The 129867-nt window shown below is 51.6% G+C and overlaps 8 protein-coding genes, 1 long non-coding RNA gene and 4 pseudogenes across 12 annotated transcripts in view; 10 read left to right on the top strand and 3 right to left on the bottom strand.

The window, feature by feature from the left end:
- IFT22 (intraflagellar transport 22) overlaps positions 1 to 653 on the top strand; it is a 5650-nt gene extending 4997 nt beyond the window's left edge. Inside the window, exon 5 of the mRNA XM_055408942.2 lies at positions 1 to 653. This exon is cut by the window's left edge and continues 929 nt beyond it. The gene's annotated coding sequence lies outside the window, so the exon portion shown is untranslated.
- Positions 654 to 18390: 17737 nt separating this feature from the next.
- Positions 18391 to 18907, bottom strand: LOC148773627 (large ribosomal subunit protein mL52 pseudogene; annotated as a pseudogene).
- A 17745-nt stretch (positions 18908 to 36652) lies between these two features.
- On the top strand, positions 36653 to 47143 carry FIS1 (fission, mitochondrial 1). Of its 2 annotated transcripts, none has more exons than XM_088832910.1 (5): positions 36653 to 37059; positions 44499 to 44631; positions 45902 to 45978; positions 46394 to 46499; positions 46825 to 47143. In XM_088832910.1, the coding sequence occupies exons 1-5, from the start codon at positions 37006 to 37008 to the stop codon at positions 46920 to 46922; spliced, it is 468 nt and encodes a 155-aa protein (XP_088689036.1). In that variant the 5' UTR covers positions 36653 to 37005; the 3' UTR covers positions 46923 to 47143. The 2 variants fall into 2 exon arrangements, with proteins under 2 accessions (XP_088689036.1, XP_055266095.1); XM_055410120.2 differs by lacking the exon at positions 36653 to 37059 and adding an exon at positions 43463 to 43622.
- Positions 47144 to 48310: 1167 nt separating this feature from the next.
- CLDN15 (claudin 15) lies at positions 48311 to 53924 on the top strand. Of its 3 annotated transcripts, none has more exons than XM_055410124.2 (6): positions 48311 to 48867; positions 48985 to 49444; positions 52195 to 52290; positions 53265 to 53346; positions 53424 to 53540; positions 53622 to 53924. In XM_055410124.2, exons 2-6 carry the CDS (start codon positions 49228 to 49230, stop codon positions 53746 to 53748), a joined length of 639 nt encoding a protein of 212 aa, XP_055266099.1. In that variant the 5' UTR covers positions 48311 to 48867; positions 48985 to 49227; the 3' UTR covers positions 53749 to 53924. The 3 variants fall into 3 exon arrangements, with proteins under 3 accessions (XP_055266099.1, XP_055266097.1, XP_055266098.1); XM_055410122.2 differs by having other exon boundaries at positions 48322 to 48867; positions 52126 to 52290; XM_055410123.2 differs by lacking the exon at positions 48311 to 48867 and having other exon boundaries at positions 48919 to 49444; positions 52126 to 52290.
- Positions 53925 to 58805: 4881 nt separating this feature from the next.
- Positions 58806 to 66408, bottom strand: ZNHIT1 (zinc finger HIT-type containing 1). The gene is made up of 5 exons (XM_055410126.1): positions 66258 to 66408; positions 59940 to 60110; positions 59404 to 59483; positions 59129 to 59298; positions 58806 to 59035 (listed from the first exon to the last, which is right to left on the bottom strand). Exons 1-5 carry the CDS (start codon positions 66277 to 66279, stop codon positions 59014 to 59016), a joined length of 465 nt encoding a protein of 154 aa, XP_055266101.1. The 5' UTR covers positions 66280 to 66408; the 3' UTR covers positions 58806 to 59013.
- A 125-nt stretch (positions 66409 to 66533) lies between these two features.
- Positions 66534 to 74796, top strand: PLOD3 (procollagen-lysine,2-oxoglutarate 5-dioxygenase 3). The gene is made up of 19 exons (XM_055410121.2): positions 66534 to 67386; positions 67978 to 68069; positions 68244 to 68380; positions 68465 to 68628; positions 68759 to 68871; positions 69027 to 69090; positions 69637 to 69734; positions 69968 to 70069; positions 70260 to 70385; positions 70592 to 70713; positions 70947 to 71051; positions 71168 to 71293; positions 71588 to 71729; positions 71819 to 71932; positions 72120 to 72188; positions 72706 to 72810; positions 73315 to 73461; positions 73893 to 74018; positions 74354 to 74796. The coding sequence occupies exons 1-19, from the start codon at positions 67239 to 67241 to the stop codon at positions 74507 to 74509; spliced, it is 2256 nt and encodes a 751-aa protein (XP_055266096.2). The 5' UTR covers positions 66534 to 67238; the 3' UTR covers positions 74510 to 74796.
- A 3896-nt stretch (positions 74797 to 78692) lies between these two features.
- Positions 78693 to 83580, top strand: LOC129545027 (2-acylglycerol O-acyltransferase 3-like; annotated as a pseudogene).
- Positions 83581 to 84282: 702 nt separating this feature from the next.
- LOC148773626 (uncharacterized) lies at positions 84283 to 85855 on the bottom strand. Its single transcript, XR_016036603.1, has 3 exons — positions 85647 to 85855; positions 85413 to 85502; positions 84283 to 84707 (listed from the first exon to the last, which is right to left on the bottom strand). It is a non-coding gene; the product is annotated as an uncharacterized LOC148773626 (long non-coding RNA).
- Positions 85856 to 86712: 857 nt separating this feature from the next.
- LOC129545028 (2-acylglycerol O-acyltransferase 3-like) lies at positions 86713 to 88013 on the top strand (annotated as a pseudogene).
- A 3130-nt stretch (positions 88014 to 91143) lies between these two features.
- On the top strand, positions 91144 to 94404 carry LOC129545029 (2-acylglycerol O-acyltransferase 3-like). The gene is made up of 7 exons (XM_055408828.2): positions 91144 to 91354; positions 91769 to 91876; positions 92132 to 92202; positions 92473 to 92677; positions 92987 to 93161; positions 93736 to 93938; positions 94029 to 94404. The coding sequence occupies exons 1-7, from the start codon at positions 91282 to 91284 to the stop codon at positions 94181 to 94183; spliced, it is 990 nt and encodes a 329-aa protein (XP_055264803.2). The 5' UTR covers positions 91144 to 91281; the 3' UTR covers positions 94184 to 94404.
- A 10622-nt stretch (positions 94405 to 105026) lies between these two features.
- Positions 105027 to 106565, top strand: LOC129545030 (2-acylglycerol O-acyltransferase 3-like). Its single transcript, XM_088833043.1, has 4 exons — positions 105027 to 105078; positions 105384 to 105558; positions 106120 to 106230; positions 106412 to 106565. Exons 1-4 carry the CDS (start codon positions 105027 to 105029, stop codon positions 106563 to 106565), a joined length of 492 nt encoding a protein of 163 aa, XP_088689169.1.
- Positions 106566 to 109687: 3122 nt separating this feature from the next.
- On the top strand, positions 109688 to 126618 carry LOC129545031 (2-acylglycerol O-acyltransferase 3-like). The gene is made up of 7 exons (XM_088833070.1): positions 109688 to 109925; positions 110132 to 110239; positions 110494 to 110564; positions 110835 to 111064; positions 123490 to 123639; positions 124385 to 124587; positions 124678 to 126618. Exons 1-7 carry the CDS (start codon positions 109853 to 109855, stop codon positions 124830 to 124832), a joined length of 990 nt encoding a protein of 329 aa, XP_088689196.1. The 5' UTR covers positions 109688 to 109852; the 3' UTR covers positions 124833 to 126618.
- Positions 116577 to 117765, top strand: LOC148773625 (replication termination factor 2 pseudogene; annotated as a pseudogene).
- Positions 126619 to 129867: the final 3249 nt, after the last annotated feature.

Raw genomic sequence — 129867 nt, 5'->3', positions numbered from 1 at the left:
AGTGAAATGTATGTCGTTTCAACTCAAAGTGGAAGAAAAGTATAGACACTTAAAAGAGATGAATAAATATGCTTGGCTGCATTTCACTCTTACAATGAAGAGGGATAAAATGTAGCCGTGTGGGCAGTCTGGTTGAGAGAGTGGCATTGGCAGATAATGACAGTTCCGGTAAATCAGGGCTTCCCTAGTGGCTCAGGGGTAAAAAAATCCGCCTACCAAGGCAGGAAATGTGGGTTTGATCCCTGGATGGGGAAGATCCCCTGGAGAAGGAAATGGCAACTCACTTGAGTATTTTTGCCTGGGAAATCCCATGGACAGAGGAGCCTGGCGGGCTACAGTCCATGGGGTCACAAAAGAGTCAGACATGACTTAGTGACTAAACAACAACAAGAAAACTTTCAGTAAACTGCCTGGATCATCCGTGAGCACATTTTAAGCCTAGCTTTAATTTCTTCTTCCTGGCCTGCTCTCAGTTGGAACTTTTGCAAGGAACACAAACAAGGGATTATACTAACTCAAACTGTAGTAAATCTTTACATAACAGCTGAAATAATACTAATTGATCGGAACTTCCCTGAAGGTCCAGTGGTTAAGAATCCACCTCCCAGTTCAGGGGATGCAGGTTTGATCCCTGGTCAGGGAACTAAGCCCCAGGTGCTGCCACTCAGCCCCACATGCAGCAATGAAAGATCCCACAACTAAGACCTGACATGGCCAAAAATAAAATACCGTGAAAGAAAGATTCCCTTCTCTGTATCACAGATATGAGGAGCCACAGATGCGTGCAACAGCCTCGACGTGTGGGAGCGTCACTCAATGGGTGGAGAAGGGAGTGTGTGAGTGAGGTGGAGTGTGGAGGTGGCTGGGTGTGCCTGTGTGGGTGAGCAGACAAGGGGTCAGATAGTGAAGGGATTCTCAGACCCAACCAAGGAGTCAGGCTTTGAGGCACCACTGAAGGATGATCACTGCAGATAGATGTAGGATCTCCATGGTAGAAAAGCCCCTCTGACCACAGCATGAGGGCTGGATCAGAAGGCAGACAAGTGTAGAGGTGGCTGCCGTCATTCCTTGGTTTGTAGCTGCCGTCACTCCAGTCTTTAAGGCCACCATCTTCAAATCTCTCTCTGCTCCTTCTTCACATTGCCTAATCCCCCATGTACCTGACTCAGATCTCCCTCTACCGCACTCTTATTAGGACACTTCTAATTTAGGGCCCACCCATGAAATCCAGGATAATCTCCCCACCTAAAGATCTTTAATTCAGTCACATCTACAAAGATGCTTTTTCTAAGTAAAGTATCATTTACAGGATATGTGCATTACAGGGAGTCACGTCGGATATTTTGGGGGCCACTACTCAGTCTACCACATATGCTGTTCACTGAGGCATTATGGGAGCTTCCCTGGTGGCTCAGATGGTAAACAATCGCCTGCAATGCAGGAGACACGGGTTCGATCACTAGGTCTGGAAGATCCCCTGGAGAAGGGCACGGCAACCCACTCCAGTATTCTTATCTGGGAAAAATCCCACGGACAGAGGAGCCTGGCGGACTACAGTCCATGGGGTCACACAGAGTTGGACTTGACTGAGCGACTAAAAAGGAGGCATTATGGAAGAAAAGGAGTAGGTTTGAGGGGAGTGACAAATGACTAGGTCAAGGTGACTCAGCAAGTGACTCAGAACTGGACCCCATGCCCCAGCTCTTTCCACTGTCCCGTGTAACTGAGCGATGAGTTCCACAAGTGGACCTGGCCAAGAGGGCCACCCTTTGAGACTGAACTTGGTAAAGCAACAACTACAGCAACAACAGCAGGGCAAATAACCACTTTTGAAGATAACCACCCAGAAAATGGTTTGCAAGTATGTGGCACATAGATCTAGCATCATATTTCTTGAAACCAATCAAATGACCGAGTAGCATTCTGAAGCTTTCTCGGTTATAAAGAAAACTACAACTCACGTTGTAACTTGAATGTCCATATCTTGAAATTGTTCAGGAATGTTCCTGGACATTATATGTTTTCTGGAACACCAGAAGACACTTATGTCCATCAGTTCAGTTCAGTTCAGTCACTCAGTCGTGTCCGACTCTTTGCGACCCCATGAATCACAGCACGCCGGGCCTCCCTGTCCATCACCAACTCCCGGAGTTCACTCAAACTCACCTCCATTGAGTTGGTGATGCCATCCAGCCATCTCATTCTCTGTCCCCTTCTCCTCCTGCCCCCAATCCCTCCCAGCATCAGAGTCTTTTCCAGTGAGTCAACTTGTTGCATGAGGTGGCCAAAGTATTGGAGCTTCAGCTTCAACATCAGTCCTTTCAGTGAACACCCAGGACTGATCTCCTTTAGGATGGACAGGTTGGATCTCCTTGCAGTCCAAGGGACTCTCAAGAGTCTTCTCCAACACCACAGTTCAAAAGCATCAATTCTTCAGCAATCAGCTTTCTTCACAGTCCAACTCTCACATTCATACATGACCACTGGAAAAACTATAGCCTTGACTAGACGGATCTTGGTTGGCAAAGTAATGTCTCTGCTTTTTAATATGCTATCTAGGTTGGTCATAACTTTCCTTCCAAGGAGTAAGCGTCTTTTAATTTCATGGCTGCGATCAGCATCCAGTGATTTTGGAGCCCAAAAAAATAAAGTCTGACACTGTTTCTACTGTTTCCCCATCTATTTCCCATGAAGTGATGGGACCAGATGCCATAATCTTCGTTTTCTGAATGTTGAGCTTTAAGCCAACTTTTTCATTCTCCTCTTTCATTTTCATCAAGAGACTTTTTAGTTCCTCTTCACTTTCTGCCATAAGGGTGGTGTCATCTGCATATATGAGGTTGTTGATATTTCTCCCAGCAATCTTGATTCCAGCCTGTGCTTCTTCCAGCCCAGCGTTCCTCATGATGTACTCTGCATATAAGTTAAATAAGCAGGGTGACAACATACAACCTTGACGTACTTCTTTTCCTATTTGGAACCAGTCCATTGTTCCATGTCCAGTTATAACTGTTGCCTCCTGACCTGCATACAAATTTCTCAAGAGGCAGGTCAGGTGGTATTCCCATCTCTTTCAGAATTTTCCACAGTTTGTTGTGATCCACACAGTCAAAGGCTTTGGCATAGTCAATGAAGCAGAAATAGATGTTTTTCTGGAACTCTCTTGCTTTCTCCATGATCCAGAGGATGTTGGCAATTTGATCTCTGGTTCCTCTGCCTTTTCTAAAACCAGCTTGAACATCTGGAAGTTCCCGGTTCACATATTGCTGAAGCCTGGCTTGGAGAATTTTGAGCATGACTTTTCTAGCATGTGAGATGAGTGCAATTGTGCGGTAGTTTGAGCATTCTTTGGCATTGCCTTTCTTTGGGATTGGAATGAAGACTGACCTTTTCCAGTCCTGTGGCCATAGAGTAGGCTAAATTGCTATAACAACAGGTAGAATTTTGCTGGCAACTGAGAACATGTAAAAGTTCACAAGAGAGCAGTGCTCCGATATCCATGGGAAAGGTAACTAACTGCATTTGCACCACTCAAAATCATTCTGAATTATGGTTCTTTTAGATCTTGACTTCAGCCTTCCCCATCTGATTCCTGAGAAGTACATGAACATCTTGGCCTTGTGGCTGTTTAGTCGCTAAGTCATATCCGACTCAGTGGCCCGATGATATGCAGCATGCCAGGCTTCCCTGTCCTCCACTCTCTCTCAGAGTTTGCTCAGACTTACGTCCATTGAGCCAGTGATGCCATTCGGCTGTCTCATCTTCTGCCACCCCATTCTCCTTCTGCCCTCAATCTTTCCCAGCATCATCCTGGCCTTGGCTGATGCTTTCTTAACAAATGTACTCTTTCTTCAGGCAAGAAATGAAGGCGTCTATGTTTTTAAAACCAAAATCAAAGAAATTAAATGAGGAAGGAGCAAACTCTCTGCTTTTGAATGTTAAGAAGAGATTACATATTTTTGACTGTGACTTCTAAATTGCTTTATCAGGTAAATAGTTCTCTACGTTTATGATCTGAGCCATTCTTCCTACCAAAGTTAAAAGCTAATGGAAATATTGTGTCTGCCAAGTATTCCCACTTCAAAAGGCAAGTTCTTGGTGCTTTGATGTGAGCAACACCTCATCTGTCATTTTACACCACAGAGTTCATTCCTATCTAGGCTTTCTGATAGCCTTTAAAAGTATGCCTCCTTTCTCTAAAGCCTTAGGCAGATTTACTCCACACTTACAGCTCTTTGGATCAAGCATAAATATAGAACCTAAGACTTTCAAAGTGTTGTGTGTGTGGGGGGGAAACTCATCTATTTTATATTTAGAATCTTACCAGAGCTTTCTAATAAGTAATTTATGTAAGAACCATCGTGTTTTCTTTTTTTTTTTTTAATAATAAATCTTTCAGGTGACTTTACAAGACTTGGAAAAACATCTGAGTGAGTTAATCAGATCATGTAATAAAATATTTTGTTCGGAAAAATAAAATTCTAATTTTACCGAAGTATGAGGAACTTGGTTTCTATTGATAGAAACCTACTCAAGTACTTTTTTCAAGAATATTTTGCAAATCCAGCTGCTCTTGGAATTTATCACCCTCTTTGGGAGGGCAACTGTTAAAAGCAAGAAGTTGTGCTCTGCATTAGAAAAAAAAAGTGGCAATGGCTTTAAGATATCAACACAAATGAGATGAACAATCTAAAGAGAAGAGTTCTTATCTATGAAGAGACTTGTGTGAGACAATAGGTGAGAGGTCAAATTTATCATGCCAACGGTTAACATGGACTCGATTCTATTAGCTGTGTAGGAGCCCTAAGCAGAGCAGGGACAATCACTTTAGTGGCCGCGCGAAGAACAGATTTAGGGTGTGTGTAAAATACAGCACTGAGGGCTGGCACTCAGAGAAAGGGAAAGCTTCCGTAAGTATTGGGCAGACAAACATTGTGTTTGAGCGGAAACGGGAGAGGCAGGGAGGATTCAATCCCATACCCTCGACAGTAGGTGCTTCAAGTAGTGGCTGTTGATCAATGACTACATTTCCCATAGTCCTTAGGGCAGCACCGTCTACATTTCCCAGAGGGCTGTGCGACGCTCGCGTTGACCCTGAGCATCCGCGGACACTAAAACGGTAAACAGGACGGAGTGTACCTTACGTTGCTTTATAACCAGTTTTCCCACCCTCCTCCTTTCTTTTGCCCTTCTCTCTCTCCAGCTCCCCTGTCCACGGACTTCAGGGGCTCAAATACCCCCGGACCGGTCTCCCTGACAACTCCTCGTTATCTTTTCGGTAGCCCGCGACCGGAAGTGGGGTGTGCCCGGAGACTCCTGGGAAATGTAGTTCAACCTCCCGACGGCCCCGGCCCAGCAAAATGGCTCGGCCTCCTAGGGCCCCAGAACCAAGGGGCGGGGGCGCGTGACCGGCCCGTTTGGAAGCCATGGGAGTGAAGGCTTATCTGCACACGATCACCCACAGGCCCAGGCCCCCGTCGGTTGCGGAACCGACGAGCCCAGCCTGACTCTGTAGTAACCGACTGGCCGCAGAGGACTGTGGGAAGTGTAGTTGGGCAGGGCCGGCCAGTGCTCGAGGTCAGAGGGGTTGCCGTTATACTGCCGGCCGCCGCGAGCAGAACGATTTTGCGGCGTCCTGGCGACGTTGTCCCGCCGTCACCTTGGCCTCTGATCACCAGGCAGGTGGGCGGCCGCCCCCGGGAATAAGTTTGGCTGAGATTTGCGTAGACTCACACAGTGGATCATAGTGATGAGAGGGGGGATCCGAGTGGATCACATTGGAGCCTTTAGAGAGCATCTAGTCCAATCCTCTTTACTGTTAGAGAAGGGGGTACCCAAGTCCAGAGAGTATCAAGTGATCTGCTCACGGCTTTATTTCCAGCACAAGCACAGTGCCTAGCACAGAGTTGGCGCTCCAGCGTTTGTTAAGAGTCACTTCGTACTAAAGACAAACTGCTGAAATACTTCAACAAATTATAAAAGGGAAAAAAAAAATTTTTAAGAGGGAAGTGAACCTGAAGAGACTATCAACTAAATGCAACCTGTAGACCTTATTTGCGGAGAAGGCAATGGCAAGCCACTCCAGTACTCTTGCCTAGAAAATCCCATGGATGGAGGAGCCTGGTAGGCTGCAGTCCGTGGGGTCGCTAAGGGTCGGACAGGACTGAGCGACTTCACTTTCACTTTTCACTTTCACACATTGGAGAAGGAAATGGCAACCCACTCCAGTGTTCTTGCTTGGAGAATCCCAGGGACGGGGGAGCCTGGTGGGCTTCCGTCTATGGGGTCGCACAGAGTCGGACACGACTGAAGTGACTTAGCAGCAGCAGCAGACCTTATTTGGATCATGATCTAACAACCAATTGAGGATTTTTTTTTAATCAAGGAAATGTGAACATAAATGATATTAAGGAATTACTGTTTAAAAATTTTAGTTGTGATAATGCTATTGGGGTTTATGCCTTCCCAAGAAAAAGACACTGCAGATCTTATGAGTGACATGATGCCTGAGATTTGCCTGAAAAACATCCGGTGTGGTGGGGTAGGGGAGTGTAGATGAAAGGAGATTGGCATGGTTACTTCCCTCCTAGCTCAGTTGGTAAAGAATCTGCCTACAATGCAGGAGACCAAGGTTCAGTTCCTGGGTGGGGAAGATCCCCTGGAGAAGGAAGTGGCTACCCACCCCAGTATTCTTGCCTGGAGAATTCCATGGACAGGGGAGCCTCGCAGGCTATATGTAGTCCATGGGGTTGCAAGAGGCAGACGCGACTTCGAGACTAAAGTGAAAGTGAAGTCGCTCAGTAGTGTCCGACTCTTTGCGACCCCATGGACTGTAGCCTACCAGGCTCCTCCGTCCATGGGATTTTCCAGGCAAGAGTACTGGAGTGGGTTGCCATTTCCTTCTCCAGGGGATCTTCCCAACCCAGGGATCGAACCCAGGCTTTACCATCTGAGCCACCAGGGAAGTACTGCCATATAATTACTGGAGATGGAGATGGGTCCAGGAGATTACTATTCTGTTATCATATATATTCCCCCAAAACATCAAGTGTAATTTAATTTGAATCTACTAGAGATACACACTGAGTTATATATCAGAGGGAAAAAGATATACTGTCTAAGATTTATTTTTTAAATACTCTATAGGGACTTCCCTAGTGGTCCAGTAGCTAAAACCAGGATCCCAATGCAAGGGGCCCAAGTTCAATCCCTGGTCAGGGAAATAGATCCCTAAGCTCGAAGCCTCAACTGAAGCACATCTCATGCTGCAATCAAGATCAAAGATCCTGCATGCTGCAGCTAAGACCCAGCGCAGTCAAATATTGAAAGAAAATACTACACACACAAAGTTATGGTGGGGCAAGCTAGAAACAGGAATGGCAGGAAATGAATAGCTCCGGAGGTCGGGTGATGGGGACATGAGAGTTTGTTGTATTATTCTATTCTTTCTAGTGGGATTGAAAATTTCCATAATCAAGGGACTTTCATTTTTTTTCCAAAAAACTTGTGTATTTCAGAACATTTCTGAAATTAAGCTCATGAAGAGTTTATCTGAAACATAACCCTCCCACGGCACAAGTTAAGCCTCCTTGGGGACTTCTCCAGTCAAGAATGACCCCAGCAATGTCAGGGGCTGTGTCCTGGGCCCCCGCCCAGATCCAGCCCCATAGACCTGTGTCCGGGGAACCTCCCAGAGGGGAGGTTGAGCAGCTGGCCTGCCCCAGAGAAGAGTTTCGAGCAGGAGAGAGAAGAGAGGAGCCAGGAAGGTGACCAGAGTGACCAGAACTGCCAGCCAGGTGAGCTCCTTGCCCACAGCGGGAAAAGGCATCCGAGCAGAGACCCCCGTGGATGGAACAGGTGTGGCTCTGCAGTTTCTGAGCGGACCCAGCCCTCATCCTGCGTCAGAGCTCACACAGCAGAGAATCATCTAGGTTGAGCCTGTGGAATATGCTCCCGGGTCACCCAGAACCTGGCGGCTGGGGCCATGTGGAGGGCGCTACCCTGATGGGAGAAGGGCGAGCACGTAAGACAGAAACAGAGGGGCAGGGACCCCGAGCCCAGGTCTGTGTGAGCTGAAGGGCTCGGCTAGACAGAAGCGGCCCGGAGGGCAGCCCTGGCAGCCTGGTCCCCGCGCGGCTCTGTGAGCAGCCACGTCGGCGCTCTGCAGCTGCGGGAAGACACAGGGCTGCCAGGGCAGCGGCTCATCACCAGGCCACTCGGCTCTCACGCCAGCTGCCTGGCCTCCGCTTCAGCCCCCGTCTTGAGGCACTTTTCTGTCATTTCTGCTCTTTTTAAAAACAACAGAATACTTTTGTCCCCTCTTATCAACAAAAGTAGTACACGTCCAAGTTTTAAAATACATATAAACACATTGAAAAATTCTTAGTCACGTATTCCAGAATCACTGGTAACGCTGTCTTTCTAGCGTTTTCTTTCTAAGCATATATATATATATATAAGCATATATATATATTTTTTAAGCATATATATTCAACATTCAGAAAACTAAAATGATGGCATCTCTGGCGTGCTATTCATGGGGTCGCAAAGAGTCGGACACGACTGAGCGACTGAACTGACTGAAGCATATATATATATATATACATTTTCTCCGCCGTTCAGGTTTCTCATTTAAAAAACAAAACAAAAACAAACAGAAAGGTTTCCGGGGAGCCCGGGAGGCAGCCGCCGCGGCCTCGCTTCGGGGCTTCCCGGGGAGAACCCGGAGCCCGGCCGCGTGGGAACACGGGTGCAGTTCCCGCTTCGGCCGCAAGAGGGGAGTGCCCACCCACGCACGTCTGCCCGGAAGATCCTGAGGGACCCTCGGGTCCGCCCTTCACGCCCCAGAGGTTTCCTCCTTGGGATCAAGGCACCGGCTTAGTCCGGGCTTTATCGCTCCCTCTGCTAGCGGCGCCTCTTGGAAAACCTCCTTAGTCAGTGAGGAAAAAGGACCGAACTCACACGCAGACGCAGACGACATCTGCCCTGGTGTGACGAATCCTTGGACAGCCCTCTCCGGACTGCCCGGGAAGGGATGGAATGAGACTGCCCAGGGCCTCTCCAAGATTAACATTCTCCGCGGCTTCCTGTTGTTCGCAGGGCCCAGTCTGAGCTCCTTCCAGGAGCCCCGGGTGACCTGGCCCCTCCTCGCCTCCCTCCCTCCACGGCAGGCGCGGTTCTCCTCACAGACACAGCACGCGCTCCTTCCCGCTCTGATCTGCTCCTCTGCCATCGTGGGCCTCTGGAAGGCGCGCCCCAGCACACACCAGGTTGATGCTTATCTTTCAGGTCTTCCCTGACATGTCGCCCCTCCCTAGAAGTCAGCCTCAGTGATGCGAGGCAGGGTCAGGATTCTCCTCTGTGCTCCCCCTTTCAAAACAGGTAGCCTGTTGGATCGCCTGCCTCCTTCTAGAAGTCCCATGAGGGCAGGAGTGTGTCCATCTTGCTCACTGGCGTCCCCAGCACCGAAGCACAGTCCCTGGCCCTCCATAGGGCTCAGTGAAGATTTTCCTAATGGATGAACAGAGGAGTCAATGAGTGAATGTCTTCCCCTGCCCACTAGAGTCTGCAAAAGCCAATCCCCTTCTCCCCTTCCATCCCCTTTCTTCCTGTTTCACCAGGGGCCTCTCACTCTCCCGGTAGCCTCTGGAAACATTACCCAAGGAACAGTGGTGCTAAAGGACCCTTTCTCTGCCAGTGCTGATGGGAAGACAGTGGCATCAGGAGTGAGACAGACCTAGATCGGTTGTGCCGCCTGCTAGCTGTGCACTCGTCTTATTTTCTTTCCGAAGTAGAGGCCGGGGTGCCACACAGGCAGGGGGCTCAGAGAAAGCGCATGCTAGCCTCTTGTGTGGGAGGCAGTCATTAGATCCGAGTTCCTCCTCCCTCCCTTCCCAGCACTCTCTCCAAAGCCCCGCTGAAACCCAGGACACAGACACCCCTGCAGTCTCGAAGGTGCTCCTGTTTTGTTTCTTCATTCCCCTCTTTCCCTGGGTAGCCCGAGCCCCTTGTGACGGACACTTCCTTCTCCCCTGTCCTGGATCCCAGCACAAACAATGTGCCAGTTACAGAGTTGAGGAGATGCCCGCAAGATATTTGTGGAAGGGATGGATGAATGGTCCAGTCAGAGCAGAATCCCTGGGGCATATTCGTGAGTTGTCAAAGGTAATGGTGGTCACCAGCCTCTTTGTGGGCAGGTGGCCTCCTGTCCCCTGGGCAACACCAGAGTCAGGTAGGCACATGCAGACACAAGGTCGGGACTTACCTGCCTGCCGGAAGAGGAAGCAGGCGGGACTGTGAAGAAACATGGACATGGAGGCCCTGTGGGAAAGTATACTGCTGAGAGCTCGGGAGACCCTATGCTTGTCTCCTGCAAAGCACCAGGTCCCCCAAGGGCAAGTGGACCCCAGGGGCGGCAGGTGCATGATCTTGTCACCGAACCGGACTCCCCCACAGGGTGTTTGCGTTCCTTCCAGCCCAAGCCTGTCATTCCATTACAGGTGCTAGAAGTGCAGGCTCCAACAAAATCGTTATCTAAATTGGCCCTTTTACCATGTTTTTGTCTTCCATGACAATTTTATACGGCTTGTGCTCTGAGGTCTCTCTGACTGTCCTCCCAGGGGCCCCGCATGGCCTCCCAGTTTCCCGAGGCCAGAGGACTCCCAAGAGTCCCCCTCATTCACGATGAGCATCTGCCCTCTCTCCAGCCCAAACCCTCGGGTGATGAATGAGGGCTGATTTCTCCTGAAATGATCATCACCCCCAATTCAGCACCTGTGAAAGACAGCTCCAGAATGGCTCGGTCAAGTTGTGCTTTCTCAAAGCGCCACTGCGCTAATGAAGATGCAGGTTTTTCGGTATGTTGGGCTCCAGGTTGAGCTCTTTGTTAACGTGCTTTCTGCATCCCGTGCCCCCGGCCCTCCCCCATGAGTTCTCTGATAGCTGCTGCCTCGCTTGGAGGATTTTCCTACATTGACGCCATTCATGGAATCTCTCTAGTATGAATTATGAGATGAATGGAAATTTCCCCGTATTCAGAATGTTCAAAGAATTCCTCTGCTGTGTGAATTCTTTGATCTTCTGCCAGAATCGGATGCAAGTGTTTGGCCACGTGTGTTGTGCCAGGCTTAGAGTCTGTGGTGCCCCAGAGTGCTACCTTCTGCGTGAAGGCTCCAGATCCTGGCCTCTGAGGAGTGGTGGTCCCCCAGGACGGCCCCCACCGTGCTGCTCTGCCTGAATGGCTGGGCATAGGTGTTGACAGCGCGCCCGTGGCCCTGGCCTCAGACTGTGATGACACCATCGGAAATAAGAGTGTCCCAGGCACCCCCGGTTCAGGCAAACCAAGCTCTGTAGCTCTGTGCCTGTGCGAACCCTTGAGCCTCTGGCTGTTGGGATTACAGTAGTCAGAAGAGGAGCCACTGGTTGGATCCTCTGTTTCCCAAGGGGGCAATAAAGGCACCATGTTTGAAGCACCCACGGTCCTGGCTCAAGAGAAGCTCCCCCAGGAGGGCTTCCCCCCTGCCAAACATGGCCCAAAGCCCACCTCTTCCACGAAGGCTTCATGGGAGCCTGCGGGCCTGCAGTTGGGCTCCCAGCCTGCACTCTGCTCACTGGGTCCACTGCCCCTGAGCCCCATCTCGCACCCTGCGATGCTCTGGTCCTTCCTGACCTTCTCATGCATTTTTCTCCTCAGACAGATGTCAAACTCTTTGAGGAAGAACCACCCTGTGTCCCTTGGACTCACAGCACCTTGAGCACCGAGGGACTCGGGACGACGTGGGGATCGGGGACTGCATGCAGTTGTGGATGCAGACAGATGGATTTGTGGCTCAGGGTCATCACTCATGGGGACACGCTTACCCCTGCCTGAAGACACGACCTGCCTTCTCGGGGATGGCTGTCGGCCCTTCTCTTCCGGGTCACACAGGAGGAAGGTGATCTCATCTTTATTGCCACCCTCTTCCCCCACCCCTGACCTGAAAGCCGGATTAGCCCTGATGTCCATAAGGTGGCAGAGGCCCTTGGCTCTACCTGGGAGGCATTGCTGGCTGTTGTGTGTTGCGCTAACCTTGGGAGTGACCTTGACTGGGGAGGCAGGGAACAAGCAAGAAATGAGTATGTCGGAGAACTGGCCAGTGTCCCAGGTAAGGATGGCTGGCTCAGGGTCCACCCCAAGATGAACTTGGAGCTCTTTGAGAGCAAGAGCTATGTCTGAAACATCTCTGCAATCACCCTGCCTGAGTTAACACCTGGCACATAGCAGGGACTCATCCGACACTGGGCGCCCCTGTAGTTGCCAGCAACCAGAGTTACCAGCAAGGAGCTAACAGGAGAACAGATGGTAACGACTGTACTGAAAGGTCCCAGCTGTGCTGGCCGCCACAAATGCATCATCCTTTGCTATACAGCAGAGTTCTGGGTCCCAAGCACAAAATGCGGGAACATCTCTTGTCTTTTGTTAACGGCAAAATCTCTATCTCCCCTACAAAAAAAAAAACAAACAAACAGGGACAGACTCTGTATATATCCATGGATTTATATAGCCATAGTGTGCTATTCTAAATGTCTTTAAAATCTAGTAAGTTAGAAATGTTGGAGGTGGGGATGATAAGAGCTAGTCCCTAGATCTGGCATTGCCCATCAGAACTGCATTTCCTAGAAAGCCAAGGCTGCTTCTGAACAGCTGAACCTTGAACCCAGTAAAGCCTTGAACCTGGTGAAAGGATGAGTTGATCGTGGAGCGTTAAGGAGAAAAAGGGAGGGTCCTTGGCAGCCGCCTCTTTGCCTGCTTACCAGAGGCTCACGAGCTCACATGGCGGTCTCTGGGCAGGAGGCCAGGTGGTCACTGGGTTTCTGTGCTCGTGTCCTGGGAGTTTAGAGCTGGAACGTCTCTTATAGTGGATCTCCAGATACCCTCTCAGATCACTCCTCGAAGGGCCTATCCCAGGACCAAATCGAGTAGGAAGTGATAGAAACAGGCGGAGGAGATTGAAATGGCTAAACCAGGGAAGGCTGTTGGGAAAGAGGGGACTGGAGGGACAGGGAATGTAAGCTCTGCTGGAGACTCTTAACTCCTGGGGGGCTGGGTGAAGGCTGTTCCAAAGGCCTCTAGGAAATTGCTCAAGAAACTAGAAGGAAAGCTGTCAAGTGCTTCATGGGGTGCAAAGTCACCCCCAGCCCCACTCGCCACCATGGGGGGGCCCCAGTGGAGCTCCCCATCAGAACCGCCGTGCCACGCCAGCTCTTTCGATGGGCACCGGCCAGCAGGCTCTCCCCTGGGGCTTGGCTCCACCCGAGCATGTGGTAGGCTCTGAGGACAGCAGTCACTCACATGTGTTTAGTGCTTCACACACAGGGTCTCATTTAATCCTCCCAACAACGCTTGAAATGGGATGTTTCTATCCTCACGTTACAAATGAAGAAACTAAGACCTGGAGAGGTGCAGTAACTTGCCCAAGGTCAGGCAACTAAGAAGTAGAGGATTGAGGCTTAGAATCCAGGTCTTGCACGTTCTCATTTTCACACTGTGGGATTTTTCACTCCCTTTGTCGGAATCACCAGTCCATTTTCTGCCCCCGTTATGTGGTATCATGTTGAGTTAGTCCTGCTTCTCCAGTCTCTTCTGTGGCCTGCCAGAGCCACAAAATGGTTTCTAAGCTCCAAGTCCAGTGGGTACCGGCTGCTGCCAGGCCCTATTAAAGCCATGTTCATGAGAAAGCCCGGCTTCCTACTAGCAGTCCCTGGAATTTCTCCTGTGGGAATTCGGGGGATACTCCGAGTCAGGGCAGACTCAAGAAACTGATTATGCTGTTCATTCTGTAAGTCAAGTAACAGGCCCTCAGAGTGAGTGACCTGAACAGCTGGATCCGGCTGGGCAGGTTCAGCTGCAGCCACAGGTCACGGGCCTTGGTTCATCTGCCAGCCGGATTCCTCTCTTCTCCACTTGGCATCCACTGAAACGGGACTGAAATATGCAAAATGGCCTTTTCCCTCCTGTGTCCATCTGGCGTCTCTCTAGCAGACTGGCCTAATTTCCTTCTCTTGTTGCCCTGGGCTCCAGGAGCCACTGTCAACGTCCTCTGTCCTGCCCCACCCCCAGACCCCGCCTCGTTCAGCCCAGGTGGCTGTGTCGTATCACACGACTCTGCCTCTGTCCTCCTCACACACCCCCCCCCCCCAAACACACACACACTCACACACTCATGCCGGTCAGTGACCCAGAATCTGTGTACACTGGTCAACAACTTTTGAAGTCCCCTGACTCAGGGCATATTTGGAAAGCCAGTCAGGCCAGGCAGATTCCTCTTTTAGGAAATTTAAACCTCCAAATCAGACTGCGTAGGCAGGGTGTGACAGGAGGTCGTGAGGGCAAGTAGGGCCAGGTGCTGGCAGGAAGTACACTGAGGTGGAAGCTTGGAGATTGAAGAAAGGCAAAACAATACTTACAGTTGGGGGAGGAATGAGCCTCTTTGGGAAGAAGATGAAGGATGTCCAGATTAGAGGCAGGACTCCAGGAAAGGCAGAGAGAGGAGCCAGCCCTAGAGCCTCCCCAGGGCTCGCCAGGCCTGCCTCGCCCACGTGTGTTATTGCAGCGGGCTCCCCACTTAGTCCCTCTGCTCTCTGTTGGCTCAGAATTGGGCACGTGACAGTTCTGCCAACATAACTTATGGGGAAATGGCTGGGGGACCTTCTGGGAAGATTCTGCTTTCTGATTAAAGGAGAACGAAGAGGCCCATCTCTTCCTCCTGCTTTGAACAGGGATGTTTGAGATGTGATACTTGGAGCTGTGGCAGCCATTTTGAGACCAGGTGGCAACAAGACCAAGGAGAAAGCCAACATACCAAGGTTGGCCGAGTAGACAGACAAAAAAAGCCTAGGGCCTCGATGATACCATTGAGCCACCATATCTATCCTGAAACCACCTACTTGCAGTCTTATTGATCTTTAAATTGAATTCCGTCTTTATTTTCTAAGCACATTTCTGCTATTTGCAGCCTAAGGCATTCTTAGCCAATACAGCACTCCTCCAAACTTCCCAGTCATCAACTCCTTAGAGCCCCCACAGCTCTTGGTACAGCTCCAAATGGAAAATCAGCCCAGTTTAGACACTGGAAACCTTAATTGTATGGTAGGAAATACAGGTCAAGATTGGTCATAGCCCACACAGGCAGGCAGCTTGAGCACTTAGTTCCGATTTCCGGAGCCTACAGGGCACTGATGAGGAAAGAAAGATTCAGGACAGTTCCAGATGTATGAGCTTGAGTCTTCTAAACTGGGGCTCCATGAGGAATTTTAGAACAAATCCGCATGGAAAGGTGGGGGGTGGGTGTTAGTCCCTGGATGCAGAGCCTGAGCATGGACCAGAAGGCCGTGGCAGAAGGAGAAGCAAGTTGGAATTGGCAAATGGTGAGTTAGGTTGGAGGAATTCTGGAGGAGGCCAGTGTCACACAGCAGGGTTTTATGAGCCCCATGTACTAGATGAAGGAAATGTATGGCAGCTAGAACTTAAATGATGGAAAACTAGGCTTTTTAGTTACTCTCCAGCCAGCCTAAGTGACACTTCATATCCTTTGGGGAATAGGGTGCCCTGACTTGAGGCCACTTCCCGCTTTCTCCATGCTTTGTTCCTTCGCCACCTGGCCCTTTTTTCTTTACCTTTCCTTCCTTTCTTCTCTAAGCAAAGCCAGGAGCCAGAAACGCATAGGACCTGAATCGCTTCTTCCTCAGCTGGGGAATGGATATAGTGGCAAGCAAGGATGTCTCCTAGAAGACTTAGAATCCCAGGCTAGGGATAAGGAGTTCAGCTGGGAGGTGAAAACGCAGTTGGTGGATAAGGACTAGATGAAGCTTTCTTCTGATCCAATTTTCATCACATAATGTGGTTTTTGTGTTGCTTCAACACAAGAAAATGTGCCTGACCCTTGCTTCATGAAAAGAGGACTTGAACTTAGGAACTCTAGCCCTTCCTCTTTAAATGTTTATAAATATAAACATAAATATAAATATAAAACAAAGTGAAACTGGTATCCTCTCATGTAGCTGTCAGATGCATTCAGAACTGGAGAAAAATCGCCACCCCGCCTTTTCCCATCTCAAAATAGTCTTCAGCAGTAAAGAGACGTGGCCCATAGAAGTTCCTCAAGCTAATGGGGGCCGAACTCGAATGTGTTGCAGTTAGGGTAGAATTTGCCTCGCCCCCTCAACAAAGTCCTTTCACACCCTCCACAATTTTTGGAGTCCTGCCCTTGAAGGTTCAGACTAGGCTGACTCTGCTGTTTGCCTGTTGTATTACTTCATTCATTCAGCAAAACTGGACTGAATACCTACAGGGAATAGAAGTTAAGCTTGTAAAAGCAAGTTTATAAGCGTATCTTCCCAAGTCATTAGAGATAAATATATATATATTCTATGAGACAGAGAAAGAAATGGAAATCTTGGTTGCAGTGGAAGAAGCAATAAAGTTTAAGCCCCTACTTAATGGAATTTAGGCTTTAATTGACAATAAACCCTGAACCCCCTCCCCTCCTCAAAGTTTCCCCATATATCACTAAAGAGTCTCTGAAATCCAATAAGGAAAAGAACTGAAGGCTTTTCCTCATTCTTCACAATCAAGGCTTTTCTCCAGAATGAATTAGCCTGATTACTGGCTAAAAGCTCTCCCACAATCTTTCCAATGAGAGTGTTTCTTTCCTGTAAATTCTCCAAAGATGACGCTCCACGTTGGTTCCACTCACAGGCTGCTCTCCGGCGTGAATGAGTTCAGTGCGCCCAGAGCCTCCCCTGGACGGCCTCCCCCATTCAGCACACACGCCTGCTTCCCGCCCGGTGAATCAGCCCACATTGTCCGAGGCTGGCACTCTGATTGAAGGTTCTTCCTCATCCCTTCTGCTCCCAGGGCTCCTATCCACTCTGAAATCCCAGATGTCTAATTAGCTCTGGGCACCGTCTAAAAGCGCTTTCACAGCTATGACGCGCGTGTGGTTTTTCTCCAGTGTGACTTTTCTGACGTTGAATGAGCTTTGCTTTTCCCGGAAGCCCTTACAGTTACGGCATTTGTAAGAGTTTCTGCTGCATGTGAATTAGCTGGTGTCAGGATGCTGCCGGATGCCTCCTGCAAGCGGCTTCTCCCCAGGATGAACGTCAGAACGCTGGGGAGGCGGGGTGCCCGGAGAAAAGCGGCCTCTGTTTCATAACAAAGATGTTTTCTCCAAGATGTGTACTGTAAATTCTGTTCTAAGATGTGGCCACACCTATCTGACTTGTGGGTTTTCTCACCTCTTAAAAAATGTGTATGAATTGCGAATGTTCTCATGTTCATCCCATTTGTGGAACAGATTCTCCAGGATGTCTCTGTATTCACGGGCACCTCAAAACTCAGACCTGATCAGTGTTCCCCGGGGACCATCTCAATGCAGCTGCCTATGAATCCATGACTGCACAGAGTTCCCATTCAGGCCAGGTGTGCCTGGCCCCAGGCTCACGTGAAATTACAGGAAATATAAATTTCAGTCTTTGTCTCTTAAAATATAAAGTTTCTCGGACTGAGAATGAAAGATTTGAGCCGATCGATGATAGGAGTGCCTTTGGGGCGAATATATAAAGTGAAGGGTGTAACAGACTGCTCGTCTCTGATATTCTCTTGTTCTTTCTGAACCCAACTTTGGCCACAGGGAGAAGGTGCCCATTAAAAATGCGCACCTTCTCTAGTGACTGGGAGAGAGCATGTGGGCAGTGGCAAGGAGCCACTGTTTCTTGATCTGAGTGCTGGTCAGACAGGCATGTTCACCTCGTGAAAATCCCTAAGTGGTATACTTTTTAGTATAAAATTTAAAAAAAAATCACTTCCCCATTCTTCCAGGCAGCCCCAGAATGATTCTAGCAAAGGAGATGGGATCAGAATTGGGCTGAAACACGTGAGAAAGAAAAACACGTGACAGGGAGCAGACTCTGGAGCAAGAACCTTTGGCCTTTTCCCTACCTGCCCCCTTGTCTCTGCTGGACCCTGGTCGTGATGCCTGGAGGTACAGCAGCCATGCTGTAAACAGGTGGAGGAAGATGCTGCTACTGCTAAGTCACTTCAGTCGTGTCTGACTCTGTGTGACCCCATAGACGGCAGCCCACCAGGCTCCTCCGTCCCTGGGATTCTCCAGGCAAGAACACTGGAGTGGGTTGCCATTTCCTTCTCCAAAAAGAGTAAATACTCCAGAGCAATATTCTGCTGAACTGGAATGGAGCTGGGGGTGAGGGGACTGAGTCAACCCTTCCAGGCAGTGGTTTTATAGCCCGTTCTTCTTGGTGTCCATCCTTTTGCCCTGATGGGGAACATAAGGCTTTCTTCTGGTAGGGAAGACATATCCAGGTAATAAAAAAGAAAGCCAGAGACAGGCTTGGGAAGGGAGACAGAAGTTGCTTTTTTATTGACTTGGTTGTGGGTTTTGCAGTAGAGCCCCTTTGGGTTTAAGAGCATTCTGCTGCTTCCTTTTTTCTTCCTGCAACTTCTCCTGCTGTCTGAGCTGCCATGCCTGTAATCCAGCATCCATTTCCTGTGACAGCAGTACAACTCATCTCGCAAACTTTTCCCTTTGGGCTTTTCTTCGAAGCTGGCCTTTCATTGGAGGAGCAGGGCGGCCATCCGCCTACGACCAGTCTGGGAGCTCCGTAAGGGGCCTGTAGCCGGAGGGGTTGGCAGCAAGGCCCTGCCGGAGTTGCCACTGGCTGCCTGCCCGAGCCGCGGTGCTGCAGTGCAGTCTCCGGACACCTGTAGAGAGCAGTACACCCAAAGCAGCCATGCTGAGGCGCAGCAGCCCGAGGAAGATGGCCACATGCAAAAGAGGGCGCAGTGAACCTAAAGAAGGTCCTGTGGCCTTAAACTTCTCACCCAGAATTTTCATTGTTTTTAGCCTAGTGGGCAGAAACGATTTAAATTTGATTGTGAGTAACGTTAGGCATCTTTTCCTATGTTTTTTGCTTCCTATTTTCCCCACTCAGAGAACATCTGTACTCTCTGAAAATGTCAGCCCTTCGTGTATGAAATGGTTGCAGATATCTTTCAGATTTGGCATTTGTCTTTTTGAGTTGGTGTGTGTACATGCATGTGTGTGTCTTTAAATCAAACAGAGGTTACTGCATTTTTGTTTTTTAGCTTCTAAATTTTGCATAATTTTATACTTTTTCCATTCTGGAACTGTTAAAATGCTAACTCTTTATAATAGTATCTTATGGCTTCATTTTATTAAGTTTAAATTTTGGATCCAAGCGGAATTCAATACGATGTAAGGAATTAGGTCAAGATCCAGGTTTCTCCCTCCCACCACCTCTCAACACTGTCTAGTGAATAACTATCTTCCCTAGCTATTTTGAAATGCTACCTTTATCATGTGTCAAATTCCATTTGAATTGGAGTTCTTTCTTGAATCTCTATAGGTCTGTATCTCCACCAATACATCATTATCTTAATTATTTTGCTTTATAAGTTGTTTCAATATCTGATAAGGTTACTTCCCTCATTACTCTTCTTTTTCAAAATTCTCATGGGTAAAAATAAGGTGGGTAAGATGGAGCTGGTGAGAGTCACTCAGAGATGGAACACTGCCCTCAAGAGATGTTGGACTCGATGTGGCCAGTCGCGTACATGACCGTGGCATTCGATCAAAGGGAAAAGGGCAAAAGGAGAATAATGGAGCTTCCTCACAAAATGTCCTATTTATTATGAAGTCAGGGATTGCACAGAGGTTTCTCAACACAGGGAGCATTTTAAACACTTATCCTTTTCCCCTACAATGTATTCCTGGAACCATTTTGTTAAAAAAAAAAGTCATATTTTCTCTTAATAACTACTCATGTCCAGAAACTCAGCATCAAACAAGTCATGGTTCTAATAAGTAGGTCATAAGAGCAAAAATAGAAAACTTCAGATGTTCTTCAGTACTACACAAGGGTAACCTCATGTTTCAAGTCCTATTCCGTGGCCACATGTGCACTCAGGGTGATTCTTCCACAGCCCTCAATGTACTGTGAAGTCTGTACAAAGCACAGATCATTCTATCTAGTCTGAAAATAGCCCCGTCTATGACAAAGGGACAAATATAACATTAACAATCATGCTTCCCTTTTTGGAACTTCAGAGAGTCGTGAGGAAATTATATTTTAAGATCCAAGACTCTTCTTAAAATAAGCTTTCTAAAGAGAACTGAAATGGTCCTATTTCTTCTGATAACTTTCCTTGAGACAAAGGGAAGCATTCAGAATAATTCCGTTGGTCTTACAGCTGCATATGGTTTTAAGTTTTTCCTAAAAATGGCTATTATGGCATTTAAAGGCCTTCTTAGGACATTAGTTTTGAGTTCTCGGAAGTATTAAGAGAACTAGTCTCTCAAATCATGCCTTTTTTATTCATCTTTGCTATATAACTGCTTGGTATTGGTGTCATTAAAATTAAATGTTTGGAAAAATATGGACTCAGTAGAAATTAATGCCTCTAATAACTGAGAATTTATAAGAGGAAAAGCAAGATCTGATGTGTTAAAAAGGATACTATATTGGCTGCACATCGTGACTTCCTTCCAAAAAGCACAGCATGGAAATGGGATGGGTTGGGGGACTTCATAGTGGAGAAGCCACCTCAGCCAGGTGACGGTCAATATCACCAGTGAGTCAACATGTTGAGAGTAGATGCCCTTGATATGGTGTGATGGCAGTGGTACTTTGCCTCTGTCTGTGGCCTTTATTCCCCAAGGCCATAACCCCAGTCTTATCATGAGAAAAATTTCAGACAAACCCCAGGTGAGGACATTCTACAAAGTGTCTTGAGTCCTCAACTGTCAAGCTCATCAAAAACAAGAAAAGTCTGAGAAACTGTCATATCTAAGAAAAGCCTGAGAAACATGAAGAAATGTAATTACTCTGGATGGCATCTCAGAACATAGGGTAAAAACTAAGGAAATCTAGATGAAGTATGAACTTTATTTAATAATATGTTAGTAATGGTGGACTGCAAGGAGATCCAACCAGTCCATTCTAAAGGAGATCAATCCTGGGTGTTCATTGGAAAGACTGATGCTGAAGCTGAAACTCCAATACTTTGGCCACCTCATGCGTCGATTTGACTCACTGGAAAAGAGTCTGATGCTGGGAAGAATTGGGGGTGGGAGGAGACGAGGACGACAGAGAATGAGATGGCTGGATGGCATCACCGACTCGATGGACATGAGTTTGAGTGAACTCCGGGAGTTGGTGATGGACAGGGAGGCCTGGCGTGCTGTGATTCATGGGGTTGCGGAGAGTCGGACACGACTGAGCGACTGAACTGAACGGTTCACTGGAGTTTGCCAGGTGGCACTAGTGGTAAAAAACCTGCCTGCTGATACAGAAGACATAAGAGACATGGGTTTGATCCCTGGGTTGGGAAGATCCTCTGGAGAAGGGCATGGCAACCCACTCCAGGATTCTTGTCTGGAGAATACCATGGACAGAGGAGCCTGGTGGGCTATAGTTCATAAGTCACAAAGAGTCGGATACAACTGAAGCGACTTAGCACAGCACAGGACATTGTTTCATTAATATGACAAGTGTACCATAAAATGTTAATAACATGGGAAACTACATATGGGTATATGGGAATTCTCTACCTTTGCAACTTTTCTATAAACCTACAACTATTATAAAATAAAAATTTTCTTTAAAAATAAGCTAGGGAGGGACTTCCTTGGTGGTCCAATGATTAATAATTCACCTTGCAGTGCAGGGGACATGGGTTCAATCCCTGGTCAGGGAACTAGATCCCACATGCTGCAACAAGAGTTTGCATGCCACAACTAAAAAAAAGATCCCGCATGCCCCAACTACGACCCGGCACAGTCAAATAGATAAACATAAACATTATTTTTAAATAAAGAATAAAGCATTGGGGACTTCCTTGACAATCCAGGGGTTAAGACTCCACACTTGTGCTGTATGGGGCAAGGGCTCAATCCCATATGCCATGCAGAATGGCCAAAAAAATTTTTTTTAATAAAAGAACAAGACATTGGATGGATGGTGGATCCTGGACAAGCCAGCAGGCATGTGAGGGTCCAGGCAGGAAGCCTCACACTGACTCTCTTTCAGGTTCTATGACATTTCTAAGTTCCTACGTCAAGGCCTACCCACCAGGGAACCAGAAATCTCCATCAGAGAAGAGACTGATGAACCACATCCAGCGCTGGCCTACCATCTGCCAAAAGAGATGGCTGGACGTGTAGACAGAGAAGCAGCAGATTGGGACCTGCAACTAGATGGTGTCAAGCTAATGGCCCCCTGACGATACACACAACAAGCCACACAGCACCCTGCTAAGAATGCCCGCAGGGTAGTAGTGGAAAGTTTGTTAGGTCACATGTCCAGCTTCCAGCAATTTTGGAGGAATTAGCCCAATTCTCCCAGAGCCAGGATTCCAGCAAAATGGTCTCACTCAGTTCTTTGGTACAGAAAACCTAAAATAAAATAACACTTGTCACCGCTGGAGTGATGGTCTTAGGTGTGCCCTTCACCTTGGGGTGGAAAAGAAGATCCACAAATCTTTTCTGAACAAACTACCTACTTACTTCTACCCCCTTGAAAGAAATTCCTGATTAATTCTCATCACCGATCTACCCTGGTGGTCCTGTGGTTAAGAATCTGCCTGCCAAAGTAAATAACAACAACAAAGAATCTGCCTGCCAATGCAGAGGACACAGGTTTGATCCATGGTCTGGGAAGATTCCACATGTCGAGGGGCAATTAACCCCATGTACCGCAACTACTGAAGCCCAGGCACCCTAGAATCCGTGCTCTGAAAGCAAAGCCACTGCATTGAGAAGCCCAGCATACAGCCATTAGAGAGTAGCCCTCACTCGCCGCAACTATAGAAGGCCCGCACAAAGCAATGAAGACCCAGTAGAACCAAAATTTTTAATTAAATAATTCTCATCATTTCACCAGTGCCAAGATCAGGATCAATGCCCCACACTTCTGGGTACCCACGCCAAACTCAGCACAGAGCTGACCACAGTGTGGAGGAAAGCGGAAGACGTCTGTATAGATAGTTTTCCAGCCATTGTCACCCTGGTCAGTCATCATCTCATCCAAGTTGTACCAAACCAGGTCATTTGCAAAGCATACACATGAGAATCACAGCCACAAAACCCAGCAGTAAAAACATAAGCACCAGGGAGCCAACACTGGACAAGCAGTAGACTGCCAGTATTCGGGGAAAGAAACCATCACCACCATCATCATGACGCTTGGCACTCCAGCACGCTACTGAAGCCTCAGGCCAGCATGTGGGTGAGGCTGTGACCCACCCAGGCTGTTGGGTTGGACGTCCCACACTGAGATCCTGGCAACTATAATTCAGTCTCCGTGGAATTCTAAAGAGGTTCAAAGCCCTATCCTTTGGCTGTGTGGCAGGAAGCCACTCCCCTCCATGTAGCCCACAAAACCATGGATTATCAAGTCATTCACCACAAATTCAAAGCAATACAGCCTTGACTGGCCTGGCACAACAGCTCCAAATACAAAGAGCCGGTCAGGAGTCAGACGCGGTCTCCCCAGGCATAGGCTTAAAGTAGGGTTGCTTCACTTCGGCGCTACTGACATGTGAGCTGGATAATTCCCTCTCATGGAGGGCTGACTTGTGCGTGGTAGGATATTTAACAGCATCTCTGGCCTCTTCCCATTAAATGCCAATAGTAACCCGCAGTTATGACAGTCAAAAATGCCTCCAGGGACTTCTCTGGTGGTCCAGTGGTTAAGACTCCGAGCTTTCAATGTGGGGGGCGTGGGTTTGATCCCTGGTTGGGGAATTAGGATCCCATATGCCACTCAAGTAGCCAAAAAGATATTTTTTAAAATGTCTCCAAGCACTGCCCAGTATCCTTTGAGGGGGACAAATCTCCCCCTGTTGAGAACCACTGGGTTAGGCATTAGTACTCTGGGGTCTCCAAAAAGAGCAAGTTATGATTTGACCAAGAGAGAGGAGAGGGCCAGGAGTATGAAGGGATGGAAAAGAATAAGGAAAAGATCCCTAAGATAGGATTTGCTTTAAAAAAAAAAAAAGAAGAAGAAGAAAAGCATGACATGGCAAGTTAGGTGGAGAATAAAGGAGCCAGTTAAGCAAGAGCTGGGAGGTCGTTATGGAAGGAAACAGAACTCCTTGGGAGTGATATCTGGACCTAATTATCAACAGAGAAACTTGGAGACAGGAACCCTGGGCTCTAACATTAACTCTGCAATTCCCTATCCACATAGTCTTCCTACAGGAACAGACCCATAGATACAGAGAACAAACTGGTGGCTGTCCACAGAGAGGAGGGTGGGGGTTGGGCAAAATAGGTGAAGGGGATTAAGAGATACCAACTTCCAGTTTTAAAATAGTCACAGGGAGGGAATATATAACATAAGGAATATAATCAATAATACTGCAATAACCGTAAGGTGACAGATGGTTACTAGGCTTATCGTGGTAATCATTTTTTATTATATTTATATGTTGAATCACTATGTTTACCCCTAAAACTAACATAATATTGTATGTCAACTATATTTCAGTTTTGTTTTTTTTGTTTTTGTAAAGTATATTTCTTGGACTTCCCTGGTGGCTCCGTGGAGAAGGATCTGTCTGCCAATGCAAGGGACATGGGTTCAACCCCTGGTTCAGGAAGATTCCACATGCCCCAGAGCAACTAAGCCTGAAAGCCTGCATGGCACACCTACTGAAGCCCACAAGCCTGGCACCCACGCTCCGCAACGAGAGACGCCACCACGGTAAGACATCTGTGCATCACAACTAGAGAGCAGCCCCCGGCCACCAAAACTAGAGGAAGCCTGTGTGCAGCCATAAATACATGATTTTATTTTAATCTTGTAACAATTTAAAAAATCGAATTTGTAGTTTCAAAAAAAAAAAAGCAGCTTCCTGTCTCAGTGCCCCCACAACTAGTTTGGTGACTCACTGAACAGATTCCCAGGACGGCATATAAAGTTATAGTCAAGGTTAAGATTTATTATAGCAAAGGATGCAATGCAGGACCAGCAGGAAAATGACATTCAGAGGCAAAAGCTGGGGGCTACAGTCCATGGGGTTGCAAAGAGTTGGACATGACTGAGCAACTAATACTTTCACTTTCATATATATATGTAGCAGAAATTAACACATTGAAATCAACGATACTTCAATTTTAAAAATTTAATCTACCATATTAACAGGCTAAAGAAGAAAAGCCATATGATCATATCAACCAATGTAGAAAAGTGTTTGACAAAATTCAACACCCATTCATGATTTAAAAAAAAAAAAAAAACTCTCCACAAACTAGGAATAGAAGGGAACTTTTTCAACCCAAAAGTAGCACCTACTAAAGATCTACAGTCAACATCATACTAAGTAGTGAAGGGTTGAATGCTCTCCACCTCATACTGGGAACAAAGCAAAGATTTCTTCTCTCACCACTCTTATTCAATATACTATAAGCCACAACCAATGCAATAAGACAAGAAAAGGAAGTTATAAACATACAGATTGGAAAAGAAGAAATTATACCTATTTTCTGGAATCAAGATTGCCGGGAGAAATATCAATAACCTCAGAAATGCAGATGACACCACCCTTATGGCAGAAAGTGAAGAGGAACTAAAAAACCTCTTGATGAAAGTGAAAAAGTTGGCTTGAAGCTCAACATTCAGAAAACTAAGACCATGGCATCTGGTCCCATCACTTCATGGGAAATAGATGGAAAAACAGTGGAAACAGTGTCAGACTTTATTTTTTTGGGCTCCAAAATCACTGCGGATGCTGATTGCAGCCATGAAATTAAAAGACACTTACTCCTTGGAAGGAAAATTATGACCAACCTAGATAGCATATTAAAAAGCAGAGACATTACTTTGCCAACCAAGGTCCGTCTCGTCAAGGCTATGGTTTTTCCAGTGTCATGTATGGATGTGAGAGTTGGACTGTGAAGAAAGCTGATCGCTGAAGAATTGATGCTTTTGAACTGTGGTGTTGGAGAAGACTCTTGAGAGTCCCTTGGACTGCAAGGAGATCCAACCAGTCCATTCTAAAGGAGATCAGTCCTGGGTGTTCATTGGAAGGACTGATGCTAAAGCTGAAACTCCAATACTTTGGCCACCTCATGCAAAGAGTTGACTCACTGGAAAAACTCTGATGCTGGGAGGGATTGGGGGCAGGAGGAGAAGGGGATGACAGAGAATGAGATGGCTGGATGGCATCACCGACTCGATGGACATGAGTTTGAGTGAACTCTGGGAGTTGATGATGGACAGGGAGGCCTGGTGTGCTGTGATTCATGGGGTTGCAAAGAGTCAGACACGACTGAGCGACTGAACTGAACTGAACTGATACCTATTTTCAGATGAAGTGACTGTCTACCCAAAAAAAAACCAACTCAAAAAATCAACAATTTAAAAAAATTTCTAGAATAACTGACTTCAACAAGATCTCAGGATACAAGATCAACTTACAAAATTATAATACATGTATACAATGATCTCAAACAATAACATCTATTAGAATGACTAAAATGAAAAGTACTGATATAGCAAATACTGGCAAGAATGCAAAGAAACTAGATCTCTCCTACTTTTCCAATAAAACATTCCCTTTTGCCATATATCTGGGGCACTATCAAAACCAGAACCACTTTCAGCTAAATTTCCTGCTTGAGTTTTTTTGTACCGTCTCTGAAATGCAAATTTAGTCTACTGTTTCTCAGAGAGGCTAGGTTTGGTTTATCATCTCACAAGAACCTTACCTCTGTGTTGAAAGAACATAGGTTTACATCTCTTCTGTCTAACCTGACCTTGAGTACATGAGTTGGATTACGGAGAGTTGGCTTTTTCTTATCTCTCACCTTAGATGTCCCTTGGACTTTCATTTCTGTCCCTCTCAAGCCATGAGATAATCGAAACTGTAATCGGTTTCATAACAGTTCCCTGCTGAGCTGGTAAATGCCTTCAGGGCAAAAGTAGTTTTAAGAGCTCATTCACACACTAAAGCAAAGGCAGTGAAAGCAAAAATAAACAAGACTACATCAAAGTAAAAAGTTTCTGCACAACAAAGGAAATCATTATCAAAATGAAAAGGCAACCTATGGAATGGAAGAAAATATTGGCAAATCATATATCTGATAAGGGGTTAATGCCCCAAACTTATAAATTACTTATACAACTCAACTGCAAAAAGCAAACAATCTGATCAAATAATGGGCAAAGGACCTGATCAGACATTTTTCCAAACAAGAGAACAAATGGCCAACAGGTACATGAAAAACTTCTCAATATTACTAATCATCAGGAAAATGCAAATCAAAACTACAGTGAGATATTATTTGACCCCTGTCAGAATAATTATTAAAAAGACTAGAGACAACAAGTGCTGGCAAGGATTTGGAGAAAAGTGAACACACGTGCACCATTATGGAGAATGTAAATTGGTGCGGCCACTATGGAAAACAGTATGATGGTTCCTCAAAAAATTAAAAATAAAGCTACCATATTATCCAGCAATTCCACTTCTGGATCTTTATCTGGAAAAAAACAAAACACTAACCTGAAAATATGTCTACACCCCCATGTTCATTGCAGCATTATTTACAACTGCCAAGACGTGGCAACAACCAAAGCGTCCCTTGATGGATGAATGGATAAAGAAGCTGTGATATGTGTGTGCGTGTGCGTGCGTGCGTGCGCTTAGTCCCTCAGTTGTATCCAACTCTTTGAAACCCCATGGACTGTAACCTGCCAGGCTCCTCTGTCCATGAGATTCTCCCAGCAAGAACACTGGCGTGGGTTGCCATTTCCTTCTCCAAGGGATCCTCCCAACTCAGGGATCAAACCCATGTCTTCTAAGAAGAATTCCCAAAGCACTGCACACACTGCACCGTTAGAGGCTTTGTCTTTATTGAGTCTCAAGAAGTGCAGTCTGTGTCTTTTCATTCGTAAAATATTTCTTGAGTGCCAGCATACATCAGGCACTGGGTTTGGTCGAGGACATATAAACGTGAGCTTTAGTCCCCGACCTCAAAGAAGTCACAACTTTTAAGGGGAAAATAGGTTTATAATTATACACAATAAGAACCAGGAGGGTTGGGAGCAGAAGAGGTTGCCGAAATCCACAAGAGAGACACTTCACTGAAACCAAAAGGGTCTAGGAGAAGGTGCTTGAGCTGAATCTAGGAAGATGTCTGTGAGTAACAGGCTAAAGAGGGAAGCGAGCATTTTCAGCAATGGGAGCTACCCATGCAAAGGTCCAGAAGTGTGAGATCTTGGTGTAAGAAGAAGAGCTGTGAGAGGTGAGACAGGACCAGGAAAATCTTAAACTGATTTGTGTCAGGAACTGGTCTGCCACGGAGATTTTTCTGATAGCAGGGAGCAGACAGACCAAGGTATGGCCGGAAGGGACCCAAAACAAAGACGAAGTCGATAGCAGAAGTGCCGTGGAAGTTATTAATCATTTCTGTCCTGTATGCCACTCTCACCTCTGCTGCCACCTTCCCAGCTGGGACTTAACCGTGTGCAGGGTCAATAAGTTCAATTACTTATTAATGATATTAATCAACTAACTATAATAAATACACACACAAACCTGTAACCACGTGTCCTCCCACCTATCTCATTTCTCCTATCTCGTTTCTCACCTATCTCCATAGCGTGTGATGATACGGACCCTTCCCTTCTTCTTTTTACTTGTTTATTTATTTGGCTGAGCCGGGTCTTAGTTGCAGTATGTGGGATCTAGTTCCCCAGCCAGGGATCAAATCAGGACTCCCTGCACTGGGAGTGCAGAGTAGTCACTGGACCACCAGGGAAGTCCTCTGCCCTTCTTCTTAAAACTCTCTTTCCTTGGCACAGGCATACATCCTCCTTGTTCTCCCACCTCTTGGGCTATTCTTGAACCTTCCCTTAAATGAGTTTCTGAGTATTTCCCTAACCTCACCTTTTCCTCACTCTCCAGTCCAGGGGAGCAACTGCTTTCTCACCCATCCTGATGCTGACGCCCCTCAGACCCCCACACCCTGCACAGCACATCCTCCTGACTTTGAAGCCCATCATACCCAGCACGTGGGCCTCTTGCTCTTCTTCCTCTGCACATTCTCCTCCCTTGCTCTCTGCATCCATTCTTTTTAGCAGACCTGGTGATCCTGTCATCAAATATCCCTGGCATCCATCCCCTGCTTAATCCAGAGCCTCCCTAAATCATGCCTCACCAGGATCAAAGCATCTCCTGGTCTTTCCCTCAATATCATCCTCCCTTGTGATGCCAGAGTGAGACTGTTAAGACATATATCTGATCATGCTATTCTCCTGCTTAAAACTTTCAATAGTTCCCCACCGCCCATGGGATGAAGACCCAGCTCCTTTAACTTAGTACAAGGCCCTGCATTCTCTGGACCTTGCTGCCTTTTAGCTTCATCCCTCATCCCCTGCCATACCCCTGTAACAGTCCTTTATGCAAGCCCTTTATGATTTATTGAGCACCTTTTTTTTTTCTCCCCCTCAGGCTTTCTTGGTGGCTCAGACCATAAAGAATCTCCCTGCAATGTGGGAGACTCAGGTTCAATCCCTGGGTTGGGAAGATCCCCTGGAGAAGGGAATAGCAATCCACTCCAGTATTCTTGCCTGGAGAATTCCACGGGCAGAGGAACCTGGCGGGCTATAGTCCATGGGATCGCAAAGAGTGGGACACAACTGAGCAACTAACACTTTCACTTTTTTTTTTTTTAGGCAGAACTCATTATTTCATTTGATCTTCAGAGCAACGGTATCAACTGGTTATTATTATTATTTTCATCTTAAATATGATTAAAAAAGAGGCAAAGATGTTGAGAAACTTGATCAAGGTCTTTTAACTATTAGGTACTGGACCTGCATCCAAGTAGGAGCAGGACTCCAAAAACATATTCTTAGTTTTTGCCCTAAACTCTGCTTCATCCTTTTCTCTGCCTGGCCAGCTACTCCTCAGCTTTCAAAACTCAGTTCTGCCATCACTTCTTCAAAACTTGTCTTTAACTTTGCAGTCTTGCCTTCAAGACTCCTCCCCTCTATGCTCTCATCGTCAGCATGATTGAATGAGAATACCCGGCCCATCATATCGCAATACTTTCTTTCCCATTTTCCCTCATAAATCAGTGACTTTCCCAGGAGAAGGATCTGGATTTTTCTTTATCTTTGTAGTTCTCCCACCTGACATTGTACCAGGCATGTGGTGGGTCCTGACTCTGCTACTTGCTAGCTTGTGGAGACCTAGCAAAGTTATTTCTCCTCTCTGCGCCTCAATGGTCTCATCTGAGTTTGTGTCCTCATCTGGAAAATGGGTATAATAAGAGCCACCATGGAGAGTTGCTGGAAGGATGCAGGGAGAATTTATCTCTAGGCTGGCACACAGTACGTGCTCAGTACATGATGCCTGTTATTAGACTGTAATAGTTCACGGAAGTTGATCTCTCTACCCCACCCTTAGGGCTAAAATTTTTATTAACATTTCATCTGAATCAACAGGGACCTGGCTCCTGCCCCACCAGCCCTGTGAGGCTGCAGGCTGTGTGGTCAGAAGAAAGACCCCTCCCTACACCCAGAGGTCCCTGGAGGGCTGGAAGGGCCAGTTGAGGGGGAGTAGGATGACCCAGGTCTGGCCAGAGCAGGGGAGGAAAATGTGTTGGGGCTCACAGGTCCCCAAGTCTAGCCCCTCACTGAGCACGAGCACTACCAAACCACCTGCTTCGGGAAGGGCACCGAAGCCCAGATTTGTGCTCCTCCCTCCACACTCACCAAGGGAGGGACATCTCCACGCTGCATATCAGTGCACCAGAACACCAAGTAGGGTTATGGGAATGGTGCATGCCAGGAGTCCCCGGCAATCACAGGAGGTATGCAAAGACCTTTATCTCAGTGCCTTTTGGAGTTAAGCTCCAGTATCTGAAAAACTGGTCTTTCCAAGTGGTTCAGTGGTAAAGAATCCACCTGCCAATGCAAGAGACACAGATTCGATCCCTGGGTCAAGAAGATCCACTGGAGAAGGGAATGGCTACCCACTCCAGCATTCTTGCCTGGGAAATTCCATGGACAGAGAAGCCTCGTGGGCTGCCATCCACGGGGTCCCAAAGAGTCAGACACGATTTAGTGTCTGAATGACAACATCTGAAAAACTCTCTGTATTCCAGACTCAGAGCAAATGGCAGAAGCAGTCAGAGAGGCCAGGAAGGCACAAGGCTTGCCTGGGAGTCTGATCCAGAAAGTTCTGGAAGAGAACCCAAAGGAGGATTGCATTGTGCATTTACCAAGACTTTGTAAAGAATCAATGAAGCAGAAATATTGATTCTTTACTAAGTCTTGGTAAATGCACAATGCAGGTCAGGAAGCAACAGTTAGAACTGGACATGGAACAACAGACTGGTTCCAAATAGGAAAAGGTGTACATCAAGGTTGTATATTGTCACCTTGCTTATTTAACTTATATGCAGAGTACATCATGAGGAACTCTGGGCTGGAAGAAGCACAAGCTGGAATCAAGATTGCTGGGAGAAATATCAATAACCTCAGATATGCAAATGACACTACCCTTATGGCAGAAAGTGAAGAGGAACTCAAAAGCCTCTTGATGAAAGTGAAAGAGGAGAGTGAAAAGGTTGGCTTGAAGCTCAACATTCAGAAAACAAAGATCATGGCATCTGGTCCCATCACTTCATGGGAAATAGATGGAAAAACAGTGGAAACAGTGTCAGACTTTATTTTTTTGGGCTCCAAAATCACTGCAGATGCTGATTGCAGCCATGAAATTAAAAGAAGCTTGCTCCTTGGAAGGAAAGTTATGACCAACCTTGATAGTATATTAAAAAGCAGAGACATTACTTTGCCAACCAAGGTCCGTCTAGTCAAGGCTATGGTTTTTCCAGTGGTCATGTATGGATGTGAGAGTTGGACTGTGAAGAAAGCTGATCGCTGAAGAATCGATGCTTTTGAACTGTGGTGTTGGAGAAGACTCTTGAGAGTCCCTTATACTGCAAGGAGATCCAACCAGTCCATTCTAAAGGAGATCAATCCTGGATGTTCATTGGAGGGACTAATGCTAAAGCTGAAACTGCAATACTTTGGCCACCTCATGCGACAAGTTGACTCACTGGAAAAGACTCTGATGCTGGGAAAGGTTGGGGGCGGGAGGAGAAGGGGACGACGGAGAATGAGATGGCTGGATGGCATCACCAACTCTGTGGACATGAGTTTGAGTGTACTCCGGGAGTTAGTGATGGACAGGGAGGCCTGGCGTGCTGTGATTCATGGGGTCGCGGAGAGTCGGACACGACTGAGCGACTGAACTGACTGACTGACTTGTAAAGAATATTTCTGTAGGATTGGAAAAAAGAAATGAGTTTTCTCACGCAAAGACTTTTGCATGTTGTATTATTTGGCTAGGGCTGCCCTAATAAATGGCAACCCACTCCAGTAGTCTTGCCTGGAGAACCCCAGGGACAGAGGAGCCTGATGGGCTGCCATCTATGGGGTCGCACAGAGTCGGACACGACTGAAGTGACTTAGCAGCAGCAGCAGCCCTAACAAAGCATCACAAACTAAGGGAGTGCAGTGAGGTGGGAGGAGGGGGGAGCCTTAACAATAGTTTATTCTCTCCTAGTTCCAGAGGCTAGAAGTCCAAGATCAAGGGGTCACAGGTATCTGAGGCTTCTTGTCTTGACCTTCCCCCTGTGTGTCTGTGTCCTAATTTCCTTGTCTTCTGAGGACACCAGTCATACTGGCTAATGGCCTCATTTTAAATTAATTACCTCTTTAAAGATCTTGTCTCCAAATACATTTATTGTTTGAGCCTGGAGGTTAGGCTTTCAACACATGAATTTGGGGGCTCACCCTTTAAAGCTCAGGCAATTCAACATTGAACAAATAAAACCTTCCAAGCACATACAAATTTATCCAAACTTCCAGTTTCTTTGGGCTCTTCCACTGCTTTCATCTGGTCTCAGCCATTAAGTCAGTAAAAGTCTTAACATTTTAAAAAATACCTTAACAATTTTGACATTTAGGAAGGTTTGGTGTCTTAGCTGGCTCTCAGATGTGCGCAGCTTGATATGATCTTATTTTTTTTTCAGAGGAAGCAGCCTCTGTTCAGCTCTTAGTCACAGCTGACCTTCTACAAAATCCCTCCTAGCATCTGAACACTTCCAAGTGGTGGGAGGGGATGTTTTTGAGACTGGAACATTTTGAGTAATCTAGCTCACGCAGACATTCTTCTTCATGAATGATCGAGCTACCTAACTTTCTACCAGAAACTGATGATTGTGCATCAGAATTACTTTTTTAGAAAAGTTGATCTGCCACATATCAAAAGAGATAGTAGTGCATAGAAAAACTGCTGTAGATCAAGAACCGGAAGACCGAGGAACTGAGAATGCTACTTCACTTCTTTAGTCCTGTTTTTTCACTTAAAAAATGTGAGTGGCTAAATTAAAGGTCTTCAGTCCTTTCTAAAGGTTTGATGTAAAACAAACATGCAGCTTTCATCACACTAGCATCCTGCTGCTGCTGCTGCTGCTGCTAATTCACCCTAAAAATACAGATTAAATTCTGACCTTCAGCAGAGTTACTGAGCTACTGCTCATCTCAAATATTCCCTTTTTTTTTTTGGCTGTGCTGGGTCTTTATTGTGGCTTGCAGGCTTCTTTAGCTGCAGTACATGGGCTCAGTTTCCTGGGAGCATGTGGGATCTTAGTTTCCCGACAAGGAATCAAACCAGCATTGCCTGCATTGGAAGGCGGATTCCCAGCCACTGGACCACACGCGAAGTCCATCAAATATCCCTTAGCAATGCATAGATGTAGCCCACGAGAGGAACCAGGTTTATGGAGCACATCCATGACCCTGCTGCAGCAATCCACAGTTAGTAGCCAGCCACAATTTAATCAGAAGGTCTTGCCATCTTAACCAAAATAGATTCTGCTGACTTGCCCCTCATGCTCCCTCCATGTCTTATGGGGCCCAGTCCCCATGTCTTGCTTTCCTATATTTATTATTTTTAGGATCCGATGAAAACTATGAACCCAATCTCCTCCCCCAACCATATATACACATGTGTGTACACATTTTTTTATCTGCATACAATTTTGTGGAATTCAGGAACTCTTTCAAGCCCAAGTGTAGATACTGTCACCTACCTCCAGCATCAAGGATGCTGGATGTCTGCTGGACTATCAGGGAGCAAGGAGGATGTTGTGTTCAGTGACCAACTTCATTCTACTCTTAGAAAAACAGAGCTCATTTCAAAACAGAGAATAACAAACTATCTTAACTATTACAAGTACAGCTACTTCTTAGTCAAGCAATTTATGAAATTTTAAAAAATATTTTGGTTTTTAAACTATTGTACTTGGGCTTTCTTTATTTTTTGGCCACACAGCTTACAGGATCTTAGTTTCCCAACCAGGGACCAAAGCTGGGTCGTAGTGAAAGCGCCAAATTCTAACCACTGGACTGACAGGGAAGTACCCCTCCTCCATACATTTTAGTATGTTATATTTCTGTTTTCATTTGTCTCTAGGTATGTTTTGATATCTCCTTTGACTTCTTTGATGACACTGGGTGACCAGTAGCATGTTGTTTAATTCCCACGTTTTTCTGATTTTCCCATATTTTTCTTGTGATTGATTTCTAGTTTCATAGGAACAATGCTACCTTACCTCCCCCACTAACATTAACAAAATGGAATTTACATGCACATGCACATAATGGCTAAATTAAGAGTTGTGGTCATTAGAGCAATAAATCTTCACTGGAACAAAAACTCAAAAGGCCTCCTCTCTACAAGGCAGAATCCTTACCACCTAAAATCACATTTTTGTAATTCTCTAGCATGACAGTCTCAGAGAAGGCAATGGTACCCCACTCCAGTACTCTTGCCTGAAAAATCCCATGGATGGAGGAACCTGGTAGGCTGCAGTCCATGGGGTCGCTGAGTTGGACACAACTGAGCAACTTCACTTTCACTTTTCACTTTCATGCCTTGGAGAAGGAAACTGCAACCCACTCCAGTGTAGCAGCAGCATGACAGTCTAGAAAGAGGCCCTCCGACCCTGGTCCAAGAAACTCTATTCATCTTTGGTAATGTATATAGCTTCATCCTGGAAGGTCAATGAGTTCTGAAAGAATCTGTAGAGTCAGTACTCTGGCAGCTCATGGTTGGATGAGAGCAGTGTATGAGGCAGGGGTGAAAGATATTCTAGTTCTTCTGGAAGCCTGAATTCATTGCTGAATAAAAACTGATCCAGAAATTTCTCTCGCCTGTTTCTGATTTTGCCTTATTCCCCTTTCTACATCCTATGACCAAAGTGGTAAATGGTGATGTCATTCCCAGAATAGACAAACAGGAAAATCACACCTAGATAGTTTAAGGCATATCTGTTGTTTGAAAAACACACACACACAAAACAAACAAAAGCAAAAAATTTCTTTTTGTCTATTATTGCTCTCCAAACTTCACTCATCTGAAAGAGGCACTCTGAATAAGTGAATTAATTCATTGTCCAAACTAAAGGCTTTATGGATAATCACCACGGTTGAGAGGTAACACTGTTGTGTTAAGTACCATTGCAGCTGTCTTTTCCGCTTTAGTGACCTGCAAGAATAAAATCATTTCTGCGTATGCTTACGAGATCTGCCCCCATCCCTCATTCCTTTTAAAGTCTTTTTCTGTCCCCTCACACTAATGAAACTAAGCCCTGATAACCGTTATAAAATGTTTATTATGTGCGCCAAGTGCATTACAATCATTCTCACGTTTCCTCCTAAGAGATTCACTAGGAAGGCATCAGTATTTTCACCGAGTTTTCGGCTGAAGAAACTTAACGAGATAAAGCAAACTGACACAGTCACAGTCTGTAGAGAAATGAGGCTTAATTTTTTTGTTGTTGTTCAGTGGTTCTCAAAGTCCAGTGAGCACTGAGCACCAGGATCACCCACAGGGCTTGTAAAAACAACCGACTGCCGGGCCCCAACCCCAGATTGCTTCGCAGGTGTGGAGCCGGGCTCAATAATGTGCATTTCTAAACAATTCTCAGGTGATGTCCAAGCTGCTAGTCCGGGGACCACCTTTAAGAACCACTGTTTCAACACCTTTGCTCCTCAAAGTGAGAAGACACAGCATCGGCGTCCTCTCGGAGCTAATGAGGAACTCAGCATCTCGGGCCTCACCCTAGACCTACTGAACCAACTTTGCACTTATAAGATTTTAGGTGATTCCTGAGCACGCTGTGCGCCCTCATCACAAAGATGCGAGACAGACTCTAAAGGAGGTAACAGATAAATTTTCATTTACAGAGAGCATCTCTGGCTTAAGGATTAGCAAGTAGAACCCCGCTCACCCCGGACCACAAGGGCGAGAACAGAGATTCGGGGATCCCAGAGATTCGGGGATCCCAGGCCTCGACACCGCCCCTTCCGCCTGTCAGTCGCACCGCGCTCCGCCCCTCCCGCGAAGATGCTCACGTTAATTGGCCGGCGGGGCCTCCGCGCCCCGCCCAGGGCTCGGCTCGGCTCCGCCCCCTTCCAGAGGGCGGAGACTGTACAGACGCAAGCTGCGCGCTCTTCCCGCTCGAGCCTTCCGGGGTCCTCCGGGTCACCAAGCCCTCCTCCTAGAGCAGACCCTGGGGGTCACCCTTACCTCCGGGGCCGACTGAGCCGCTATCCGGAAGTGCAGATGTCTCCGAGGTTCTTAGCGTCTTTTTATTAGCATGCCTACCGTTACTCTCTCATTCACCCCACGAACAATTCTTGGGTGTCTGCCCTTTGGCAGAGAGAGAAACAAGACACGGTCCCTGTCCACATAAAGGACTGTGGGACTGGGTGATAAAAGCTGCCCCGGAGGGTAACGGCCCTGAGTCTGGCAGTTAGTTGCCGGCCACGCAGGGACTCAGGTGTTTGGTGGATGGAGAGCTCTGGTTGGAGAGCATTCCGAGTGGAAGAAAGGTGGCCGTCATGAAAACTCTCCGTGCGCAGGGCGCGTGGGTGCCTGGAGACGAAGCTGGAGAGGTAAGCAGAGGCGATCCTGAAGGGCTTTGTATGCATCATAAGAAATTTCAACCGTGTCTTGATAGTCTAGACGGTATTTTAATCAGGAGATGTGGGGTCTGATCAGCACTTTAAAATGCAGCTGGCAGCCAAGCTGGGTTGAAAGAGGAAAACACGTGAAGGCTGTTAAAGAGTATAACGACAGAATGGAGGCAGCGGTGGCCTGATATTATGTATTTATTCGTTAGCTGTCTTTTCTCTTCTGCTAAGATTGACTTCCATGGGAGAAGGATTTATGTCTGTTTAGTTCATTTCTCTTACCCAGCACTCAGAAGGGTGCCTGGAACACAGCAGACCCTTAAGAAATGTTTTGTTGGATGGATGAATGAATCAACTGGGGGTTGACAGGACTTCTGTCTAATTAAACAGTAGATGAAAGTGGGAAGTAGAGGAGACTGATCCCTGAAGATTAGAACTCAAATAGTGGAACCCTTGGGACTTCCCTGGTGGTCCAGTGACTAAGACTCCACGCTCCCACCCAGGGACCCCAGGTTCAATCCCTGGTCAGGGAACTAGATTCTGCATACCATAACTAATAAATAATACATTGCTGTTGTTAAGTCGTGTCCGACTCTTTGCGACCCCGTGGACTGCAGCACTCCAGACTTCCCTGTCTTTCTCTATCTCCCGGAGTTTGCTCAAACTCATGTCCATTGAGTCGGTGATGCCATCCAACCATCTCATCCTCTGTCACCCCTTCCCCTCCTGCCCTCAGTCCTTCCCAGCATCAGGCTCTTTTCCAGTGAGTTGGCTCTTCGCATCAGGTGGCCAAAGTATTGGAGCTTCAGCATCAGTCTTTCCAATGAATATTCAGGGATGATTTCCTTTAGGATTGACTGGTTTGATCTCCTATTAACTTTTTAAAAATAACAGTGGAATCCTGTTTGGTGGGTGTTTGCTGAGAACTTCTCCTGGGCTGACCTGACAAGATGCTGGAGGGCTTGTTGTCTGAAGCAGGCTCCAATTTCTGGTGTTGTCAAAGGAGGGCCTCTGCCACCAAGTACCAGTTCTAGGTTTTGGTTCCACCAGCAAAAAATGTCAGTTTCCTTTCTGCCCACTCACAGGACTGAATTTGAGAAGGTCATGCTTTTTTGTTTTGTTTTGAATATTATCAGCCTAGAATCCAGATGACTGACTTTAAGGCTGTTTATTATTATATTGATATAACATAATATTGATGTAACATCATTTAATAAAACCATTCCTTGGTGATTTAGTTGTTTGTTTATCTTCAGAGATATGCAGGAATGAATATCTTCATGCCTTTTCTTTCCTTTCTCTTTTTTGGCTTTTGTTGAATACTTTTTTTTCCCACAGAAATAGATTACTAGTCAAATAATATAGCTCTTACTATATATTGACTGGTTTCTTTTCCAAAAAGTTAATCATAGCAACTGCAATAACCATTTATACAACAATTGTTAGTACAAATTGAGTATCTACTGGTAGAGGCTCTGAGCTCTATGGGCATAAGATGAGCAAAACATACAGACCCTGTCCTCCTGTAGCTTCCAGTCTAGTACAGGAGGGTGGCATTCATCAGCAAATCACACAAGTGTATAATTAGAAAGTAACACACAGTGTGAACTAAAAATACAGGCCATTTGCCAAAAGACAGAAGTCAGTTTTACAACAATCTCAGCGGCACTGGTGGTGGTTTGGGGGGTTTTAATTTTACTGTATTTTACTAAAAAAGGGGGGGTATTGGGATTGCTTTGCCCGTTTTCATTTTTAATTAATCTGAATTGTTCCTTCCTCATTCATCTGCTGCTTAAGGGAAGTCCTCTACTGTGCAAAACAAAAACAAAAAAATGACAAATGTACACTTAAATTTTTTAAAGATAAAATCTGGCAGCGCATACTTACAAAGTCGTCGTATCCTTTCTGTCTGTTTATTCTTTAACTGACTCCTCGTCTCTTACGCTGAAGCAGGACTCAGGTTTAAATCCCAGCTCCTCCACTTCTAGCTCTGTGACCTTGGGGAAATGAATTAAGCTTTTTGAGTCTCAGTTTCCTCATGGATCAAACAGAACTCTTACCTTCCTGGTTTGATTTTGGACCACAGGTCACATGTGAGCCTCCTTTATGTGGGGAAAAAAAGAGACAATAGCAGAATAGTCTTTGGCTCCTGGAAGATGTTATTACCATACCCAGACCAATACTCGTGTGGTTCACAAAAACACAGGGCTAACTAAGAAAAGAATGAGTGGGTTACAGTCTTACATTCTGAAAATGCAGGATGGGTAGTGCTCAGCCCCTCAACAGGAGCCCTGCTAATCTGGATGCCAGGGAAGGCCTTCCCTAAGGAGGAGTCTTAGAGCTTAGAACTGAGGGTCAGTAGGAATTCACCAGGTCAGCCAGGGCACAAACCTATGTGTCATCCTACCCTCCTCTCTCACATCCAGTCCATCAGCAGTTCTTGCTGACCGTACCTTCTGACCACATGTCCTGAGCTCCTTCACCTCCACTGCTGCCGCTGTAGACCAGGTCACCACTGTCTCTTGCCTGGGCCACCCCAGTAGCCACCGGAGGGATTGCTCTATGCTGGATCATTTCACTCTGCTGCCCAAAACCCTCCAATGCCTTCCCATCACTTGTCACATTAAGTCCAGATTCCTTACCATAGTCTACAAGGCCCCCCACGATCTGCCCCTGGCTACCTCTCTGCCCTCATTTTCTGAACAACTCTTACGTGTTCCTTCCTTAAGGTTTTGGCTCTTGCCATTTCGTCTCCCTGGAATGTTCTCCCCATTCACCTGCATGGCTACTTCAGTTCTCTGTCCAGGTGTCACTTCTCCACAGTGGGCTTCTTTGAGCTCTCCTCCACCAGCATCCTCTTCTCTCACAGTCCCTTTCCCCTGCTTTTCTTATTTTCACAGCACTTTATAAACTCCTGCCATTATTGTGTTTTTAGTTATTTACTTGTTTGATCATTTTTTCTGTTTTCCCCACTAAAATGCAAGTTCTCTGAGAACAGGAACTTTATTCAGCGCTGATCCCAAATACTTAAACAGTGCCTGGCACATAACAGGTGCTCAATAAGTATTTGTTGAGTGAACTAAATCATAAATGAATGAATGAGTCACATAAGCAAACCAGGGGGCATTTCATGGAGGGGGGGATGTTCTAGAGAGCAGGGACTGCATGTACAGAGGGCCTGTGGCCACGAGGGGCTGCAGAACTGAAAGGAGGCCTGTGGGGTTGGTGTGCAGACAGGCAGAGGCAGTGAAGGAGAGATGATGCAGAGCAGGAGCCAGACCAGATTACAGAGAACCTTCTGGGCTTTGCTGCAAGGTTTAGGCCTTAGTTCTAACAGCAGTGAGAAGCTATTAAAGGGTTTCAGATAAACTGAGAACTGTAGTTTTATAAGGTCCCTCTGCCTACTCCAAAGTGACAATAGTTTGCATTTGTATGCTATTGAAAAAGATCAGTCGCTCAGTCGTGTCCCACTCTTTGTGACCCCATGGACTGCAGCACGCCAGGCTTCCCTGTCCATCACCAACTCCCAGAGCTTACTCAAACTCCTGTCCATCAAATTGGTGATAGTATCCAACCATCTCATCCTCTTTTGTCCCCTTCTCCGCCTGCCCTCAATCTTTCCCAGCATCAGGGTCTTTTCCAATGTGTCAGTTCTTTGCATCAGGTAGCCAAAGTACTGGAGCTTCAGCCTCAGCATCAGTCATTCCAATGAATATTCAGGACTGTTTTCCTTTAGGATTGACTGGTTGGATCTCCTTGCAGTCCAAGAAAATCTCAAGAGTTTTCTCCAACACCATAGTTCAAAAGCGTTAATTCTTCAATGCTCAGCTTTCTTTAAAGTCTAACTCTCACATCCATACATGACTACTGGAAAAACCATAGCTTTGACTAGATGGACCTTTGTTGGTAAAGTAATATCTCTGCTTTTTAATATGCTGTCTAGGTTGGTTATAGCTTTTCTTTCAAGGAGCAAACATCTTTTAATTTCATGGCTGCAGTCACCATCTGCAGTGATTTTGGAGCCCCCCCCCAAAATAAAGTCTCTCACTGTTTCCCCATCTATTTGCCATGAAGTGATGGGACTGGATCTTCATTTTCTGAATGTTGAGTTTTAAGCCAACTTTTTCATTCTCCTCTTTCACTTTCATCAGGAGGCTCTTTAGTTCTTCACTTTCTGCCATAAGGGTGGTGTCATCTGCATATCTGAGGTTACTGACATTTCTTCCAGCAGTCTTCATTCCAGCTTGTGCTTCATCCAGCCTGGCATTTTGCATGATGTACTCTGCGTATAAGTTAAATAAGCAGAGTGACATTATACAGCCTTGATGTACTCCTTTCCTGATTTGGAACCAGTCTGTTGTTCCATGTCCAGTTCTAACTTGCTTCTTGACCTACAGGAGGCAGGTCAGGTGACCTGGTATTCCCGTCTCTTTTAAGAATTTTCCACAGTTTGTTGTGATCCACACAGTCAAAGGCTTTGGCGTAGTCAATAAAGCAGAAGTAGATGTTTTTGAAAAAGACGGAGAAATGTAATTTGGAAGTAAAATGAACAGGCACTACTTCTTATCCCTATAATCCAGGTGGATGGCTGTGCTTACTAGACCCCAGAAACAAACTTAAGATCTCTTCATTGGCACAGAGTTGAGCCATGTAACACATTCTTTTTTCCCCCACAAATTACATTTAACAAACCCTGATGGAGCTTTTGCCACGCACCAGGCCTGTGCCAAGAGCTGCAACAGATACAAACATGGATAAGGGGTAGCAGGCCACCCAAGGAAAGTAACATCCTGATAGAAATAGTGGACTTTTGCCTTTCTTAAATACCCTGCCTTCAAAGGGAGGTAAGTTCTACTTGCCCTTGCTGTTCAGCCCTATTTTCACTCATCTGCTTCATATGATGTACACCTTTTTACCCTCTCTGCTCACCCCAATGCCCAGACAAACTTAGGTACTAAGTACATCTTTGAAGGAACGTAAATTTTTCTCCTTGACTATTATGGAGCCAGTTCCCTAAATTGAGAACTGTTCCCTAAACTTTTCTCTTAAAGTTTACTGAGCTCATATCAACTGTCCAAGCCAAATAGAAAAGAATAACTTCCTACCTTAACTCACAAGGCAATTATGAGGGAAAAAAAAAAAGATTCAAGGGGCTTTGCAAATGTGAAAGGTGTTTGTTTGATGCTAACCCCCAGCATGTGCACTGTGGTCATTACTATTATTTCCTGACAATTCAACAAATATTTCTTGAACATTTCATTTACCTTGTGCTCAGAGCTAGAGATGGACAGATAAACAAGATAGTTTCTGCCCTCAGGGAGCTTACATTCACACGTGTGCTGGAGCACTGTGGGTCCAGGTAAAGAGAATTTCAAAGTCACTACCTACCCTTCACTGCACAGAACACAGGTGCCAGAGCAGCATGCAGCATTTCCCCTTTCCATGTTTTGTTGTTTCTCACTTCCAAGCTCCTTAATGCCCATGACCCCACATGAATGGCCTTTCCCCCTTGAGTACACCCAGAGGATGCTTTATGAAATAATATTTAAAATATTGGACCTTTGTGCAAGCAGAGGCAACAGCTTTTCTTTAAATTCCCATTAATAGCATCCCCCATTAGTATGTATTCCAGTCTCTGGCTTAGGGTTGACAGATCTAGTTTTCTTTGCTCTTGCATTTTAAGTCCGCCCGGGCCCTGGAAACCCTGGTACTAGTTATGATTTTCTTGCAGGCACTAAAAAGTTACATAGCCCCTAGGGTCCTAGATATCTGGGAGCCGGGGGGTCGGGGGGAGACAGGGTTAGACTAGATCCTAAAATTAGGGGATATGGCAAGCCACTCCAGTACTCTTGCCTAGAAAATCCCATGGATGGAGGAGCCTGGTAGGCTGCAGTCTGTTGGGTCGCTAAGTGTCGGACATGACTGAGCGACTTCACTTTCACTTTTCACTTCCACACATTGGAGAAGGAAATGGCAACCCACTCCAGTGTTCTTGCCTGGAGAATCCCAGGGATGGGGGAGCCTGGTGGGCTTCCGTCTATGGGGTCACACAGAATCAGGCACGACGGAAGTGACTTAGCAGTAGCAGCAATAGCAGCATGCCCAGATCCCCACCTTCTCTTTCCGCTGTTTTCAGTCTGGGGGTTAACCATCAAGACACAGTCTCGTACTTTACTGAGGCAGCCTCTGTAGACGGAGGCACTTGCAGGGTACCCAGGAAGACCACCTTTAGGACTGGCCAAGCGCCGTGCGCGGCCTGCGGGCTCAGGTGAGGGAGAGGGACCTGTTGGAGCATGCGCATCAGTGAGCCTAGCTGCGCGCCGCGGCGGCGGTAGACGGAGGCGGGTTCGGCGGCGGCTACGGGAAGCGACTGGCTCTGCGTAGGGGAGGGCGATCCCGCTTCCGCCGCACACCGGAAGTGGCTCTCCGCCCCTGTCAGTGGGCCATGGAGAAAGTGGTACTGTAGCGTCTGAGTTGTGAGAACTGCGGGGCCGGCGGCCATGGAGGCCGTGCTGAACGAGTTGGTGTCTGTGGAGGACCTGCTGGTGAGGCCTGGCTCCGAGGGAGGGAAAAGGAAGATTCGGAGCGGGGGGCCCTGAGGAGAGTCGGGTAGGGGCCAGACTCCTCCGAGCATCAGTTTTGCCTGGAGAAGCCGAACTACGGCTCCCGGCAGCCCCAGCAGCGTTCGGCTCTTGCCCAGAGGGTCCACTCTGCCCCAGAGGCTAATGGGAGTTGTAGTTTCCTGTGCCACCACGCCTCAGACGCGGGGCCTGGAGTCTGACGGGTGCTAGGTTCTCTCAGAAGCTCGAGGTCAGGATGAGGGCACTAGATTTTAAGTGCTCCTTCAGTGGCGGGGGAACACAGCGACCGCCGTAAAGTTTCACATATTACTCAATCCGGCACAGCGCTAAGTCCCTTGTAGGGGATGTCTCAATCTTTGTAGCTCTAACAAGAAGTAGGCACCGTCTTTATTACCGTTTTTTCCTTCAGTAAGATAGGGTCCAGACTAGGCAGGGAGGGGCTGAGAGAAGCGGCCGCCGACGAGGGGCCGCGTGGGCTGGACTGTTGTTGAGCTGTTCTGACAGCCTGTTTACTGTTCGAGCCAGCCTCTCGGGGTCAGCTGCTCCGGGAGCCGTGCCTGGAGCCGCCACCAGGTGGCATCTCCACTCGGCACCACTAGGGGGAGGGAAGCAGGGCGGGGAGGTCCAAGGAGACGACGAGACGACCCGGCCCTCGGAAGCAGGATGCCTGGGTCCCAGAGATGAAGATTGCAGAACCTAGGTTACCCCATGGTCGGGCACCCCAAGACCCGAACGGGGGATGTGGCAAAGGAGAAGATGGATAACGGGGACACCCAGGTCCTGCTAGAGTTCAGCTTGCCCCCTTCACTTCTAAATGACTCCTCTCCTCTCCTGTGGCAGAAATTTGAAAGGAAATTTCAGTCTGAGAAGGCATCAGGCTCGGTGTCCAAGAGCACGCAGTTTGAATATGCCTGGTGCCTGGTGCGAAGCAAGTACAACGACGACATCCGTAAAGGCCTTGCTCTGCTGGAGGGTGAGGTGCTAGGCTGACTCCCCAACTCGCCCCTTCCCAACTTCCCATCGTCGTCCTCTGCCACCACTGGCCTGGTTTGCTCCCGCCATCTCCAGCGTGGGGACCCTTTTTCAATATGGCATCTCACAGTACAGTCACCTCAGTTATCTTCCAGTAAACTCACTGCAGGAAAGGGCTATACTTAGTCTGACTTCTCCCAGTGTGCTTTTGGCTACTTGCTACCTTGTTGGTGTTTTGCTAGACAGTCATAGCATGTCAGTCCCCGCGGGACTTTGGTGATCTGGTCGTCTAGACAGAAGGAAAGTGACTCGTCTCAGGTCAGACAGCTGGTTACTTAATGGCTGAATTGGGACCAGAAGCTCCTGTCTTCATGTGTCCCAGTCACGTTGTCTTTGCCCCCACACCTCACCATGTTGTTTATTTAGCAGCTATTGTTGAAAACCTTTGGGGGGAGTCACGTGGAAGTCCAGAAGACCGTCCTCAAAACCTGTGAGCAGATGGTATTTTTTTGATCAGAATCCTGTTTCCCGTTAACTTTGGATAGGTCACCATTTGTCAGAGGCCACAATACTTGACCTTTAAATTTCTCTGTACCCCTTTTCTCTTGGTCAAGTAATGGTGTATAAACAATCATTATACTAGCCAAGGATACCTATTGTAAATCCATAAAAGTAAGAATCTTCCTGAATGCAAATCATCTCAGCCTCCATTTGTGTATTTCTCAAGTTTCCTGAGAAATAGAACACAGCTGCAGAAGTGGTCTCTAAACATTGCCAGTCTAGTTGAGGAGATAGACACTTGGGAACCTGTATAAACACCTGCCCACTTAGCAACAAATTCTAATGCACAGAGTACAGCTGAACACGTAACCTTATGGGAGGTCACTGAACTTAGAAAGTTAGGTGGGATCTTTCAGGGAGGGGTAGTTGAAGGCGAGTTTGGAGCTGTTTTTTTAAAAGGAGAAGGAGTGGAAACTGGGCAGCAAGCAACTGGAGTAGAGATGCCTTTGGCTTGTCCAGTGCCCTGATTTGCTTTTCCTTCACTTGGATGAACCAGAGTTGACTGGTGTGTTGATATGGGGGCTGCATACACCTCAGTGATGGCTGGGGTTCATGCTGCCCCATGGCTCTGGCTAGGAAGCCCGGAGTGACTGGAGCTGAAGTGGAGGCTCAGGGCAGTGAATTTAGGGAGTAGAGGGGGTGTCTGGGACACAGGCACTAAGAAAGAAGAGAAGGGATTTTCACCCGTTTCCTTCCCCCCGACCCTCCAGAGCTGCTGCCCAAAGGGAGCAAAGAGGAGCAGCGGGATTACGTCTTCTACCTGGCCGTGGGGAACTACCGGCTCAAGGTAAAGCAGAGCACTTCCTTCTCCCCCTCTACCCCGCCTGGGTGGCCAAGCACCCGCTCATCTCTTTCCTCCAGGGTAGAGCCCAGGCCAAAGAGGCCAGCAGGCAGGGGGTGGTGTTGGGTACAGAGGTGCAAGGAAGGCGAGAGACAGAGGATCAGGGTGCCGAGGGTGTGGGGAGCAAAGTGATGTCAGCACTGGGGTGCAGCCCCGAGCCTTGGGCTGTTATCTCCTTCAGCTTATCACCCCCACACAGTTGGGGTGGTTTGTGGACTCTACTCCTCTGGGTGGGGCTGGAGGGAGGGAGGGGGTGGGGTAGAGGGAGGAGCCCCAGGGCCAGCGGAGAGAAGGCCCCTCTGATGGGCAGGCGGAGGGATGGAATTCTGAGGGGTGGGTGTGTTGTTTTCCCTGAGTGCAGGAATATGAAAAGGCCCTAAAGTATGTGCGAGGGCTGCTGCAGACAGAGCCGCAGAACAACCAGGCCAAAGAACTGGAACGGCTCATTGACAAGGCCATGAAGAAAGGTGAAGGCCCTCTCTGCCCCTCTGCCTCCCTCCACTCCCTGACCTCATGTTTCCTTGGCCCCCAGCATCCCCGGGTCCCTCTCCACTCTGTTAACTCCTCTTCTGTCCCCCGTGCCTGGGCCCTCTGGTCTCTCTTCAGATGATGCCCTCCAGGCAGTTCCTCCTCAAACCCTCTTCTTTCCCTGGCCCTCAGGGCCCCTCACACCAGGACTCCAGGGAGAGAGGCACGTCTTCTGCCAAGGAGCAGCAGGCTGTGAGGTGGTAGCCCAGGTCGCCGCAGGGACTGGGTTTGGCCTCGTGACAGTCTCCCTTTTCCTCTCCCCAGATGGACTAGTGGGCATGGCCATCGTTGGAGGCATGGCCCTGGGCGTGGCAGGACTAGCTGGACTCATCGGACTTGCTGTGTCCAAGTCCAAATCCTGAAGGAGACGGCATCCCTGCATCTGTGCAGGGACATGTGGGAGCTCATGGAGGACACTGGAAGAGCAGCCCACCCCCACACCCCCCTGGCCATCCCTTTCTTCTCCTGCACCCCATCCCTGTCCCCTGTGGCTGTCACCCTCCTTTCCCCTGAGACCTGTCACCTATCCCCAAATCATGTGCTTTGAGATGAGTGTAAATAAAATTGGACTTGGGCTTGGCAACCTCTTGTGTTCATGTTGAGAAAGGGGTGGGTTTGGTTGGGCCCAGGAGATCAGAAAATGGAATATATGGCTAAGCTCACGGGGGTCACACGTGGGCCTTTCCTGCTGTACGCCCTCCTACTCCTACCCCAGAGGCTGCTGTGGGGTTCTGCTTTGTCCGCCAAGCGGCCCAGACCCCACACCCTTCCTTCCCCCACCACTAGTCACGTCCTTGAGCGGTGGCAGGCAGCATAGGGACATGGCCCTTACACGGCCTTAGAATCCTGACAGAAAACAGTTTCCAGAGGTGGGAAGGGCAGAGCTGCAGGAACAGGCAGGAATTCATGTCTCCTCTGACCCACTCAGCTGCCTTTCAGTGCATGGAGTTTTCCACACCAGGGAGGCCCCCACTTGGTTTCCTCCAAAACCTCCGCCCTTCCCTCCCTTTGTCCTGCGTCCTCCCCTTCCCCCTCCCTGTCCCTCTCCTTAAGGGAGGGGGGCCTCCGGGGGCGGGGCAGGTGGGAGGAAATGGGCATGTGGCATGGAGTTGGCCGAGGTCATGGCAGAGGTCAGGAGCCCAGGACATCCAGTTGCAGAAGGAAGGTCGGGACCCTGTCTCCACCCAACGCATCTGGCCTCACACCATCGCCCCGTGCCAGGCTCAGCCCGGGCCTGTCCTGCTTCACTTCATACCTCTCATTCCTTATCCCCGCTGGGGAGGCGGGGGCGAAGGCACCTGTGGGCAGCATGGAGGAGCCTGGCACAGGGAGGAGGATGGGGATTACACCTCAGCACAGTGATGTCCCGTGTGACTGCCTGGGTGGAGAATGGGCCCCTTGGAGCTGAGCCCCAGCCACCCTTGCCAGAAGAGAACCGGAGCTGTCCCGGCTGTGGCCTCAGGGTGGGAAATGAGACCGACTCTGCCAGGACAGGTGCTCAGCGTTGGCTTGGGGTGGGGACCCGGAGGTTTCTAATCTGTCATCATTAGTAGAGCCGGTGACAGTTCTGATAACTCTAAGCTGCTTAGATTATCAGAGGATCACGTCCTGGGCTTGTGATTTATCCCACTTAGGGCCCCTTTGGCAGCAAGATCAAGCTTTTTGCCGAGAGTCAAAGATCAACCCAACAAGGGGAGAAATTAAAGTTCAGGAAGTTGGAAATTTGGAGGAGAACAACCCCTGGTGGCCTCAACCTGGGCCTTGGACACCCAGGGCATTCACCAGGTACTGAGCAGTTCATACTTGGAAGGAGCTTTGATCTGTCTGTGGTCACAATTCTTAACATAACCTACGAAGTAAGGAGCAATCGTTCTAGCTCATGGAAGCAGAAACAAGCTCAAGGGGCTCCGACTTCATGCCTGTCTCGCTTTGGTAAAGGATAGGACCTGGTCTGAATCCCGGTTGGTTGGATACCAGAGCCATGGGTTCCCCCAGATTTCCCATTCCCTCATTCAACCTTACTCTTCCTTGGAGACTCAACCCGAGGTCTTTGAGTTTCTTGAACCGTTCTCACCAGCACTCGGAGAGGGTGGCTCAGCTCCCTTGATCCTTCCCCACTGAAAGGTGCAGGGACCTCTCTGTTCGGTCTCCGTCTCCTGCCTCTCAGCCACTTCCTCTTTCCTTGCCCCTCTTACTCCATTCTCTGGCCCCTGATGAAAGCTGAGTCAGAAGCCGATGCTTCCCCTTGGCTCCCAGTGCCTCCCATGGGAGCCCCTCCTTGGCGGCACGTCCGTTAGTCACTCCCCGGTAAGTCCTCTCCCCCCACCCTCGAGGGGCGGGGAGCCCAGGGCAGCCCAGAGGCCAGGGGGGAGGGGGTGGACTTTTGGCCCGTTCCGTTTATTCCCTCCATCTCCTCGTCAACAGCTGCCGTGCACGCTTGGCTCATTCCTCTGACGGACCTGCGGGGAAGCAAAGAGACCGGGCGAGAGGGCAGGAGCCAAACCGGAGACCGACCCGGGCCACAGAAGAGGCCGAGGCTGCAGCCTGCCTCCCTGTCCTTCCCTAGCCTGCCTGAACCACCCTCCTTGGCCAAAGGCCCCTCAGGCTCCCCCGGGGCCCAGCCCCTCCCCCTCTCTGGGGCCCCGGGCTGCCCTCCTGTGTCCCACCATGCCGGTGGCTGTGGAGATCTTCGGCTTCTTCCTCACAGCCGTGGGGCTGCTGATGCTGGGGGTGACCCTGGCGCACAGCAGCTGGCGAGTGTCCACCGTGCACGGGAATGTCATCACCACCAACACCATCTTCGAGAACCTCTGGTACAGCTGTGCCACCGACTCCATGGGAGTCCACAACTGCTGGGAGTTCCCGTCCATGCTGGCCCTCTCCGGTACGGGCTGGGGAGAGCCGAAGTGGACAGAGGGAGGCGGGAGGCTGGAGAGACCCCAGGGAGGGTGGGCGCTGCCTGTGGTTGGACCTTGGGTGCCATACAGCTGAGGGAAGCCAGATGCATTGAGGAGATCTGGTTCCTGCAGCCAGGAGTGCTGGGGGCGTCTCTGTCTGGAACTGCAGCAGAGGCCGCGCCACACATGGCCCCCTGCTCTAGCCTGACCCTCTGTCTTTGTGGCTACAAGTGCAGGCACCGGGGCTAGAGTGCCGGCCCCAGCCCCTGCCGTGGACCTGCTCCGTGCCTCGGGCCTGATGAAATGAGCTTCATTTGACCCATCTGTTAAAACTCGGGTCAGAATAGCACTGGTTCACTGGGTGGTCGTGAGGATTATGCGAGATGAAATGTGCAGAAAATGTTAACACGAGGTTGGCGGCTATGTTCGCTCAATCAAATTCAGCACTTTAGTTTTGGGGTGAGAGTGCTGGGGCTCGTGGGGTGAAGAGGAAATCCCATCTTGGATTCCTGGGGGTTGAGATAGTTAGAAGTCTCAATAACTGTACCAGGCTTCCACGGGGGCATTGGTCTCACTGCCATGGCGAGCTCTAGAAGACTGTTTCAAATGGAGTCCTCTTGCACGTCTCAGTACCCACTGTAGTCAGGGGTGTGTGCACGCATGTGTTTGGGGTTGTTAGTGGGCTGGAGCCTACAGCTCTTTTGGCCCCAAAAAGGTCCTCCCTGGTGGCTGGAGCTCACGCTGTGAGCAGTACCCATCACTCCCCCACCTGCGGAGTCCTTCAGTCGGCCCCTTGCCAGGCCACGAGGGGATGACCAGGAACCCAGTGCGCTGCAGCTCCCGCGCCCTCACTGGGGGCTGCTGGAGCCGTAGTGCCCTTCCAGGCCCCCCAGCTGCAGGGGCCGGGCGGCAGGGGACGGAGCTGAGGCCAGCACGCCAGAAAACTGCCTCCCCAAGTATCAGAGATGCTATGAGCCGCTAGGGAGTCTGGGTGGGTCTCCCCTGCCCCTACTATTCCCAGGGTCTCCTGAGGCAGCTACAGGGGCTTCATGCTCTCATCCCATCCGGGACACCCCCCAAAAAAAAAGAACCACTTCTATGAAAGCTGAATACAATCTGGGTCAGACACCAGAATCGGACACCAGAATGCTGGGTGGGTAGGAGGGACATTGGCTGCAGCCGCTCAGCAGCGTGGTGTGAGGAGGCGCCCCGCTGGGACTGCTGCTAGAAACCGCTCATGAGTGCGCACAGAAGACAATGAAAGACGGAGGCGCAAGGGCCAGCGAGCCGAGGTGGGGGGCAGAGAGCACGCGGCTGCCCAGGGGTCAGGCTGAGGCTCCAGGCACCATCAGTGCTTTGCACACAGCCTGCCAGTGCTGTTTACAGCCCGCCCTCGGCAGCATTGGCAACCGCATCTTCCAGAAGCAGGAAAACTGCACGGTGGCCTGCCCTGAGCCACCCAGGTGGCTGGGGGGCTGGAATTCAGAGCCAGCCGATACTTCGTTCCCAGGCTAGTTCTGGTCCTGGGAGGGGTCCTGTCACTTATTCACGCCGCAGCCACCCAGCTGCTTATGGGCCCTTCAATAATGTCTCCGTAGCTCCAAGAGCTCCCTGGGGATCCGGAGCTGGTCTGCCCAGGTGGGGATGGGTGAGTGGGTGGATGGATGGATGGATAAGTAGGGGGAGAGGCTGGGGGAACGCCAGAGGAAGTGACGGGGAAGGAGAAAATGCTCCCAGAGAACTTTGCCCCTCCTCCCTGCCCCCCAACTCTGGGCCACTTCACATCTTCCTGGCAGGGGCCCAGCCTTTCCCCTTCAACACGGGTGGCACTGCCCCACCCAGGGAAGGGGTGCAAGGTCCTTTGGAGTGCTTGGCAACTGTAGAAGACCTAGGAGGAGGAAGGGGCCCAGAAAGGGAGCAGCCGTTTCCTTCGGCTTTGAGGAAGGAAGGAGCATACGAGCTAGACTTGACTGGCACCAGTCCTAGACCCAGGTATCCCACCTTCCAGATTAGAAACTTCCACTGCTGCCCCCTATCGGTCACTCCAGGAAGAGGCTCGGTTCAGGATGTCAGGCACCCTGCTGGGCACTAAATGGGACCTAGCAGATGTGAGGGAGGGGAGGGGTGCTCAGAGTGTAGTGTCTGTAACACCCAGCAGAGCATGGCAGTTCTCAACTAGTGGCAGTTTTTTGACAATGTCTAGAGATTTGGATTGTCCTGTCTGGGGGGACTGCTATTGACGTCTAGTGGGCAGAGGCTAAGGATGCTACTAAATACCCTACAATGCAGGGACTTCCCTGATGGTCCAATGGTTGAGGTTCCGTGCTTCCACTGCAATCCTGCAAAAAAAGTATCCCCCCCAGGACAAAGCATTATTAGCCAAAGTGTCTAAGTGGCGCTGAGCAGAAGCCTTGTAACAGAGGTAGAGGCGAAGTGCGCCTGGAGGGTCAAGAGGTGCAGACGTGAGCTCCTGGGAAGGAGGGGGTGTGACCCCGCAGGCTGACCCCGCAGATTGGATGGGGCCCGAAGGGGAAGGAGAGGACTTGAGGGCTTGTAGGGACCGAGACCCGAGCAGGTTACATTAGGGGCTGACTCTGTCATAGGCTGGAGAGCAGACGGAGGGGAAAGGGCCGGCTCTGGGACCCATGGCTGCGCCCCGCCTCCCCAGGGTACATCCAGGCCTGCCGGGCGCTCATGATCACCGCCATCCTCCTGGGCTTCCTGGGCCTCTTCCTAGGCATGGTGGGGCTGCGCTGCACAAACGTTGGGGGCCTGGAGCTCTCCACGAAAACCAAGCTGGCGGCCACCGCAGGAGCCCTACACATCCTGGCTGGTAATTGGGGGAAGTCACGGGTGGACCCCGCGCTGCAGTGGGAGGGGGTGGTACTGCAGTGGGGGTGGCGTGGGCAACCCAGACGCCAGGGTTGCCTCACCTTTCCCCTTTGCATTGACACCTGCTCCCTCTCCCTGCTCACCCCACCCTCACCCATACTCACCAAACCCCTTGGCTGCAAATCAGTCCATCAGCAATGTTTCTTGAGCCTGCATTAGGAGCCAGGCATGAGCGAGGTGTGGGAGGGAATCCAAAGGTGAGAGTTTCTGCCCTCCAGAGCTTACAGTCTGGCTGGGAAGATCAGAGCTAGGACATGTGCGCGCGCACACACACACACAGTGCATAATAACAGTACCACAAGACTTGCCATCCCTTTTCAATTTGCAAAACATTTCTGTGCACATCCCCTCACGATAGGGCAGGTCTTGTCCTGTTCTCCAGATATGGACACAGGCTCAGCGAAGCCAGGTGACTTACTGGAAGACACAGGCCCAGGGGGCAGCCAGGCTGGACCTGTAGTCCAGGGGCCTGGCTGGCTTCAGGCCTTCATGCACCGAGCTGTGGAGACCTGGCACCGCACAGAGGGCTCTGGGAGGCCCAGGAAAGGGGTGTCAGCGTAGACAGGGCTGATCAGGGAAGACTGGGCTTTTGAGGATGGGTAGGAGCTGGTGAGCAGATTCCTACTGCAGGAACTGTGGTCCAGGCATTAGAGGTAGGAAGGACAGGACAGGTATGGGATAAACAGAGGGAAGACGGGCTGAGGAGCAGAGTGGAGACTAGACAAGAAAGGTGGGCTGCAGAGTGTCCTGGGTGCTGGATGGAGCAGCCTGCAGTTGATGTAGGAAACGAGGAGCTGGAGAGGGGAAATGAAAGGGATCCGATGAAGCTTGCTCTTGGACTTGAGGCCCATGTCCTTTCTCTGGGCTGCCCCTTCCCCCGCCAGGCCTAGCTGGGTTCTCCGGTTCCTCCCCCAGGTATCTGCGGGATGGTGGCCATCTCCTGGTATGCCTTCAACATCACCAGGGACTTCTTCGACCCCTTGTACGCCGGAACCAAGTGAGTGTGGGGGACATTGGGTGGGTCTCCGTGCGACTCCTGAGCCAGCGCCGCCTGCTCACCGTCCTCGTCCCCAGGTACGAGCTGGGCCCTGCCCTCTACCTGGGCTGGAGTGCCTGCCTGCTCGCCATCCTGGGCGGCATCTGCCTCTTCTCCAACTGCTGCTGCTCTCGGGACCGGGACCCCGCCGCCGGGTAAGGGAGGGCGCGCCACGGGGGCGAAGTGCGGGGCGAGGGCCGCACCCTCCCTCTGACTCGGGTTCTGTCCCCCGCCAGCGTCCAGCTTCCCTACAAGGCCCCCGTGATACCGGCCGCCAGCCTCGCTGCCCGCCTGCCCGCCGCGGCCTCGGACGAAGAGGGCGACAGCAGCTTTGGCAAGTACGGAAAGAACGCTTACGTGTAGGCGGACGGGCCTGTGGACCCATTCCCTTCCCACTGCCCGCAGTAGAGAGGGGTCCCCGGAATACCGGGGCTGCGGGCGGGGGCCCCTGCGCCAGGTTATCAAGTTCAGGGCCAAGCCTCGCTTCAGGCTCCGCCCTGTGCCCCGAAGCCACACCCAGCTCTGGCCTCAGGACCCGCCTTCCCACCGGAGCTCCGCCCTGGCTACGCCTCTTTCCTCTGGCTCTCCGAATCCTCTGCAGCCAAGAACCGGCCTCCTGAGAACTCAACTCTGGCCTCTGAGGCTGGACCCCTCTTAACCTTCTGAGTCTAGGTTCCGGGCCGTTAAGCGGGTGGAGGCGTCCCCGAGTGTTTGCAGTCTGTATAAAGTCATGCATAAATAAACTTGTGAACTGTTCGGGGGTTGAAGGTGTCGTGAGGCAGTTGACCCAGCGAGGGGTGGCTGAGGCGGCACCCAGGGTCACTTCAGTTCCTGGACCCCAGGCTGTCACCTGTCCTGCTGTCCACTGCCTTGGGACTGCCCCATCTGGCAAAGGAGGAAAGGAGTTGCAAGTAGTTTGTGGAGTGTGGCATTCTCACAACTACTGATAAGGCCCAGTAAGAAGCAGATAAGAACCGGAATAACACAGATACCCTCTGGCCAGACTGGTAACAAGTCATTCCTGTTACTCTGGACCTTTCTCACAGCTGTACGAGAAAAGAGATGATTGGTCTAGAGTTTCTTTACCTGGACCTGTGAGTGGATATCAGAAATTGACGAGCCCTTTGAAATGGTGTCACGTCAGCCAGGTCTGGAGCAAGTATTTTTCTGGGGATGGTTCAGTTACTTCCAGAAAAGGCACTGGAGGTCTGTTCAGAGGCCTGTGTATTGGTGGTGTGTGTTTGTGTGTGTGACTGAATGGTATCCAGCTCAGACATGGCTACAGGGCAATGGGCATGCTTGGCACAGGCCCAGCCAGCACCGAGCAGAGCTGGTACACACTTGAGGCAGGAAATTGAGGCTGAGGGAAAGAAGCCTAGCATCCAGTGTTAGGAGCGGAGAGCAGGGTCTACCCTGGCACCCATCCCGTTGTGCTGCATACAGCAACGAGTCCCTTGGTGGTGGCGTGGCACTTGACCTTCCTTTGATCCCATCTGCTCACCCGCACTAACTTTCTCCTGGGATGTAGAGACCTCCCACACCTGCGTTCTAACTGGGCCCTCTCTCCTGAGCTTCAGGAGTTGTGCAGCCCTCAAGTGTTGTCACCAGGCTGGGTGAATTCATCACTTTCCCCCAAAATCACAGTTTCTGCCAGGCCAAACTCGAGTCTCACAGATTGACCACCTCAGTCCTCTCTGGCTGCTCCCTTCACTTCCTCTTCACCACCTCCCCTCAGCTGGCAGCCAAATCCTATCAATTCTCCCTCCACAGAGCTTTCCACTTCCACCTAGTTCTCCCCCTTGTCCCGCCTGGTGTTGGGTCCTGCCCTCATCCCCAGACTCTAATGTTAGAGAATCCCCCTAAGTGAGCTTTGTGACCCAGTTCCCATTTCTCCCTATTCATCATCCGGCCCTGCAGCACCCTGGTGCCTCAGGAAAAGGACAAAACAAAGACAACTGCACCTTGACACAGTGCCTGGCCCTGCCAAAACTTTAATTTGGCTGCATCACGTCTTGGTTGCCACACTCCACACTCCTGGGCTCTTTATTGTAGCAAGTTGGCTTTTCTCCAGTTGTGGCACCTTAATTGCCCTTCAGCATGTGGGATGTTAGTTCCCGGACCAGGGATTGAACCTTCATCCCCAGCACTGGCAGGCAGATTATTAACCTCTGAACCACCAGGGAAGTCCCTAGCTTGCCTTTCTATCCCCATTTCTTACTATTCCTCCATACATCTGTGGTTTCCCAGCAAGCTGGACTGCTCACATAGACACACACATTCGAATCAGGGCTTCCTACTGGGCTCCACCCAGAACACATGCTTTCCATGCTATCCCCTATGTAAAGGGCTCCCTGGCCTATCCCTGCCCCTTCCCCCTCACACTCTGCTTTCATACCATTTGTGGTTGTTCCCAGGCCAAGTGCAAAGTCCACGAGGAAGGGACTGTACAGAAACATAGACACTGGGAAGCGGGTTTCACGCAGGCCCTCAGTTTAACAACCTACAGGACAGGCCCTGGGCCACGTGATGCTGACCTGCCTCTTCTCACCCCTTCCCCCTTTCAGGAAAACCAACCTGAGCCAAGTTTCACATTCGAGCCTTGACTACATGCCTTCATAGGACCATGGGGTTAAGTTTTGGTTTCTTTGTCCATCAAGCAGGGTCACATGGCTATAAAGGGTTATCAAACTACTTTTTAACCCTTTTAAACATTATTTTCTTCTTTGCTAGAAGCTACAGAAGCAAGATCTGGCCCCTGTCCTCAGAGAACTCACAGGCTGGGAGCAGACAGAAACGCAGACAGCTAGTTGCCACGTAATGGGCAAGGTGCTACGGCCGCTTATTCCAAGAAGCCTCTGATTTCTGAGGAACTGGCTAAGAAAAAGCTCAACGACAATCTGCTTAGGTCTTGGGCGATGATGTCAACAGTTAAGCACTCCCCAAACACCAGGCACTGGGCCCGGTACAGTCTCTAGTCCTCCGATTTCTGGGAGGTGGCGGTAACAGAGTTGGAAAGGCAAAGTGATCTGTCCAACCTTGTAAGCAGCACTAATAATTAGTAGTATAGTGAAGTGAAAGTGTTAGTCGCTCAGTTGTGTCCGACTATTTGCGGCCCCATGGACTGTAGCCCACCAGGCTCCTCTGTCCCAGGGGATTTCCCAGGCAAGACTACTGGCATGGGTAGCCATTTCCTTCTCCAGGGGATCTTTCTGACCCAGGGATTGAACCCAGGTCTCCCACATTGCAGGCAGATTCTTTACCATCTGGGCCACCAGGGATTTCCCAAAGACCCAGGTGTTTTCCAAGGTGGGGACCAAGTCTCCACTAGTACATAGGAAGCTGGCAAAAACTGCTCAAGATTTTCCTTGAGGAATTATGGTTTTAAATGAGGGTCTAGAGATGAGATCCTTCCTAGAAAAGATCAATACATGACTTGTAGAGCCAGTCAGCATGAGGAGGCCCCTGGGATCCTATCAAGGCCAGCAGAGGAAGACTGAGTGTGTCAGAAGAGACAAATCTTACACCATGTGGAACAACAAAATATTCAGTCAGTCCACTTAGGAAGTAAACCAAGGAGACTGCTGACTCAGCAGCACTCCAGGAAACCCGAAGCAGGTGATCACAGTGAAGCACAGGAGGTGTTCCTCAGCCAAGAAATAGTCTTGTCTTTTTTTTTGGTCACACCATGCAGCTTCTGGGATCTTAGTTCCCTAACCAGGGATCGAACCTGGGGCCCAGCAGAGAGAAAGCGGCAAGCCCTAACCACTGGATCGCTAGGAAATTCCCTCTGTTTTCTTTCTTGAGTGCCCTTTCTTGGTGGAAAGGAAAATAGAAAGGCTAGGATCCAGGAAGGTTTCCCTGCCTGAGAGCAAGATAATTAATCTAGGCCAAAAAGTCTGCAGCCAGTAGGCTGAATTCCTGCTGTCCCAGTTACTGTTGCTGTCTAACCAACCATCCCAAGGCTCAAAGGCATAAACTGTTTTATTAAATACATGGATCCTGAAGGTCAGGAATTTAGAGCAGAGATGGCCACTGTCTGCTCCAAGATGTTGAAGACACAACTAGGAAGACTCAAATGGGTGAGGGTGACTTGATGTCTGGGGTTTGGAATCCTCAGGAAGCAGCTTCACTCCTATGATGGAAGCCTGGACTGGGAAGGCTTGAAGGCTTGCTCATCTAAACCTGTTTTCAACGGGAGGACCTGAACACAGTAGGCACAGCATGGCGGCTTCAGGATGGCTGGATTTCTTACAAAGTTGCCAAGGGCTCCAAAGGCAAGTATCAAGAGACGGGGCAGCAGCTGGCCTTTCGTGTCCCATGATCATTCTTCCACCATTGTCTACTGGTCCAAGCAGTCATTAAGTCTGACCAGATCCCAGGGGAAGGGGACCAACAGGCCACTTTTTGATGCTTGAAGGATAGTAAAAAATTTTACAGCTATTTCTGAAAACCACCACGCTGAAGACTGTCTCTTGAACCCTGTCCTTACCACCATTCAACATGGCACTGTCACCCAGCACCACTTGCCCAACCACCAGTCTCCAGAAGAAAGAGCAAGCAACTTCCCAGGAAGAGACTGGCAACACCTGGCAAGAAAGTCCAACCACAAGAAAGTCCCCGAAAGCAGGGAGAAGAGCCTAAGAAGGCCCCTGACACCAGCCGGGCTGGATCTCATTAATATCTTATTGAAATAACCTGGGTCGCAGATATTTCCTAAGCGTCTGCTCTGCTGTCTTGCAACAAGGTGTTGAGCGTGAAGACAGCAACTCCGAGGCGTCTTCAAGCTCACAGCTTATGATCCACTTACAGAAGGTGTGGGTGTGAGAGGCTCTAGCACCACAATGTTGTATCAACAGCATCAGGTCCACCAACAGAGGCCTTTGTGCCATGAACTCCCTGACGCTTCCCAGAAATGGCTGGGTTTGCTCTACTACTACTAATTTCACACACCACAGTCCACGACAAGACGGGCTTTCTAAGGACAACTCGGACGGGAGGCACCAAGGACAAGGGCCCAGTTTCTCCCCTTTGGGTAAGAATCAGAGACAAAGACACGGCTGACCCCGTCTTCTGTGTTACCCTTCTACATCCCCGTCCCCAGCCCTCACTCCACCTCCCCATCACCAGTCCTGGGACTCAAAATACATTCTTAAGAACTAGAGAAACGAAATACAAGGAAGAAAAAAAAAACTAGATCAATAACCAAAAAAGCGACAAAAAGCAGCAGCCAAAAAATGCAACGACATAGGGGTGGCGGAAGAACAGGACAGCATCTTTCTTGGTCAGGGACCCAGAGGGGCAGACAGTGGGAGGAGTGATTGACAGGTAGGAGAAAAAGACACAGAGCAGCGAGTTCGAGAAACAAGGGATGCACCAGCCTCACCTCCCAAATCCCATGGAACCACCCGGGCAGGCTCCTCCTCACACGAGACCTTTTATTACAACAGCCCTCTGAGGGCTCAGGCACTGCTCTGCCTCCGGCCCTGGAAGCGAGGCTGGTCTCCCTGGAGCACAGGACACGGGCTTTGCTGGGCTGCCCTCCTGGTCCGGGAGGAGTGACTTTTCCTTCGGTGACACTCTCCGAGGCCAGGCGACGCACGGGGCCTTCCTCTCTGGGGATGCCCAGGGTCACACAGTCCACTTCAGGCACCTGCGGGCAGAGGAAGCCCTAGATGAGCAGAGGGTCCCTAGGCTGCTGGAGGGAGGAGAGGGAGGGTGTGGACCCGGAGGAAGGCCCTCTCACCTGGTCTCCTGGTGGGTGCCCAGACAGCGCACAGTACAGTACCGGGCACCACAGCTGACACAGGTGTAGGGGGAGGGGAAGCCGCAGACAGCACAGAAGGGGCGCTGGGGCCGGGACGGGGGTCCTGCACAGGCCGTCAGGTAGTTAGGGCCCTCGGCCACACTCAGGTTCTGCAGAGACAAGGGGGTGGGGCCAGCTCTGACTGTTCCGCCCACCCAGGGAGCCCAGCAGGTGCATCCCTGCCCCTTGGGGTCCTCCCAGACAGCTCTTCTCACCTGCTCCTCCAGCAAGGCCTGAAAGTTTTTTCGGAAGCGGAGTTTAAAATGATCACCTCGCGTTTTCTTCTTTTTCTTTCCTAGACGTCAAGGGCGATGAGTTACTTGGCCTTCACCCAGGAAGACACCGGCTTCTCTGCCCCACTGTTCCCAATGCCCCCGTGTCCGTTCCCTGCCCGGGTGCCTGCCAGGTTCTAAGCCGGCCTCTCTCTCCCATCCTTCCCTGCCTCCCACTTCTCCAACCCGAGCCTTCCTCCATCTCCACACTCCTGATACCGAGAGCTCCGTGTCAGAGCTGGAGGCGATCTCAAGGGCTCATCTGCCCTGGCCTCTTTATTCTACACACAGGAAAGGAAATCGAGGCACAGACCGGGAGAGGGCGTGGCTCAAGGGAGCCAGAGGAGCTCACAGGCCATCCACCCCCAGCCCGACACCCTGACCCGGCCAGGCTCTTCCCCCTTCCTGCAGCCTTGCGTCCCGGCTCACCCCCCACCCCACCCCCGCCCCGCTCCCCCTTCCTCCTCCACCCGCCTCACCGGTGTCTGCGTCGTCATCAAACTGAGGCAGCCGCTTGCCCAGCTGGGGGAGGCCCGCATGGGGGTCGTCCTGGAAATTGTCATTCTCCAAGGCCTCGAGCTGCCTGTTGATGCGGCGCTGCCGGGCTGCCCGGTCCAGCACCCGCCGCTGTCCAGGGTCCTGGGAGCGAACTAGATGGGACAGGGCCACAAGGGTTACGGGAGCAGAGAAGAGAGAAGCTGGGCGGCCTCGGCTCTGGGCCATGGGTGGAAGGAAGATGTCCAGGGGGTGGGAGCCACAGTTCTCTGATCTCACCCTAGTCCCCAAACCCTTGGCCCCTGGATCGCCTCCCAATATATCACCTATTCTGTCTTCCTCCTTCTCAGCCACCGAAGACTGCTGTTTCAGTCATTCATGCCTGGTTTCCATCCTTTTGGCCCCATCCTTTCCTCCCAATCCCAGACCTGGTCAGTGAAATGTCTCCTGGAGACCTCTCATTGCGGGCAGAAACCACACAACCATGCCAGTGGAGACCACAGTGCACTCGGGTTTTCCAGGTGCCACTGGGACCTTGATGCACTCAGCCTTTATGCACAGCAATCTTATTTCCCACCTCAAAGGACAAGCCACCATGGAGAGATGCTTATCCATCAGCCCACCCTCAATCATAACTGCATGGGTACCCCCGTCTCCCTCCATTCCAAGTGGATGCACCCACAAGTCCCACTGCTAAACCCAAATCCTTTACTCTGAGTTCAAGTCTTACCCCTCCCTTATATCTTCAACACCCCCCTCTCCCGCCCCACTCAACTGGTACTTTCCCCTCCATAGCAAAACCTGCTAAATTCTCCTGTGTCTAACTTCACAGCCACTCTGCTGTGAGAGCGCAGTCCATGTGATGTTTTATTTCCTTACCTCCCTTCCACTCCAAACTCACCCCCAGCAAACCAACTCCCACTCAACGGGAACCAGTCACACTCAGGACAGCTAATGTAATTGATACATGGGTGTGAGTTCTGGCTGCTCCACCAGTCAGCGGTCCCAATCTAGCAGAAGTTGGTTCGTGAGGTTTAAGGAAAGAAGCTGTCGCCATAACATAAAAGTGCAAAGTGAGACAATTAGTGCTGACATGGAAGCTACAGCAAGAACGAGCTAAGGGAGTTCCCTGGTGCTCCAGTGGTTAGAACTCTATGCTTTCAGTGCTGTGGGCCCAGGTTTGATCCCAGGTTGGGGAACTAAGGTCTTGGATGCTGCATGGTCTGGCCAAATGAAGAAAAATCAGAAGAGCTAGCTAAGACAATTAATGAAGGTGGCTACATTAAACAATAGACTTTCAGTGCAGACAAAACTGCCTTCTATTAGAAGAGGCCATCCAGGACCTTCCTAGCTAGAGAGGAGAAGTCAATCCCTGACTTCAAAGCTTCAAAGGATAGGCTGACTCTCTTGTTAAGGGCTCAAGTGGCTGATGACAGTGCTCATTTACCATTCTGAAAATTCTAGGCCCTTAAGAATTAGGCTAGATCTACTCTGCCCTTGCTCTATAAATGGAACAGCAAAGCCTGGATGACAGCACATTTGTTTATAACATAGTTGACTGAATATTTGAAGCCCACTGTAGATACCTACTACTCAGGAGAAAAGATGCCTTTCAAAATATTACTGCTCATTGACAATGTACCCAGTCACTCAAGAGCTCTGATGGAGATGTACAACAAAATCAATGTTGTTTTCATGCCACAATGACTATTCTGCAGCCCACGAACCAAGGAGTAATTTTGATTTTCAAGTCTTATTATTTTAGAAATGTATTTCATAAGGCTGTTGCTACCATAGATAATGACTCCTCTGATGGAGCTGGGCATAGTCCATGGAAAACCTCCTGGAAAGGATTTAGAATTCTAGATGTCGTGAAGAACATTTGTGATTCACGGGAGAGAAAAAAAATATCAACATTAACCAGAGTTTGGAAGAAGCTGATTCAACCCTCACGGATGACTTAGGAAGTAACTGCAGATGTGGTGGAAATAGTGAGAGAACTAGAATTAGAAGAGGAGCCTGAAGATGTGACTGAATTGCTGCAATCGTATGGTACAGTTTTCATGGATGAGTCAAGAAAATGGTGCTTAAGATGGAAACCACACCTGGTGAAGATGTTGTAAAGATTGTTCAAACGACAACAAATGATTCAGAATATTACATAACTTCAGTTCAGTTCAGTTCAGTCGCTCAGTAGTGTCTGACTCTCCACGACCCCATGAATCACAGCACGCCAGGCCTCCCTGTCCATCACCAAATCCCGGAGTTCACTCAAACTCATGTCTACAGAGTTGGTGATGCCATCCAGCCATCTCATTCTCGGTCATCCCCTTCTCCTCCTGCCCCCAACCTTTCCCAGCATCAGAGTCTTTTCCAGTGAGTCAACTTGTCGCATGAGGTGGCCAAAGTATTGCAGTTTCAGCTTTAGCATCAGTCCTTCCAATGAACACCCAGGATCGATCTCCCTTAGAATGGACTGGTTGGATCTCCTTACGGTACAAGGGACTCTCAAGAGTCTTCTCCAACTTAGTTGATGTAAAACCCTGGCAGTAGTAGGGTTTGAGAGGATGAACTCCAATTTTGGAAGAAGTTCTACTCTGGATAAAATGCAATCAAGTAGCATTGCAGGCTACCGAGAAATCCTTCATGAAAGGAAGAGTCAACTGATGCGGCAAACGTCACTGTTGCCTTATTTTAAGCAATTGCAACAGCCCCCCAGCCTTCAGCAATCACACCCTGATCAGTCAGCAGCCATCCACACTGAGGCAAAACCCTCCAACAGCAAAAAAAAGTTACAGTGTGCTGAAGGTTTAGATGATGGCTAGCACTTTTTAGCAACAAGTATGTTGGTGATGGACAGGGAGGCCTGGCGTGCTGTGATTCATGGGGTCGCGGAGAGTCGGACACGACTGAGCGACTGAACTGAACTGAACTGAATATTACAGCGTCAGACTTTATTTTTTTGGGCTCCAGAATCACTGCAGATGCTGATTGCAGCCATGAAATTAAAAGACGCTTACTCCTTGGAAGGAAAGTTATGACCAACCTTGATAATATATTAAAAAGCAGAGACATTACTTTGCCAACCAAGGTCCATCTAGTCAAGGCTATGGTTTTTCCGGTGGTCATGTATGGATGTGAGAGTTGGACTGTGAAGAAAGCTGATCGCCGAAGAATTGATGCTTTTGAACTGTGGTGTTGGAGAAGACTCTTGAGAGTCCCTTGTACCGTAAGGAGATCCAACCAGTCCATTCTAAGGGAGATCGATCCTGGGTGTTCATTGGAAGGACTGATGCTAAAGCTGAAACTGCAATACTTTGGCCACCTCATGCGATGAGTTGACTCACTGGAAAAGACTCCGATGCTGGGAAAGGTTGGGGGCAGGAGGAGAAGGGGACGACCAAGAATGAGATGGCTGGATGGCATCACTGACTCTGTGGACATGAGTTTGAGTGAACTCTGGGAGTTGGTGATGGACAGGGAGGCCTGGCGTGCTGTGATTCATGGGGTCGCGGAGAGTCGGACACGACTAAGCGACTGAACTGAACTGAACTTTTCAATTAAAGCATACACAGGGACTTCCCTGGTAAGCCAGTGGCTAACACTCTGTTCTTAGAATGCATGGGGCCCTGGGTTCAAATGCTGGTCAGGGAACTACTAATAGATCCCACATGCCACAAGTAAAAAATAAAAGAAAGATCCCACATGCCACAACAAAGACCCAATACAGCCAAATAAATTTAAATTTTTTTTAAAAATAAAGCATATATATTAAGACATAATGCTATAGCACACTTAATTGACTATAGTGTAAACATAATTTTTATATGCGATGGGAAATCGAAAAATTGGTGTGATTCAACTTTTTTATGATACTTAATCACGGTGGTTGAGAATCAAGCCTGCGTATCTGAAGTCTGACTGTACTAATCTCTCTGCATAAATGGCATCCTTTAATCTTTACATCAACCCTATGAGACAGGTTTCACTATCATCCCCAGTTTACTGGAGTTCAGAGGTTAAGAAACCCATCCAAAGTTCACACAGCTAATAAGCAGCTCCTGGGTCAGAATTCAAACCCAGAACTGCCTGGCATCAAAAACATCCTCTTGATCACTGCACTATACTGCCTCCCTTCCTAGTACCAGGCGGTGCCCTGGGTTCTGGGAATACAACCAGAGTTTAACATCAGGTAGGGGATATAAATGATGAAATCAACAAGCACAGTACAGGACAGTATATGCCAGGATGGGGAAGTGCAAAGTACCATGAAACACATGACAGAAACACATACCCTATCCTTGGGGCGTGTGTCAGTCACTCTGTCGTGTCTGACTTTGCGACTCTATGGCCTGTAGCCCACCAGGTTCCTCTGTCCATGGAATTCTCCAGGCAAGAATACTGGAGTGGGTTGCCATTTCCTTCTCCAGGACATCTTCCCAACACAGGGATTGAACCTGAGTCTCCTGCATTCCAGACAGATTCTTTACCGTCTGAGCCACCAGGTCTTGGGATAGTTGGGAAGATTTTCCATGGTAAAGTAAGTCTAGCTTGACGCCTGACTGATGAACAGAAGTTAGCCTGGTTGGAGGAGGGGAAGGTGTCTTAGATGTTGGTACCAGCATGAGAGAAGGCCAGGATGAAAGACTGCAGTGTCTTCAATACATTTTTTAAAGTTCTACATGGCTGGTATTATAAAGTATGTGGGCAGAGGATATGAAGTTAGGCAGACCATTAAGAATCTTACCTTTAAGTGTCTATATGAATTTGGATTGGGAAATTATATTTTATTTTTTGGCTGCGCTGTAAGACTTGTGGCATCTTAGTTCCCCAATCAAGGACTGAACCCAGGCCTCGGCAGTGAAAGGATCAAGTCCTAAGGGTCCATTTCACTGGACTGCCAGGGAGTTTCCTGGACTTGAGGACTTTATGGAGAGTGACAGAGATCCAGTGAGGGGTTTTAAGACGACTGACTTGATTTATTACAAGTCAATCTGGCAGATTGCTCCCACCCTCATCGCTTTTTATCTGGATTACTCAATAGCTTCCTAACTGGCCTTCCAATCTCTAGACCTGTGCTACACAATAAGGCAGCCACTAGTCACATGAGATTATTTTCCTTTAGATAGATTAATTAAGACGTAATTAATTAAAATGCATGAAATTTTAAATTAAGTTCCTCAATCTGGCTACTGGCTAGTCACTTCAGTCGTGTCCGACTCTGTGTGACCCCATAGACGGCAGCCCACCAGGCTCTGCCATCCCTGGGATTCTCCAGGCAAGAACACTGGAGTGGGTTGCCATTTCCTTCTCCAATGTGTGAAAGTGAAAAGTGAAAGTGAAGTCGCTCAGTCGTCTCTGACTAGCAGCGTCTCCATGGACTGTAGCCCACCAGGCTACTCTGTACATGAGATTTTCTAGGCAAGAGTACTGGAGTGGCTTGCCATTGCCTTCTCCGAAGTTCCTCAATCTAACCAGCCACATTTCAAGGGCTCGATAGTCACAGGCGGCTATTGGCTGCCATACTGAATAGTGCTGATTAAAAACATTCCCATCATCCCAGAAATTTCTACTGGACAGCGTGGCTGTAGCCCCTCCAATCCACCCTCTGCAATTAAGTCCTTTTCTATGAGATAAATTTGTTTGCGTCAAACCCCTGCGTTAAAAGCCCCTGAAGGCTCTTCACGGCCCTCTCCATAGCGTTTAAACTCGTCAGTAGTGTTTAAAATGCCTTTCAAGGGTATGTTTCCCTTGTCCTCCAGCCTCTCTCTCCTCCACAAGCCCGGGAACTGTGAACTTAGTTTCCTAAGCGATCTACGCTTTCTTGCTGTCCTACCTTGGCGCGTGCGATTACCGCTGCAGGGAAGGAGTCCCCACGCACTTGCACGGAGCAAAACCGTAACTTTTAAGACACGGTCCAAGCGTTTTCTTTCCCTCCAAGCCTTCCCTGTCCCCTCCTTCCCAGAAGTTGGGTTGGATGCCACTCCTCCCTGAGCCCAGGCGCTTTGCATCCCTCTACCATAGCACGTATCACTATGAAACGCAATGTCTGCGTGTCTTCCCCGCTCCCGGAAAGCCAGTTCTTGGATGCGAAGGATCTTTCTTCTTTCTTCATTCCCAGAGCCCGGTTTGCAGCAGGCATGAATACAACGTGAACAGAAGGGAGCTGCCCCGAGTTTAGGGGGCTGTCAGTACCCGAGCGCCGAGGGAAGGATTTGAGACTAATAACCGGGTGAGGGAATCCTAGGCCAGGTTCAAATCTGAGAGGGAGAGAGTGGGCCAACAGCCAGAGGGTCACTTACCAGAAGTTTTCTTCTCCACCATTTCCACAACACAGCAGCAAGATGGGCCTGCTGCGCACGCGTGCTAAATCACGTGCTGTGGGTCGGGGCATCAGGACTTCCGGCGACGAGTGCTCCTGCGCGTGCGCGGAGTCATCCCGCAGGTTTTTGACTAATTACGCGGTGTTCCCTTGGAGACCAGAAAGCTTTCCGCCATTTTTTTTACGGGCAAAACTACTTCCGGCCTCAGTGCAGCTGTGTTATTTCGGAACCCCCGAAATGGGTCATTTTAAAGAGACGGTGCCAGCGATCTTTCAAGAAACGTCATTTTCCTTTGGCCCTTCCGAACGTAGAATCATCCCAGAGGCAGCCCCGGGAGCCCCTCCCCCGGGCCATGGAGATGATGGGCCAGAGTAGCGAAAGAAAATGGGCAGGCTTGAGTGGGAAGTCCCAGAGGATCCTCTGCCAAAACCTCAACCCCCAGCCCTCCTGAGGCTGCAGCCTCCTCGGCCTCCTCCGTCCCTGCCGCCGTCCCCTTTCGGCGCGGCCCCGCCGCCTAGCTCTCCGGGTCTTCCGCCCGGCTGCTCCAGGCTGGGCTGTGGCAAAGACCCGCCTCCGCGTCCTGCCGGACCCTCAAGGGGTCACTTCCCCTCTCCGCGTTTCAGTTTCCTCAAGTGTTAGGCTGGCAGGGGGCCGGGCTGGCTCTAAAAGAACCTCGGCTCGGGATCGCCAGCCGCAGCCCCTGCCCTTCCCCCGCCTCCGGGCCGGGCGCCCCCTCCGCTCGGACAGCTCTGCCGGCGGCCTGGGACAATCCTCGCCTTGTCTAGGGCTCCGGCATCTGGAGTTTTCTGTAACCTCCGGCTACGCCTTTTTTTTTTTTTTCTCACCCCCAGGGCGGAGCCCCAACCGGGCTCCTCCTAGCTGCTGGCCGTACAGCAGCCCGGGTCCTTTTTCTAGAGCCCCTCTCCCGAGTTGGGATCCAAGGCAGACAGCTAGAGCCGGATGCGGGCCTGTGTGCAGCTCCGCCCGCTCTCCGCCATGGCCTCGGGCCCGGGACTCCGGCCCCTGCTACTACTGCTGCTACTGCTGTCGCCGTCTCCTGCCGCCTCGGCCTCAGATCGACCCCGGGGCAGCGATCCCGTCAACCCAGGTGAGAACCCCGGGAGCGATGACCGGCGCTGGGCTGACGTGTCTGCGGGCTTGGGCCGGGGAGGGGGTTCTAGGCTGGCCTCTCCCTCGGTCAGCGGGCTCCCTAGGGCTGAATCACACGGTGCCTTGCCCAGAACTGGGGTGTCCAGCCACCCTCCCCCCCGCCCCCACCGCTTCGCGCACTGACCGCGAATTTCTGAGTGTTACTAGCGTTCCGCTCTCACTGGGGTTGACGTTTCCCTGGGTTGGAATAATTTAAGAAGGGATAAGGGAAAAGCGGTTGGGCTTCCCTGGTGACTCAGACGGCGAAGAATCCGCCTGCAACGGGGGAGACCTGGGTTCGATCTCTGGGTGGGGAAGATCCCCTGGAGAAGGGAATGGCAACCCACTCCAGTATTCTGGCCTGGAGAATTCCATGGACAGAGGAGCCTGGTGGGCTACAGTCTATGGGGCCGCAAAGAGTCAGACACGACTGAGCGACTAACACACACACAGGGACAGGAGCAGCGTGGGGGGTGGGGGGAGGGAAGGTGTGATCGGCGAGCTGAGTACATGGGCAGCGAGCTGGGTGCTGAGTCCCGTCTGGTGACAGAAAAGCTGCTGGTGATCACCGTGGCCACAGCGGAGACAGAGGGATACCGGCGTTTCCTGCAGTCAGCGGAGTTTTTCAACTACACTGTGCGGGTGAGGAGCGGAACACCCTCCTGGGCCCCTGGAAGGGGTGGGGGTGGCGTCTAGCCCCCCCACCCAGAGTGGGCCAAGGGCTGGATGCCTGGGACCCTCCAGTGAGCCTGGTCAGGGCGATGAGCCCACCTGGCCACCTGAGACCCTCCCTGGCATTCTGGGTCTCCTCCACAGACCCTGGGCCTGGGAGAGGCGTGGCGAGGGGGTGATGTCGCCCGAACGGTTGGTGGAGGACAGAAAGTCAGGTGGCTCAAGAAGGAAATGGAGAAATACGCAGAGAGGGAAGATATGGTCATCATGTTTGTGGACAGGTGAAGGGGAGGGGGCGGACAGAAGGGGAGAGGATAGGGAATGTCCTAGTGGCCGTGCTGCTCATCGTCCCCCGCCTCCCTCAGCTACGACGTGGTTCTGGCTGGCAGCCCCTCGGAGCTGCTGAAGAAGTTCGTCCAGAGTGGCAGCCGCCTGCTCTTCTCCGCAGAGAGCTTTTGCTGGCCCGAGTGGGGGTTAGCAGAGCAGTACCCTGAGGTGGGCACGGGGAAGCGCTTCCTCAACTCCGGTGGTGAGTGGCAGAGGGTCCGGCAGTGGTGGGGAATGGAGTATCCCAGGTGCCTGAGGGTGGGCGAAGGAGTGGGGACCGGCCCTGGGACACTGGGGAGTCTGGGAGTCAGCGCATCCTCTCCCCCCGCCAGGATTCATCGGCTTCGCCCCCACCATCCACCAGATCGTCCGCCAGTGGAAGTACAAAGATGACGATGACGATCAGCTCTTCTACACTCGGCTCTACCTGGACCCAGGACTGAGGGTAGGGAGAGGCAGAGGAGGGCCCCACCCCGCAGCTCTCGGGGGCGGCAGGCCCTGAGGAACAGGGTCAAGAGGCTTTCAGAAAGACGGAGAAGAAAGAGTGAGAAGAGATGTCTCAGCCTCTCTTTAATTCACGGCCCCCACCTCATTCCTCAGGAGAAACTCGGCCTTAGTCTGGATCATAAATCACGGATCTTTCAGAATCTCAATGGAGCTTTAGGTGAGGAGACAGCTGTGAGAAAAGGGGCGATGAGAGAGGCTGCTGGGGGTCCTGAGTGTGGGCGGGGCTCCTGGTAGATCGGGGGTGAACTTCAGCTCACCTCTGTGTTAACTTCAGCAAACGTCTGAATGGCCCACAGAGTAAGGTGCGCTCTGCTACCAGGAATAGCAGCAGCCCCTGTTGTACGTGTCCATTGCTATGTGCCAGGCTCTGGGTCAGGGGTTTCCTTCTTTAATTTCATTGAACACAACAATCCTACCAGGGGCGGGTCTGTGATTATCCACTGGTTACATACGGGGAAACCACCTCTCTGAGGGGCCAGACTCTTCCCCGGTACTAAGTGGTGGGGCTCCCCAGGTGGCAGCCTGGCCAGTGCCCTCGGAGAGAGACGTTATCCCATCCCTGACCCATGGACCATGGTCCTTCATCCTCTAGAACACCAGGGCACCTCCCCACCACCACCACCACCTCCACTGTATTTAGAAGCACCTGCTGATCAGCAGTTTCTAGAGTAAGGGAGTCTAAAGCCTGGACTTTCTTCCCCAGACGAGGTGGTTTTAAAGTTTGGTCGGAATCGAGTGCGAATCCGGAATGTGGCCTACGACACGCTTCCTGTTGTAGTCCATGGGAACGGTCCCACGAAGGTGCTCCAATCGCTTCTCCCCTCATTCAGCCCAGCCCCTGCCCCATCAGTCCCGGTCCCACAGCCCCGCAGGTTCCTCCAGCCCTTCCGAGCTGTGAGACCTCCCCCGGCCCCAGAAGCACAGGAGCTGGGAGAGGTTCTCCGTGCCCACGCTCCCCCCGCCCTTCTCCGGTCCCTGCCTCCACCTCCCTTACCCCTGGCCACGCCTCAGCCTCTCACCGCCTCTCCCAACAGCTCCAGCTGAATTACCTGGGAAACTACGTCCCCAACGGCTGGACTCCCGAAGGAGGCTGTGGCTTCTGTAACCAGGACCGGAGGCCACTCCCGGGGGGGCAGGTGAGGAGGGGGTGCCAGGGAGAGTGCTCTGAAGCAGAGGGTACCAGGAGGGTGCTGGGCAGCAGGGGTAGAGGCAAAGCCCCTGGAGATCCCCCCCGCCCTCCACTAACCTTGGCAGGGTGTGGAGGACAGACTGGGCAGGGGGAGCCGGGCTCTCCTCTGAGCCCCTTCACGTTGTCGTTTCTTCCAGCCTCCCCCCCGGGTACTTCTGGCTGTGTTTGTGGAACAACCTACCCCGTTCCTGCCCCGCTTCCTCCAGCGGCTGCTGCTCCTGGACTACCCCCCCGACAGGGTCACCCTCTTCCTGCACAACAATGTGAGACACCCCGCCTGCCAGCCTCTCCCCCGCAAGGGACCTGCCCACCCGCCGCTGCCCAGATCAGACCTCTCCCCGCACCCCAGACTCCTTCCTGCAGCCTTTCCTCCTGCAGGAAGAGTTCCTCCCGCCCCTCCTGTCCCTTAGATGTCACCTTTCTGCCCTCTCAGCGTCCCCTCCACACTCTCTTCTCCCCGCACCTCCAGGAGGTGTACCACGAGCCCCACATCGATGACTTCTGGCCCCAGCTCCAGAACCATTTCTCTGCTGTGAAGCTGGTGGGGCCCGAGGAGGCCCTGACCCCAGGAGAGGCCAGGGACATGGCCATGTGAGTGAACCCCGGGCAGGGCGGGGCAGTGGGAGCCTCTGCCTGCACCTTTCCCACCCTTCCCCTCTTCCCCACCGTCTTGTTTTTCCCCTCCTGAGTTCCAGCTGGTCAGATTCCTTCTGCTCACTTTCCCCCTCCTCTCCTCTGCGGGTTGGGGGAGTTCCACCCCCTGCTCAGCCCCCGCCTCCCCCCACCTGCTCCTGCTCATCTGGGTTTCGGTCTGTCCCCTCCAGGGACATCTGCCGGCAGGACCCCAAGTGTGAATTCTACTTCAGCCTGGACGCTGACACCGTCCTCACCAACCCGCAGACCCTGCGCATCCTCATTGAAGCGAACAGGTCTCTCTCACCGGGCTTGGCCAGAGGGCCCCCAGATTAGTCCCCAGGGAGCCCCCAACTCCCACTCTGGCCACGGGGCTTGCCTCCTCCCAGCCCTCACCTGTGCATGTCCACAGGAAGGTCATGGCACCCATGCTGTCTCGCCACGGGAAGCTGTGGTCTAACTTCTGGGGGGCCCTGAGCCCCGACGAGTACTATGCACGCTCGGAGGACTATGTGGAGCTGGTGCAGAGGAAGCGAGTGTGAGTCCTGCAGCCACTCCCCCAGCCCAGACGCCCGCCCGGACCCCTCCATCCTGCCCCAAAGGCCTGAACGCAGGGGCCCAGTGTGGCCACCACGAAGGCGTGCTTTGTTGTGGGGTAACTAAGGACCGACGGTGGAGCCGAGTGTGAGAGGGTTGTGACCAGCAGGGCTTCCCAGAGGGACCTAGCAGCTCTCAGCTGCCAAGGGAAGGGGCTCCAGGGGTGAATTGGGCAGGACGGTGGGGGTGGGTAGAGGGGCGCCCACCTGGCTGACCACTGTGTGTGGGCCTCCAGGGGCGTGTGGAATGTGCCCTACATATCCCAGGCCTACGTGATCCGCGGGGAGACCCTGAGGACGGAGCTGCCCCAGCAGGAGGTGTTCTCGGGCAGCGACACCGACCCAGACATGGCCTTCTGTAAGAGCCTGCGGGACAAGGTGAGGGGGTCTGGGGCTCCCAGCAAGGTCGCTGGGAGGCAGCCTGCTGGCTCCCCATCACCCTCCTCACACCCTCTGCCCACTGCCAGGGCATCTTCCTCCACCTCAGCAATCAGCACGAATTTGGCCGCCTCCTGGCCACCTCCCGGTATGACACGGACCACCTGCACCCTGACCTCTGGCAGATCTTCGACAACCCCCTGGTGAGTAGGCGGCCCCTGGCTCAGATGGCGCAGGCCCGTCCCTGAAGGGGAATGCCACGCGCCAGCCCCATCACACGCGTGTGTGCACTGGGCAGGGTTGCCTGCCGCCTGGGGAGGGGGCCTTCCTGGTGGGAGCAAGCGGCGTGAAGAGGGCAGAGGTCAAGGTGCGCCCCCCACTCTCCCCTAGGACTGGAAGGAGCAGTATATTCACGAGAACTACAGTCGTGCCCTGGAAGGGGAGGGGCTCGTGGAACAGGTGAGCCCCGCTCAGGACCGCGGCCCAAGGGGATGGCCACTGCCCCTGGGGCCCACCATCTGGATGAGGGGTTCTCCCAGGGTCCTTGCCCAGGTGTCTGGGAGTTTTCTACTCGGGCAAGATGAGGGCAAAGGCTGAGCTGGTAGGTATGCAGCCCCCAGCCCAGCATTCATCCCAATGGTCCTCCCTTGTCCATTGGCTGTGTTGGTGTATGGGTGAAATGACATTTTTTAAAAATGAGGTTGAAAACCACTGTCCCAGAACCCCGGGCTTCAGGAATCATGCTGTCTCTGCCGTGTTCTCAGCGCTGCTCTCACCTTTTCTGGCCAAGTCGTTCCCCTCCCGGACTCCCCCCACCAATCCATCCCCACGCTCCGCTCCCTGTTCGTCCACGTTCTCTCGTGTCCTGGCTTACCTATCTGCTCCCTGCTTTCTGTCTCCTCCCGCTGGCTGCCTTTCCCCTCCTGGAGCATCACCCAGCCCTGTTTTCTTCTTCCCCCACCCTGTCGTGTCTCAGCCCTGCCCAGACGTCTACTGGTTCCCTCTCCTGTCCGAGCAAATGTGCGATGAGCTGGTGGAGGAAATGGAACACTACGGCCAGTGGTCAGGAGGCCGGCATGAGGTGAAGGGCCAGGGAGGAGGGGGCCCCCAGCAGGAGGGAGGGGCAGTTTCCCTGATTGAGGGAAAATGGAAACTGGAGAGTGGGAACAGAGAGGGGCCCCCAGCAGGAAAGGGCAGACAGGGGGCACCTCTGTATTCTTTCATTCCGCCATGCATTCAAGAAATACTCCCTGGGCGGGTCCTTAGACACCAGCCCCTGACCTGGACGTGCAGGCCCTCCACGGTCCCACCTGCTGTCAGTAGCAGCAGGGAGCTAGCTTCTAAAGTCTGTAATGGACAGCCTGGGTGCTGCGGGGGTCACAGGAGGGAACCTTGACCCAGATGTGGGAGGACTGAGGGCATCACAGAAGGGGTGATGTCTTCGCCGAGACTTAGAGGAAGGAGGTGTGAGTCAGCTAAGACAGGGTGGAGACTTCCAGAAGGAGGGAGCACAGACTTCAAGGCCTGGGAGCAGGAGGAGAGGAGGTTGGCACTGCCCCGTCAGCTCCGTACCCACTGCTCGCAGGACTCTAGGCTGGCTGGAGGCTACGAGAACGTGCCCACCGTGGACATCCACATGAAGCAGGTGGGCTATGAGGACCAGTGGCTGCAGCTCCTGAGGGCATACGTGGGGCCCATGACCGAGAGCCTGTTCCCCGGCTACCACACCAAGGTGGGCCGTTGCGCGCTGCCCCTGCTCCCTTCTCCGCCTTCCCACACCCATGCTGGCTGGACATCTCCACACAATGCCTTTTTGGCCTGCAAAGCATTTAAATTGACCCAATAGAGTGAGATCCGGGCTTCCCTGGTGGCTCAGATGGTAAAGAAGCCGCCTGCGATGCAGGAGACCTGGGTGGATCCCTGGGTTGGGAAGATCCCCTGGAGGAGGGCATGGCAGCCCAGTCCAGTGTTCTTGTCTGGAGAATCCCCATGGACAGAGGAGCCTGGAGGGATGCAGTCCATAGGGTCGCCAAGAGTCGGACATAACTGAGCACAGCACAGAGTGAGACCCTGCAGGAGGGCAGCTCGGCGGGGAGCAGCCCGCGGGGAGCAGTGAGAACCCTCCCGGCCATCCCCCGAGCCTCTCCTCCCCTGTGCCCGCAGACGCGGGCGGTGATGAACTTCGTGGTCCGCTACCGACCGGATGAGCAGCCCTCTCTGCGGCCGCATCACGACTCATCCACCTTCACCCTCAATGTCGCCCTCAACCACAAGGGCCTGGATTATGAGGTGAGGCTCTACTGCCCTCCACTTCAGGGCGCCCCAGGGCCCCTCCACACACACAGACGCACGCACACACGCCCTCCCCCAGGCCCTGTGTCCAGCCCCCTTACAGCCCTGCACAGGCACGGCCACCGCCCTGCCCCTTGTCTGCCCTCATCACGTTTCCCAGTGACTTCCGGCGTCATGTTCTGGACGCCTTCTGGGCTGGCTGGCCCCTGTGTCCTGCATCCCCCGTCTGCCGATGCCCACCCCTCCTGTCCCCTCCCTCCCTGACGCCCGGGTCGGCCTCTCTCGCCTGGGGGCAGCCCGCCACCCAGTCCCCACATCCGCTCACTCTCCAGGGAGGTGGATGCCGCTTCCTGCGCTATGACTGCGTGATCTCGTCCCCCCGGAAGGGCTGGGGGCTCCTGCACCCGGGCCGTCTCACCCACTATCACGAGGGGCTGCCCACCACTCGGGGCACCCGCTACATCATGGTGTCCTTTGTCGATCCCTGACGCTCAGCCACTCTGCCCAACCTTCCCTGCCATCGTGCCTTCCCGTGCCCTGCCTCCTCGGGGTGGGGGGGTGGGTGTCGGCTCCTTGCCTCCTGGGTGTATGGGGTCTGCGTGCCTGGGACTGAATGTGTCGCCTCGCTCCCCACCACACGGCCCTCAGGAAGCTCAGGGAGCCCCCTGTCCTGTTCCCCGGTCCCCACGGGCTCATGGGGACAGGACCTCTGGGGGTTCGCTACGTGATAAATTATTGGTTCTCAGTCTCCCTCTCAATAAAGGAGGATTTGTAATTCTTGAGCCCATTTATTGTTTCATTACCTGTGGACCCCTTGTCAATCCCACCACCCAGATCAGAGGAAAGACCCAGGGTGACCCCAAAGGAGAACTGAAAAGAAATGACAGAAACATGATATTAGAGCAGAGTGGGAATCTAGAAGCTTGCTTGTCATTCCAGAGCTCAGGAGGGATGTGTTGGAGGCCTGACCCAGAGAAGGACTTCCCCTGTCAGGATGAGATGAGAGGCCCCCACCCCCACCCCCACACAGCCCCCAAACTGTCGTCCCCAATTCTCTCCTCATCTGATGGCATCTTCTCCCGTGCAGAAAGGATGAGAGAGGCACAGCCCTGAGCTGGGGTCCAGGGATAGTGCTGGGACATGCACTGTAGGAGGGAAGACAGGCTGGAAACTTACTGGGAGCTCTTGGACCTCAGCTTTTAGTCACATGGAATCAGGAGGGGGGAATCTGGAGGGTGAACCCAAGAAAGCTTCCTGGAAGAAGGAGAAGGGAAGCAGCCTTGAAAAAAAAGACCTCCTGGAGCTGGTCTTGCCTCTAGTCTCAAGGGGACCATCGAAGGCTTGCAGAGACCCCTGGAGGTGCCCTGAGGACAGCAGAGCAGGCCCCTTTAGCCTGGTCCTCCCCAGCCTTGTACCAGCTGCCTTCCTGTGTTGATCTCCCAATGTTCCCTAGCAGAAGCCTTTTAAAAACCAAGCATTTGTCCTCGGACATTTCCAGCTTCCAACACCCCACTTGCATCCACAGCTAGATTGTCCTTCCTTCCTCCTACCCGGATTCCCAGGAAAACTTCATCCATGAAACCGTCCTTCCATCCTTCCTGGCCCCCTGGGCGAGTCACCTTCCCTCGTGGACTGAGCATCTCTCTGGCCAGATTCTAAAGTTCATCTCACCCAGGCCCCCACCACCCTCATCACTTGCCCTGTGATGTGAGTGGACTGAGCAGGAATAGGAGGAAATATCTCTTAACAGAAGGTACCTGGTCAGTGAAGCTGCACAGATGTGAGGCCAAGGACAGGGGCAGAAAGCGTGAATCAGCCTAAGTGGTACTGGAAGCTGCCTATCCTGTCTCCACCCTTCATTCATGGAGCATCTCCCATGTGCTGGGCACCCGTCATGACGGCTGCAGTGATGAGCACAATTTTTTTGTTGCTCACAGTGTACGGGAGACTTTGATCAGAAAATCGCCACAACAGGAGACTTCCCTGGTGGTCCAGTGGTTAGGACTTTGCCTTCCAATGCAATGGGTGTGGCATTGATCCCTGGTTGGGGAGCTAGGATCCCACATGCCTTATGGTCAAAAAAAGCAGAATGTAAACAATAGAAGTAACATTGTAACAAATTCAATATATAAAAATGGTCCATATTAAAAAAAAATCCTGGTGACGGAGGGAAAGTATTCTGTGCCAGGAGAGAATGCAACACATGACAAAGTCTTCTGACAGTTGCCCGTCAGACTTTTGTAACAGAAGTGACATTCAGTGTGGCTCAGGACTTCCCTGGCGGCCCCGTGGTTAAGATTCCACCTTACAATGCAGGGGATGCTGGTTCAATCCCTAATCGGGGAACTAAGACCCCACATGCTATATAAAAACTAAGCCCATGCAGCTCAACTACTGGCCCCTCTGGACGGGGAACCCTTGTGCCAGAACTAGAGAGTCTGTGTGATGGGATGAAAGGTCCTGCCTAACACAGCCAAATGGATACATTAAAAAAATAAAGAAGTGACATTCAAAAAAAAAAAGACATGTCCTACCAGCGGGGAGGGTCAAGATGTAGAGGTGGGGAAATCAGCATCATCAAAAAGTACTGAGTTTAAGATGGACTCAAGGATGTTTGTCCAAGGTGGGAAATAGCGCCAACATGTTGTAAGGACTAGAAACGAAAAGTAACCTTTAGGGATGTCCTTGTCCAGTCAGTGGCTACGAGCCCCTGTCTCCAGTGCAGGTGGCCAGGGTTCGATCCCTGGTTGGGGACCTAAGCTCTCACCGGCTGCACTGTGTGGCCAAAAATTAAATTTTTTTTTAAAAAGAAAAGTAATCTTTAAAAATTGTATCAAAATGTTTTGAAAAGATCTTTAAAGTGACATTCTAGGAATTCCTTGTAGCTCCAGTGGTTAGGACTCTGCCTTCTCATGGCCAAGGGCCCAGATTCAGTCCCTGGTGGGGAACTAAAATCTCACAAGGCAAAGAGCAGCCAAAAAAATTTAATTAATTAGTTTAAAAAGGTGTCAGTCCCTGACCTGGAAAAAGTGGTTGCTCCACAGCCTCTAGTCATGTTGAACAGGGCCATGGTCACAGTGAGGACTGGCCCGGCCCACATGGATGGAATGCCCACAGCCCAGGGGGCTGTCACTTGCAGAGGTTCCCCAACCCTTAGCCTTTCCCACAAAACCCTTCCCTCCAGAGGTCTCCCCACAGAGACCTAAGCTGCTCCTTAGGGAATAAATCATCCTGCAGGCCCTCTAACACACAGGGGCCAGGCCTGGGTGACAAATGGGGAGCCCTGCTATGCAGGGTACACACACACACAGCAGCTTCCACTGGCCCAGGACCCTGCCAGTCTGCACGTCACAGGGAGCCAGTCCTGACCGCCACAAAGTCCAAACACCTTCCTCACCGCCAGACTCCAAGCCACGTCCCTGGCCTCCTCTTTCGGTCCTATTGGTCACAGCCCTGTGAACCCAAAGAGCTGGTTAATCCTCCCTTTCCAGAGCTCATGATGGTCCACTGTGCAGGTCAGCAGAGGGGGCAGAAAAGAAGGCAGAACCCAGGTCAGGGGTCAGAGCCAGGGGGTTGGGCCAGTAGACAGAAAGCTTCAGAGCCACAGTGCCCCCTGTGTGACTCCCCTCTACAAAAGGCCAGCCGCCTCCACCAGCCTCCAGGTGTGTGCCCTCCTGTGATAGATTGTCTCCGTTTTGGAACTTGGTGAGCCCCTGAAGCCCTGAGGACCCCTGGGTCTGGCTTTCTGCTTTCCGATGCCAACTGGGAGGGAAGCGAGGCTGGGATCTCTTGGCGGGGGGGATCCTTCAAGAGATGAGAAAGATTGGACAGATGGACCTGAAACCATACAACAGGGAAGGGGGTAATGGGGTAGCTGGGACTTAAACCTCTGGAGTCAGAGTCCTCACAGCCCCTCCCACCACCTCCAGCCCAGGGGTGCCTGACTGCCTTATTCCTTGTACTCCTGAGCTGGGCTTGGATCCTAGAATTCACTACCTGGACGGGCTCTATGGAGACCGAAATACACCTTGGGCACAGCCGTGGCTGTGCCTGGGTCCCTAACTCGGCTGTCTGGAGGCATTTCTGGGACCACCTCCCCATCTCGCTGTGGAACTGTGTGCAGGGTGGGAGCTGGCCTTCAGGATAGACCCTAGGGACCATCACCCCTAAAGTCCAAATTTAAAAGCCCCCTGGTGTGCACCCTGTGTCCCCAGCTGGAAGCACCACAGTTGGGTCCCTCCCACAACTACCTCTTGGTGGAGCTTCCACCCTCTCGGGGTCCAGGGGTCCAGGTCCTTGGGTCTTCAGCACCCTCAGCACAGAGACCAGAGGCTTCTCCCGCCTCATCCCTGGCCTCCAGCCCCACCTGCTCCAGCTGCCCTGTTGCTTCCCCTTTCCTGTCTTCCGGGACTACATCCTGTGTGCTGGTGAGCAGGGGAGCCCTGGGTCTCAGGACCCCTAGTCCCTGCGGTCACCTCCTCCCTGCCCCCCTCCCGCCTGGGGGCACCTGGTCCAGCTCCATCTCCCAGTGCCCTCCTCCCTCTTTCTGGAAGACTCAGACAGCAGTCTTCAGGCCTCTGCCTGCACTGAGAGATGAAGGTCCCTGTTTGGGACCTGAAATTCTGGCAGCTGGCCTCGACCCCAGGCTGGCCCTTGACACCTGGGCCGACCATGACCTCTGTGCCAGTTGATCCTGGGGGCCAGGAGGAGGAGTTGCTGGCTGCTGCCAGTGACCACCCCTCTGGCCTCTTTCTGCCCAAGCTGGGACCCCGATCCCAGTGCAGCGAACCCCGAGGCTCACCCCCGCGCTGCTGGTGGACAACTGAGTGTGGGCTACCTGCAGCGGCTCTCCCAGCTTTCCAAAAGCACAAGACACGCTATGGGGTCCCCAGCCACAGGCACCTCCTCCTCAACTAGACGGCCTCCAGCCCTCAGTGGTCCCTTCAATGAATGTCACGGGGACTGAAATTAAATGTGGAAACCACCTGTGGTGTTGCTGTGTTTGTGCTTGGCTGGAATAGTGACACCCCTGGCTGCACCTCCCAGCGGCCTAGACACTGCCATAAGACCCACAAACACACCAGGATCCACTGGCCACACTAGAGATCACAGAGTCCCTAAAGCACCCGGGGGTGGGCCCTGGTGTCCCGCCCCCCACTCCTCCCGTTTGCCCCAGGGCGCTCTGGGAAGTGAAAGTTCGCTTTTGGGGCCTGAAATCATGGCTGCCCTTTCGCAAAAACACCAGTCCTGGACTCTGTTCTGATTGGCCTGCCGTGCTGGTGGGTTTGATGCTGAGAAAGATTGAAGGCAGGAAGAGAAGGGGACGACAGAGGATGAGATGGTTGGATGGCATCACCGACTCGATGGACAGGAGTCTGAGCAAGCTCCGGGAGTTGGTGATGGACAGGGAAGCCTGACATGCTGCAGTCCATGGGGTCACAAAAAGTCGGACACGACTCAGCGACTGAACTGAACTGGCTGGTGGGTTTGTGCGTGGCGTGGACATCTGCGCGCCTGGCTATGCCCCCCAGTGGCCTAGACACTCCCAGAGACCCACAAACTGTCCAGGATCTGCTAGCCAAGATCACACAGTCTCAGCTGAGACCCAGTCAGTGGGTTCTGACTTCTTCTGTGACCCCTCCCCCACAAGATTCCTAATGCAACTAGAGGGGAACCTGGGTGTCAGGCCCTAACCCACCGCCTAGCCCTGCCCAGCAGTCACACAGACCCACCCACTGGAGAAGTTTCAAGATCAGTTATCAGGAGCCTGGACACCTGTGGAGCTCCAGATTTAAAGGTCTCCACCTGCACACAGGCTCCTGTGAGCAATCGCGGAAGTGACTTAGCCACTCAGGCTGGAAAGGTTACCCGAGCTCCTATGAAAGCCTCCATCCTTTGTCCCCCTGGTCCAGGAGCCCTGCTAGCAGAAGGGCAGTGCCTGAAAGTCTCCACCGCCCTGCTGCCTTCCCGCAGCCTGAAAACCCTGCAGAAACAGTGGCTGGAAGTATTGAGCATCTGCCAATACATGCACACTTTCCTCTTCATGAGTGAGCAGAGCAGTGCCCAGGGACACTAGGGAAAGAGGGGAGCCTAAGAATGGGGAGGGGAAGGTAGAACCCCACCTGCGTGGAGGCCCAAGACAAAGGGAGGGGGAGAGGTCTAGCTGGGAGGTGGGCGGCGTCCTCACTGGTGAGAGTCATTGTGGTTTTAAAAGCGAATTGATTTTTTTTTCTCATTCGTACCAGGCCCTTTCTTCTCCCTTCTTGGCTTCTTCCTCCTCTTCACCTCCCTCTGGTGGCTCTCTGTTCTCTATTCCTGGACCGGGACGCACCCTGCCAAGGTGAGCGCTTAAACAAGGGCCCGGGGAGAAGAGGTGATAAAGGGTGTCTCCGGGAATCCCCACCCCCTCCCCGCTTAACTCTCTGCCCCAGGCAGAAGGCTTTTTGAGTGGATGAGGAACTGGCCTGTTTGGAGACACCTAAGGGATTATTTTCCCGTTAAGGTAACAGGTCACCCTCCACCCTCTGCTTCTTCTCTGTGCCTCATCTCCCCCCTCCCCAGGCTGAGTCTGAGCCCTGGCTGCCCAAGTTCAGGCAGCAGGGCAGGCAGTGGGATGGTGATCCAGAGGACAGCCCTTGTGCCCTTGACACCCTGGTAGGACCTTGAATTCTTAAGTCTGTTGGTGGGGAGGGAGGTCTTTTCAGCTAGTACCTTGCCTTCTCTTTCTTCCCCTCATTGTGTCTACCCCCCTCCTACAGCTGGAGAAAACGGCAGAGCTGCCCCCAGACCACAATTACCTACTGGTCGCTCACCCACTTGGGGTCATGTGCTTTGGACACTTCTGTAACTTCACGACTAAGAGCACTGGCTTCTCCCAGCAGTTCCCCGGGGTTTGGCTCTAGACCACCGGGCTGAACAGCCTCTTCTACCTTCCAGTCTGTCGAGACTACTTGTTGTCCTATGGTAAGTCTTGTCCCTGGTGGCTCAGACGGTAAAGCATCTGCCTACAATGCGGGAGACCTGGCTTCAGTCCCTGGGTCCAGAAGATCTCCTGAAGAAGGAAATGGCAACCCACTCCAGTATTCTTGCCTGGAAAATCCCATGGACAGAGGAGCCTGGTGGGCTACAGTCCATGGGGTTGCAAGAGATGGACCCGACTGACCAACTTCACTTTTCTTTCAAGTCTTGACCTGAGGTGGAGGAGGGGTCCCTCCACTCCTGCCAGAGTGACCCCCCACCAGCCACCCAGCCCCAGGACCTGACTTGAACATTGGCCAGGCTCACAGTGGGGGTCAGTGACTGACTTGGGAGTGAGTGTTCCACATCCTTGCTGGGAGAGGTGCTGTGGGGCGCATGGACAGGGGCACAGGAAGACGGAGTTTGGAAGGAAAGGGGTGGAGGGCTCATACTTCCTGTGCTAAAGGCAGGGTGAGGGATGAGGGAGCCAAGGAGCGGGTATTGACTGTCCCTGTACTCCTTCTTGTCCGCAGGAGTATGTTCCATGAACCACCAGAGCCTGGATTTTATTCTGTCCACTCCCAGCTTGGCCAGGCTGTGGTCATCGTGGTCATCGTGGTCGGAGGAGCTCACGAGGCCCTGCATGCCATCTCAGGGGATCACTGCCTCACTCTCCGGAATTGTAAAGGCTTTGTCCGCCTGGCACTGAGGCACAGGGAGCGGGGGCCCAGCCGGGGCTGCCTTCAATGGTCAGAACCTCACAGTGTCTCTGGGGATCTACTCTATATCTGTACACACCGGCCCCCTGGAGGTGGACTGTGTGTCCCCAGCGCTTACACCTTGACCCCCTCTAGAGGGCGTTCTAGGCAGACCTTGGGTGTTTCCTCTGTGCCCAGCCCCGGTGCCCATTCCCCAGGCTTCCTCCTTCACAGAGAGACAGACAGGACCACAGTACAAACCGCAGGACCCTGGGACTCAGCACCCTTGGTTCACAATCTTTTACAACACCGTCTCACGGACAAGAACTTGAACACTTCTTTTTTTAAAAAAATGCATCTATTATTTATGTGTTTATTTTGGCTGTGCTGGGTCTTCATTGCTGGGTGGGCTTTCTCCAGTTACAGTGCCTGGGGTCTAGTCTCTAGTCGTGGTACGCAGGCATCTCCTTCTGGTGGCTTCCCCTGTTGCAGAGCACAGGCTCTAGGCTCACCGGCTCAGTTGTTTGAGTACACTGACTTCATTGCCCTAAAGGATGTGGGATCTTCCAGGACCAGCAATCAAACCCCTGACCCCTGCACTGGCAGGTGGATTCTGAACCACTGGACAACCAGGGAGGCCCCATGCTTCTCTACTTGTGATATAGGGTTAACACCAGCCTTACCACCACGTGGTGGTTGGTGACTGTATGGAAAAATGTACATAGGACGGCCCAGTACACACTTGTTTCTCAAGAAACATAACTCCCTTCTCCCAGATAGTCCTTTTCAGCCACTGTCATTTGCTTCAAATGGCCTTGGGAAGTGGTATCTTGTGGGGCAGAATGTGGGGGCAGTCCTAGAGCCCCTGACCTGACCAGCCCTCTTCTCTCTTGCATGTCCCCTCCCTTCCCAGCGCCTCCCTGGTGCCCATGTACTCCTTTGGGGAGAAAGACGTCTTCAGAGTTAAGGCTTTTGCCCCAGACCCCTGGCAGCATCTGTTCCAGCTCACCATTAAGAAGTTCCTGAGCTGCTCTCCTTGCATTTTCTGGGGCCGTGGTCTCTTCTCAGCCAAGTCCTCGAGCCTGGCCCGTCACCACTGTGGGTGAGTGCCCGTGTCCGGGGAAGAGGGCCGCTATCAGCTGTGCGTGCAGCCGAGGCCCTTCCCCTGACCTGTGTCCCCCTGTCCCTGCAGTGGGCCGCCCCATCCCGGTGCCCCAGTGCCCGCAGCCCAGCGAGGAGCAGGTGGACCACTATCACACGCTGTACGTGAAGGCTTTGGAGCAGCTGTTTGAGGAGCACAAGGAGCGCTGCGGCCTCCCAGCTTCTACTCACCTCACCTTCATCTAGGCCTGGCCTCACCCCTCCCCCCCTCCCAGCACCCCCAGCCCCTGATCCCAGTGCCTGAGTCCCCCACCTACTGCCATGCTACTGTGCCAATAAAAGTTAGTTCTCTCACCACCATTTCCTATAAATGGATGTCAGCTGAGCTCAGACTCCCGCTTCGGGTGTAACCAATGCCACGTATATTCCAGCCCATCCTAGTGGGTATGGACTTGCTGCCGTAGACTGAGTATCATGACCCTGAATTCTCCTCCCAGAGAGACTTAATTCTGTTGCATGAGCTTGCATAAGTCTCTTCCCTTGGCTGGGTCACTTCTCCCTCTGTAAATACAGGCAAGTGCTTAGCTAAGAGTTACAGGGCTTAAGGATGGAGTTGAGGAGGGGAGCTCCCCAGAGAGCTAGGGCTAGGCTTGAATAGTGGACTTAGGATTTAGGTAGGTGAAGGCAATAGGGTAGATGGTGAAATACCATGAACAAAAGCTGATAAGGGTCAAGGTACCTGACAGGAGGGAGTGTTGGAACTATCCGCAATGATAGAAAAGATAGAGTTTTAATTACCTAGCTTACTTCTGCATCTCTTCCCATCCTTCATGTTCCCTGGGGGCTGGGAGACCAGATGAAACAGGGATTTATTTTACCAGCATGCAATCCCACTGCAAGCCCAGAATTAGGCCCACATGAACTCATTCACGCAAATGAGAGAGAACTCTTGTGAAGATAAAATTATTCCAGATTTAAGGACTTAGAACAGAGATTTGCAAAATAAAAGAGCCAATGATTATTGCCATCGTCACCGTCACGACCATCATCATAACAGGCATGGCATCTGCCCAATGAGATGGTCAGCTGAAACAGGCTGAGGGACCTTACGTGGTCATAGCATACTTTGACTTCTGTCTGGCCTATCTCCTGATGGTTCTGTGTCTTTATCCAGGACTTGAAGAGACTAACTTGTTGGAATGTAACTGAATGCAACTCTGTCTTCTGCTGTCTTATTTTTTCAGTGGAAGAATTTTCTGTCATCCTTGGATTAAAATCTTGGCGGTCCTGTAACTTATCTAGGTCCTTCTCAGGTGATAAGTTCTGTAGTCATTTTTTCCTCCTCCATAGCTTCATTTCCAGCTTGGAAGTCCTGACTAGCTGGTATCTCTCTCTTTCCTTTTTTTTCACTGGCAAAATATGAGTGTTGCAAAGGAACCAGCAGAGTCTAAGAAGCCTTTATTTGAGTAGGGTTTGATTATAGATTTTATGTGAGTTCAGGCATCTTTGCTTAATGGATATTGGTATTTCTTATTTGTTTTTTGCCAAAGTTTACTGATCCTGAAAGTATGTAACTCAGATTAGGACTTGAACCCATTCAACCGGGACCCAAACCCAGCCAAAACCCATGGTCTTCTGACTGAGATCACATACCTGGTGTCAGCACTTAATGAAGCTCAGATTCTTGATGTCTCATCGCAGAAATAATTCAGAGAGAGACAAGTGCGATAGGCAAGAACCGAATTTAGAGAGAAACACACCCCGCAGACAGAGTATGGGCCATGTCAGAAGGAGAGAGGGGCTCCATTCACTTAGAGTTCATACCCAGAAATGTTTAGTCGGTGTATCAATCAACACATTGATCTTCATCCGAGGACAGGAATTTCCCATCTCCAGCAAGGGCGAGCTAGATGCAAGCAGCGGGGCATTGCTTGGCCAGAAGAGTCAGTGGGGGAAGATGGAATAGAAAGGGGAGAGGGATACATTGTCTTCCCCTCCCTCACCAGCTGCTGGTGCTATTGGTCACAGCCCTGTGAACCCAAATAGTGGTTAACCCACCCTTGCCAGGGCTCATGATGGTCCACTGTGCAGGTCAGCAGAGGGGGCAGAAACGAGGGCAGAACCCAGGTCAGGGATCAGGGCCAAGGGTTTGGGCCAAAAGATGGAAAGCTTCAGAGCCACAGTGGTCCCTGTGTGACTCCCCTCTACAGAAGGCCAGGCTCCACCAATCACCTCTGCCCAGGGCCTCCAGGTGTTTGCCCTCCGGCAATGGATCTCCTACTTTCTGGGGCTGGGTGAGTCCCTAAAGTTTTGAGGACCCCTGGGTCTGGCTCTCTGCTTCCCCATGCCAATTGGGAGGGAGGCAGAGCTGGGATCTCTGGGGTGGGGTCCTTCATGAGGTGAGAAAGATGTCGATTGGACAGATGGGCCAGAAGTCATGGAAGAGGGCGGGGGGGGACGTAAAGGGGGAACCTGGGACTTAAACCTCTGGAGTCAGAGTCCCTCCCCCCCCACACACACACCACACCCCCTCCGGCCCAGGTATGTCTGGCTGCCTTGTTCCTTATACTTCTGAGCTGGGCCTGGATCATAGTGGTCCACTACCTGGACGGGCTCTATGGAGACAGAAACATACCTTGGGCAGGAGGCCACAGCTGTGCCTGGGTCCCCAACTGGGCCATCTGGAGACATTTCCAGGACCACCTCCCCATCTCGCCATGGAACTCTGTGCTGGGTGGGAGCTGGGCTTCAGGGTAGACCCCAGGGACCATCATCCCCAAAGTCCAATCATAGCACTCCCCGCCCCACTGGGGTGCACCCTGCGTCCCCAGCTGGAGGCACCACAGAGTTGGGTCCCTCCCACAACTACCTCTTGGTGGAGCTTCCACCCTTTCAGGGTCCTGGTCCTCGGGGTCTTCAGCAAATTCTGCACAGAGACCAGCGGCTTCTCCCACCTCTTCCCTGGCCTCCAGCCCCACCTGCTCAGCCTGCCCTGTCGCTTCCATCTTTCTGTCTTCCAGGACTACACCCTGTGTGCTGGTGAGCAGGGGAGCCCTGGGTCTCAGGACCCGCGGTCACCTCCTCCCTGTCCTCCTCCCCTCTGGGGGCATCTGGTCCCAGCTCCACTCTCCCAGTGCCCTCCTCCCTCTTTTCTGGAAGACTCGGGTCTGCCTCTGCCTCATCAGGTTTGGTGTTGCCCGATAAGGCCAGTGGGGTCACAAAAAGTCAGACACGACTGAGCGACTGAAATGAACTGATAAGGCCAGTGTGTGCTGTCTCTCGTCCAGGCCTGGTGGCCACCCTGGCTGTGAGTTAGCCCCTAGACGCGCTGGATGGTAATCCACAGGGGACCCTGTGTGGGCTTGACCCCACTATAGAGCCTTGAACCATGAAGTCTGTTGGTGTGGAGGGAGGATCAATTGATCTCGGATGAAGATCAATGTGTTGATTGATACACTGACTAAACATTTCGCCTGGTATCCTGCCATCTCTGTTTTCTTCCCCTCATCCTGCCCCCTGGACCCCACAGCTGGTGAAAACCGCAGAGCTTCCCCTCAACGGGAACTACTTGCTGGTTGCCCAGCCTCATGGGATCACCAGCATCAGAACCTTCTATAACTTCGGCACTGAGAACACAGGAATCTTCCAGCAGTTCCCAGGGCTTCAGTTCCCAGGAACCTCGCTTAATGGCATCTTCTCCATCCCATTATCCTGAGACTATGTTATGTCTTATGATGAGTGTAGAGACGAGGGGGAGGAGGTGACTCCACCTGGCGCCTGGTAGAGTGGCCCCCATCCAGCACCCGGCCCAGGGACCTGACTTGAACATTGGCCAGGCTCACAGTGGGCATCAGCAGATAGTTTTGGAGCAAGTGTCCTGCATCCTTGCTGTAGCACACACTGACAGGGGAACAGGGTAGGAAGTCTGGAAAGGGATGGTTATTTCACGCCTCCTGTTCAAAAGCACAGGTATGACAGACTACGGAGCCAAGGAGGGTGTAGTGACTATTTCTGCACCCCGTCTTGTCCACAGGACTATGTTCTTCAAATCACCAGAGTCAGGATTTTATACCGTCCCAGTCCCAGCTGGGCCAGGCTCTGTTCATTCTGGTCGGGGGAGCCCAGAAGGCCTTGTATGACAGACATCCCAGGGGAACACCGCCTCACTCTCCCTGAATCTTAAAAGTTTTGTCCTTCAGGCAATGAGGCACGGGTGAGTGGCTGTCCAGCTGGGACTGCCCTCAATGGTCGGAACCTCACAGTGTCTCTGGGAATCTCCACTCTGTCCCTACACACCTGCCCCCTGGAGGTGGACTGTGTGTCCCCAGAGCTACACGGTGACCACCTCTAGAGGGCGCTCTGGGCAGCCCTTCAGTGTGTGCTCTGTGCCCAGCCCTGAGCCTCTTCCCCAGGCTTCCTCCCACGCGGAGAGAGAAAAGATCACAGCGAATTGCTGGATTCTGGGGCTCAGACTCCCTCAGCTCACATTCTTTTATGACACCTTCTCACGGGCAAGAGCTTGCATGCTCCTTTACGTGTGAAAAACGATGAATACCCACCTTGCCACCATGCTGTAGTTGAGACTGTATGAGAAAACTTAAATAAGAAGTTTGAGTATACACTAATCTTAAGAAATGTAAGTCCCTTCTTCCAGATATTTCTTTGGAGCACCATCATTTGCTTCAGATGGCCTTGGGAAGTGGGAACCTGTCGGGGAGGAATGTGGGGACCCTCCTAGAGCAGCGCGCTGACCTGACCAGCCCTCCTCTCTCTTGTCTCCCCCCTCCCAGCACCTCCCTGGTGCCTGTGTACTCCTTTGGGGAGAATGACATCTTCAGAGTTAAGGCTTCTGCCCCAGACTCCTGGGAGCGTCTGTTCCAGATCACCTTCAAGAAACTCGTGGACATTTCTCTTTGCATCTTCTGGGGCCGTGGTCTCTTCTCAGCCAGGTCCTGGGTCTGGTGCCCTTGGCCAGACCCATCACCACTGTGGGTGAGTGCCCGTGTCCAGGGAAGAAGGCCGCTATCAGCTGTGTGTGCAGCCGAGAATCCTCCCCTGAACTGTGCCCCTCTGTCCCTGCAGTGGAAGCCCCATCCCGGTGCCCCAGTGCCCACAGCCCACCGGGCAGCAGGTGGACCACTCTCTCTTGCTCTTCGTGAAGGCTCTGGAGCAACCGTTCAAGGAGCACAAGGAGCGCTGCGGCCTCCCGGCTTCTACTCACCTCACCTTCATCTAGTCCTGGCCTCACCCCCTCCCCACCTCACAGCCCCCCAGCCTCTGATCCCAGTGCCTGAGCCCCCACCGACTGCCATGCTCCTGTGCCAATAAGAGCCAGTTCTCTCACCACTGCTTCGTAGCGTCTCTCAGGGAGTGAGTCTGCCCACATGGGTTCCATCTCCACCTGATCGAGACAGACTTGCTGCCTTAGACTGATAGCAGGGCCCTGAATTCTCCTCCCAGAGACTGAATTCTGCTCTATCAGCTTCCGCCTAAGTCTCTTCCCTTGGCTGGGGCCTTTCTCCCTGTAAATAAAGGCATCTACTTAGCTAAGAGATATAGGGCATCAGAATGGTGTTAGGGAGAGTCGGTCCCCGAAGAACTGTTCTCTGAAGTGTGGACAGCATTTAGGTAGGTGCAGACAATAGGGTAGATGGTGACAGACTGTGACCAGAAGCTGACGAGGGTCAAGAGTACCTGTCAGAAGGGAGAGCTGGAATGAGCCTTCGTGACAGAAAAGAAAGAGAAGTACACAGCTTCCTTCTGCATCTCCTCCCATCCTTCCTGTTCCCTGGGGGCTGGGAGATCACGTGATGCAGGGATTTATTTTACCACCTGAAGCCCTATGGCCAGCCCAGCCTGAGGTCCACATGACCTCATTCACTCAGTGAGAAGGGACTCGGCAAAACTCTCTTATTAGGATCAAAAAATTTAAAAGAGTTTGGCAAAAGAAGAGGCAATGAATTTATCACCATCATGTCCATCACCACCATCATCATCACAGGCATGGCACCAGTGAAACATTGAGAGGGTCTTTATGTGATCCAATGGACAGGAACTGGTCTGCCAGTGCAGCGGACACAGATGGGATCCCTGGTCCGAGAGGATCCCATGGAGCAGCTAAGGATGCCGAGGATCAACTAAGCCCAAAGGCCACAACGACTGAAACCTGGCAGCTCTAGGGACCAGGAGCCGCAACTCCTGAGCTTGGGAGCCACGACTACTGAAGCCATGAGCCTAGGGTCTGTATTCTGCAAGTAGAGAAGGCTCCACAATGAGAAGTCCACGCACAGCAAGGCAGAGTAGTCCCCATTCACTGCAACCAGAGAAAGGCCTTGCAGAGCAACAAAGACCCAGCAAAGCCAATGATAAGTAAAGAATTTGAAATATTTGTAATGATTTTTAAATTTAATTTTATTTTTGGCTGCATTGGTCTTGCTTTTGCATGCGGGGCTTGCTCTAGTTGCCCAAAGCCAGGGCTACTCTACTGGTGGTGCATGTGCGTCTCATGGCCCTGGCTTCCATGTTGCTGAGAACAGACTCTAGAATGCTCAGGTTTCAGTAGCTGAGGCTCGAGCTCAGTAGTTGTAGCACATGGACTTAGTTGCCTCATGGCAGGTGGAATCTTCCCAGACCAGGGATCGAACCCATATCTCCTGCCTTCCCAAGTGGATTCCTAAGTGCTGGACCACCAGGGAAGTCCAATTTTCTTTTCATTAAAAAATTATTTTTAAAAGTGATGATCCAGGAATTCCCACGTGGTACAATGGACAGGACTGTGAGTTCACACTGCCTAGGGTCCAGGTTCAGTCCCTGGTCAGGAAGTAAAATCCTACAAGGTATGGTGGAGCTCAACAACAACAAGAAAGAACACTTTCCGTGACCTGAAAATTGCTGGTTCACCACCTCTGGTCATTGTTGAACTGGGCCATGGTCACGGTGAGGACCGGCCCCAGTCCACCTGAGGGTGTGCCCAGCCCAGTGGACTCTCTTTTAGAGGGGCTCCCCAGTTCTTAGCATTTCCAAAAAAGCCATGACCCCAGAGGTCTCTCCACTAGGGCCTAAGCTACTCCTTAGGAATTAAAGCTTGCTGCACATCCTCTACTCCTCAGGGCCAGGCCCCGGGGTTAAACGGGGAGCTCTGCTATTCAGGGTACACACCCACATAGCAAACCCCACTGGCCCAGACCTCTGGCCTTGGGTGGGCCCAGGGACCAGGTGGAGTCAATGCCCAGATCCCAGATCAGATCGCTGAGCTTGCAGATCTGCAATTGGAAGGGATTTGTCAAGTTGGCACTGGAACACTGGAATCAGGCGTCCCCTGTGCCCCCAGAGCCTCCCCAGTGCCAGTTTTCTCTTTGGGGGAGAATGAGCCCTTCCACAGTTTCTGAACCCACTGGGGTTCTGGGTGGAAATACACAGCCACTGCTGAAAGTGGCCCTACGAATGTTCCAGACCCCAGGACCTCCTCCTACCCTTCCACACCTGAAACCTCTGCCCGCTCTGCTCCCAAGCTCAAGCTCCCTCCCCACTCCCAGGCTCAGGCCCCCGCATGGTTGGGAGGTGAAGGTCCCAGGTTGGGGCCTGAACACTTGGTGCCAGCCCCGCCCCCAGGCTGGCACTTGGCAAACCCACCAACCCTTAACTCTGTCCCACTGGATCTCTTGAGAGGGAAGGGGACTTCAAAGCATCTCAGCGATCACCCCTCTTGATCCTCTTCTGCCCACAGTGGGGGCTCCCATCCCTGTACAACTAGGGGGGCTATGCGGGAGGAGGGGGCAGCGCGGGAGGAGGGGGCAGCGCGGGAGGAGGGGGCAGCTCTGGCGCATGCGCACACGTCCCTCTCGGTCTCCTGTCTCAGATGGGCGGCTCTCGCAGCTGTTCCAAGATCGGGCCCTGTGCTACCGGGTCCCCGCCCACAGGCACCTCCTCATCTAGTTGGCCTCAGGCCCCTGGAGGAGTGTGGCTGGCGACTGAAATCCAACCTGGGAATAAACTTGTGTATTGGTGTGTTTGTCCTTAGGGTTGAGACACCGGCGCCAATTAATGCCTCCGAGTGGCCTAGACACTCCCAGACCCGCAAACACTAGGGCGCGCTCGTCAGGAACGGCGAGATCACACAGTCAGGGCTGGGACCCAGTGGGTGGGCTCTCTGGCTTCTTCTGCAAATCCTGCCCACAATGATTTCTAATGCACCGAGGGCTGGACCTCCACGGCACGCCCCCTAGGCCATCTCCCAGTTGCAAGAAGGGATCAGCCCAGACCAACCCACTGGAGAAGTTCATAAGTGAGAGCAGACTGGAGACATCTGGGGCCCTGAGAGAGGCTCCCCACTCACACAGCCCCCTACAAGCGATCCTGGGAGGCCCCAAGCGCTTGGCCACTCAGACCAGAAAGGTTTCCTGCGCTCCTACCAAAGCCTTCATCCCGTTTCCACCTGTTCGGGAGCCCTGCTGGCTGAAGGGAAGCACCTGGGAGTCTCCACCACCCCACCACCCACCCCCAGCATGAAAACCCTAAAGAAACAGTGGTTAGAAGTACTGAGCATCTACCAATATGTACTCTGTTTCTGCTTCCTGGGTAAGGGGAGTCGGGCAGGGGTCCAACTGGGAAGGTGGGAAAAGGGGAGGGTGGAGGGAGGAAAACTGGAGCACCCCCTACTGGACCACCAGTGCAAAGGGAGGGAAGTGAAGTCTGTCAGTCCTGTCCCACTCTTCGAGACCCCATGAACTGTAGTCTACCAGGCTCCTCTGTCCATAGGATTTTCCAGGCAAGAACACTGGAGTGGGCTGTCATTTCCTTCTCCAGGGGATATTCCCAACTCAAGTATTGAACCTGGGTCTCCTGCATTGCAGACAAATGCTTTACTGTCTGAGCCACCAGGGAAGCCCAGGGCAAAGGGAGCGACCGGCAAGGATCTCACTGGTGAGGGGAGAGGGGAGAAGTCACTGCAGTTTCACAGTCTAACGCAGTTTCCTTTCTCATCGTCCCCAGCTCCTTTCTTTGCCCTGGTTAGCTGCTGCCTCCTCCTCACCTCGCTCTGGTATCTGCCTGTTCTCTACTTGGTGTGGTTACTCCTGGACTGGGACACAGCCCAGCAAGGTGAGTGACAAACAAAGGCAGGAGGAGAGGGATGACAGAGGACGAGGTGGTTGGACGGCATCACGGACTCAATGGACATCAGTCTGAGCAAGCTCTGGGAGACAGTGAAGGACAGGGAAGGCTGGTGTGCTGTAGCCCACGGGGTCACAGAGTCGGACACAACTTAGCAGCTAAAGAACAGAAACAAGGGCCCAGCAGTGAGAGGTAATAAATGGTGTCTGTAGTGATTCTTCCCCCCTTATCTCTCTGCCCGAGGTGGAAGGCGTTCCCAGTGGTTGAAGAACTGCACTGTTTGGAAACACCTGAGCGATTATTTCCCCATTAAGGTAACAGGTCACCCTCCAAGGGATGCTCCGCTCCTCCCGCTCCCTTACCTCCCACCTCCTCTCTCCTCCCCGTGATGGACTCTCACCCCTGGCTGCTTAAGTTCAGGTAACGGGGCAGGGGGTGGGAAGGTGCTCCAGAGCGGACCCTCGTGCCTTTGACCCCATCTTAGACCCTGAACTCTCAGGTCTCTTGGTGGGGAGGGAAGCCCTTTCAGCTGGGGCCCTGCCTTCTCTGCTTTCTCTCCCTCATCCTGCCCGCTGCCACCACAGCTGGTGAAAACGGCAGAGCTGCCCCCAGACAGGAACTACGTGCTCGTATCCCACCCGCACGGGATCATAGCTGTCGGAAGCTTCTGTAACTTCGCCACGGAGGGCACTGGCTCCTCACAGCTGTTCCCAGGGCTTCGGTTCTCACTGGCCGTGTTGAATTGTCTCTTGTACTTGCCAGGCCATCGAGAGTACTTTCTGTCCTGTGGTGAGTTTGAGCTGAGTGACAGAGGGTGACCCCATCCCAGTCTGGCCAGTGACCCCCCGACTCACCACCCACCCCAGGCACTTGGCTTGAACTGGCCAGGTTCACAGTGGGTGTCAGGAGGTGGCTTGGCCCAAGTGTCCTGCATCGTGCTGGGAGAGGTGCTGTAGGACACGTGGACAGAGGCACAGGGATACAGAATTTGGAGAGAAGGGGATGATGTCTAACACTTAGTGTGCTAAAGGGAGAGGTGAGGGACTATGGAGCCAATGAGGCGGTACTGACTGTTCCTGAACCTCCTCATGCCCACAGGAGTATGTTCTGTGAACCGTGAGAGCCTGGATTTTGTTCTCTCTGAACCACAGCTCGGCAGGGCTGTGGTCATCGTGGTCGGAGGGGCCAATGAGGCCCTATATGCCATCCCAGGGGAGCACTGCCTCACTCTCCGGAATCGTAAAGGCTTTGTCCGCCTGGCACTGAGACACGGGTGAGTGGGTGCCCCACCAGACCTGCCTTCAATGGTCAGAACCTCACAGTGTGTCTGGTCATCTCCCCTTTATCCCCACAAACCCACCCCTTGGAGGTGGACTGTGTGTCCCCAGAGCTTACACCTTGACCACCTCTAGAGGGCGCTCTAGGCAGACCTTGGCTGTTTCCTCTGTGCCCAGCCCTGGTGCCCATTCCCCAGGCTTCCTCCCACACAGAGACAGACAGGACCTCAGTGCGAATCGCTGGACCCTGGGGGCTTATATGCCCTCGGCTCATATTCTTTTATGATGCCATCTCACAGGCAAGACCTTGCACACTTCTTACTTATGAAACAGAGCTGATACCCACCTTGCCACCGTGTTGTAGTTGAGACTGTATAAGAAAATGTGTCTCAGAAGGCCCAGGACACATTGGTCTTGAGAAACAGAATCCCTTCATGCAGATCTTTCTTGTAGAACTATCATTTGCTCCTAATGCCTAGGAAAGTGGTAACCTATGGGGGAGGAATTTAGGAGTGCTCCTCGAGTCCCTGATGTGCCCAGCCATTTTCTCTCTTGCCCCTCCCTTCCCAGCGCCTCTCTGGTGCCCGTGTACTCCTTTGGGGAGAATGACATCTTCAGAGTTAAGGCTTTTGCCCCAGACTCCTGGCAGCATCTGTTCCAGCTCACCCTCAAGAAGCTCCTGAGCTGCTCTCCTTGCATCTTCTGGGGCCGTGGTCTCTTCTCAGCCAAATCCTGGGGCCTGGTGCCCTTGGCCAGGCCCATCACCACTGTGGGTGAGTGCCTGTGTCTGGGGAAGAAGGCCACTATCAGCTGTGCGTGCAGCTGAGGCCCCTCCCCTGACCTGTGTCCCCCTGTCCCTGCAGTGGGCCGCCCCATCCCGGTGCCCCAGTGCCCGCAGCCCAGCGAGGAGCAGGTGGACCACTATCACACGCTGTACATGAAGGCTCTGGAGCAGCTGTTTGAGGAGCACAAGGAGCGCTGCGGCCTCCCGGCTTCTACTCACCTCACCTTCATCTAGGCCTGGCCTCACCCCTCCCCCCCTCCCAGCACCCCCAGCCCCTGATCCCAGTGCCTGAGCCCCCCACCTACTGCCATGCTACCGTGTCAATAAAAGTTAGTTCTCTCACCACTGCTTGATAGAATCTGTCTCTTCGAGCAAGTTTGCCCACGTGTGTTCTACAACACACTAATCGATAGAGACTTGCCGCCTTAGACTGATAGCAGGACCCTGAATTCTCCTCCCAGATATTAAATTCTGCTGTATCAGCTTCCGTCTAATCTCTTCCCTTGGTTGAGGCCTTCCTCCCTCTGTAAATAAAGGCATCTGCTTAGCTGAGAAATATAGGGCATCAGAATGGTGTTGGGGAGGGTAGATCCCAGCGGGCTAGGCTTTCAAGTGCGGACAGGTATAGGTAAGTGAAGGCAATAGGGTAGTTGGTGAAATACTGTGAACAAAAGCTGACAAGGGTCAAGGGTACCTTCAGTAGGGAGATTTCAAATGATCTCTTGTGATAGGAAAGAGAGAGTTTTCTATCTATCCGGTCCTTCCTGTTCCCTGGGGGCTGGGAGAGCATATGAAGCCAGGGTTTATTTTACCATATGAAGCCCTACTGCCAGCCCAGCATTAAGTCCACATAAACTCATTCACTGGGTGAGAAAGAACTCTTCTCAAATTATCTTATTAAGATCAAAAAATTTTAAAGAGTTTGGTAAAATAAGAGGCAATGAATTTATCACCATCATGTCCATCACCACCATCATCATCACGGTCACAGCACCAGTGAAATACCAAGGACCCCCTGAAACATTGGGAGGGAACTTATGTGGGCATAGCATCCTTTGACTCACATCCCTCCTATTTGCTGACTATCTGTATGCCTGTATCCATGACATAAATGAGAAGCACTTGTTGGAAAGTAACTGAGTACAAATCAGTTTGCTCTCCACCATGCTAGAAATTTTACTCAGTGTAAGAATCTTCTCTTGTCCAAGCGAAAACTCTTAGCAGTCTCATGAATTACCTTGGTCTGTCTCAGGTGCCAAGTTCTACATTCACTTAACGTTCGTGTCTAGAAATGTTCAGGTGGATTAGCAATCAACACTTGGATCTGCATCTGAGGGTAGAAATTCCTTGGTAACTCGGGTGCTAAAGGCATCCTTGGTGACTGAGAAGTAAATAATCAACCTGGCATGCAGGAGACCCAGGTTCAATCCCTGGATCAGGAAGATCCTCTGTTGAAGGGCATAGCAACCCATCCAGTATTCTTGCCTGGAGAATCCCATGGACAGTGAAACTGGGCTGGTTACAGTAAAGTCCATGGGATCGCAAACGGTCGGACACAACTGAGCAACTTTCACTTCTTCAGCTGTTAAAGAATCCACTGGAAATGCAGGAGAGTCCAGTTCGATCCCTGGGTTGGGAAGATCCTGTGGAGAAGGGAAAGGCTACCCACTCCCGTATTCTGGTCTGGAGAATTCCATGGACACAGGGGCCTGGCAGGCTACAGCCCATGGGGTCCCAAAGAGCCGGACACGACTGAGCAACTTTCACTCACAAGGGCGAGCTAGTGACACCCAGGGAAGGGCAGAGGAAGAGGCGTAGCCACCTCTGAGAGTGGCCCTGCCGCTTTCCACATTTCCTGGATCCCCCTCATCCTCACACTTACCCACACCATTGATGAGACCAGCTTCTACCTGCTCTGCCCCCAACTCCACCACAGGCTCAAGGCCCCGGCATGGTCAGGAGGTGAGAGTCCCAGGACGGGACCTGAACACTTGGCTGCCGGCCTCGCACCCAGGCTGGACTCTGGCCAAGGTGACAGCTACGAACTCTGTCCCAGTGAATCCCTCGGGAGAGAAGGGGACTTGAAGGCATCTCAGCAACCACCCTTCTTGGCTCCTCCTCTAACCCTGATTAGGTTACAAGGAACCAGGGGGCCCACTCCTGCGCAGATGGAGCCAAGCTTGGGGCTTGGTATGCGTCCCCGCCCACAGGCACCTCCTCCTTACTTAGGCAACCACTGGCCCCCACAGTGACTCGAGCAAGGACTGAAATTAAACGTGGGAAAATACTTGTGACACTGATGTGTTTGACCTTGGGGATGAGATACCCTCTCCAAGCCACGTCGCCTTGTGGCCTTGACACTCCCAGAGACCCACAAATGGACAAGGGCGCTTGTCCAGGATCTTCGAGATCACACAGTCGGGGTTGGGACCCAGTGGGCGGGCTCTCTGGATTCTTCTGCAACCTCTGCCCCACAGGGTTTCGGATGCACCTAGGGGTGGACCTCAGCAGCAGGCCCCCTGCCCTGCCTCCCTGCCCTACCCAGTGGCCAGCTCAGACTGACCCACTGGAGAAGTTCATGATCAGTGTGTAGGGAGGCCTGAAACGTCTGGGGTTCTGGACGCAAGAGTCTCCACATCCACACAGCCCCTGCAAGAGATCCCCGGAGGCCACAAGGGCTTGGCCACTAGACCAGACAGGCTTCCAGGACTTTTAGAGAATCCAGCATCCTTTTTCCGGAGTCCTGGAGTCCTGCTGGCAGAAGGGGAGCACCAGACAGTCTCCACTGCCCGGCCTCCCTCCCCCACTATGAAAATTCTGCAGAAAGAGTGGCTAGACGTACTGGACATCTACAAATACGTGCTCTGTTGACTCTTTCTGGGTGAGGGGAGCAGGCTGTGGGGTCCATCATGGAAGAAGGGAAGGGGGAGGCTGGGGAGAAAAATGCTACAGACCTCCACCCCATACCTGGACGCGAGGGGCAAAGAGAGGAGGGGCCAGAAGTCAGCTGGGAGATGCCCAAGGACTTCATTTGTGATCATGGAGGGGAGGCATCGTTGCGGTTTCACAATCGAGGTCATTTTCCGTTCTCATCTTTCCCCAGGCCCTTTCTTTTCCCTTCTTGCCTTCTTCCTCCTCTTCACCTCCATCTGGTTTTCTCTTTTCTCTACATCGTAGATTCTTTCTGGACCAGGACACAGCTCCCCAAGGTTACTAAACAAGGGCCCCAGTAGAGAGAGCTGATAAATGGTGTCTATAGTGATTCTTCCGCCACTCCCATCTCTCTGCCCCAGGCGGAAGGATTCTCCATAGATGAGGGACTGGACTGCTTGGAAATGCCTGAGGGATTATTTCCCCCATTAAGGTAACAGGTTGGCTGGATGGCATCACCGACTCGATGGACATGAGTTTGAGTGAACTCCGGGAGTTGGTGATGGACAGGGAGGCCTGGCGTGCTGTGGTTTATGGGGTCGCTAAGAGTCGGACACGACTGAGCGACTGAACTGAACTGAACTGAACACCCTCCAAGGGATGCTCCGCTCCTCCCGCTCCCTTACCTCCCACCTCCTCTCTCCTCCCCGTGATGGACTCTCACCCCTGGCTGCTTAAGTTCAGGTAATGGGGCAGGGGGTGGGAAGGTGCTCCAGAGCGGACCCTCGTGCCTTTGACCCCATCTTAGACCCTGAACTCTCAGGTCTCTTGGTGGGGAGGGAAGCCCTTTCAGCTGGGGCCCTGCCTTCTCTGCTTTCCCTCCCTCATCCTGCCCGCTGCCACCACGGCTGGTGGACACAGTGGAGCCGCCCCCAGGCAGGAACTACGTGCCAGTGTCCCACCCACACGGACCGTGGCCGTCGGAAGCGTCTGTAACTCCTGCGCAGAGAGCACAGGCTCCTCCCAGCGGTTCCCAGCGTCTGGGTTCTCAGGGTCGCGCTGAATGGCATGTTCCACCGCCCAGTCTGTGGAGACCATGTTACTTCCTGCGGTGAGAGCAGGGCTGAGTGACAGAAGGCAACCCCACCTCAATCCGGAAAGAGTGGTCCCCGCTCACCGCCCACCGCAGGCACTTGGCTTGAACATTGACCAGGCTCACCGAGGGGGTCAGGAAGTGGCTTTGGAGCAAGTGTCCTGCATCCTTGGCGGGAGAGGCGCTGTAGGACACGTAGACTAGGGCACAGGGGTCAGGAGTTTGGAAAGAAAGGGGTGGTATCTCACCCTTCCTGAGCTGAAGAGCAGGGTGAGGTACTAAGGGTCCAAGGAGCGGGTACTGACTATTCCTGCACTCCCTCTCGTCCACAGGACTATGTTCTACAAACCACAAGAGCCTGCATTTTATTCTGTCGCAGCCCCAGCTCGGCCAGGCTGTGGTCATCCAGGTTGGGGGAGCCCAGAAGGCCCTGTATGCCATCCCAGGGAGCAATACCTCACTCTCTGAAATCATAAAGGCTTCGTCCGCCTGGCACTGAGGCACGGATCAGTAGGGGTACAGCTGGGGCTGCCTTCAATGCTCAGAACCTCACAGTGTCTCTGGGGATCTGCACTCCATCCCTACACACCGGACCCCTGGAGGTGGACTGTGTGTCCCCAGAGCTTACACCTTGACCACCTCTAGAGGGCGCTCTGTGCAGCCCTTGAATGTTTCCTCTGTGCCCAGCCCTGGTGCCCATTCCCCAGGCTTCCTCCCACAGAGAGACACAGGATCACAGTGGGAATCGCTGGCCCCTGGGGCTCAGACTCCCTCAGCTCACATTCTTTTATGACACCCTCTCACAGGCAACCCCTTGCCGGCTTCGTTACTTGTGAAGTAGGGTTAACATCCACCTTGCCACCCACCTCTCAACACTTTGTAGTTGAGACTGTATGAGAAAATGTATATAAGAATTTATACATTCATCTTAAGAAATGTAAGTCCCTTCTTCTAGATATTTCTTTGGAGCACCATCATTTGCTTCAAATGGCCTTGGGAAGTGGGAACCTATGGGGAAGGAATGTGGGGACCCTCCTAGAGCTGCTGACCTGACCAGCCCTCCTCTCTCTTGTCTCCCCACCTTCCCAGCTCCTCCCTGGTGCCCGTGTACTCCTTTGGGGAGAATGACATCTTCAGAGTTAAGGCTTCTGCCCCAGACTCCTGGCAGCATCTGTTCCAGGTCACCTTCAAGAAGTTCCTGGGCACTTCTCCTTGCATCTTCTTTAAGCTGACTTAAAACTCAGCATTCAGAAAACTAAGATCATGGCATCCAATCCCAGCACTCATGCCAAATAGAAGGGGAAAAAGTGGAAGCAGTGACACTTTATTTTCTTGGGCTCCAAAATCACTGGGGATAGTGATTATAGCTATAAAATTAAAAGGTGCTGCTGATCCTTGGAAGGAAAACTTGACAAGCCTAGACAGCCTATTAAAAAGCAGAAACATCACATTTTGGACAAAGGTGCATATATTCAAAGCTATGTTTTTTTCCAGTAGTCATGGATGGATTTGAGAGTTGCACCATAAAGAAGGCTGAGCACTGAAGAACTGATGCTTTTAAACTGTGGTGCTGGAGAAGACTCCTGAGAGTCCTTTGGACTGCATAACAGATCAAACTACTCAACCCTAAAGAAACAACCCTGAATATTCATTGAAAGGAATGATGCTAAAGCTGAAACTCCAGTACTTTGGCCACCTGAGGTAAAGGGATGACTCACTGGAAGACACCCCAGTGCTGAGAAAGATTGAAGGCAAAAGAAGGGGACAACAGAGGATGAGATGGTAGGATGGCATCACCAACTCAATGCACATGAATTTGAGGAAACTCAGGAAGATAGTGGAAGACAGGGGAGATTGGCGCGCTGCAGTCCATGGGTCACAAAGAGTCTGACACCACTTAGTGATCGATAACACCGCCTCCCCAACAACAACAACATGCTATTGCAAAACAATTTTACTTCAATTAAAAGAACAATAAAATTTAAACAAAAAAAAGTCACATTCTGGAAATTCCCTGGCAGTCCAGCGGTTAGGACTCCAGATCTCAGTGCCCAGGGTCCAAGTTCAGTCCCTGGTCAGGGAACTAAATATCTACAAGGCGAGGCACCATCAAACAACAACAACAAAATAGGTGACTTTCCCTGACCTGGAAACGAGCTGGCTCCGATCAGTGTTGAACACACTCATAATCATGGTGAGGACAGGCCCCAGCCCATTTGGAGGGGTTGCTCACAGCCCAGTGGGCTCTCTCTTGGAGGGGCTTTCCAATCTGTAGCCTTTCGCCCAAAGCCCTTCCCTCTGGAGGTCTCCCCACAAAGGCCTAAGCTAGGTTTAGGTCACAAACCTTCCTGAAGGTCCTCTACCCCTCAGGGGCCATATCCAGGTGACAAATGAGGAACCCTGCTATTCAGGGTACACACACACAAGGCGACCCCCACTGACACAGACATCTGCCAGCCCCGCAAGACACAGGGAGCCAGTCCCAACCTTCACAAATTCCAAACAGCTTCCTCACCCTTAGACACTCCGCCACATCCCTGATCTCCCCTTTTGTCCTACTGGTGAGAGCCCTGTGTGCCCAAGTCGTGGTTATACTTTCCTCGTGGGGCTCCTGATCATGATGGTCCATTGTGCAGGTCAGCAGAGGGGGCCAAAACCAGGGCAGAACCCAGTTCAGGGGTCAGGGCCAGGAGATTGAGCCAAAAGACAGTAATATCAGAGCCACAGTGGCCCCTGTGTGACTCCCCTCTAGAGAAGGCCAGCCTCCTCCAATCACCTCCACCCAGGGCCCCCAAGTGTTTGCCCTTCTGCAAAGGATCTTGTCCTTTCTGGGGCTGGGTGAGTCCTTGAAGCCGAGAATTCCCGGACTGGCTCTCTGCTTCCTGATGCCAATCGGGGCCCCCCGCCGAGGGAGGCAGGGCTGGGATCTCTGGATTGAACAGATTGGGGCTGAATCTATGGAAGAGAGAAGGGGGCAAAAGGGGGATCTGGGACTTAAACCTCTGAAATCAGAGTCCTCCCACGTCGTGCCCCCACCTCTAGTCCAGGGGTGCCTGGCTGCCTTGCTCTTTGTACTCCTGAGCCAGGCTTGGATCCTAGCAGTCCTCAACCTGGATGGGCTCGACGGAGACAGAAACATGCCTTGGGCAGGAGACCATGTCTCTGCCTGGGTCCCCAGTGGGCCATCTGGAGACATTTCCAAGATTACCTCCCCAACTTGGTGAGGCACCCTGGAACTCTGTGCTGGGTGTGAGCTGGGCTTCAGGATAGACTCTTGGGAGAGTCATCCCCAGAGTCCAAACATGGCACCCCCCACTCCCTTGGGGTGCACCCTGCGTCCCCAGCTGGAGGCACCACAGAGTTGGGTCCCTCCCACAATTACCTCTTGGTGGAGCTTCCACCCTCTCGGGATCCAGGTCCTCGGGTCTTCAGCACCTTCAGCACAGGGACCAGAGACTTTTCTCGCCTCGTCCCTGGCCTCCAGCCCCACCTGCTCCAGCTGCCCCATCCCGGCCATCTTCCTGTCTTCCGGGACTACACCCTATGTGCTGGTGAGCAGGGGAGCCCTGGGTCTCAGGACCCCCAGTCCCTGCGGTCACCTCCTCCCTGCCCTCCTCCCTCCTGGGGGCACCTGGCCCAGCTCCATCTCCCAGTGCCCTCGTCCCTCTTTCTGGAAGACTCAGACGGCAGTCTTCAGGCCTCACCAGTTTGGTGTCGCCTGTAAGGCCCGTGCCTCCTATCTCCTGTCCAGGTCTGGTGGCCGTCCTGGCCGTGGGTTGGCCCCTAGAGGCCCTGGAGGCACAGCCTGGATCGCTTTGCTTTCGCAGCTGCAATCAGAGTGATTTCTCAAGTTGGTGTGGGAACACGGGGGGAGCAGCCTGCCTGCGGCCTCTGGGGCAGCGCTGCAGGGGAGCAGTGCAGAGCTCCGCTGTCAGGCAGCCCCCGCTCTCCCAGGTCTCTCTAGTGCTATCTTCTCTTTGGGGGAGAAGGAGATCTTCCAGTGGTTTCACACCGGCCTGGCACCTGGGTGAGAAGCGCTGCAGCAGATACAGAGGGGGTCCCTCTGCTTGTTCCAGTCCCGCACCCCGCAACCCCTCGGGGCCTCCTCCCGCTCTTCCACAGGCCCATCCGCAAGGTCCCCCCTCCCCGTTCTCATGCCTGCCCGCCGGCTACTCCCAGGCTGAAGGTACCCAGACTGTTGCCTGACTTCTTGGCTGCCAGCCTCGCCCGCAGGCTGGCCTCTCGCAACTCCGCCAGCCCTGAACTCTGTCTCAGTTGATCCCGGTGGGAGGGAAGGGGCCTTGCAGGTGGTTCTGTGACCACCCTTCATGTCTACTGTTCTGGGCACAGTGGGGGTCCCCGACCCCAGTACAGCGAACTCGAGGCCAGGCAGCGCGCAGGTGCACCCGGTCTAGGAAGCAGCGGTTGGAAGAGAACAAGGGGCTCAGTGGCATCCCCTGCACACAGGCACGGCGTCTTCACCTAGGGGCACCTCTGGGCCCCAGCAGCTGCCTGGATGACTGTTCTGGAGACTGAAATTAAAGGCTGGATCATCCTGCATCAGGGTCTCCCCTGATGGCTCAGTTGGTAAAGAAACTGCTTGCAGGGCAGACACCCAGATTCGATCCCTGGGTAGGGAAGATCACCTGGAGAAGGGAATGGCAAGTCCCTCCAGTATTCTTGCCTGGAGCAAAAGGACAGAGGAGCCTTGGTGGAAATCAGTAGTCCATGGGTCTCAGAGAGTCAGACACGACTGAGCGACTAACACTTTTATGGTGCATAGGCAATTTTTATGGCAATTAGGATATTCTGTATTTTATGTGATGGTAGATATATTTGTCAAAACCCACAGAACTGTGGGACACAATGAGTGAAACATAATGGAACCTACAGACTTTAGCTGAAAATCCTGTGTCAAGTATGTTCCATCAGTTGTAACAAGCATTCCTAATAATGCAAGGTGTTTATAATAGGATGAAGCACAGGTGGGGGTGTGTTCCATATTAGAATGCTATTTTCTGTACAGCTTTTATATAAATGTAAAAATTGCTTTAAAATATTTTTAAGTAAATTAAGCTTTGGGAAAAAAAGGTGGGAACATACCTGCAGTTATTGGTATGTTTGTTCGTGGCAGGAGAAGTCCCCATGCCCGGCCCCGCCTCCCAGTGGCCTAGATACCCCAGGAGACCCACAGACAGAGCAGGGCTCACACTAAGGATCAGCTGTCTCCTCCAGATCCAGTGGGTGTGTTCTCTGGCTTCTTCAGCGACACCCTCCCCCAACACACAGATTCCTAAACATTCCTAATGATCCAAGCACTGGACCTGGGTGGCATGCCCCACACCCCCCGCCCACCAGATTGCCCAATCGGACCCAGTCCAAACCAGTCCGACCCAATCCAACCCACTGGAGAAGGTCAGTGATCACTGTGAGGAGACTGGAGACATCTGGAGTCCGGATCCCAGGGTCTCCACATCCACACATTGCTCCCTACCCGAGCAATCCTGCGAAGCCCCAAGGGCTTGGCCACTCACACCAGAAAGGCTTCCTAGACTGCTACAGAAATCTTCATCCCTGCCCCCTGCCCCACCGCCCGGGGACCTGGAGCCCTGCAGCAGAAGGGCAGTGCCTGGGAGACTCCCCTGCTCCGCCATCTACCTGCAGCATGAAAACCATGCAGAAACAGAGGCTCGAAGTACTGAGCACCTACCAAAACGCGCTATTTTCTCTTCATGGGTGAGGGGAGCAGGGCATGGTTCCACTAGGGACAGAAGGAAGGGGAAGGGTGGGGAAAGAAAGGCTGGAGGCCCACCTGTGTGGAAACCCTTGGACCAAGAGAAGGGATGGGATACAGGGCAGGCTGGCAGATGGGTAAAGATCTCATTGGTGAGCAAGAGGCGAGAAGTCAGTGTGGTTCCGAAAGCTAATTCATTTTTCTTCCTCATCTTTCCCCCGGGCCCTTTCTTGTCTCTTCTTGCCTTCTACCTTCTCTTCACCTCGCTCCGCAGTTTCTCTGTTCTCCACTTCGTAAGGTTTGTTTCTGGACCAGAACACTCCCCAGCAAAGGGAGCACTAAACAAAGGTCCGTCTAGTCAAGGCTATGGTTTTTCCCGTGGTCATGTATGGATGTGAGAGTTGGACTGTGAAGAAAGCTGATCGCCGAAGAATTGATGCATTTGAACTGTGGTGCTGGAGAAGACTCTTGAGAGTCCCTTGGACTGCAAGGAGATCCAACCAGTCCATTCTAAAGGAGATCAATCCTGGGTGTTCATTGGAAGGACTGATGCTAAAGCTGAAACTGCAATACTTTGGCCACCTCATGCGACAAGTTGACTCACTGGAAAAGACTCTGATGCTGGGAAAGGTTGAGGGCAGGAGGAGAAGGGGATGACAGAGAATGAGATGGCTGGATGGCATCACCGACTCGATGGACATGAGTTTGAGTGAACTCCGGGAGTTGGTGATGGACAGGGAGGCCTGGAGTGCTATGATTCGTGGGGTCACGGAGAGTCAGACACGACTGAGCAACTGAACTGAACTGAACTGAAACAAGGGCCCAGGTAGTGAGAGGTGATAAAGGCTGTCTCCAGGAATTCTCCCCCCAGTCTCTGCCCAAAGAGGAAGGCGTTCTCAGTGGATGAGGAATTGGAGTGTTTGGAAACACCTGAGGGATTATTTTCCCACTAAGGTCACAGATCACCCTCCAAGGGATGCTCTCCTCCTCCCTCTCCCCTACCCGCCCTCACCTCCTCACCCCTCCCTATGCTGGAGTGTGAGCCCCGGCTGCCTAAGTTCCCACACAGGGGCAGCTTTTGGGATGGTGTTTCAGAGGGGACCCTGGTGCACTTGACCTCATTGTCGTACCCTGAACCCTGAAGTCTGTTAGTGTAGCGGGAACTCTTCACAGCTGGTATCCTGCTTTCACTACTCCTTTCTTATCATCCTCCCCACCTCCAACAGCCGGTGAAAACCGCAGAGTTGGCCCCCGATGGGAATTACTTGCTGGTTGCCCACCCTCATGAGACTACCAGCATCAGAACCTTCTGTAACTTCTGCGCTGAGAGCACAGGATTCTCCCACCTGACCCCGGGGCTTCAGCCCCGGTTAGGGACGATGAACGGCATCTTCTACATCCCAGTCTATCGCAACTACGTTATGGGCTGTGGTGGGTCTTCAGCTCAGTGGGAAACGGCAAACGAACACATGTCCAACAGAGTGACCCCATCTAGAGCAGGAACCCGACTTGAACTGTGGCCGGCCTCACAGTGGGCTTTAGAGGACAGTTTTGGAGCAAGTGTCCTGCTTCCTTAAAGGGAGAGGCACTGAAGGGCATGCTGACTAGGGCACAGGGGTAAAGAGTTTGGAAAGAAAGGGATGATTATCTCAGCCTTCATGTGCCAACAGGTAGGGTGAGTGAATAGGGAGCCAAGTAAGGGGCTGTCAAATTCTTGCACACACTCTTTCCTGCAGGGCTATGTTCTGCAAGCCACCAGAGACTGGATTTTATCCTGTCCCAGCCCCAGCTTGGCCAGGCTGTGGTCATCCTGTTTGGGGGAGAACTCAAGGCCCTTTATGCCATCCTAGGGGAGCACTGCCTCACTCTCTGGAATCATAAAGGCTTTCTCCACCTGGCTCTGAGGCACAGGTGAGCCGGGGCCCAGCCGGGGCTGCCGTCAGTGGTCAGAACCTCACAGTGTGTCTGGGGATCTACACTCTATCCCTACACACTGGCCCCCTGGAGATGGACTGTGTGTCCCCAGAACTTCCACCATGACCACCTCTACAGGGTGATCCTGGCAGAACTTGAGTGTTTGTCTGTGCCAACCACCGGAGTCCATTTTCCAGACTCCTCCCACAAAAAGAGAGATAGGGTCACAGTGCTAATCATAGGAGCCTGGGGCTCAGATGCCCTCTGTTGAAATTCTTACTGACAACCACGCAGGCAAGACCTTCCAAACTCATTTACTTGTGAAATAGTGTTATACTCCCCTTGCCTCCATTTTGTAACTGAGGCAGTCTCAGAAACTATATACAGGAAGGCCCTGCATCAGTCTTCTTAAGAAATGTAATTCCCATCTCCCAGATCTATCCTAGTAGAACTCTCGTTTGCCTCAAACGGACTTGGGAAGTGGTAACCAGTGGGGGGTAACCTGGGGGCGCTCCTAGAGCCCTGATGTCCTCTTTTCTTTTGCTTCCCTCTTCCCAGTGTCCCTCTGGTGCCCGTGTACTCTTTTGGAGAGAAGGAAGCCTTCACAGTTAAGCCTCCTGCCCCAGACTCCTGGCAGCATCTATTTCAGACCACCTTCAAGAAGCTCATGTACTTTTCTCCTTGCATCCTCTGGGGCCGTGGTCTCTTCTCAGCCAAGTCCTAGGGCCTGGGGCCCTTGGCCAGACTCATCGCTACTGTAAGTAAGTACCCAGCTCCAGGGAAAAAGGCCACTATGAGCAATGTGGGCAGTCTAGAATCCTCTCCTGACCTGTGTCCCCTGTCCCTGCAGTGGGCACCCCATCCCAGTGCCCCACTGCCCGCAACCCACCGGGCAGCAGGTGGACCACTCTCTCCTGCTCTTCGTGAAGGCTCTGGAGCAACCATTCAAGGAGCACAAGGAGCGCTGCGGCCTCCCGGCTTCTACTCGCCTCACTTTCATCTAGTCCTGGCCTCACCCCCTCCCCACCTCACAGCCCCCCAGCCTCTGATCCCAGTGCCTGAGCCCCCACCGACTGCCATGCTCCTGTGCCAATAAGAGCCAGTTCTCTCACCCCTGCTTCGTAGCGTCTCTCAGGGAGTGAGTCTGCCCACGTGGGTTCCATCTCCACCTGATCGAGACAGACTTGCTGCCTTAGACTGATAGCAGGGCCCTGAATTCTCCTCCCAGAGACTGAATTCTGCTCTATCAGCTTCCGCCTAAGTCTGTTCCCTTGGCTGGGACCTTTCTCCCTGTAAATAAAGGCATCTACTTAGCTAAGAGATATAGGGCATCAGAATGGTGTTAGGGAGAGTCGGTCCCCGAAGAACTGTTCTCTGAAGTGTGGACAGCATTTAGGTAGGTGCAGACAATAGGGTAGATGGTGACAGACTGTGACCAGAAGCTGACGAGGGTCAAGAGTACCTGTCAGAAGGGAGAGCTGGAATGAGCCTTCGTGACAGAAAAGAAAGAGAAGTACACAGCTTCCTTCTGCATCTCCTCCCATCCTTCCTGTTCCCTGGGGGCTGGGAGATCACGTGATGCAGGGATTTATTTTACCACCTGAAGCCCTACTGCCAGCCCAGCCTGAGGTCCACATGACCTCATTCACTCAGTGAGAAGGGACTTGGCAAAACTCTCTTATTAGGATCAAAAAATTTAAAAGAGTTTGGCAAAAGAAGAGGCAATGAATTTATCACCATCATGTCCATCACCACCATCATCATCACAGGCATGGCACCAGTGAAACATTGCGAGGGTCTTTATGTGATCCAATGGACAGGAACTGGTCTGCCAGTGCAGGGGACACAGATGGGATCCCTGGTCCGAGAGGATCCCATGGAGCAGCTAAGGATGCCGAGGATCAACTAAGCCCAAAGGCCACAACAACTGAAACCTGGCAGCTCTAGGGACCAGGAGCCGCAACTCCTGAGCTTGGGAGCCACGACTACTGAAGCCATGAGCCTAGGGCCTGTATTCTGCAAGTAGAGAAGGCTCCACAATGAGAAGTCCATGCACAGCAAGGCAGAGTAGCCCCCATTCACTGCAACCAGAGAAAGGCCTTGCAGAGCAACAAAGACCCAGCAAAGCCAATGATAAGTAAAGAATTTGAAATATTTGTAATGATTTTTCTTAATTCTTTTTTCTATTTTATTTTTGGCTGCATTGGGGTCTTGCTTTTGCATGCAGGGCTTTCTGTAGTTGCAAGAAAGCCAGGGCTATTCTCTACTCTCAGTGCATGGGCAACTCATAACCCTGGTTTCCATGATGTCAAGAATGGACTCTAGAGCGCTCATGTTTCAGAAGTCCTGGTTCCAGCTTATAGTAATTGTGGCACATGGTTTAGTTGCCTCGAGGCAGGTGGGATCTTCCCAGACCAGGGATCAAATCCGAATCTCCTGTCTCCCCAAGGGGATTCCTAAGTGCTGGACCACCAGAGATCTCCAATTTTCTTTTCATTAAAAAGTTATTTAAAAAAGTGATGATTTAGGAATTCCCTGGAGGTACAATGGACAGGACTGTGAGTTCACACTGCCTAGGGCCCAGGTTCAGTCCCTGGTCAGGGAAGTAAAATCCCACAGGGCACGGTGGAGCTCAACAACAACCAGAAAGAACACTTTCCGTGACCTGAAAATTGCTGGTTCACCACCTCTGGTCATTGTTGAATGGGCCATGGTCACGGTGAGGACTGGCCCCTGTCCACCCGAGGGTGTGCTCAGCCCAGTGGACTCTCTTTTGGAGGGGCTTCCCAATCCTTAGCATTTCCAGGTGCTTAGAGGTCTCTCCACTGGGACCTAATCTACTCCTTAGGGATTAAAGCCTCCTGCACATCCTTTACCCCTCAGGACCAGGCTCCAGGGAAAAACAGGGAGCCCTGCTATTCAGGGTAACATACTCACATGGAGCACCCCACTGGCCCAGGCCTTGGGTGGGCCCAGGGACCAGCTGGAGTCAATGCCCAGATCCCAGATCAGATCACTGAGCTTGCAGATCTGCAATCAGAAGGGATTTGTCAAGTTGGCACTGGAACACCGGTGAGGAACCCGGGAGTCGGGGGTAGCATTGGCGACCTCTGGAGCAAGGCCACTTGGGAGAAGCCCGGCCTCAAGCGCCCCGGAGTCAGGCTTCCCCTGGGCCCCAGAGCTTCCCCGGTGCCAGTCTTCTCTTTTGCAGAGAATGAGCCCTTCCACAGTTTCTCTGCCCACCGGAGTTCTGGGTGGAAAGATGCAGGAAACACTGGGCTGCTGCTGAGAGTGGCCTTATGGATGTTCTAGGCCCCAGAGCCTCCTTCTGCCCTTCCACACCTGAAACCTCTGCCTGTTCTGCTCCCAGGCTCCCCAGCCCGCTCCCCACTCCCAGGCTGAAGGCCCCCGCATGGTTGGGAGGTGAAGGTCCCAGGTTGGGGCCTGAACACTTGGCTGCCAGCCCCGCCCCCAGGCTGGCATTTGGCAAACCCACCAGCCCTTAACTCTGTCCCACTGGATCCCTTGAGAGGGAAGGGGACTTCAAAGCATCTCAGCGATCACCCCTCTTGATCCTCTTCTGCCCACAGTGGGGGCTCCCATCCCGGTACAACTAGGGGGCTATGCGGGAGGAGGGGGCACCTCGGCGCATGCGCACATGCTGCACTCAGCGTCTTGCGCGGCTCTCGCAACTGTTCCAAGATCAGATCCTGTGCTACGGGGTCCCCGCCCACAGTCACCTCCTACCCTCACCTAGCTGTCCTCGGGTCCTGGAGGAGTGTGGGCGGGGCTGAATTTAAAACTGGGAATGTACGTATGGTGTTACTGTGTTTGTCCTTAGGGTTGATGTCCCCGTGCCAAGTAACGCCTCCGAGTGGCCTAGACACTCCCATACCGGAAAAGACAAGTGCGCACTCTGCCAGGACCCGCGAGATCACACAGTCAGTGCTGGGACGCAGTGGGTCCTGGCTTCTGCAACCCTCCTCACAATGATTTCTAATGCACCAAGGGCTGGACCTCCATGGCACGCCCCTTAGGCTGTCTCCCAGTACGATGAAGAGACCAGCCCAGACTGACCAGTTCATGATAAGTGTGCTGAGGCTGGAGACCTCTGGGGCTCTGATCAGAGAGGCTCCCCAGGCACACAGCCCCCTACAAGCGATCCTGGGAGGCCCCAAGCGCTTGGCCACTCAGCCCAGAAAGGCTTCATCCCATTTTTTGTGGTTCGGGAGCCCTGCTGGCTGAAGGGGAGCACCTGGGAGTCTCCACCGCCCTGCTGCCCACCCCCAGCATGAAAAGACTAAAGAAACAGTGGTTAGAAGTACTGAGCATCTACCAATATGTACTCCGTTTCGTCTTCCTAGGTAAGGGGAGCCGGGGTCCACTTGGGAAGGTGGGAAACGGAAAGGTAGGCTAGGAAGGCTGGAGCACCCCTTACTGGACCAGGGCAAAGGGAGGGACGTGCCAAAGTCTAGCAGGGAGATGGGCAAGGATCTCACTGGTGAGGGGAGAGGGGAGAAGTCACTGCGGTTTCACAGTCTAACACAGTTTCCTTTCTCATCGTCCCTAGGCCCTTTCTTTGCCCTGGTTAGCTGCTGCCTCCTCCTCACCTCGCTCTGGTATCTGCCTGTTCTCTACTTGGTGTGGTTATTCCTGGACTGGGACACAGCCCAGCAAGGTGAGTGCCAGACAAGGGCAGGAGGAGAGGGATGACAGAGGACGAGGTGGTTGGACGGCATCACGGACTCAATGGACATGAGTCTGAGCAAGCTCTGGGAGACAGTGAAGGACAGGGAAGGCTGGCGTGCTGCAGCCCACGGGTCACAGAGTCGGACACAACTCAGCAGCTAAAGAACAGAAACAAGGGCCCAGCAGTGAGAGGTGATAAATGGTGTCTGTAGTGACTCTTCCCCCCTTATCTCTCTGCCCAAGGTGGAAGGCGTTCCCAGTGGTTGAAGAACTGCACTGTTTGGAAACACCTGAGCGATTATTTCCCCATTAAGGTAACAGGTCACCCTCCAAGGGATGCTCCGCTCCTCCCGCTCCCTTACCTCCCACCTCCTCTCTCCTCCCCGTGATGGATTCTCACCCCTGGCTGCTTAAGTTCAGGTAACGGGGCAGGGGGTGGGAAGGTGCTCCAGAGTGGACCCTCGTGCCTTTGACCCCATCTTAGACCCTGAACTCTCAGGTCTCTTGGTGGGGAGGGAAGCCCTTTCAGCTGGGGTCCTGCCTTCTCTGCTTTCTCTCCCTCATCCTGCCCCCTGCGACCATAGCTGGTGGACACAGTAGAGCTGCCCCCAGACAGGTACTACGTGCTCGTGTCCCACCCGCACGGGGTCATAGCCGTCAGAAGCTTCTGTAACTTCGCCACGGAGGGCACTGGCTCCTCACAGCAGTTCCCAAGGCTTTGGTTCTCACTGGCCATGTTGAATGGCCTCTTGTACATGCCAGTCTATCGAGACTACTTTCTGTCCTATGGAGAGTTTGAGCTGAGTGACAGTGGGTGGCCTTAATCTGACCAGAGTGAGCCCCACTCACCACCCACCCCAGGCACTTAGGAGGTGGCTTGGCCCAAGTGTCCTGCATCCGTGCTGGGAGAGGCGCTGTAGGACTTGTGGACAGAGGCACAGGGGTAGGGAATTTGGAGAGAAGGGAATGATGTCTAACACTTAGTGTGCTAAAGGGAGAGGTGAGGGACTATGGAGCCAATGAGGGGATACTGACTCTTCCTGAATCTCTTCATACCCATGAGACTATGTTCTGTGAACTGTCGGAGCCTGGATTTTATTTTGTCTCAACCACAGCTCGCCAGGGCTGTGCCCATGGTGGTCGGGGGGTCAATGAGGCCCTGTATGTCATCCCAGGGGAGCACTGCCTCACTCTCCAGAATTGTAAAGGCTTCGTCCACCTGGCACTGAGGCACAGATAAGTGGGTGCCCTGCCAGGGCTGCCTTCACTGGTCAGAACCTCACACTGTCTCTGGGGATCCACACTCTATCCCTACACACAGGCTGTGGTCAAGATGGCGAAGCAGAAGGACGTACAATCATCTTCTCCCACGAGAACTCCCAAATTACAACTCTCTGCTGAACAACCATTGACAGGAGAATGTTGGATCCCATGAAAAAAAGATACCCCACATCCAAGGGCAAAGGAGAAGCCCTCGCAAGATGGTAGGAGGGCCATAATTGCCTTTAGAATCAAGCCCCACACCCGCCAGGGACGCTTGGAGGGCTCAAACAACACCTTGTAGACAGCTGCACCCAGAGAACCCCCAGAGACTGAGCCAGACCTGCCTGTTAGTGAGCATGTCTCCTGCAGAGGCATGGGTCAGCAGTGGCCTGCCACAGGGGCAGGGACTCTGGATGCAGCAGACCTGGCTCACACATCATGTGGCCTAAGCCCTTTTGGAGGTTGCCATTAACCCTGCCAATAAATCCACCAAGCAGATAACCCACAAACTGCAGAACAGTTATACCAAATAAATTCTCACACTGTTAAGAAAGTTCTAGGACCCACAACAGATTTATCAGTCTGGGGATCTGGCAAAAGGACAGAGAACCCGTGAGGAATCTGACTTTGGAGGCCAGTGGAATTTGATTACAGAACTTACACAGGACTGGGGAAACAGGCTCTTGGAGGGCACAAACAAAACCTTGTGTGCACCAAGACCCAGGAGAAAGGAGCAGGGACCCCACAGGAAACTGACCCAGACTTGCCTGTGAGTGCCAGGAGTCTCCAGTGGAGACCTGGGTCGGCGGTGGCCTGCTGCAGGGTCAGGGGCGCTGACTGTGGAAGTGCATGCACAGGCCCTTTTGACGCGGTTCGCCATTATCTTCATCACCTCCACCATAGTCTGGTCTCAGGTCAAACAACAGGGAGGGCACACAGCCCCACCCATCAACAGAAAATTGGATTAAAGATTCACTGAGCATGGCCCAGCCCATTAGAACAAGACCCAGTTTTCCCCACAGTCAGTCTCTCCCATCAGGAAGCTTCCTCTGACTTATCTGTCAGAGGGCAGACAGGGTGAAAATCACAATCACAGGAAACTAACCAATCTGATCACATGGACCACAGCCTTGTCTAACTCAGTGAAACTATGAGCCATGCCGTGTAGGGCCACCCAAGACAGACGGGTCATGGTGGAGAGTTCTGACAAAATGTGGTCCACTGGAGAAGGGAATGGCAAACCACTTAAGCATTCTTGCCTTGAACCCCATAAACAGGAGGAAAAGGCAAAAAAATAGGACACTGAAAGATGAACTTCCCAGGTCAGTAGTGCCCAAAATGCTACTGGAGATCAGTGGAGAAATAACTCCAGAAAGAATGAAGAGATGGAGCCAAAGGGAAAACAACACCCAGTTGTGGATGTGACTGGTCATGGAAGTAAAGTCTGATGCTGCAAAGAACAATATTGCTTAGGAACCTGGAATGTTAGGTCCATGAATCAAGGCAAATTGGAAGTGGTCAAACAGGAGATGGCAAGAGTGAACATGAACACTTTAGGAATCAGTGAACTAAAATGGACTGGAGTGGGTGAATTTAACTCAGATGACTGTTATACCTACTACTGTGGGCAAGAATCCCTTAGAAGAAATGGAGTAGCCCTCGTAGAGAACAAAAGAGTCCAAAACACAGTACTTGGGTGCAATCTCAAAAATGACAGAATGATCTCTGTTAGTTTCTGAGGCAAACCATTCAATATCCCAGTAATCCAAGTCTATGCCCCAACCAGTAATGCTGAAGAAGTTGAAGTTGAATGGTTCTATGAAGACCTACAAGACCTTCCAGAACTAACACCCAAAAAAAGATGTCCTTTTCATCATAGGGGACTGGAATTCAAAAGTAGGAAGTCAAGAGATACATGGAATAACAGGCAAATTTGGCCTTGGAGTACAAAATGAAACAAGGGAAAGGCTAACAGAGTTTCGACAAAAGAACGCACTGGTCATAGCAAACACCCTCTTCCAACAACACAAAAGAAGACTCTACACATGAACATCACCAGATGGTCAGTACTGAAATCAGATTTATTATATTCTTTGCAGCCAAAGATGGAGAAGCTCTATACAGTCAGCAAAAATAAGACTGGGAGCTGACCGTGGCTCAGATCAAGAACTCCTTATAACAAAATTCAGACTTAAATTGAAGAAAGTAGGGAAAACCACTAGACCATTCAGGTATGACCTAAATCAAATCCCTTACAATTATACAGTGGAAGTGACAAATAGATTCAAGGGATTAGGTCTGAAAGGAGGAGTGCCTGAAGAACTATGGATGGAGGTTCATGACATTGTACAGGAGGCAGTGATCAAGATCATCCCCAAGAAAAAGAAATGCAAAAAGGCAAAATGGCTGTCTGAGGAGGCCTTACAAATATCTGAGAAAAGAAGAGAAGCAAAAGGCAAAGGAGAAAAGGAAAGATATACCCTGAATTCAGAGTTCCAAAGAATAGCAAGGAGAAATAAGAAAGCCTTCCTCAGTGAAAATGCAAATAAATAGAGGAAAACAATAGAATGGGAAAGACTAAAGATCTCTTCAAGAAAACTAGAGATACCAAGGGAACATTTCATGCAAAGATGGGCATGATAAAAGACAGAAATGGTATGGACCTAATAGAAGCAGAAGACATTAAGAAAAGGTGGCAAGAATGCACAGAAGAACTCTACAAAAAGATCTTAATGACCCAGATAATCATGATGGTGTGATCACTCACCTAGAGCCAGACATCCTGGAGTCCAAAGTCAAGTGGGTCTTAAGAAGTATCACTACAAACAAGGCTAGTAGAAGTGAAGGAATGCCAGCTGAGCTATTTCAAATCCTAAAAGACGATGCTGTTAAAGTGCTGCACTCAATATGCCAGGAAATTTGGAAAATTCAGCAGTGGCCTCAGGACTGGAAAATGTCAGTTTAACTCCAATCCCAAAGAAAGGTAATGCCAAAGAATGTTTAAACTACTGCACAATTGCACTTATCTCACACCCTAGCAAAGTAATGCTCAAAATTCTCCAAGCCAGGCTTCAACAGTATGTGAACTGAGAACTTCCAGATGTTCAAGCTGGATTTAGAAAAGGCAAAGGCAGAGGAACCAGAGATCAAATTGCCAACATCTTTTGGATCATTGAAAAAGCAAGAGAGTTCCAGGAAAATATCTACTTCTGCTTTATTGACTATGCCAAAGCTTTTGACTGTGTGGATCACAACAAACTGTGGAAAATTCTGAAAGAGATGGGAATACCAGATCACCTGACCGGCCTCCTGAGAAATCTGTATGCAAGTCAAGAAGCAACAGTTAGAACCGGACATGGAAAAACAAACTGGTTCCAAACTGGGAAAGGAATACATCAAGGCTATATTTTGTCACCCTGCTTATTTAACTAATATGCAGAGTACATTATGCAAAATGCCAGGCTGGATGAAGCACAAGCTGGAACCAAGATTACCAGGAGAAATATCAATAACCTCAGATATGCAGATGACACCACCCTTATGGCAAAGAAGAACTAAAGAACTTCTTGATGAAAGTGAAAGAGGAGAGTGAAAAAGCTCACTTAAAACTCAACATTCAAAAAATGAAGATCATGGCATCCAGTCCTATCACTTCATGGCAAAGAGATGGGGAAACAATAGAAACAGTGAGAAACTTTATTTTTTTGGGCTCCAAAATCACTGCAGATACTGATTGCAGCCATGAAATTAAAAGACACTTGCTCCTTGGAAAAAAAGCTATGACCAACCTAGACAGCATATTAGAAACCAGAGACATTACTTTGCCAACAAAGGTCTGTCTAGTCAAGGCTATGGTTTTTCCCATGGTCATGTATGGATGTGAGAGTTGGACTGTGAAGAAAGCTGATCGCCGAAGAATTGATGCTTTTGAACTGTGGTGCTGGAGAAGACTCTTGAGAGTCCCTTGGACTGCAAGGAGATCCAACCAGTCCATTCTAAAGGAGATCAATCCTGGGTGTTCATTGGAAGGACTAATACTAAAGCTGAAGCTCCAATACTTTGGCCACTTCATGCGAAGAGTTGACTCACTGGAAAAGACTCTGATGCTGGGAGGGATTGGGGATGGGAGGAGAAGGGGACGACAGAGAATGAGATGGTTGGATGGCATCACCGACTCAATGGACATGAGTTTGAGCAAGCTCCAGGAGTTGGTGATGGCCTGGTGTGCTGCAGTCCATGGGGTCACAAAAAGTCAGACACAACTGAGCAACTGAACTAAACTGAGGAGCCTGGAAGTGCTTTCCTGGTGGCTCAGCAGTAAAGAATCTTCCTGCAGTACAGGAGACACAGGAGACTCAGGTTTGATCCCTGGGTTGGGAAGACCCCCTGGAGGAGGGCATGGCAATCCACTCCAATATTCTTGCCTGGAGAATGCCATGGAAGTCTACAGTTCATAGGATCTCAAAGAGTCAGACATGGCTGAAGTGACTTAGGCTTGCACACAGGAGCCTGGAAGCTTTCCTGGATCCCATGTATAATACTGCTAGAGACAAGAAGGGCTTGTGTAAGGCTGGACCCAAAGAAGGACTTCCCTTGTCAGGATAAGATGAGAGCCTCCCACCCCAGCACAGTCACTATCTCTCCTTCCTGATTCTCTCCTCACCTGATGGCATCTTCTTCTATGCAGGAAGGATGAGGGAGGCATAGCCCTGACTGGGGTCCAGGGACAGTGCTGGACCATGTATTCTAGGAGGGAAGACAGATTGGAAGCTTACTGTGGCTTCTTGGATCTAAGCTTTAGTTCCATGGAATCCGGAGGGGTCAACCCATGAGAGCTTCCTGTAAGTGGGGGATGGAAAGCAGCCTTGAAAAAAAAAAACCTCCTGGAGCTGGTCTTGCCTCCAGTCCCAAGGAGACCATCAGAGCCTTGCAGAGACCCCTGGAGGTGTCCTGAGGACAGCAAAACAGGCCCCTTTAGCCTGGTCCTCCCCAGCCTTACACCAGTTGCCTTCCTGAATTTACTTCCCAATGTTCCCTTGCAGAAGTCCTTTTAAAAACCAAACAGGACCAGAAATTGCTGGGCTCCAGAAATTGCTGCTGTAGGTGATTGCTCTGGACTCTGTTGGCTCGCGGGTAGGCTGCAACGGGGAACAATCCCTAAGAGGCATAAACTGGTGAAGGGGCCGAAGAAGGTTGAGAAGGTCAACAAGGATGCTGAATTAGTGGCCCAGTGGAACTACTATACTCTAAGTCAGGAAATATTAAGACGACCAGTAGTTGCCTGTGAACTTGGCGGACTTTACAACAAAGATGCCATCATTGAGTTTTTATTGGCCAAATCTTCCAAAAAGGCTCTTGGGAAGGCAGCTTCTCACATTAAAAGCATTAAGAATGTGACAGAACTGAGGCTCTCTGACAACCCCGCCTGGGAAGGCAATCAAGGAAACCCTAAAGGTGACGAGCATGATGACCTCCAGTGGGCACGTTTCATCTGCCCCGTCGTGGGCTTGAAGATGAACGGCCAACACAGGTGTTGCTTCCTCTGGTGCTGTGGTTGTGTGTTTTCTGGGTGAGCCCTCAAAGAGATCAAAGCAGAAGTTTGTCACATGTGCAGGCTGCCTTCCAAGAGGGGACGAGGTCATCCGGCTCAACGGCACCAAAGAAGGCGTGGAAGAGCTGCTGAAGAGCAGGATGAAGGAGATGCGGCTGTGAGCCCGGCTGGGGAAGAAAACAAAGAAACCCAAGGCGGCAGAGTCTGCCTTAAAATCAGGTGTCAGTGAAGAAGCCCCAGACTATCAAAAATGAAGACAGGGAAGCCCAAAGAAACCCATCTTGACTCTCGAGAGAAGACCAACTCAGCTCCCAAAAGTGCAGCAGCACCTGGGAGTGCTTCTGGAAAAGCTGCCAAGAGGCCCATCGCTGACAGCGAAGAGTCAGAAGCTTCCAAGTGTCCCTTCACCTCCCACGGCTCTGCCAAGCCCTCCAAGGAGGAGTCGGCCCACCACGTCACCCACACGTGCTACCGCTTCTGAGGCCCACGGTGTGGGCTCCACTGGGCCCTGTGCACTTGTTCGTCCCCTTAAAGCTGGAGCCACTCGAGTAGGAAGGCACAGTGGGGATTCAGTGACCCTGCCGGCCCCCCGTCGGTTACCCTCTCCCGGTCACCTCCACCCTCTGTGCACTTGGACCTTCCCATGGCCCCGAGAGCATTTTGGCCACATATTTACGCTCAAAATAATTAAAGACTCCAGATTCCTCCTGGGTGTGTGGTCAGCTCATTTTGACTAAAATTCTCATGGTTTTGCTGCAAGTGGTTAAGTAATTAAATAAGCCAAGACCAAACTTGAGAAAGGAAAAAAAAAACACCACTGTCCTTGGACATTTCCAGCCTGTGACACCCCACTTGCACCCACAGCTAGATTGTCCTTCTTCCTTCCTCCCACCCAGACTCCCATGACAATTTCATCCACTGAGCCTTCCTTCCGGTGGGTGCGGCTGGCTCCCTGGGTGTGTCACCATTTCTTGTGGACTGAGCATCACTCTGGCCAGGCTCTAAAGTCCCTCTCACCCTTGGCCCCCACCACCGTCATCACTTGCCCTTTGATGCAGGTGGGTTGAGCAGGGACAGGAGGAAATATCTCTTGCCAAAAGGTCCCTGGACCAGGAAGCTGCAAGCAAGTGAGACCTGGGGCAGGGACAGAGAGGTGTGCCAGCCTGCGCCATACTAGAATCTGCCTATCCTGTCTCCTGCTAACCTGCCCGTCATTCATGGAGCATCTCCACGTGCCGGGCATGCATCATGACGGCTGCAGTGATGAGCCCAGTTCTCTTCTTGTTGCTCACAGTGTGTGGGAGACTTTGATCAGAAAGTCACCATGACAGAGGGAAAGTGCTTTGTGTCAGGAGACAATGTGACGTGTGACAGAGGCTCCTGATGGGTGTGTGTCAAAGACTTCCCTAAAAGAGAGTAACCTTGGGACTTGCCCAGTGGCCCAGTGGTTAAGAATCTGCCTTGCAATGCAGGGGACACAGGTTTGATCCCTGGTCAGGGAAGTAAGGTCTCACATGCTGCAGAGCAACTAAACCTGCTCTGCAACAAAAATCGCATGTAACACTAAGACGTGATGCAGCCAAATAAATAAATATTTCTTAAAAAGTAACCTTCACAAAAAACAGAAGTGTCCTTCCAGTGAGGACAGGGGCAATGTAGGAGTGGGGAGTGGAGGTCACCATAAACTATTGAATGGCAGAGAGGCTCAACAATGTTTGTTCAACGCAGGGAATATTGACAGTATTTTTAAGAACTATAAACGGAAAGTAACTGTTAAAAATCATAATAATTTAGATTTCCCTGGTGGTACAATGGATGGGAACCCACTTGCCAGTGCAGGGGACACAGGTTCAATCTGTGGTTGGAGAGAATCCCACATGCCTTGAAGCAGCTGAGCCCGAGGGCCACAAATGCTGAAGCCTGGGATGCGTAGGGCCCAAGATCCTCAGCCACTAAGCCTGGGTGCTGCAACCACTGAGCCCGGATGCCACGACTGCAGCCATGAGCCCAGAGCTGTATCCTGAAACAAGAGAAGGCACACAATGAGAAGTCCACGCCCAGCGAGGCAGAGTAGCCCCCATTCACTGCAACCAGAGAAAGCCCTTGCACAGCAACAAAGACCCAGCACAGCCAATGATAAATAAATAAATAATTTAAAATAGTCGCAATAACTTTTTAAGTTTAATTCTTTTCTATATTGTATTTTTGGCTGCCTTGAATCTTCCTGGCTACGTGCAGTGCTTACTCTAGTTGCACCAAGTCGGGGCTACACTGTGCTTGCGGTGCGTGGGCTTCTCACTGCCGTGGCTTCCGTGTTGCCAAGCACAGACTCTAGAGCTCTCGGGTTTTAGTATCTGTGGCTGCAGCTCAGTAGCTGTGCCACATGAGCTTCATTGCCTCATGGCAGGTGGAATCTTCCCAGACCAGGGATCGAACACGTGCCTCCTGACTTGCCAGGAGGATTCCTAACTGCTGGACCATCAGGGAAGTCTAATTCTTTTTTTTTTTAAGTGATGATCCAGGAATTCCCAGGTGGTACAATGAATAAGACTCTGAGTTCACACTACCTAGGGCCCAGGTTCAATCCCTGGTTGGGGAACTAAAATCACACAAGGCCAAGTATGGCCAAACAACAAAACAAAAAAAGGGGACTTCCAGTAACCTGGAAAAAAATGCTGGCTCACTGCCTCTGGTCAGGCTTGAACAAGGTCCCGGGTACGGTGAACACTGGCCCCCGACCACTTGGAGCGTGTGCCCACAGCCCAGTGGACTCTCTTGGAGGGGCTCCCCAATCCTTAGAATTTTTCATAAAGCCATGCCCCCAGAGGTCTCTCCATGGGGGCCTAAGCTACTCCTTAGGGATTAAAGCCTCCTGCACGTCCTTTACCCCTCAGGGCCAGGCCCAGGGAAAAACGGGGAGCCCTGCTATTCAGGGTACACACCCACATGGCGAGCCCCACTGGCCCAGACCTCTGGCCTTGGATGGGCCCCAGTACCAGCTGGAGTCAATGACCAGATCCCAGATCAGACTGCTAAGCTTGCAGATCTTCAATCAGAAGGGATTTGTCAAGTTGGCAATGAAACACCAGTGAGGAACACGGAGGTGGCCAGGCAGGGTTTCTAGGGCAGCGCTGCTGGGGAGAAGCTCCACCCTCAAGGCCCCGGAGTCAGGCACCCCCTGTGCCCCCAGAGCCTCCCCAGTGCCAATCTTCTCTTTGGGGCAGAATGAGCCCTTCCGCAGTTTCTGAACCTCCTGGAGTCCTGGGTGGAAAGATGCAGGAAACGCTGGGCTGCTGTTGAGAGTGGCCCTACGAATGTTCCAGGCCCCACAGCCTCCTCCTGCCCTTCCACAGCTGAAACCTCTGCCTGTTCTGCTCCCAGGCTCCCCAGGCCACTCCCCCCTCCCAGGCTCAAGGCCCACACATGGCTGGGAGGTGAAGGTCCCAGGTTGGGGCCTGAACACTTGGCTGCCAGCCCCACCCCCAGGCTGGCACTTGGCAAACTCACCAGCCCTTAACTCTGTCCCACTGGATCCCTCAGGAGGGAGAGGGACTCACTTGAAGGGGTCTCAGTGACCACCCGTCTTATTCCTCTTCTGCCCACACTGCAGGCCCCGATCCACATACAGTGAACCAGGTGGCCTGCCTCAACACACGTGGACATGGTGCACGGGCTCCCTGTGGAGCCACCCGTGCAGTTGCTCCAAGGCACACCCTGTGCTACAGGGTCCCTGCCCACAGTCACCTCCTTATCACCCAGGCAGCCGCAGGGCCCTGCAGGACTGTGGGTGGGGACTGAATTTCACCCTGGGAATATACATGTGGTATTACTGTGTGTGTCCTTAGGGTTGAGACCCCCATGCCAAGTAACGCCTCCGAGTAGCCTAGACACTCCCAGACCTGCAAACACTAGGGTGCGCTCATCCAACATCTGTGACATCATGCAGTCTGGGCTGGGACCCAGTGAGTGGGCTCTCTGGCTTCCTCTGCAACCCTTACCCCACAAGATTTCTACTGCACCCGGGGGTGGACTTCGGTGGCACATCCCTCAGCCCGCCTCCCAGCCTCAAGCAGTGGCCAGCCCAGACCAACCCACTGGAGAAGTTCATGATAAGTGTGGGGAGGCTGGAGGCCTCTGGGCTCTGAACACAGTCTCCACATCCACAGGCAATCCCTGGAGGCTGCAAGGGCTTGGTCACTGAGACCAGAAAGTCTTCCAGCATCCAGTCTAGGAGCCCTGCTGGCAGAAGGGGAGCACCTAGGACTCCCGCTGCCCTCCCCCAGCATGAAAACCCTGCAGAAACAGCAGCTAGAAGTACTGAGCATCTGCAAATACATGCTCTGTTTCCTCTTCATGGGTGAGGGGAACCAAGCTGGGGTCCAGTAGGGAAGATGGAAAGGGGGAGGGTGGGAGAGAAAGGCTGGAGCCCACCCTCACCTGGACCACTAGGACCGAGGAGGGAGGGACCAGCAAGGATCTCATTGGTGAGGGTGGAGAAGTCATTGCAGTTTCAGAAGCTAAATCATTCTCCTTTCTCATTCGTACCCAGGCCCTTTCTTCTCCCTTCTTGGCTTCTTCCTCCTCTTCACCTCCCTCTGGTGGCTCGCTGTTCTCTATTCTTGGACCGGGACACACCCTGCCAAGGTGAGCGCTTAAACAAGGGCCGGGGGAGAAGAGGTGATAAAGGGTGTCTCCAGGAATTCTTCCCCCGTTTATCTCTCTGCTCAAGGAGGAAGGCGTTCTTTGGAAACACCTAAGTGATTATTTTCCCGTTAAGGTAACAGGACACCCTCCAAGGGATGCTCTCTCCCCGCTCCCTCCCTCCTCCCCCCACCTCCTCCCCCCTCCCCACTCTCCCTAAGACGGCTGCTTCCGTTCAGTCAATCGGGGGCGGTGAGTGTGGTGGTGTTTCAAGAGTGAACCGTGTGCCCTTTACCCCATCTTTGATTCTGAACTGTGAGGTCTGTTAGTGAGAAGGGAGGTCTTTTCCTGTAAGTCTTCTCTGCTTATTTCCCTCACCCTGGCCCCTGCCCCCCACAGCTGATAGAAACAGCAGAGCTGCCCTCAGACAGGAACTATGTGCTTGTCACCCAGCCACATGGGATCGTGGCCGTCAGAAACTTCTGTAACTTTGCAGAGGGCACTGACTCCTCCTAGAAGTTCCTAGGGCTTCAGTTCTCAACGGCCATATTGAACAGCCTCTTCTGCCTCCCAGTCTCTCGAGACTATGTTATGGCCTATGGTAAGTCTTGAGCCGAGTGACAGAGGCAACTCCATCTGGCCAGAGTGGTCCCCACTCACAGCCTACTGCAGGCACTTGGCTTGAACTCACAATGGAGGGTCAGGAAGTGACTTTGGAGCAAGGGTCCCGCATCCTTGCTGGGAGAGGCGCTGTAGGGCACATTGACAGGGGGTAAGGAGTTTGGAGGAACGCTGAGGAACGCTGGACTGGAAGAAGCACAAGCTGGAATCAAGACTGCCGGGAGAAATATCAATAACCTCAGATATGCAGATGACACCACCCTTATGGCAGAAAGTGAAGAGGAACTCAAAGGCCTCTTGATGAAAGTGAAAGAGGAGAGTGAAAAGGTTGGCTTGAAGCTCAACATTCAGAAAACGAAGATCATGGCATCTGGTCCCATCACTTCATGGGAAATAGATGGAAAAACAGTGGAAACAGTGTCAGACTTTATTTTTGGGGGCTCCAAAATCACTGCGGATGCTGATTGCAGCCATGAAATTAAAAGACGCTTACTCCTTGGAAGAAAAGTTAGGACCAGCCTAGATAGCATATTAAAAAGCAGAGACATCACTTTGCCAACCAAGGTCCGTCTAGTCAAGGCTATGGTTTTTCCCGTGGTCATGTATGGATGTGAGAGTTGGACTGTGAAGAAAGCTGATCGCCAAAGAATTGATGCTTTTGAACTGTGGTGTTGGAGAAGACTCTTGAGAGTCCCTTGGACTGCAAGGAGATCCAACCAGTCCATTCTAAAGGAGATCAATCCTGGGTGTTCATTGGAAGGACTTATGCTAAAGCTGAAACTGCAGTACTTTGGCCACCTCATGTGACGAGTTGACTCACTGGAAAAGAATCTGATGCTGGGAGGGATTGGGGGTAGGAGGAGATGGGGACGACAGAGAATGAGATGGCTGGATGGCATCACCGACTCGATGGACGTGAGTTTGAGTGAACTCTGGGAGTTGGTGATGGACAGGGAGACCTGGCGTGCTGTGGTTCATGGGGTCGCAAAGAGTCGGACACAACTGAGCGACTGAACTGAACTGAACTGAAGGAGTTTGGAAAGAAAGGGGTGCTCACTCTTCCTGTGCTAAGGGGAGAAGCACCTAGGGAGCAAATGAGTGGGTAAGATCTGTTCCTGCACCCTATCTTGTTCACAGGAGCATGTTCCGTGAACCGTACAGAGCCTGGATTTTATTCTGTCCCAGCCCCAACTCGGCCAGGCTGTGGTCATCATGGTTGGGGGAGCCCACAAGGCCCTGCATGCCATCCCAGGGGAGCACCGCTTCACTCTCCAGAACCGTAAAGGTTTTGTCCGCCTGGCCCTGAGGCACGGGTGAGCGGGGACCCAGCCAGGGCTGCCTTCAATGGTCACCAACTCACAGTGTGTCTGGGGATCCGCACTTTATGCCTACACCCCACCCCACCCCCCCGCAACCCGGGGAGGTGGACTGTGTGTCCTCACAGCTTACACGGTGGACCACCTCTAGAGGGCGCTCTGGACAGCCCTTGAATGTTTCCTCTGTGCTCAGCCCTGGTGCCCATTCCCCAGGCTTCCTCCCTGGCAGAGAGAGACAGGATCACAGTGTGAACCGCTGGACCTAGTGTCTTAGACACCCACAGTTCATTGCTTTATGACATCCTCTCATAGGCAAGACCTTGCAGGCTTCTCTACTTTTGAAATAGGGTTAACAGCCACCTTGTAGTTGTAGTTGAGACTGTATGAGAAAAATGTATCTAGGCTGGCCCAGTACACGTTCTTTTTAAGAACCATGAGTCCCGGACTTCCCTGGTGGTCCAGCGGGTAAGACACCACACTCCCAATGCAGGGGACCTGGGTTTGATCCCTGATCAGGGAACTAGATCCCACATGCCCCAATGAAGACCTGGCAGAACCAAATAACTAAATAAAAATATTTAAGCCCCTTCTTCCAGATCTTTCCTTGTAGTAACATCATTTGGCCTACAAAGTGCTTCAAATGGCCTTGGGAAGTGGGAACCTGTGGAGGAAGAATGCAGGGGGCACTTCTAGAGCCCCTTATGTGACCAGCCCTCTTCTTTCTTGTCTCCCCCCTTCCCAGTGTCTCTCTGGTGACCGTGTACTCCTTTGGGGAGAATGACATCTTCAGAGTTACGGCTTTTGCCCCAGACTCCTGGCAGCATCTGTTCCAGCTCACCATCAAGAAATTCGTGGGCATTTCTCCTTGCATCTTCTGGGGCCGTGGTCTCTTCTCAGCCAAGTCCTGGGGCCTGGTGCCCTTGGCCAGGCCCATCACCACTGTGGGTGAGTGCCCGTGTCCGGGGAAGAAGGCCGCTATCAGCTGTGCATGCAGCCGAGGCCCCTCCCCTGACCTGTGTTCCCCTGTCCCTGCAGTGGGCCGCCCCATCCCGGTGCCCCAGTGCCCGCAGCCCACCGAGGAGCAGGTGGACCTCTATCACAGGCTGTACGTGAAGGCTCTGGAGCAGCTGTTTGAGGAGCACAAGGAGCGCTGCGGCCTCCCGGCTTCTACTCACCTCACCTTCATCTAGGCCTGGCCTCCCCCTCTCCCCCCCTCCCAGCACCCCTAGCCCCTGATCCCAGTGCCTGAGCCCCCCACCTACTGCCATGCTTCTGTGCCAATAAGAGCCAGTTCTCTCACCACTGCTTGGTAGAACCTTTCTCTAGGAGTGAGCCTGCCCACTTGTGTTCCACCTCCACCCTAATTAATACAGACTTGCTGCCTTAGATTTTCTGCAGGGCCCTGAATTCTCCCAGAGATCAAATTCTGCTACATGAACTTGCATGAGTCTCTTCCCTTGGCTGGGTTCCCTTTTCCCTCTGTAAATGAATGCATCTCCTTAGCTAAGAGTTCTTGAGCATCAGAATGGAGTTGGAGAGGGGAGTTCCCCCAAGAGGTAAGCTTGCAGAGTGGACAGGATTTAAGTAGGGGGAGACCATAGAGTACATGAACTTCCCTAGTGGCTCAGCTGGTAAAGAATCTGCCTGCAATATGGGAGACCCGGGTTCAATCCCTGGATTGGGAAGATCCCCTGGAGAAGGGAACAGCTATCCACTCCAGTATTCTAACCTGGAGAATTCCATGGACTGTATAGCCCATGGGATCACAAAGAGTCGGACACGACTGAGCAACTTTCATAGAGTACATGGTGAAATACCATGAACAAACGCTGGCAAGCGTCAAGTGTACCTGACAGCAGGGAGGGTCGGAATGATCCCCAGGGATAGAAAAGATACAGTTAAGAACATACCTGCTTCTCTATCTCTTTCCATCCTTATGTAAATTACCAACATTTAATATTTTAAAAACTGGAGACTGACAAAATAAGAGCCATCATCCCCATCACCACCACCATCATCACAGGCACCTTCCCAATGGACGGGAGATGGTCAGAGGGTCTTTATGTGGTGACAGCATCCTTTGACTTGTGTCAGTCCTATCTCCTGATTGGCTCTATTTCTGTATCCATGACTTAAATGAGAAAGTCTTGCTGGAACTAAGTTGGAACTTGTTGCATAACTAAATGCAAGTCTGTTTCTCCTCTGCTGTCTTCCAAAATTTATTCAGGGGAAGACTCTTCCTTGTCTCTGGATAAAAAATCTTGGCACTCTTGTGACTTACCTGATATTTCTCAGGTGATGAGTTCTACATTCACTTTATGTTGGTATCTAGAAATGTTTAGGCGGTGTCTCAATCAACACTTGTATCTTCATCTGAGGATAGCAATTTCCCATCTCCAGCAAGGGCCAACTAGTTGCATCCAGAGTGCGTGCTTGGCCAGAAGTGGCAGTTGGGGGAAAAGAGAATAGAAAGGGAAGGAGGGAAGTGTTTTCTCTCCCTCCCTCTCCAGCTTCCGTGACTGGTTCCCTATGGGTAGGAGTGTGGGGCAGAGGAGGGGAAAATGGCCCGCAAAGTTCTTAACTGCATCGGCCTACGACAGCAATGGGCTCCAGATCTTTGAAGTCAGTTTCTTTCCCTCTTGGGTCCTTTCAAGAATTTTTCAGAGATTTTTTTTTTTTTTTGGAAAGAAGGGACTCCTAGACTATTGGTGGGAATGTAAATTGGCCCAGCCACTAAGGAAAACACCATGAAGTTTCCTTTAAAATCTAAAAAGAAAGCTTTGGTACATATACACAATGGAGTATTTCTCAGCCATCAAAAAGAATGCATTTGAATCAGTTTTAATGAGGTGGATGAAATTGGAGCCAATTATACAGAGTGAAGTAAGCCAGAAAGAAGAACATCAATACAGTATACTAACGCATATATATGGAATTTAGAAAAATGGTAACCTGAACCCTGTATAAGAGACTGCAAAAGAGACACAGGCATTTAGAACAGTCTTTGGGACTCTGTGGGAGAGGGTGAAGGTGGAATGATTGGGGAGAATGGAATTGTAGCATGTATATTATCATAAGTGACCAGTCCAGGTTCGACGCATAAATTTTCCTCTGTTCATTTCTTTGCATTTGTGCTTTTTTAATAAAAATACTTTTAACTGTAAAAAAAAATAAATAAATAAATAAAAGAAAAGAAAAAATAAATAAATAAAGTTCACTAGGGAACAGGCAGAGGAAGAAAACTGGGTGAAAACTCAGCAGGAAACAGGAGTATGCCGGCCCTCTTCCAGGACGCCTTACCCAATTCCACTTATAACATACAGCTGACCCTTCAACCACACAGGTGTTCATCTGCCTATAATTTACAGACAGCCCCTTGTATCCTCCATTCCTAGACTCTTCAGATTTAAGCAGCTTCAGTACCGCTACAGCGCTGTAGTACTTACTATTGAAAAACATCCCCATATAAGTGAATCCATGCAATTCAAACTTGTCTTATCCAAGGGTCAACTGTGTATTTACTGGCTCACTACTAAACACAGGGCAGATCTAGCCTGTAGCATCTAGAGAGACCCAAAAAATGGGTTAAAAGCCTCAACGCTTAGAAAGATTTCTTACCTGGGATTACAGTTTGTTGCCATTTTCAGTTTCCGTCCAAACACCTGCAGCAGCAAAAAAATAAATAAATAAAAATAGAGCTACCATATGTCCCTGCAAACCCTCTCCTTATCAGGGGAAACACATGGTCAGAAAGGACACATGCACCCCAATATTCACTGCAGTACTGTTTACAATAGCCAGGATGTGGAACCAACCTAAATGTCTACTGACAGATTAATGGATACAGAACAGGTGGTATGTTGATACAATGGAATACTCTCAGCCATAAAAATGAATGAACTTGGGTCATTTGTAGTGATATAAATGAACCCAGTGGGCTCTCTCTTGGAGGGGTTCCCCAATTCTTAGCCATTCACACAAAGTCCTTCCCTCTGGAGGTCTCCCCATAGAGGCTTAAGCTGCTCCTTAGGAAATAAATCATCCTGCAGGCCCTCTACCCCTCAGGGGTCAGGCCCAGGTGACAAACAGGGAGCCCTGCTATTCAGGGTACACACACACAGGTCATCCCCCACTGGCCCAGCCCGTCATCACAGGGAGCCATTCCTGACCTCCACAAAATCCAAGCATTTCCTCACCCCCAGGTTCCCCAGTCACACCCCTGGCCTCCCCTTTTGGTCACAGCTCTGTGAAGCCAAATAGTGATTAACCCTTCCTTGCCAGGGCTCACCACTGTCCAGTGTGCTTGCCGTCAGACGAGGCAGAAATGAAGGCAGAACCCAGGTCAGGGATCAGGGCCAGGGGATTGGGCCAAAAGACAGAAAGCTTAGAGACATAGTGTTGTGACTCCCCTCTGCAGAAGGCCTGCCTCCTCCAGTCTCCTCCACCTGACTCTGCAGGTGTGTGCCCTCCTGCAATGGATCTTCTCTGTTTTGGAGCTTGGTGAGCCCCTGAAGCCCTGAGGACCCCGGGCCTGGCTCTCTGCTTCCCGATGCCAAGGTGGGAGGGAGGCAGGGCTGGGATCGCTGGGGTGGGGTCCTTCAAGGAGTGAGAAAGACGGCGATTTCCTTCAGGACAGATGGGTCTGAAGCCATGGAGCAGCAAAGCAGGTAAAGGGGGGACCTGGGACTCTGGACCTGGGACTCCTAAACCTCTGGAGTCAGAGTCCCCACACACACACCCACCTCCAGCTCAGGGGTGTCTGGCTGCCTTGCTCCTTGTACTCCTGAGCCGGGCCTGGATCCTAGCGGTCCTCAACCTGGACGGGCTCTATGGAGACAGAAACGTATCTTGGGCAGGAGGCCGTGGATCTGCCTGAGTCCTTACCAGGCCCACTGGAGGCATGGCCGGGACACTCTCCCCATCTGGAACTCTGCAGCATGGAAGCTGGGCTTCCAAGTTGACTCTTGGGACCGTCACCCCCAAAGTCCAACATTAGTGCCCCCCCCCAACCTGAAAACTCACTGTCTTTTCCCAATGCCCTCCTCCCTCTTTTCTAGAATACTCAGGCTCAGATCTTCCTGCCTCTGCCCTCCCCACCAGGTTTGGTGTCCTCTGACAAAGCCAGCGCCTCCTATCACTTGACCCGACCTCGGGTCCGGGGAGCGGGTGGAGGCGGGCACCCTGGAGGCAAAGCGGGGCTTGCTGATCCACAAGAAGAAGGGATTTGTCAAGTTGGCCTTCGAACATGAGTGAGGAGCCCACTGGGGGGGGCCTCTGGGGTGGTGCTGGAGGGGAGGAGCCCAGCGCTCACAGGGCCGGAAGTCAGGCGCTCCCTGCTCTCCCAGCGCATCCCTGGTTTCATCTTCTCTTGTGTGGAGAACAAGGTCTTCCAGCAGTTTCCAAACCCGCCAGGCTCCTGGGTGAGATGGGCACAGGAAGCACGGCAGTAGATGCTGAGGGTGGTCCTTCTGGGACCTGGTGGAGCCCGCTACAATGGGCTCAAGATGCCCTGCATCCTCCCCTTATCCGGAGGTGAAGGTCCACGGTTGGGGCCTGAAATTCTCGCTGCGGCCCTCAAGCCCTGGCGGCATTTGGCTAAGGTGCCAGCCGTGAGCTCTGTCCCAGTTGATCTGTTGGGAGGAAGGAAGCCTGGTTTCCACAGTCACTGCGGACTGTGACTGCGGCCGTGAAATTGAAAGACACTTTCTCCTTGGAAGGAAAGGTATGACAAACCTAGACAGCGTATTAAAAAACAGAGATGTTACTTTGCCAGCAAAGGGCTATGTAGTCAAAGCTATAGTTTTTTCCAGTAGTCCAGTAGATGCGAGAGTTGGACCGTAAGGAAGGCTGTGCGCCAAAGAATTGATGCTTTTGGACTGTGGTGTTGGAGAAGACTCTTGAGAGTCCCTTGGACAGCAAGGAGATCAAACCTAGTCAGTCCTAAAGGAAATCAATCCTGAATATTCTTTGGAAGGACTGATGCTGAGGCTGAAACTCCAATACTCAGGCCACCTGATGCAAAGGGCTGACTCATTGGAAAAGATCCTGATTTGGGGAAAGATTGAAGGCAGGAGGAGAAAGCGGCGACAAAGGAGGAGATGGTTGGATGGCATGACCAACTCAATGGACCTGAGTTTGAGCAAATTCTGGGAGATGGTGAAGGACAGGGAGGCCTGGCGTGCTGCTGTCCTTGGGGCCGCAAAGAGTCGGACATGACTTAGTTTT

The sequence above is a fragment of the Moschus berezovskii genome, chromosome 27 (genome assembly GCF_049115385.1).
Source record: "Moschus berezovskii isolate FMDL1 chromosome 27, NW_MosBer_1.0, whole genome shotgun sequence".
Taxonomy (NCBI): domain Eukaryota; kingdom Metazoa; phylum Chordata; class Mammalia; order Artiodactyla; family Moschidae; genus Moschus; species Moschus berezovskii.
The sequence above is the reverse complement of the archived record's forward strand: the minus strand, read 5'-3'. Positions and strand labels throughout refer to the sequence as shown.

Bases quoted from the DNA above. Each gene is read 5' to 3' on its own strand.
- ZNHIT1 (XM_055410126.1), bottom strand. From the start codon at position 66,279: ATGGTGGAGAAGAAAACTTCTG. The intron at 60,111-66,257 runs GTAAGTGACCCT...TGTCCCATCTAG, and splicing joins GGTGGAGAAGAAAACTTCTG to TTCGCTCCCAGGACCCTGGA. The intron at 59,299-59,403 runs GTGAGAAGAGCT...TTGTCTCTGCAG, and splicing joins AGGCCTTGCTGGAGGAGCAG to AACCTGAGTGTGGCCGAGGG.
- LOC129545029 (XM_055408828.2), top strand. From the start codon at position 91,282: ATGAAAACCCTAAAGAAACAGTGGTTAGAAGTACTGAGCATCTACCAA. The intron at 92,203-92,472 runs GTAACAGGTCAC...CTGCCACCACAG, and splicing joins GCGATTATTTCCCCATTAAG to CTGGTGAAAACGGCAGAGCT. The intron at 93,162-93,735 runs GTGAGTGGGTGC...CTCCCTTCCCAG, and splicing joins CGCCTGGCACTGAGACACGG to CGCCTCTCTGGTGCCCGTGT.
- PLOD3 (XM_055410121.2), top strand. From the start codon at position 67,239: ATGCGGGCCTGTGTGCAGCTCCGCCCGCTCTCCGCCATGGCCTCGGGC. The intron at 68,381-68,464 runs GTGAAGGGGAGG...CGCCTCCCTCAG, and splicing joins GTCATCATGTTTGTGGACAG to CTACGACGTGGTTCTGGCTG. The intron at 74,019-74,353 runs GTGAGGCTCTAC...CTCACTCTCCAG, and splicing joins ACAAGGGCCTGGATTATGAG to GGAGGTGGATGCCGCTTCCT.
- LOC129545031 (XM_088833070.1), top strand. From the start codon at position 109,853: ATGAAAAGACTAAAGAAACAGTGGTTAGAAGTACTGAGCATCTACCAA. The intron at 110,565-110,834 runs GTAACAGGTCAC...CTGCGACCATAG, and splicing joins GCGATTATTTCCCCATTAAG to CTGGTGGACACAGTAGAGCT. The intron at 124,588-124,677 runs GTGAGTGCCCGT...CTGTCCCTGCAG, and splicing joins CAGGCCCATCACCACTGTGG to TGGGCCGCCCCATCCCGGTG.
- LOC129545030 (XM_088833043.1), top strand. From the start codon at position 105,027: ATGAACGGCATCTTCTACATCCCAGTCTATCGCAACTACGTTATGGGC. The intron at 105,079-105,383 runs GTGGGTCTTCAG...TCTTTCCTGCAG, and splicing joins CAACTACGTTATGGGCTGTG to GGCTATGTTCTGCAAGCCAC. The intron at 105,559-106,119 runs GTGAGCCGGGGC...CCCTCTTCCCAG, and splicing joins CACCTGGCTCTGAGGCACAG to TGTCCCTCTGGTGCCCGTGT.
- CLDN15 (XM_055410122.2), top strand. From the start codon at position 49,228: ATGCCGGTGGCTGTGGAGATCTTCGGCTTCTTCCTCACAGCCGTGGGG. The intron at 52,291-53,264 runs GTAATTGGGGGA...TTCCTCCCCCAG, and splicing joins AGCCCTACACATCCTGGCTG to GTATCTGCGGGATGGTGGCC. The intron at 53,347-53,423 runs GTGAGTGTGGGG...CCTCGTCCCCAG, and splicing joins CCCTTGTACGCCGGAACCAA to GTACGAGCTGGGCCCTGCCC.
- FIS1 (XM_088832910.1), top strand. From the start codon at position 37,006: ATGAAAACTCTCCGTGCGCAGGGCGCGTGGGTGCCTGGAGACGAAGCT. The intron at 37,060-44,498 runs GTAAGCAGAGGC...CTCCTGTGGCAG, and splicing joins CTGGAGACGAAGCTGGAGAG to AAATTTGAAAGGAAATTTCA. The intron at 45,979-46,393 runs GTAAAGCAGAGC...CCCTGAGTGCAG, and splicing joins TGGGGAACTACCGGCTCAAG to GAATATGAAAAGGCCCTAAA.